This window comes from Condylostylus longicornis, unplaced genomic scaffold (genome assembly GCF_029603195.1).
Source record: "Condylostylus longicornis isolate FDR11 unplaced genomic scaffold, ASM2960319v2 ptg000077l, whole genome shotgun sequence".
NCBI lineage: Eukaryota > Metazoa > Arthropoda > Insecta > Diptera > Dolichopodidae > Condylostylus > Condylostylus longicornis.
This window is the reverse complement of record NW_026578045.1, coordinates 6,863,003-7,007,181: the sequence shown is the minus strand read 5'-3', so window position 1 is coordinate 7,007,181 and position 144,179 is coordinate 6,863,003.

The window sequence follows — 144,179 nt, the reverse complement described above, 5'->3', positions numbered from 1 at the left end:
GGAATGCACAGATTCTGCTGATATATGATAATAGGTTGTAGCAAAAATATTTTTGGAGATATTTGAAAAAATCTTTTCCAAAACTTTAAACGCGTTTTCTGGCTAAACTAGAAGAGATAGAGCGATTCTACGTGTTTTTTGTGATCACTGGGAATGCACAGATTCTGCCGATATATGATAATAGGTCGTAGCAAAAATATTTTTGGAGATATTTGAAAAAATCTTTTCCAAAACTTTAAACGCGTTTTCTGGCTAAACTAGAAGAGATAGAGCGATTCTACGTGTTTTTTGTGATCACTGGGAATGCACAGATTCTGCCGATTTATGATAACAGGTTGTAGCAAAAATATTTTTGGAGATATTTGAAAAAATCTTTTGCAAAACTTTAAACGCGTTTTCTGGCTAAACTAGAAGAGATAGAGCGATTCTACGTGTTTTTTGTGATCACTGGGAATGCACAGATTCTGCCGATATATGATAATAGGTTGTAGCAAAAATATTTTTGGAGATATTTGAAAAAATCTTTTGCAAAACTTTAAACGCGTTTTCTGGCTAAACTAGAAGAGATAGAGCGATTCTACGTGTTTTTTGTGATCACTGGGAATGCACAGATTCTGCCGATATATGATAATAGGTTGTAGCAAAAATATTTTTGGAGATATTTGAAAAAATCTTTTGCAAAACTTTAAACGCGTTTTCTGGCTAAACTAGAAGAGATAGAGCGATTCTACGTGTTTTTTGTGATCACTGGGAATGCACAGATTCTGCTGATATATGATAATAGGTTGTAGCAAAAATATTTTTGGAGATATTTGAAAAAATCTTTTCCAAAACTTTAAACGCGTTTTCTGGCTAAACTAGAAGAGATAGAGCGATTCTACGTGTTTTTTGTGATCACTGGGAATGCACAGATTCTGCCGATATATGATAATAGGTTGTAGCAAAAATATTTTTGGAGATATTTGAAAAAATCTTTTGCAAAACTTTAAACGCGTTTTCTGGCTAAACTAGAAGAGATAGAGCGATTCTACGTGTTTTTTGTGATCACTGGGAATGCACAGATTCTGCCGATATATGATAATAGGTTGTAGCAAAAATATTTTTGGAGATATTTGAAAAAATCTTTTGCAAAACTTTAAACGCGTTTTCTGGCTAAACTAGAAGAGATAGAGCGATTCTACGTGTTTTTTGTGATCACTGGGAATGCACAGATTCTGCCGATATATGATAATAGGTTGTAGCAAAAATATTTTTGGAGATATTTGAAAAAATCTTTTGCAAAACTTTAAACGCGTTTTCTGGCTAAACTAGAAGAGATAGAGCGATTCTACGTGTATTTTGTGATCACTGGGAATGCACAGATTCTGCCGATATATGATAATAGGTTGTAGCAAAAATATTTTTGGAGATATTTGAAAAAATCTTTTGCAAAACTTTAAACGCGTTTTCTGGCTAAACTAGAAGAGATAGAGCGATTCTACGTGTTTTTTGTGATCACTGGGAATGCACAGATTCTGCTGATATATGATAATAGGTTGTAGCAAAAATATTTTTGGAGATATTTGAAAAAATCTTTTCCAAAACTTTAAACGCGTTTTCTGGCTAAACTAGAAGAGATAGAGCGATTCTACGTGTTTTTTGTGATCACTGGGAATGCACAGATTCTGCCGATATATGATAATAGGTCGTAGCAAAAATATTTTTGGAGATATTTGAAAAAATCTTTTCCAAAACTTTAAACGCGTTTTCTGGCTAAACTAGAAGAGATAGAGCGATTCTACGTGTTTTTTGTGATCACTGGGAATGCACAGATTCTGCCGATTTATGATAACAGGTTGTAGCAAAAATATTTTTGGAGATATTTGAAAAAATCTTTTGCAAAACTTTAAACGCGTTTTCTGGCTAAACTAGAAGAGATAGAGCGATTCTACGTGTTTTTTGTGATCACTGGGAATGCACAGATTCTGCCGATATATGATAATAGGTTGTAGCAAAAATATTTTTGGAGATATTTGAAAAAATCTTTTGCAAAACTTTAAACGCGTTTTCTGGCTAAACTAGAAGAGATAGAGCGATTCTACGTGTTTTTTGTGATCACTGGGAATGCACAGATTCTGCCGATATATGATAATAGGTTGTAGCAAAAATATTTTTGGAGATATTTGAAAAAATCTTTTGCAAAACTTTAAACGCGTTTTCTGGCTAAACTAGAAGAGATAGAGCGATTCTACGTGTTTTTTGTGATCACTGGGAATGCACAGATTCTGCTGATATATGATAATAGGTTGTAGCAAAAATATTTTTGGAGATATTTGAAAAAATCTTTTCCAAAACTTTAAACGCGTTTTCTGGCTAAACTAGAAGAGATAGAGCGATTCTACGTGTTTTTTGTGATCACTGGGAATGCACAGATTCTGCCGATATATGATAATAGGTTGTAGCAAAAATATTTTTGGAGATATTTGAAAAAATCTTTTGCAAAACTTTAAACGCGTTTTCTGGCTAAACTAGAAGAGATAGAGCGATTCTACGTGTTTTTTGTGATCACTGGGAATGCACAGATTCTGCCGATATATGATAATAGGTTGTAGCAAAAATATTTTTGGAGATATTTGAAAAAATCTTTTGCAAAACTTTAAACGCGTTTTCTGGCTAAACTAGAAGAGATAGAGCGATTCTACGTGTTTTTTGTGATCACTGGGAATGCACAGATTCTGCCGATATATGATAATAGGTTGTAGCAAAAATATTTTTGGAGATATTTGAAAAAATCTTTTCCAAAACTTTAAACGCGTTTTCTGGCTAAACTAGAAGAGATAGAGCGATTCTACGTATTTTTTGTGATCACTGGGAATGCACAGATTCTGCTGATATATGATAATAAGTTGTAGCAAAAATATTTTTGGAGATATTTGAACAAATCTTTTGCAAAACTTTAAACGCGTTTTCTGGCTAAACTAGAAGAGATAGAGCGATTCTACGTGTTTTTTGTGATCACTGGGAATGCACAGATTCTGCCGATATATGATAATAGGTTGTAGCAAAAATATTTTTGGAGATATTTAAAAAAATCTTTTGCAAAACTTTAAACGCGTTTTCTGGCTAAACTAGAAGAGATAGAGCGATTCTACGTGTTTTTTGTGATCACTGGGAATGCACAGATTCTGCCGATTTATGATAACAGGTTGTAGCAAAAATATTTTTGGAGATATTTGAAAAAATCTTTTGCAAAACTTTAAACGCGTTTTCTGGCTAAACTAGAAGAGATAGAGCGATTCTACGTGTTTTTTGTGATCACTGGGAATGCACAGATTCTGCCGATATATGATAATAGGTTGTAGCAAAAATATTTTTGGAGATATTTGAAAAAATCTTTTGCAAAACTTTAAACGCGTTTTCTGGCTAAACTAGAAGAGATAGAGCGATTCTACGTGTTTTTTGTGATCACTGGGAACGCACAGATTCTGCCGATATATGATAATAGGTTGTAGCAAAAATATTTTTGGAGATATTTGAAAAAATCTTTTGCAAAACTTTAAACGCGTTTTCTGGCTAAACTAGAAGAGATAGAGTGTTTTTTGTGATCACTGGGAATGCACAGATTCTGCCGATTTATGATAACAGGTTGTAGCAAAAATATTTTTGGAGATATTTGAAAAAATCTTTTGCAAAACTTTAAACGCGTTTTCTGGCTAAACTAGAAGAGATAGAGCGATTCTACGTGTTTTTTGTGATCACTGGGAATGCACAGATTCTGCCGATATATGATAATAGGTTGTAGCAAAAATATTTTTGGAGATATTTGAAAAAATCTTTTGCAAAACTTTAAACGCGTTTTCTGGCTAAACTAGAAGAGATAGAGCGATTCTACGTGTTTTTTGTGATCACTGGGAATGCACAGATTCTGCCGATATATGATAATAGGTTGTAGCAAAAATATTTTTGGAGATATTTGAAAAAATCTTTTGCAAAACTTTAAACGCGTTTTCTGGCTAAACTAGAAGAGATAGAGCGATTCTACGTGTTTTTTGTGATCACTGGGAATGCACAGATTCTGCTGATATATGATAATAGGTTGTAGCAAAAATATTTTTGGAGATATTTGAAAAAATCTTTTCCAAAACTTTAAACGCGTTTTCTGGCTAAACTAGAAGAGATAGAGCGATTCTACGTGTTTTTTGTGATCACTGGGAATGCACAGATTCTGCCGATATATGATAATAGGTTGTAGCAAAAATATTTTTGGAGATATTTGAAAAAATCTTTTGCAAAACTTTAAACGCGTTTTCTGGCTAAACTAGAAGAGATAGAGCGATTCTACGTGTTTTTTGTGATCACTGGGAATGCACAGATTCTGCCGATATATGATAATAGGTTGTAGCAAAAATATTTTTGGAGATATTTGAAAAAATCTTTTGCAAAACTTTAAACGCGTTTTCTGGCTAAACTAGAAGAGATAGAGCGATTCTACGTGTTTTTTGTGATCACTGGGAATGCACAGATTCTGCCGATATATGATAGTAGGTTGTAGCAAAAATATTTTTGGAGATATTTGAAAAAATCTTTTGCAAAACTTTAAACGCGTTTTCTGGCTAAACTAGAAGAGATAGAGCGATTCTACGTGTTTTTTGTGATCACTGGGAATGCACAGATTCTGCCGATATATGATAATAGGTTGTAGCAAAAATATTTTTGGAGATATTTGAAAAAATCTTTTCCAAAACTTTAAACGCGTTTTCTGGCTAAACTAGAAGAGATAGAGCGATTCTACGTATTTTTTGTGATCACTGGGAATGCACAGATTCTGCTGATATATGATAATAAGTTGTAGCAAAAATATTTTTGGAGATATTTGAAAAAATCTTTTGCAAAACTTTAAACGCGTTTTCTGGCTAAACTAGAAGAGATAGAGCGATTCTACGTGTTTTTTGTGATCACTGGGAATGCACAGATTCTGCCGATATATGATAATAGGTTGTAGCAAAAATATTTTTGGAGATATTTGAAAAAATCTTTTCCAAAACTTTAAACGCGTTTTCTGGCTAAACTAGAAGAGATAGAGCGATTCTACGTATTTTTTGTGATCACTGGGAATGCACAGATTCTGCTGATATATGATAATAAGTTGTAGCAAAAATATTTTTGGAGATATTTGAAAAAATCTTTTGCAAAACTTTAAACGCGTTTTCTGGCTAAACTAGAAGAGATAGAGCGATTCTACGTGTTTTTTGTGATCACTGGGAATGCACAGATTCTGCCGATATATGATAATAGGTTGTAGCAAAAATATTTTTGGAGATATTTGAAAAAATCTTTTCCAAAACTTTAAACGCGTTTTCTGGCTAAACTAAAAGAGATAGAGCGATTCTACGTGTTTTTTGTGATCACTGGGAATGCACAGATTCTGCCGATATATGATAGTAGGTTGTAGCAAAAATGTTTTTGGAGATATTTGAAAAAATCTTTTGCAAAACTTTAAACGCGTTTTCTGGCTAAACTAGAAGAGATAGAGCGATTCTACGTGTTTTTTGTGATCACTGGGAATGCACAGATTCTGCCGATATATGATAATAGGTTGTAGCAAAAATATTTTTGGAGATATTTGAAAAAATCTTTTCCAAAACTTTAAACGCGTTTTCTGGCTAAACTAGAAGAGATAGAGCGATTCTACGTATTTTTTGTGATCACTGGGAATGCACAGATTCTGCTGATATATGATAATAAGTTGTAGCAAAAATATTTTTGGAGATATTTGAAAAAATCTTTTGCAAAACTTTAAACGCGTTTTCTGGCTAAACTAGAAGAGATAGAGCGATTCTACGTGTTTTTTGTGATCACTGGGAATGCACAGATTCTGCCGATATATGATAATAGGTTGTAGCAAAAATATTTTTGGAGATATTTGAAAAAATCTTTTGCAAAACTTTAAACGCGTTTTCTGGCTAAACTAGAAGAGATAGAGCGATTCTACGTGTTTTTTGTGATCACTGGGAATGCACAGATTCTGCCGATTTATGATAACAGGTTGTAGCAAAAATATTTTTGGAGATATTTGAAAAAATCTTTTGCAAAACTTTAAACGCGTTTTCTGGCTAAACTAGAAGAGATAGAGCGATTCTACGTGTTTTTTGTGATCACTGGGAATGCACAGATTCTGCCGATATATGATAATAGGTTGTAGCAAAAATATTTTTGGAAATATTTGAAAAAATCTTTTGCAAAACTTTAAACGCGTTTTCTGGCTAAACTAGAAGAGATAGAGCGATTCTACGTGTTTTTTGTGATCACTGGGAATGCACAGATTCTGCCGATATATGATAATAGGTTGTAGCAAAAATATTTTTGGAGATATTTGAAAAAATCTTTTCCAAAACTTTAAACGCGTTTTCTGGCTAAACTAGAAGAGATAGAGCGATTCTACGTGTTTTTTGTGATCACTGGGAATGCACAGATTCTGCTGATATATGATAATAGGTTGTAGCAAAAATATTTTTGGAGATATTTGAAAAAATCTTTTCCAAAACTTTAAACGCGTTTTCTGGCTAAACTAGAAGAGATAGAGCGATTCTACGTGTTTTTTGTGATCACTGGGAATGCACAGATTCTGCCGATATATGATAATAGGTTGTAGCAAAAATATTTTTGGAGATATTTGAAAAAATCTTTTGCAAAACTTTAAACGCGTTTTCTGGCTAAACTAGAAGAGAAAGAGCGATTCTACGTGTTTTTTGTGATCACTGGGAATGCACAGATTCTGCCGATATATGATAATAGGTTGTAGCAAAAATATTTTTGGAGATATTTGAAAAAATCTTTTCCAAAACTTTAAACGCGTTTTCTGGCTAAACTAGAAGAGATAGAGCGATTCTACGTGTTTTTTGTGATCACTGGGAATGCACAGATTCTGCCGATATATGATAATAGGTTGTAGCAAAAATATTTTTGGAGATATTTGAAAAAATCTTTTCCAAAACTTTAAACGCGTTTTCTGGCTAAACTAGAAGAGATAGAGCGATTCTACGTGTTTTTTGTGATCACTGGGAATGCACAGATTCTGCCGATATATGATAATAGGTTGTAGCAAAAATATTTTTGGAGATATTTGAAAAAATCTTTTGCAAAACTTTAAACGCGTTTTCTGGCTAAACTAGAAGAGATAGAGCGATTCTACGTGTTTTTTGTGATCACTGGGAATGCACAGATTCTGCCGATTTATGATAACAGGTTGTAGCAAAAATATTTTTGGAGATATTTGAAAAAATCTTTTCCAAAACTTTAAACGCGTTTTCTGGCTAAACTAGAAGAGATAGAGCGATTCTACGTGTTTTTTGTGATCACTGGGAATGCACAGATTCTGCCGATATATGATAATAGGTTGTAGCAAAAATATTTTTGGAGATATTTGAAAAAATCTTTTCCAAAACTTTAAACGCGTTTTCTGGCTAAACTAGAAGAGATAGAGCGATTCTACGTGTTTTTTGTGATCACTGGGAATGCACAGATTCTGCCGATATATGATAATAGGTTGTAGCAAAAATATTTTTGGAGATATTTGAAAAAATCTTTTGCAAAACTTTAAACGCGTTTTCTGGCTAAACTAGAAGAGAAAGAGCGATTCTACGTGTTTTTTGTGATCACTGGGAATGCACAGATTCTGCCGATATATGATAATAGGTTGTAGCAAAAATATTTTTGGAGATATTTGAAAAAATCTTTTCCAAAACTTTAAACGCGTTTTCTGGCTAAACTAGAAGAGAAAGAGCGATTCTACGTGTTTTTTGTGATCACTGGGAATGCACAGATTCTGCCGATATATGATAATAGGTTGTAGCAAAAATATTTTTGGAGATATTTGAAAAAATCTTTTCCAAAACTTTAAACGCGTTTTCTGGCTAAACTAGAAGAGATAGAGCGATTCTACGTGTTTTTTGTGATCACTGGGAATGCACAGATTCTGCCGATATATGATAATAGGTTGTAGCAAAAATATTTTTGGAGATATTTGAAAAAATCTTTTGCAAAACTTTAAACGCGTTTTCTGGCTAAACTAGAAGAGATAGAGCGATTCTACGTGTTTTTGTGATCACTGGGAATGCACAGATTCTGCCGATATATGATAATAGGTTGTAGCGTTTAAACGCGTTTTCTGGCTAAACTAGAAGAGATAGAGCGATTCTACGTATTTTTTGTGATCACTGGGAATGCACAGATTCTGCTGATATATGATAATAAGTTGTAGCAAAAATATTTTTGGAGATATTTGAAAAAATCTTTTGCAAAACTTTAAACGCGTTTTCTGGCTAAACTAGAAGAGATAGAGCGATTCTACGTGTTTTTTGTGATCACTGGGAATGCACAGATTCTGCCGATATTATGATAATAGGTTGTAGCAAAAATATTTTTGGAGATATTTGAAAAAATCTTTTGCAAAACTTTAAACGCGTTTTCTGGCTAAACTAGAAGAGATAGAGCGATTCTACGTGTTTTTTGTGATCACTGGGAAAGGTTGTAGCAAAAATATTTTTGGAGATATTTGAAAAAATCTTTTCCGAAACTTTAAACGCGTTTTCTGGCTAAACTAGAAGAGATAGAGCGATTCTACGTGTTTTTTGTGATCACTGGGAATGCACAGATTCTGCCGATTTATGATAACAGGTTGTAGCAAAAATATTTTTGGAGATATTTGAAAAAATCTTTTGCAAAACTTTAAACGCGTTTTCTGGCTAAACTAGAAGAGATAGAGCGATTCTACGTGTATTTTGTGATCACTGGGAATGCACAGATTCTGCCGATATATGATAATAGGGTGTAGCAAAAATATTTTTGGAGATATTTGAAAAAATCTTTTGCAAAACTTTAAACGCGTTTTCTGGCTAAACTAGAAGAGATAGAGCGATTCTACGTGTTTTTTGTGATCACTGGGAATGCACAGATTCTGCTGATATATGATAATAGGTTGTAGCAAAAATATTTTTGGAGATATTTGAAAAAATCTTTTCCAAAACTTTAAACGCGTTTTCTGGCTAAACTAGAAGAGATAGAGCGATTCTACGTGTTTTTTGTGATCACTGGGAATGCACAGATTCTGCCGATATATGATAATAGGTTGTAGCAAAAATATTTTTGGAGATATTTGAAAAAATCTTTTCCAAAACTTTAAACGCGTTTTCTGGCTAAACTAGAAGAGATAGAGCGATTCTACGTGTTTTTTGTGATCACTGGGAATGCACAGATTCTGCCGATTTATGATAACAGGTTGTAGCAAAAATATTTTTGGAGATATTTGAAAAAATCTTTTGCAAAACTTTAAACGCGTTTTCTGGCTAAACTAGAAGAGATAGAGCGATTCTACGTGTTTTTGTGATCACTGGGAATGCACAGATTCTGCCGATATATGATAATAGGTTGTAGCAAAAATATTTTTGGAGATATTTGAAAAAATCTTTTCCAAAACTTTAAACGCGTTTTCTGGCTAAACTAGAAGAGATAGAGCGATTCTACGTGTTTTTTGTGATCACTGGGAATGCACAGATTCTGCCGATATATGATAATAGGTTGTAGCAAAAATATTTTTGGAGATATTTGAAAAAATCTTTTGCAAAACTTTAAACGCGTTTTCTGGCTAAACTAGAAGAGATAGAGCGATTCTACGTGTTTTTTGTGATCACTGGGAATGCACAGATTCTGCCGATATATGATAATAGGTTGTAGCAAAAATATTTTTGGAGATATTTGAAAAAATCTTTTGCAAAACTTTAAACGCGTTTTCTGGCTAAACTAGAAGAGATAGAGCGATTCTACGTGTTTTTTGTGATCACTGGGAATGCACAGATTCTGCTGATATATGATAATAGGTTGTAGCAAAAATATTTTTGGAGATATTTGAAAAAATCTTTTCCAAAACTTTAAACGCGTTTTCTTGCTAAACTAGAAGAGATAGAGCGATTCTACGTGTTTTTTGTGATCACTGGGAATGCACAGATTCTGCCGATATATGATAATAGGTTGTAGCAAAAATATTTTTGGAGATATTTGAAAAAATCTTTTGCAAAACTTTAAACGCGTTTTCTGGCTAAACTAGAAGAGATAGAGCGATTCTACGTGTTTTTTGTGATCACTGGGAATGCACAGATTCTGCCGATATATGATAATAGGTTGTAGCAAAAATATTTTTGGAGATATTTGAAAAAATTTTTTGCAAAACTTTAAACGCGTTTTCTGGCTAAACTAGAAGAGATAGAGCGATTCTACGTGTTTTTTGTGATCACTGGGAATGCACAGATTCTGCCGATATATGATAATAGGTTGTAGCAAAAATATTTTTGGAGATATTTGAAAAAATCTTTTCCAAAACTTTAAACGCGTTTTCTGGCTAAACTAGAAGAGATAGAGCGATTCTACGTATTTTTTGTGATCACTGGGAATGCACAGATTCTGCTGATATATGATAATAAGTTGTAGCAAAAATATTTTTGGAGATATTTGAAAAAATCTTTTGCAAAACTTTAAACGCGTTTTCTGGCTAAACTAGAAGAGATAGAGCGATTCTACGTGTTTTTTGTGATCACTGGGAATGCACAGATTCTGCCGATATATGATAATAGGTTGTAGCAAAAATATTTTTGGAGATATTTGAAAAAATCTTTTGCAAAACTTTAAACGCGTTTTCTGGCTAAACTAGAAGAGATAGAGCGATTCTACGTGTTTTTTGTGATCACTGGGAATGCACAGATTCTGCCGATTTATGATAACAGGTTGTAGCAAAAATATTTTTGGAGATATTTGAAAAAATCTTTTGCAAAACTTTAAACGCGTTTTCTGGCTAAACTAGAAGAGATAGAGCGATTCTACGTGTTTTTAGTGATCACTGGGAATGCACAGATTCTGCCGATATATGATAATAGGTTGTAGCAAAAATATTTTTGGAGATATTTGAAAAAATCTTTTCCAAAACTTTAAACGCGTTTTCTGGCTAAACTAGAAGAGATAGAGCGATTCTACGTGTTTTTTGTGATCACTGGGAATGCACAGATTCTGCCGATATATGATAATAGGTTGTAGCAAAAATATTTTTGGAGATATTTGAAAAAATCTTTTCCAAAACTTTAAACGCGTTTTCTGGCTAAACTAGAAGAGATAGAGCGATTCTACGTGTTTTTTGTGATCACTGGGAATGCACAGATTCTGCTGATATATGATAATAGGTTGTAGCAAAAATATTTTTGGAGATATTTGAAAAAATCTTTTCCAAAACTTTAAACGCGTTTTCTGGCTAAACTAGAAGAGATAGAGCAATTCTACGTGTTTTTTGTGATCACTGGGAATGCACAGATTCTGCCGATATATGATAATAGGTTGTAGCAAAAATATTTTTGGAGATATTTGAAAAAATCTTTTCCAAAACTTTAAACGCGTTTTCTGGCTAAACTAGAAGAGATAGAGCGATTCTACGTGTTTTTTGTGATCACTGGGAATGCACAGATTCTGCCGATATATGATAATAGGTTGTAGCAAAAATATTTTTGGAGATATTTGAAAAAATCTTTTGCAAAACTTTAAACGCGTTTTCTGGCTAAACTAGAAAAGATAGAGCGATTCTACGTGTTTTTTGTGATCACTGGGAATGCACAGATTCTGCCGATATATGATAATAGGTTGTAGCAAAAATATTTTTGGAGATATTTGAAAAAATCTTTTGCAAAACTTTAAACGCGTTTTCTGGCTAAACTAGAAGAGATAGAGCGATTCTACGTGTTTTTTGTGATCACTGGGAATGCACAGATTCTGCCGATATATGATAATAGGTTGTAGCAAAAATATTTTTGGAGATATTTGAAAAAATCTTTTCCAAAACTTTAAACGCGTTTTCTGGCTAAACTAGAAGAGATAGAGCGATTCTACGTATTTTTTGTGATCACTGGGAATGCACAGATTCTGCTGATATATGATAATAAGTTGTAGCAAAAATATTTTTGGAGATATTTGAAAAAATCTTTTGCAAAACTTTAAACGTATTTTCTGGCTAAACTAGAAGAGATAGAGCGATTCTACGTGTTTTTTGTGATCACTGGGAATGCACAGATTCTGCCGATATATGATAACAGGTTGTAGCAAAAATATTTTTGGAGATATTTGAAAAAATCTTTTCCAAAACTTTAAACGCGTTTTCTGGCTAAACTAGAAGAGATAGAGCGATTCTACGTGTTTTTTGTGATCACTGGGAATGCACAGATTCTGCTGATATATGATAATAGGTTGTAGCAAAAATATTTTTGGAGATATTTGAAAAAATCTTTTGCAAAACTTTAAACGCGTTTTCTGGCTAAACTAGAAGAGATAGAGCGATTCTACGTGTTTTTTGTGATCACTGGGAATGCACAGATTCTGCCGATATATGATAATAGGTTGTAGCAAAAATATTTTTGGAGATATTTGAAAAAATCTTTTCCAAAACTTTAAACGCGTTTTCTGGCTAAACTAGAAGAGATAGAGCGATTCTACGTGTTTTTTGTGATCACTGGGAATGCACAGATTCTGCTGATATATGATAATAAGTTGTAGCAAAAATATTTTTGGAGATATTTGAAAAAATCTTTTGCAAAACTTTAAACGCGTTTTCTGGCTAAACTAGAAGAGATAGAGCGATTCTACGTGTTTTTTGTGATCACTGGGAATGCACAGATTCTGCCGATATATGATAATAGGTTGTAGCAAAAATATTTTTGGAGATATTTGAAAAAATCTTTCGCAAAACTTTAAACGCGTTTTCTGGCTAAACTAGAAGAGATAGAGCGATTCTACGTGTTTTTTGTGATCACTGGGAATGCACAGATTCTGCCGATTTATGATAACAGGTTGTAGCAAAAATATTTTTGGAGATATTTGAAAAAATCTTTTGCAAAACTTTAAACGCGTTTTCTGGCTAAACTAGAAGAGATAGAGCGATTCTACGTGTTTTTTGTGATCACTGGGAATGCACAGATTCTGCCGATTTATGATAACAGGTTGTAGCAAAAATATTTTTGGAGATATTTGAAAAAATCTTTTGCAAAACTTTAAACGCGTTTTCTGGCTAAACTAGAAGAGATAGAGCGATTCTACGTGTTTTTTGTGATCACTGGGAATGCACAGATTCTGCCGATATATGATAATAGGTTGTAGCAAAAATATTTTTGGAGATATTTGAAAAAATCTTTTCCAAAACTTTAAACGCGTTTTCTGGCTAAACTAGAAGAGATAGAGCGATTCTACGTATTTTTTGTGATCACTGGGAATGCACAGATTCTGCTGATATATGATAATAGGTTGTAGCAAAAATATTTTTGGAGATATTTGAAAAAATCTTTTCCAAAACTTTAAACGCGTTTTCTGGGTAAACTAGAAGAGATAGAGCGATTCTACGTGTTTTTTGTGATCACTGGGAATGCACAGATTCTGCCGATATATGATAATAGGTTGTAGCAAAAATATTTTTGGAGATATTTGAAAAAATCTTTTCCAAAACTTTAAACGCGTTTTCTGGCTAAACTAGAAGAGATAGAGCGATTCTACGTGTTTTTTGTGATCACTGGGAATGCACAGATTCTGCCGATATATGATAATAGGTTGTAGCAAAAATATTTTTGGAGATATTTGAAAAAATCTTTTCCAAAACTTTAAACGCGTTTTCTGGCTAAACTAGAAGAGATAGAGCGATTCTACGTGTTTTTTGTGATCACTGGGAATGCACAGATTCTGCCGATATATGATAATAGGTTGTAGCAAAAATATTTTTGGAGATATTTGAAAAAATCTTTTCCAAAACTTTAAACGCGTTTTCTGGCTAAACTAGAAGAGATAGAGCGATTCTACGTGTTTTTTGTGATCACTGGGAATGCACAGATTCTGCTGATATATGATAATAGGTTGTAGCAAAAATATTTTTGGAGATATTTGAAAAAATCTTTTCCAAAACTTTAAACGCGTTTTCTGGGTAAACTAGAAGAGATAGAGCGATTCTACGTGTTTTTTGTGATCACTGGGAATGCACAGATTCTGCCGATATATGATAATAGGTTGTAGCAAAAATATTTTTGGAGATATTTGAAAAAATCTTTTCCAAAACTTTAAACGCGTTTTCTGGCTAAACTAGAAGAGATAGAGCGATTCTACGTGTTTTTTGTGATCACTGGGAATGCACAGATTCTGCTGATATATGATAATAGGTTGTAGCAAAAATATTTTTGGAGATATTTGAAAAAATCTTTTCCAAAACTTTAAACGCGTTTTCTGGCTAAACTAGAAGAGATAGAGCGATTCTACGTGTTTTTTGTGATCACTGGGAATGCACAGATTCTGCCGATATATGATAATAGGTTGTAGCAAAAATATTTTTGGAGATATTTGAAAAAATCTTTTGCAAAACTTTAAACGCGTTTTCTGGCTAAACTAGAAGAGATAGAGCGATTCTACGTGTTTTTTGTGATCACTGGGAATGCACAGATTCTGCCGATATATGATAATAGGTTGTAGCAAAAATATTTTTGGAGATATTTGAAAAAATCTTTTCCAAAACTTTAAACGCGTTTTCTGGCTAAACTAGAAGAGATAGAGCGATTCTACGTGTTTTTTGTGATCACTGGGAATGCACAGATTCTGCCGATATATGATAATAGGTTGTAGCAAAAATATTTTTGGAGATATTTGAAAAAATCTTTTCCAAAACTTTAAACGCGTTTTCTGGCTAAACTAGAAGAGATAGAGCGATTCTACGTGTTTTTTGTGATCACTGGGAATGCACAGATTCTGCCGATATATGATAATAGGTTGTAGCAAAAATATTTTTGGAGATATTTGAAAAAATCTTTTGCAAAACTTTAAACGCGTTTTCTGGCTAAACTAGAAGAGATAGAGCGATTCTACGTGTTTTTTGTGATCACTGGGAATGCACAGATTCTGCTGATATATGATAATAGGTTGTAGCAAAAATATTTTTGGAGATATTTGAAAAAATCTTTTCCAAAACTTTAAACGCGTTTTCTGGGTAAACTAGAAGAGATAGAGCGATTCTACGTGTTTTTTGTGATCACTGGGAATGCACAGATTCTGCCGATATATGATAATAGGTTGTAGCAAAAATATTTTTGGAGATATTTGAAAAAATCTTTTCCAAAACTTTAAACGCGTTTTCTGGCTAAACTAGAAGAGATAGAGCGATTCTACGTGTTTTTTGTGATCACTGGGAATGCACAGATTCTGCCGATATATGATAATAGGTTGTAGCAAAAATATTTTTGGAGATATTTGAAAAAATCTTTTCCAAAACTTTAAACGCGTTTTCTGGCTAAACTAGAAGAGATAGAGCGATTCTACGTGTTTTTTGTGATCACTGGGAATGCACAGATTCTGCCGATATATGATAATAGGTTGTAGCAAAAATATTTTTGGAGATATTTGAAAAAATCTTTTCCAAAACTTTAAACGCGTTTTCTGGCTAAACTAGAAGAGATAGAGCGATTCTACGTGTTTTTTGTGATCACTGGGAATGCACAGATTCTGCTGATATATGATAATAGGTTGTAGCAAAAATATTTTTGGAGATATTTGAAAAAATCTTTTCCAAAACTTTAAACGCGTTTTCTGGGTAAACTAGAAGAGATAGAGCGATTCTACGTGTTTTTTGTGATCACTGGGAATGCACAGATTCTGCCGATATATGATAATAGGTTGTAGCAAAAATATTTTTGGAGATATTTGAAAAAATCTTTTCCAAAACTTTAAACGCGTTTTCTGGCTAAACTAGAAGAGATAGAGCGATTCTACGTGTTTTTTGTGATCACTGGGAATGCACAGATTCTGCCGATATATGATAATAGGTTGTAGCAAAAATATTTTTGGAGATATTTGAAAAAATCTTTTCCAAAACTTTAAACGCGTTTTCTGGCTAAACTAGAAGAGATAGAGCGATTCTACGTGTTTTTTTGTGATCACTGGGAATGCACAGATTCTGCCGATATATGATAATAGGTTGTAGCAAAAATATTTTTGGAGATATTTGAAAAAATCTTTTCCAAAACTTTAAACGCGTTTTCTGGCTAAACTAGAAGAGATAGAGCGATTCTACGTGTTTTTTGTGATCACTGGGAATGCACAGATTCTGCCGATATATGATAATAGGTTGTAGCAAAAATATTTTTGGAGATATTTGAAAAAATCTTTTCCAAAACTTTAAACGCGTTTTCTGGCTAAACTAGAAGAGATAGAGCGATTCTACGTATTTTTTGTGATCACTGGGAATGCACAGATTCTGCCGATATATGATAATAGGTTGTAGCAAAAATATTTTTGGAGATATTTGAAAAAATCTTTTCCAAAACTTTAAACGCGTTTTCTGGCTAAACTAGAAGAGATAGAGCGATTCTACGTGTTTTTTGTGATCACTGGGAATGCACAGATTCTGCCGATTTATGATAACAGGTTGTAGCAAAAATATTTTTGGAGATATTTGAAAAAATCTTTTGCAAAACTTTAAACGCGTTTTCTGGCTAAACTAGAAGAGATAGAGCGATTCTACGTGTTTTTTGTGATCACTGGGAATGCACAGATTCTGCCGATTTATGATAACAGGTTGTAGCAAAAATATTTTTGGAGATATTTGAAAAAATTTTTTTTCAAAACTTTAAACGCGTTTTCTGGCTAAACTAGAAGAGATAGAGCGATTCTACGTGTTTTTTGTGATCACTGGGAATGCACAGATTCTGCCGATATATGATAATAGGTTGTAGCAAAAATATTTTTGGAGATATTTGAAAAAATCTTTTCCAAAACTTTAAACGCGTTTTCTGGCTAAACTAGAAGAGATAGAGCGATTCTACGTGTTTTTTGTGATCACTGGGAATGCACAGATTCTGCTGATATATGATAATAGGTTGTAGCAAAAATATTTTTGGAGATATTTGAAAAAATCTTTTCCAAAACTTTAAACGCGTTTTCTGGGTAAACTAGAAGAGATAGAGCGATTCTACGTGTTTTTTGTGATCACTGGGAATGCACAGATTCTGCCGATATATGATAATAGGTTGTAGCAAAAATATTTTTGGAGATATTTGAAAAAATCTTTTCCAAAACTTTAAACGCGTTTTCTGGCTAAACTAGAAGAGATAGAGCGATTCTACGTGTTTTTTGTGATCACTGGGAATGCACAGATTCTGCCGATATATGATAATAGGTTGTAGCAAAAATATTTTTGGAGATATTTGAAAAAATCTTTTCCAAAACTTTAAACGCGTTTTCTGGCTAAACTAGAAGAGATAGAGCGATTCTACGTGTTTTTTGTGATCACTGGGAATGCACAGATTCTGCCGATATATGATAATAGGTTGTAGCAAAAATATTTTTGGAGATATTTGAAAAAATCTTTTGCAAAACTTTAAACGCGTTTTCTGGCTAAACTAGAAGAGATAGAGCGATTCTACGTGTTTTTTGTGATCACTGGGAATGCACAGATTCTGCCGATATATGATAATAGGTTGTAGCAAAAATATTTTTGGAGATATTTGAAAAAATCTTTTCCAAAACTTTAAACGCGTTTTCTGGCTAAACTAGAAGAGATAGAGCGATTCTACGTATTTTTTGTGATCACTGGGAATGCACAGATTCTGCTGATATATGATAATAAGTTGTAGCAAAAATATTTTTGGAGATATTTGAAAAAATCTTTTGCAAAACTTTAAACGCGTTTTCTGGCTAAACTAGAAGAGATAGAGCGATTCTACGTGTTTTTTGTGATCACTGGGAATGCACAGATTCTGCCGATATATGATAATAGGTTGTAGCAAAAATATTTTTGGAGATATTTGAAAAAATCTTTTGCAAAACTTTAAACGCGTTTTCTGGCTAAACTAGAAGAGATAGAGCGATTCTACGTGTTTTTTGTGATCACTGGGAATGCACAGATTCTGCCGATTTATGATAACAGGTTGTAGCAAAAATATTTTTGGAGATATTTGAAAAAATCTTTTGCAAAACTTTAAACGCGTTTTGTGGCTAAACTAGAAGAGATAGAGCGATTCTACGTGTTTTTTGTGATCACTGGGAATGCACAGATTCTGCCGATATATGATAATAGGTTGTAGCAAAAATATTTTTGGAGATATTTGAAAAAATCTTTTGCAAAACTTTAAACGCGTTTTCTGGCTAAACTAGAAGAGATAGAGCGATTCTACGTGTTTTCTGTGATCACTGGGAATGCACAGATTCTGCCGATATATGATAATAGGTTGTAGCTAAAATATTTTTGGAGATATTTGAAAAAATCTTTTGCAAAACTTTAAACGCGTTTTCTGGCTAAACTAGAAAAGATAGAGCGATTCTACGTGTTTTTTGTGATCACTGGGAATGCACAGATTCTGCCGATATATGATAATAGGTTGTAGCAAAAATATTTTTGGAGATATTTGAAAAAATCTTTTGCAAAACTTTAAACGCGTTTTCTGGCTAAACTAGAAGAGATAGAGCGATTCTACGTGTTTTTTGTGATCACTGGGAATGCACAGATTCTGCCGATATATGATAATAGGTTGTAGCAAAAATATTTTTGGAGATATTTGAAAAAATCTTTTCCAAAACTTTAAACGCGTTTTCTGGCTAAACTAGAAGAGATAGAGCGATTCTACGTATTTTTTGTGATCACTGGGAATGCACAGATTCTGCTGATATATGATAATAAGTTGTAGCAAAAATATTTTTGGAGATATTTGAAAAAATCTTTTGCAAAACTTTAAACGCGTTTTCTGGCTAAACTAGAAGAGGTAGAGCGATTCTACGTGTTTTTTGTGATCACTGGGAATGCACAGATTCTGCCGATATATGATAATAGGTTGTAGCAAAAATATTTTTGGAGATATTTGAAAAAATCTTTTGCAAAACTTTAAACGCGTTTTCTGGCTAAACTAGAAGAGAGCGATTCTACGTGTTTTTTGTGATCACTGGGAATGCACAGATTCTGCCGATTTATGATAACAGGTTGTAGCAAAAATATTTTTGGAGATATTTGAAAAAATCTTTTGCAAAACTTTAAACGCGTTTTCTGGCTAAACTAGAAGAGATAGAGCGATTCTACGTGTTTTTTGTGATCACTGGGAATGCACAGATTCTGCCGATATATGATAATAGGTTGTAGCAAAAATATTTTTGGAGATATTTGAAAAAATCTTTTCCAAAACTTTAAACGCGTTTTCTGGCTAAACTAGAAGAGATAGAGCGATTCTACGTATTTTTTTGTGATCACTGGGAATGCACAGATTCTGCCGATATATGATAATAGGTTGTAGCAAAAATATTTTTGGAGATATTTGAAAAAATCTTTTGCAAAACTTTAAACGCGTTTTCTGGCTAAACTAGAAGAGATAGAGCGATTCTACGTGTTTTTTGTGATCACTGGGAATGCACAGATTCTGCCGATTTATGATAACAGGTTGTAGCAAAAATATTTTTGGAGATATTTGAAAAAATCTTTTGCAAAACTTTAAACGCGTTTTCTGGCTAAACTAGAAGAGATAGAGCGATTCTACGTGTTTTTTGTGATCACTGGGAATGCACAGATTCTGCCGATTTATGATAACAGGTTGTAGCAAAAATATTTTTGGAGATATTTGAAAAAATCTTTTGCAAAACTTTAAACGCGTTTTCTGGCTAAACTAGAAGAGATAGAGCGATTCTACGTGTTTTTTGTGATCACTGGGAATGCACAGATTCTGCCGATATATGATAATAGGTTGTAGCAAAAATATTTTTGGAGATATTTGAAAAAATCTTTTCCAAAACTTTAAACGCGTTTTCTGGCTAAACTAGAAGAGATAGAGCGATTCTACGTGTTTTTTGTGATCACTGGGAATGCACAGATTCTGCTGATATATGATAATAGGTTGTAGCAAAAATATTTTTGGAGATATTTGAAAAAATCTTTTCCAAAACTTTAAACGCGTTTTCTGGGTAAACTAGAAGAGATAGAGCGATTCTACGTGTTTTTTGTGATCACTGGGAATGCACAGATTCTGCCGATATATGATAATAGGTTGTAGCAAAAATATTTTTGGAGATATTTGAAAAAATCTTTTCCAAAACTTTAAACGCGTTTTCTGGCTAAACTAGAAGAGATAGAGCGATTCTACGTGTTTTTTGTGATCACTGGGAATGCACAGATTCTGCCGATATATGATAATAGGTTGTAGCAAAAATATTTTTGGAGATATTTGAAAAAATCTTTTCCAAAACTTTAAACGCGTTTTCTGGCTAAACTAGAAGAGATAGAGCGATTCTACGTGTTTTTTGTGATCACTGGGAATGCACAGATTCTGCCGATATATGATAATAGGTTGTAGCAAAAATATTTTTGGAGATATTTGAAAAAATCTTTTGCAAAACTTTAAACGCGTTTTCTGGCTAAACTAGAAGAGATAGAGCGATTCTACGTGTTTTTTGTGATCACTGGGAATGCACAGATTCTGCCGATATATGATAATAGGTTGTAGCAAAAATATTTTTGGAGATATTTGAAAAAATCTTTTCCAAAACTTTAAACGCGTTTTCTGGCTAAACTAGAAGAGATAGAGCGATTCTACGTAGTTTTTTGTGATCACTGGGAATGCACAGATTCTGCTGATATATGATAATAAGGTTGTAGCAAAAATATTTTTGGAGATATTTGAAAAAATCTTTTGCAAAACTTTAAACGCGTTTTCTGGCTAAACTAGAAGAGATAGAGCGATTCTACGTGTTTTTTGTGATCACTGGGAATGCACAGATTCTGCCGATATATGATAATAGGTTGTAGCAAAAATATTTTTGGAGATATTTGAAAAAATCTTTTGCAAAACTTTAAACGCGTTTTCTGGCTAAACTAGAAGAGATAGAGCGATTCTACGTGTTTTTTGTGATCACTGGGAATGCACAGATTCTGCCGATATATGATAATAGGTTGTAGCAAAAATATTTTTGGAGATATTTGAAAAAATCTTTTGCAAAACTTTAAACGCGTTTTCTGGCTAAACTAGAAGAGATAGAGCGATTCTACGTGTTTTTTGTGATCACTGGGAATGCACAGATTCTGCCGATATATGATAATAGGTTGTAGCAAAAATATTTTTGGAGATATTTGAAAAAAATCTTTTGCAAAACTTTAAACGCGTTTTCTGGCTAAACTAGAAGAGATAGAGCGATTCTACGTGTTTTTCTGTGATCACTGGGAATGCACAGATTCTGCCGATATATGATAATAGGTTGTAGCTAAAATATTTTTGGAGATATTTGAAAAAATCTTTTGCAAAACTTTAAACGCGTTTTCTGGCTAAACTAGAAAAGATAGAGCGATTCTACGTGTTTTTTGTGATCACTGGGAATGCACAGATTCTGCCGATATATGATAATAGGTTGTAGCAAAAATATTTTTGGAGATATTTGAAAAAATCTTTTGCAAAACTTTAAACGCGTTTTCTGGCTAAACTAGAAGAGATAGAGCGATTCTACGTGTTTTTTGGAATGCACAGATTCTGCCGATATATGATAATAGGTTGTAGCAAAAATATTTTTGGAGATATTTGAAAAAATCTTTTGCAAAACTTTAAACGCGTTTTCTGGGTAAACTAGAAGAGATAGAGCGATTCTACGTGTTTTTTGTGATCACTGGGAATGCACAGATTCTGCTGATATATGATAATAGGTTGTAGCAAAAATATTTTTGGAGATATTTGAAAAAATCTTTTCCAAAACTTTAAACGCGTTTTCTGGCTAAACTAGAAGAGATAGAGCGATTCTACGTGTTTTTTGTGATCACTGGGAATGCACAGATTCTGCCGATATATGATAATAGGTTGTAGCAAAAATATTCTTGGAGATATTTGAAAAAATCTTTTGCAAAACTTTAAACGCGTTTTCTGGCTAAACTAGAAGAGATAGAGCGATTCTACGTGTTTTTTGTGATCACTGGGAATGCACAGATTCTGCCGATATATGATAATAGGTTGTAGCAAAAATATTTTTGGAGATATTTGAAAAAATCTTTTGCAAAACTTTAAACGCGTTTTCTGGCTAAACTAGAAGAGATAGAGCGATTCTACGTGTTTTTTGTGATCACTGGGAATGCACAGATTCTGCTGATATATGATAATAGGTTGTAGCAAAAATATTTTTGGAGATATTTGAAAAAATCTTTTCCAAAACTTTAAACGCGTTTTCTGGCTAAACTAGAAGAGATAGAGCGATTCTACGTGTTTTTTGTGATCACTGGGAATGCACAGATTCTGCCGATATATGATAATAGGTTGTAGCAAAAATATTTTTGGAGATATTTGAAAAAATCTTTTGCAAAATTTAAACGCGTTTTCTGGCTAAACTAGAAGAGATAGAGCGATTCTACGTGTTTTTTGTGATCACTGGGAATGCACAGATTCTGCCGATATATGATAATAGGTTGTAGCAAAAATATTTTTGGAGATATTTGAAAAAATCTTTTGCAAAACTTTAAACGCGTTTTCTGGCTAAACTAGAAGAGATAGAGCGATTCTACGTGTTTTTTGTGATCACTGGGAATGCACAGATTCTGCCGATATATGATAATAGGTTGTAGCAAAAATATTTTTGGAGATATTTGAAAAAATCTTTTCCAAAACTTTAAACGCGTTTTCTGGCTAAACTAGAAGAGATAGAGCGATTCTACGTATTTTTTGTGATCACTGGGAATGCACAGATTCTGCTGATATATGATAATAAGTTGTAGCAAAAATATTTTTGGAGATATTTGAAAAAATCTTTTGCAAAACTTTAAACGCGTTTTCTGGCTAAACTAGAAGAGATAGAGCGATTCTACGTGTTTTTTGTGATCACTGGGAATGCACAGATTCTGCCGATATATGATAATAGGTTGTAGCAAAAATATTTTTGGAGATATTTGAAAAAATCTTTTCCAAAACTTTAAACGCGTTTTCTGGCTAAACTAGAAGAGATAGAGCGATTCTACGTGTTTTTTGTGATCACTGGGAATGCACAGATTCTGCCGATATATGACAATAGGTTGTAGCAAAAATATTTTTGGAGATATTTGAAAAAATCTTTTGCAAAACTTTAAACGCGTTTTCTGGCTAAACTAGAAGAGATAGAGCGATTCTACGTGTTTTTTGTGATCACTGGGAATGCACAGATTCTGCCGATATATGATAATAGGTTGTAGCAAAAATATTTTTGGAGATATTTGAAAAAATCTTTTGCAAAACTTTAAACGCGTTTTCTGGCTAAACTAGAAGAGATAGAGCGATTCTACGTGTTTTTTGTGATCACTGGGAATGCACAGATTCTGCTGATATATGATAATAGGTTGTAGCAAAAATATTTTTGGAGATATTTGAAAAAATCTTTTCCAAAACTTTAAACGCGTTTTCTGGCTAAACTAGAAGAGATAGAGCGATTCTACGTGTTTTTTGTGATCACTGGGAATGCACAGATTCTGCCGATATATGATAATAGGTTGTAGCAAAAATATTTTTGGAGATATTTGAAAAAATCTTTTGCAAAACTTTAAACGCGTTTTCTGGCTAAACTAGAAGAGATAGAGCGATTCTACGTGTTTTTTGTGATCACTGGGAATGCACAGATTCTGCCGATATATGATAATAGGTTGTAGCAAAAATATTTTTGGAGATATTTGAAAAAATCTTTTGCAAAATTTTAAACGCGTTTTCTGGCTAAACTAGAAGAGATAGAGCGATTCTACGTGTTTTTTGTGATCACTGGGAATGCACAGATTCTGCCGATATATGATAATAGGTTGTAGCAAAAATATTTTTGGAGATATTTGAAAAAATCTTTTCCAAAACTTTAAACGCGTTTTCTGGCTAAACTAGAAGAGATAGAGCGATTCTACGTGTTTTTTTGTGATCACTGGGAATGCACAGATTCTGCCGATATATGATAATAGGTTGTAGCAAAAATATTTTTGGAGATATTTGAAAAAATCTTTTGCAAAACTTTAAACGCGTTTTCTGGCTAAACTAGAAGAGATAGAGCGATTCTGCGTGTTTTTTGTGATCACTGGGAATGCACAGATTCTGCCGATATATGATAATAGGTTGTAGCAAAAATATTTTTGGAGATATTTGAAAAAATCTTTTGCAAAACTTTAAACGCGTTTTCTGGCTAAACTAGAAGAGATAGAGCGATTCTACGTGTTTTTTGTGATCACTGGGAATGCACAGATTCTGCCGATATATGATAATAGGTTGTAGCAAAAATATTTTTGGAGATATTTGAAAAAATCTTTTCCAAAACTTTAAACGCGTTTTCTGGCTAAACTAGAAGAGATAGAGCGATTCTACGTGTTTTTTGTGATCACTGGGAATGCACAGACTCTGCCGATATATGATAATAGGTTGTAGCAAAAATATTTTTGGAGATATTTGAAAAAATCTTTTGCAAAACTTTAAACGCGTTTTCTGGCTAAACTAGAAGAGATAGAGCGATTCTACGTGTTTTTTGTGATCACTGGGAATGCACAGATTCTGCTGATATATGATAATGGGTTGTAGCAAAAATATTTTTGGAGATATTTGAAAAAATCTTTTCCAAAACTTTAAACGCGTTTTCTGGCTAAACTAGAAGAGATAGAGCGATTCTACGTGTTTTTTGTGATCACTGGGAATGCACAGATTCTGCCGATATATGATAATAGGTTGTAGCAAAAATATTTTTGGAGATATTTGAAAAAATCTTTTGCAAAACTTTAAACGCGTTTTCTGGCTAAACTAGAAGAGATAGAGCGATTCTACGTGTTTTTTGTGATCACTGGGAATGCACAGATTCTGCCGATATATGATAATAGGTTGTAGCAAAAATATTTTTGGAGATATTTGAAAAAATCTTTTGCAAAACTTTAAACGCGTTTTCTGGCTAAACTAGAAGAGATAGAGCGATTCTACGTGTTTTTTGTGATCACTGGGAATGCACAGATTCTGCCGATATATGATAATAGGTTGTAGCAAAAATATTTTTGGAGATATTTGAAAAAATCTTTTGCAAAACTTTAAACGCGTTTTCTGGCTAAACTAGAAGAGATAGAGCGATTCTACGTGTTTTTTGTGATCACTGGGAAAGGTTGTAGCAAAAATATTTTTGGAGATATTTGAAAAAATTTTTTCCAAAACTTTAAACGCGTTTTCTGGCTAAACTAGAAGAGATAGAGCGATTCTACGTGTTTTTTGTGATCACTGGGAATGCACAGATTCTGCCGATTTATGATAACAGGTTGTAGCAAAAATATTTTTGGAGATATTTGAAAAAATCTTTTGCAAAACTTTAAACGCGTTTTCTGGCTAAACTAGAAGAGATAGAGCGATTCTACGTGTTTTTTGTGATCACTGGGAATGCACAGATTCTGCCGATATATGATAATAGGTTGTAGCAAAAATATTTTTGGAGATATTTGAAAAAATCTTTTGCAAAACTTTAAACGCGTTTTCTGGCTAAACTAGAAGAGATAGAGCGATTCTACGTGTTTTTTGTGATCACTGGGAATGCACAGATTCTGCCGATATATGATAATAGGTTGTAGCAAAAATATTTTTGGAGATATTTGAAAAAATCTTTTGCAAAACTTTAAACGCGTTTTCTGGCTAAACTAGAAGAGATAGAGCGATTCTACGTGTTTTTTTTGATCACTGGGAATGCACAGATTCTGCCGATATATGATAATAGGTTGTAGCAAAAATATTTTTGGAGATATTTGAAAAAATCTTTTGCAAAACTTTAAACGCGTTTTCTGGCTAAACTAGAAGAGATAGAGCGATTCTACGTGTTTTTTGTGATCACTGGGAATGCACAGATTCTGCTGATATATGATAATAAGTTGTAGCAAAAATATTTTTGGAGATATTTGAAAAAATCTTTTGCAAAACTTTAAACGCGTTTTCTGGCTAAACTAGAAGAGATAGAGCGATTCTACGTGTTTTTTGTGATCACTGGGAATGCACAGATTCTGCCGATATATGATAATAGGTTGTAGCAAAAATATTTTTGGAGATATTTGAAAAAATTTTTTGCAAAACTTTAAACGCGTTTTCTGGCTAAACTAGAAGAGATAGAGCGATTCTACGTGTTTTTTGTGATCACTGGGAAAGGTTGTAGCAAAAATATTTTTGGAGATATTTGAAAAAATTTTTTCCAAAACTTTAAACGCGTTTTCTGGCTAAACTAGAAGAGATAGAGCGATTCTACGTGTTTTTTGTGATCACTGGGAATGCACAGATTCTGCCGATTTATGATAACAGGTTGTAGCAAAAATATTTTTGGAGATATTTGAAAAAATCTTTTGCAAAACTTTAAACGCGTTTTCTGGCTAAACTAGAAGAGATAGAGCGATTCTACGTGTTTTTTGTGATCACTGGGAATGCACAGATTCTGCCGATATATGATAATAGGTTGTAGCAAAAATATTTTTGGAGATATTTGAAAAAATCTTTTGCAAAACTTTAAACGCGTTTTCTGGCTAAACTAGAAGAGATAGAGCGATTCTACGTGTTTTTTGTGATCACTGGGAATGCACAGATTCTGCCGATATATGATAATAGGTTGTAGCAAAAATATTTTTGGAGATATTTGAAAAAATCTTTTCCAAAACTTTAAACGCGTTTTCTGGCTAAACTAGAAGAGATAAAGCGATTCTACGTGTTTTTTGTGATCACTGGGAATGCACAGATTCTGCCGATATATGATAATAGGTTGTAGCAAAAATATTTTTGGAGATATTTGAAAAAATCTTTTCCAAAACTTTAAACGCGTTTTCTGGCTAAACTAGAAGAGATAGAGCGATTCTACGTATTTTTTGTGATCACTGGGAATGCACAGATTCTGCCCATATATGATAATAGGTTGTAGCAAAAATATTTTTGGAGATATTTGAAAAAATCTTTTGCAAAACTTTAAACGCGTTTTCTGGCTACACTAGAAGAGATAGAGCGATTCTACGTGTTTTTTGTGATCACTGGGAATGCACAGATTCTGCTGATATATGATAATAGGTTGTAGCAAAAATATTTTTGGAGATATTTGAAAAAATCTTTTCCAAAACTTTAAACGCGTTTTCTGGCTAAACTAGAAGAGATAGAGCGATTCTACGTGTTTTTTGTGATCACTGGGAATGCACAGATTCTGCCGATATATGATAATAGGTTGTAGCAAAAATATTTTTGGAGATATTTGAAAAAATCTTTTCCAAAACTTTAAACGCGTTTTCTGGCTAAACTAGAAGAGATAGAGCGATTCTACGTGTTTTTTGTGATCACTGGGAATGCACAGATTCTGCCGATATATGATAATAGGTTGTAGCAAAAATATTTTTGGAGATATTTGAAAAAATCTTTTGCAAAACTTTAAACGCGTTTTCTGGCTAAACTAGAAGAGATAGAGCGATTCTACGTGTTTTTTGTGATCACTGGGAATGCACAGATTCTGCCGATATATGATAATAGGTTGTAGCAAAAATATTTTTGGAGATATTTGAAAAAATCTTTTCCAAAACTTTAAACGCGTTTTCTGGCTAAACTAGAAGAGATAGAGCGATTCTACGTATTTTTTGTGATCACTGGGAATGCACAGATTCTGCTGATATATGATAATAAGTTGTAGCAAAAATATTTTTGGAGATATTTGAAAAAATCTTTTCCAAAACTTTAAACGCGTTTTCTGGCTAAACTAGAAGAGATAGAGCGATTCTACGTGTTTTTTGTGATCACTGGGAATGCACAGATTCTGCCGATATATGATAATAGGTTGTAGCAAAAATATTTTTGGAGATATTTGAAAAAATCTTTTGCAAAACTTTAAACGCGTTTTCTGGCTACACTAGAAGAGATAGAGCGATTCTACGTGTTTTTTGTGATCACTGGGAATGCACAGACTCTGCTGATATATGATAATAGGTTGTAGCAAAAATATTTTTGGAGATATTTGAAAAAATCTTTTCCAAAACTTTAAACGTGTTTTCTGGCTAAACTAGAAGAGATAGAGCGATTCTACGTGTTTTTTGTGATCACTGGGAATGCACAGATTCTGCCGATATATGATAATAGGTTGTAGCAAAAATATTTTTGGAGATATTTGAAAAAATCTTTTCCAAAACTTTAAACGCGTTTTCTGGCTAAACTAGAAGAGATAGAGCGATTCTACGTATTTTTTGTGATCACTGGGAATGCACAGATTCTGCCCATATATGATAATAGGTTGTAGCAAAAATATTTTTGGAGATATTTGAAAAAATCTTTTGCAAAACTTTAAACGCGTTTTCTGGCTACACTAGAAGAGATAGAGCGATTCCACGTGTTTTTTGTGATCACTGGGAATGCACAGATTCTGCTGATATATGATAATAGGTTGTAGCAAAAATATTTTTGGAGATATTTGAAAAAATCTTTTCCAAAACTTTAAACGCGTTTTCTGGCTAAACTAGAAGAGATAGAGCGATTCTACGTGTTTTTTGTGATCACTGGGAATGCACAGATTCTGCCGATATATGATAATAGGTTGTAGCAAAAATATTTTTGGAGATATTTGAAAAAATCTTTTGCAAAACTTTAATCGCGTTTTCTGGCTAAACTAGAAGAGATAGAGCGATTCTACGTGTTTTTTGTGATCACTGGGAATGCACAGATTCTGCCGATATATGATAATAGGTTGTAGCAAAAATATTTTTGGAGATATTTGAAAAAATCTTTTGCAAAACTTTAAACGCGTTTTCTGGCTAAACTAGAAGAGATAGAGCGATTCTACGTGTTTTTGTGATCACTGGGAATGCACAGATTCTGCCGATATATGATAATAGGTTGTAGCAAAAATATTTTTGGAGATATTTGAAAAAATCTTTTCCAAAACTTTAAACGCGTTTTCTGGCTAAACTAGAAGAGATAGAGCGATTCTACGTATTTTTTGTGATCACTGGGAATGCACAGATTCTGCTGATATATGATAATAAGTTGTAGCAAAAATATTTTTGGAGATATTTGAAAAAATCTTTTGCAAAACTTTAAACGCGTTTTCTGGCTAAACTAGAAGAGATAGAGCGATTCTACGTGTTTTTTGTGATCACTGGGAATGCACAGATTCTGCCGATATATGATAATAGGTTGTAGCAAAAATATTTTTGGAGATATTTGAAAAAATCTTTTGCAAAACTTTAAACGCGTTTTCTGGCTAAACTAGAAGAGATAGAGCGATTCTACGTGTTTTTTGTGATCACTGGGAATGCACAGATTCTGCCGATTTATGATAACAGGTTGTAGCAAAAATATTTTTGGAGATATTTGAAAAAATCTTTTGCAAAACTTTAAAAAACTTTAACGCGTTTTCTGGCTAAACTAGAAGAGATAGAGCGATTCTACGTGTTTTTTGTGATCACTGGGAATGCACAGATTCTGCCGATATATGATAATAGGTTGTAGCAAAAATATTTTTGGAGATATTTGAAAAAATCTTTTGCAAAACTTTAAACGCGTTTTCTGGCTAAACTAGAAGAGATAGAGCGATTCTACGTGTTTTTTGTGATCACTGGGAATGCACAGATTCTGCTGATATATGATAATGGGTTGTAGCAAAAATATTTTTGGAGATATTTGAAAAAATCTTTTCCAAAACTTTAAACGCGTTTTCTGGCTAAACTAGAAGAGATAGAGCGATTCTACGTGTTTTTTGTGATCACTGGGAATGCACAGATTCTTCCGATATATGATAATAGGTTGTAGCAAAAATATTTTTGGAGATATTTGAAAAAATCTTTTGCAAAACTTTAAACGCGTTTTCTGGCTAAACTAGAAGAGATAGAGCGATTCTACGTGTTTTTTGTGATCACTGGGAATGCACAGATTCTGCCGATATATGATAATAGGTTGTAGCAAAAATATTTTTGGAGATATTTGAAAAAATCTTTTGCAAAACTTTAAACGCGTTTTCTGGCTAAACTAGAAGAGATAGAGCGATTCTACGTGTTTTTTGTGATCACTGGGAATGCACAGATTCTGCCGATATATGATAATAGGTTGTAGCAAAAATATTTTTGGAGATATTTGAAAAAATCTTTTCCAAAACTTTAAACGCGTTTTCTGGCTAAACTAGAAGAGATAGAGCGATTCTACGTATTTTTTGTGATCACTGGGAATGCACAGATTCTGCTGATATATGATAATAAGTTGTAGCAAAAATATTTTTGGAGATATTTGAAAAAATCTTTTGCAAAACTTTAAACGCGTTTTCTGGCTAAACTAGAAGAGATAGAGCGATTCTACGTGTTTTTTGTGATCACTGGGAATGCACAGATTCTGCCGATATATGATAATAGGTTGTAGCAAAAATATTTTTGGAGATATTTGAAAAAATCTTTTGCAAAACTTTAAACGCGTTTTCTGGCTAAACTAGAAGAGATAGAGCGATTCTACGTGTTTTTTGTGATCACTGGGAATGCACAGATTCTGCCGATTTATGATAACAGGTTGTAGCAAAAATATTTTTGGAGATATTTGAAAAAATCTTTTGCAAAACTTTAAACGCGTTTTCTGGCTAAACTAGAAGAGATAGAGCGATTCTACGTGTTTTTTGTGATCACTGGGAATGCACAGATTCTGCCGATATATGATAATAGGTTGTAGCAAAAATATTTTTGGAGATATTTGAAAAAATCTTTTGCAAAACTTTAAACGCGTTTTCTGGCTAAACTAGAAGAGATAGAGCGATTCTACGTGTTTTTTGTGATCACTGGGAATGCACAGATTCTGCTGATATATGATAATAGGTTGTAGCAAAAATATTTTTGGAGATATTTGAAAAAATCTTTTCCAAAACTTTAAACGCGTTTTCTGGCTAAACTAGAAGAGATAGAGCGATTCTACGTGTTTTTTGTGATCACTGGGAATGCACAGATTCTGCCGATATATGATAATAGGTTGTAGCAAAAATATTTTTGGAGATATTTGAAAAAATCTTTTGCAAAACTTTAAACGCGTTTTCTGGCTAAACTAGAAGAGATAGGGCGATTCTACGTGTGTTTTGTGATCACTGGGAATGCACAGATTCTGCCGATATATGATAATAGGTTGTAGCAAAAATATTTTTGGAGATATTTGAAAAAATCTTTTGCAAAACTTTAAACGCGTTTTCTGGCTAAACTAGAAGAGATAGAGCGATTCTACGTGTTTTTTGTGATCACTGGGAATGCACAGATTCTGCCGATATATGATAATAGGTTGTAGCAAAAATATTTTTGGAGATATTTGAAAAAATCTTTTGCAAAACTTTAAACGCGTTTTCTGGCTAAACTAGAAGAGATAGAGCGATTCTACGTGTTTTTTGTGATCACTGGGAATGCACAGATTCTGCCGATATATGATAATAGGTTGTAGCAAAAATATTTTTGGAGATATTTGAAAAAATCTTTTGCAAAACTTTAAACGCGTTTTCTGGCTAAACTAGAAGAGATAGAGCGATTCTACGTGTTTTTTGTGATCACTGGGAATGCACAGATTCTGCCGATATATGATAATAGGTTGTAGCAAAAATATTTTTGGAGATTTTTGAAAAAATCTTTTGCAAAACTTTAAACGCGTTTTCTGGCTAAACTAGAAGAGATAGAGCGATTCTACGTGTTTTTTGTGATCACTGGGAATGCACAGATTCTGCCGATATATGATAATAGGTTGTAGCAAAAGTATTTTTGGAGATATTTGAAAAAATCTTTTGCAAAACTTTAAACGCGTTTTCTGGCTAAACTAGAAGAGATAGAGCGATTCTACGTGTTTTTTGTGATCACTGGGAATGCACAGATTCTGCCGATATATGATAATAGGTTGTAGCAAAAATATTTTTAGAGATATTTGAAAAAATCTTTTCCAAAACTTTAAACGCGTTTTCTGGCTAAACTAGAAGAGATAGAGCGATTCTACGTATTTTTTGTGATCACTGGGAATGCACAGATTCTGCCGATATATGATAATAGGTTGTAGCAAAAATATTTTTGGAGATATTTGAAAAAATCTTTTGCAAAACTTTAAACGCGTTTTCTGGCTAAACTAGAAGAGATAGAGCGATTCTACGTGTTTTTTGTGATCACTGGGAATGCACAGATTCTGCCGATTTATGATAACAGGTTGTAGCAAAAATATTTTTGGAGATATTTGAAAAAATCTTTTCCAAAACTTTAAACGCGTTTTCTGGCTAAACTAGAAGAGATAGAGCGATTCTACGTGTTTTTTGTGATCACTGGGAATGCACAGATTCTGCCGATATATGATAATAGGTTGTAGCAAAAATATTTTTGGAGATATTTGAAAAAATCTTTTGCAACACTTTAAACGCGTTTTCTGGCTAAGCTAGAAGAGATAGAGCGATTCTACGTGTTTTTTGTGATCACTGGGAAAGGTTGTAGCAAAAATATTTTTGGAGATATTTGAAAAAATCTTTTGCAAAACTTTAAACGCGTTTTCTGGTTAAACTAGAAGAGATAGAGCGATTCTACGTGTTTTTTGTGATCACTGGGAATGCACAGATTCTGCCGATTTATGATAACAGGTTGTAGCAAAAATATTTTTGGAGATATTTGAAAAAATCTTTTGCAAAACTTTAAACGCGTTTTCTGGCTAAACTAGAAGAGATAGAGCGATTCTACATGTTTTTTGTGATCACTGGGAATGCACAGATTCTGCTGATATATGATAATAGGTTGTAGCAAAAATATTTTTGGAGATATTTGAAAAAATCTTTTCCAAAACTTTAAACGCGTTTTCTGGCTAAACTAGAAGAGATAGAGCGATTCTACGTGTTTTTTGTGATCACTGGGAATGCACAGATTCTGCCGATATATGATAATAGGTTGTAGCAAAAATATTTTTGGAGATATTTGAAAAAATCTTTTGCAAAACTTTAAACGCGTTTTCTGGCTAAACTAGAAGAGATAGAGCGATTCTACGTGTTTTTAGTGATCACTGGGAATGCACAGATTCTGCCGATATATGATAATAGGTTGTAGGAAAAATATTTTTGGAGATATTTGAAAAAATCTTTTGCAAAACTTTAAACGCGTTTTCTGGCTAAACTAGAAGAGATAGAGCGATTCTACGTGTTTTTTGTGATCACTTGGAATGCACAGATTCTGCCGATATAGGATAATAGGTTGTAGCAAAAATATTTTTGGAGATATTTGAAAAAATCTTTTGCAAAACTTTAAACGCGTTTTCTGGCTAAACTAGAAGAGATAGAGCGATTCTACGTGTTTTTTGTGATCACTGGGAATGCACAGATTCTGCTGATATATGATAATAAGTTGTAGCAAAAATATTTTTGGAGATATTTGAAAAAATCTTTTGCAAAACTTTAAACGCGTTTTCTGGCTAAACTAGAAGAGATAGAGCGATTCTACGTGTTTTTTGTGATCACTGGGAATGCACAGATTCTGCCGATATATGATAATAGGTTGTAGCAACAATATTTTTGGAGATATTTGAAAAAATCTTTTGCAAAACTTTAAACGCGTTTTCTGGCTAAACTAGAAGAGATAGAGCGATTCTACGTGTTTTTTGTGATCACTGGGAATGCACAGATTCTGCCGATATATGATAATAGGTTGTAGCAAAAATATTTTTGGAGATATTTGAAAAAATCTTTTGCAAAACTTTAAACGCGTTTTCTGGCTAAACTAGAAGAGATAGAGCGATTCTACGTGTTTTTTGTGATCACTGGGAATGCACAGATTCTGCTGATATATGATAATAGGTTGTAGCAAAAATATTTTTGGAGATATTTGAAAAAATCTTTTCCAAAACTTTAAACGCGTTTTCTGGCTAAACTAGAAGAGATAGAGCGATTCTACGTGTTTTTTGTGATCACTGGGAATGCACAGATTCTGCCGATATATGATAATAGGTTGTAGCAAAAATATTTTTGGAGATATTTGAAAAAATCTTTTGCAAAACTTTAAACGCGTTTTCTGGCTAAACTAGAAGAGATAGGGCGATTCTACGTGTGTTTTGTGATCACTGGGAATGCACAGATTCTGCCGATATATGATAATAGGTTGTAGCAAAAATATTTTTGGAGATATTTGAAAAAATCTTTTGCAAAACTTTAAACGCGTTTTCTGGCTAAACTAGAAGAGATAGAGCGATTCTACGTGTTTTTTGTGATCACTGGGAATGCACAGATTCTGCCGATATATGATAATAGGTTGTAGCAAAAATATTTTTGGAGATATTTGAAAAAATCTTTTGCAAAACTTTAAACGCGTTTTCTGGCTAAACTAGAAGAGATAGAGCGATTCTACGTGTTTTTTGTTATCACTGGGAATGCACAGATTCTGCCGATATATGATAATAGGTTGTAGCAAAAATATTTTTGGAGATATTTGAAAAAATCTTTTGCAAAACTTTAAACGCGTTTTCTGGCTAAACTAGAAGAGATAGAGCGATTCTACGTGTTTTTTGTGATCACTGGGAATGCACAGATTCTGCCGATATATGATAATAGGTTGTAGCAAAAATATTTTTGGAGATTTTTGAAAAAATCTTTTGCAAAACTTTAAACGCGTTTTCTGGCTAAACTAGAAGAGATAGAGCGATTCTACGTGTTTTTTGTGATCACTGGGAATGCACAGATTCTGCCGATATATGATAATAGGTTGTAGCAAAAGTATTTTTGGAGATATTTGAAAAAATCTTTTGCAAAACTTTAAACGCGTTTTCTGGCTAAACTAGAAGAGATAGAGCGATTCTACGTGTTTTTTGTGATCACTGGGAATGCACAGATTCTGCCGATATATGATAATAGGTTGTAGCAAAAATATTTTTAGAGATATTTGAAAAAATCTTTTCCAAAACTTTAAACGCGTTTTCTGGCTAAACTAGAAGAGATAGAGCGATTCTACGTATTTTTTGTGATCACTGGGAATGCACAGATTCTGCTGATATATGATAATAGGTTGTAGCAAAAATATTTTTGGAGATATTTGAAAAAATCTTTTCCAAAACTTTAAACGCGTTTTCTGGCTAAACTAGAAGAGATAGAGCGATTCTACGTGTTTTTTGTGATCACTGGGAATGCACAGATTCTGCCGATTTATGATAACAGGTTGTAGCAAAAATATTTTTGGAGATATTTGAAAAAATCTTTTCCAAAACTTTAAACGCGTTTTCTGGCTAAACTAGAAGAGATAGAGCGATTCTACGTGTTTTTTGTGATCACTGGGAATGCACAGATTCTGCCGATATATGATAATAGGTTGTAGCAAAAATATTTTTGGAGATATTTGAAAAAATCTTTTGCAACACTTTAAACGCGTTTTCTGGCTAAGCTAGAAGAGATAGAGCGATTCTACGTGTTTTTTGTGATCACTGGGAAAGGTTGTAGCAAAAATATTTTTGGAGATATTTGAAAAAATCTTTTGCAAAACTTTAAAACGCGTTTTCTGGTTAAACTAGAAGAGATAGAGCGATTCTACGTGTTTTTTGTGATCACTGGGAATGCACAGATTCTGCCGATTTATGATAACAGGTTGTAGCAAAAATATTTTTGGAGATATTTGAAAAAATCTTTTGCAAAACTTTAAACGCGTTTTCTGGCTAAACTAGAAGAGATAGAGCGATTCTACGTGTTTTTTGTGATCACTGGGAATGCACAGATTCTGCTGATATATGATAATAGGTTGTAGCAAAAATATTTTTGGAGATATTTGAAAAAATCTTTTCCAAAACTTTAAACGCGTTTTCTGGCTAAACTAGAAGAGATAGAGCGATTCTACGTGTTTTTTGTGATCACTGGGAATGCACAGATTCTGCCGATATATGATAATAGGTTGTAGCAAAAATATTTTTGGAGATATTTGAAAAAATCTTTTGCAAAACTTTAAACGCGTTTTCTGGCTAAACTAGAAGAGATAGAGCGATTCTACGTGTTTTTAGTGATCACTGGGAATGCACAGATTCTGCCGATATATGATAATAGGTTGTAGGAAAAATATTTTTGGAGATATTTGAAAAAATCTTTTGCAAAACTTTAAACGCGTTTTCTGGCTAAACTAGAAGAGATAGAGCGATTCTACGTGTTTTTTGTGATCACTTGGAATGCACAGATTCTGCCGATATAGGATAATAGGTTGTAGCAAAAATATTTTTGGAGATATTTGAAAAAATCTTTTGCAAAACTTTAAACGCGTTTTCTGGCTAAACTAGAAGAGATAGAGCGATTCTACGTGTTTTTTGTGATCACTGGGAATGCACAGATTCTGCTGATATATGATAATAAGTTGTAGCAAAAATATTTTTGGAGATATTTGAAAAAATCTTTTGCAAAACTTTAAACGCGTTTTCTGGCTAAACTAGAAGAGATAGAGCGATTCTACGTGTTTTTTGTGATCACTGGGAATGCACAGATTCTGCCGATATATGATAATAGGTTGTAGCAAAAATATTTTTGGAGATATTTGAAAAAATCTTTTGCAAAACTTTAAACGCGTTTTCTGGCTAAACTAGAAGAGATAGAGCGATTCTACGTGTTTTTTGTGATCACTGGGAATGCACAGATTCTGCCGATATATGATAATAGGTTGTAGCAAAAATATTTTTGGAGATATTTGAAAAAATCTTTTGCAAAACTTTAAACGCGTTTTCTGGCTAAACTAGAAGAGATAGAGCGATTCTACGTGTTTTTTGTGATCACTGGGAATGCACAGATTCTGCCGATATATGATAATAGGTTGTAGCAAAAATATTTTTGGAGATATTTGAAAAAATCTTTTGCAAAACTTTAAACGCGTTTTCTGGCTAAACTAGAAGAGATAGAGCGATTCTACGTGTTTTTTGTGATCACTGGGAATGCACAGATTCTGCCGATATATGATAATAGGTTGTAGCAAAAATATTTTTGGAGATATTTGAAAAAATCTTTTGCAAAACTTTAAACGCGTTTTCTGGCTAAACTAGAAGAGATAGAGCGATTCTACGTGTTTTTTGTGATCACTGGGAATGCACAGATTCTGCTGATATATGATAATAGGTTGTAGCAAAAATATTTTTGGAGATATTTGAAAAAATCTTTTGCAAAACTTTAAACGCGTTTTCTGCCTAAACTAGAAGAGATAGAGCGATTCTACGTGTTTTTTGTGATCACTGGGAATGCACAGATTCTGCCGATATATGATAATAGGTTGTAGCAAAAATATTTTTGGAGATATTTGAAAAAATCTTTTGCAAAACTTTAAACGCGTTTTCTGGCTAAACTAGAAGAGATAGAGCGATTCTACGTGTTTTTTGTGATCACTGGGAATGCACAGATTCTGCTGATATATGATAATAGGTTGTAGCAAAAATATTTTTGGAGATATTTGAAAAAATCTTTTGCAAAACTTTAAACGCGTTTTCTGCCTAAACTAGAAGAGATAGAGCGATTCTACGTGTTTTTTGTGATCACTGGGAATGCACAGATTCTGCCGATATATGATAATAGGTTGTAGCAAAAATATTTTTGGAGATTTTTGAAAAAATCTTTTGCAAAACTTTAAACGCGTTTTCTGGCTAAACTAGAAGAGATAGAGCGATTCTACGTGTTTTTTGTGATCACTGGGAATGCACAGATTCTGCCGATATATGATAATAGGTTGTAGCAAAAATATTTTTGGAGATATTTGAAAAAATCTTTTGCAAAACTTTAAACGCGTTTTCTGGCTAAACTAGAAGAGATAGAGCGATTCTACGTGTTTTTTGTGATCACTGGGAATGCACAGATTCTGCCGATATATGATAATAGGTTGTAGCAAAAATATTTTTGGAGATATTTGAAAAAATCTTTTCCAAAACTTTAAACGCGTTTTCTGGCTAAACTAGAAGAGATAGAGCGATTCTACGTGTTTTTTGTGATCACTGGGAAAGGTTGTAGCAAAAATATTTTTGGAGATATTTGAAAAAATCTTTTCCAAAACTTTAAACGCGTTTTCTGGCTAAACTAGAAGAGATAGAGCGATTCTACGTGTTTTTTGTGATCACTGGGAATGCACAGATTCTGCCGATATATGATAATAGGTTGTAGCAAAAATATTTTTGGAGATATTTGAAAAAATCTTTTGCAAAACTTTAAACGCGTTTTCTGGCTAAACTAGAAGAGATAGAGCGATTCTACGTGTTTTTTGTGATCACTGGGAATGCACAGATTCTGCTGATATATGATAATAGGTTGTAGCAAAAATATTTTTGGAGATATTTGAAAAAATCTTTTGCAAAACTTTAAACGCGTTTTCTGGCTAAACTAGAAGAGATAGAGCGATTCTACGTGTTTTTTGTGATCACTGGGAATGCACAGATTCTACTGATATATGATAATAGGTTGTAGCAAAAATATTTTTGGAGATATTTGAAAAAATCTTTTGCAAAACTTTAAACGCGTTTTCTGGCTAAACTAGAAGAGATAGAGCGATTCTACGTGTTTTTTGTGATCACTGGGAATGCACAGATTCTGCCGATATATGATAATAGGTTGTAGCAAAAATATTTTTGGAGATATTTGAAAAAATCTTTTGCAAAACTTTAAACGCGTTTTCTGGCTAAACTAGAAGAGATAGAGCGATTCTACGTGTTTTTTGTGATCACTGGGAATGCACAGATTCTGCCGATATATGATAATAGGTTGTAGCAAAAATATTTTTGGAGATATTTGAAAAAATCTTTTGCAAAACTTTAAACGCGTTTTCTGGCTAAACTAGAAGAGATAGAGCGATTCTACGTGTTTTTTGTGATCACTGGGAATGCACAGATTCTGCTGATATATGATAATAGGTTGTAGCAAAAATATTTTTGGAGATATTTGAAAAAATCTTTTGCAAAACTTTAAACGCGTTTTCTGCCTAAACTAGAAGAGATAGAGCGATTCTACGTGTTTTTTGTGATCACTGGGAATGCACAGATTCTGCCGATATATGATAATAGGTTGTAGCAAAAATATTTTTGGAGATATTTGAAAAAATCTTTTGCAAAACTTTAAACGCGTTTTCTGGCTAAACTAGAAGAGATAGAGCGATTCTACGTGTTTTTTGTGATCACTGGGAATGCACAGATTCTGCTGATATATGATAATAGGTTGTAGCAAAAATATTTTTGGAGATATTTGAAAAAATCTTTTGCAAAACTTTAAACGCGTTTTCTGCCTAAACTAGAAGAGATAGAGCGATTCTACGTGTTTTTTGTGATCACTGGGAATGCACAGATTCTGCCGATATATGATAATAGGTTGTAGCAAAAATATTTTTGGAGATTTTTGAAAAAATCTTTAGCAAAACTTTAAACGCGTTTTCTGGCTAAACTAGAAGAGATAGAGCGATTCTACGTGTTTTTTGTGATCACTGGGAATGCACAGATTCTGCCGATATATGATAATAGGTTGTAACAAAAATATTTTTGGAGATATTTGAAAAAATCTTTTGCAAAACTTTAAACGCGTTTTCTGGCTAAACTAGAAGAGATAGAGCGATTCTACGTGTTTTTTGTGATCACTGGGAATGCACAGATTCTGCCGATATATGATAATAGGTTGTAGCAAAAATATTTTTGGAGATATTTGAAAAAATCTTTTCCAAAACTTTAAACGCGTTTTCTGGCTAAACTAGAAGAGATAGAGCGATTCTACGTGTTTTTTGTGATCACTGGGAAAGGTTGTAGCAAAAATATTTTTGGAGATATTTGAAAAAATCTTTTCCAAAACTTTAAACGCGTTTTCTGGCTAAACTAGAAGAGATAGAGCGATTCTACGTGTTTTTTGTGATCACTGGGAATGCACAGATTCTGCCGATATATGATAATAGGTTGTAGCAAAAATATTTTTGGAGATATTTGAAAAAATCTTTTGCAAAACTTTAAACGCGTTTTCTGGCTAAACTAGAAGAGATAGAGCGATTCTACGTGTTTTTTGTGATCACTGGGAATGCACAGATTCTGCTGATATATGATAATAGGTTTGTAGCAAAAATATTTTTGGAGATATTTGAAAAAATCTTTTGCAAAACTTTAAACGCGTTTTCTGGCTAAACTAGAAGAGATAGAGCGATTCTACGTGTTTTTTGTGATCACTGGGAATGCACAGATTCTGCTGATATATGATAATAGGTTGTAGCAAAAATATTTTTGGAGATATTTGAAAAAATCTTTTGCAAAACTTTAAACGCGTTTTCTGGCTAAACTAGAAGAGATAGAGCGATTCTACGTGTTTTTTGTGATCACTGGGAATGCACAGATTCTGCCGATATATGATAATAGGTTGTAGCAAAAATATTTTTGGAGATATTTGAAAAAATCTTTTGCAAAACTTTAAACGCGTTTTCTGGCTAAACTAGAAGAGATAGAGCGATTCTACGTGTTTTTTGTGATCACTGGGAATGCACAGATTCTGCCGATATATGATAATAGGTTGTAGCAAAAAATATTTTTGGAGATATTTGAAAAAATCTTTTGCAAAACTTTAAACGCGTTTTCTGGCTAAACTAGAAGAGATAGAGCGATTCTACGTGTTTTTTGTGATCACTGAGAATGCACAGATTCTGCCGATATATGATAATAGGTTGTAGCAAAAATATTTTTGGAGATATTTGAAAAAATCTTTTGCAAAACTTTAAACGCGTTTTCTGGCTAAACTAGAAGAGATAGAGCGATTCTACGTGTTTTTTGTGATCACTGGGAATGCACAGATTCTGCCGATATACGATAATAGGTTGTAGCAAAAATATTTTTGGAGATATTTGAAAAAATCTTTTGCAAAACTTTAAACGCGTTTTCTGGCTAAACTAGAAGAGATAGAGCGATTCTACGTGTTTTTTGTGATCACTGGGAATGCACAGATTCTGCCGATATATGATAATAGGTTGTAGCAAAAATATTTTTGGAGATATTTGAAAAAATCTTTTGCAAAACTTTAAACGCGTTTTCTGGCTAAACTAGAAGAGATAGAGCGATTCTACGTGTTTTTTGTGATCACTGGGAATGCACAGATTCTGCTGATATATGATAATAGGTTGTAGCAAAAATATTTTTGGAGATATTTGAAAAAATCTTTTGCAAAACTTTAAACGCGTTTTCTGCCTAAACTAGAAGAGATAGAGCGATTCTACGTGTTTTTTGTGATCACTGGGAATGCACAGATTCTGCCGATATATGATAATAGGTTGTAGCAAAAATATTTTTGGAGATTTTTGAAAAAATCTTTTGCAAAACTTTAAACGCGTTTTCTGGCTAAACTAGAAGAGATAGAGCGATTCTACGTGTTTTTTGTGATCACTGGGAATGCACAGATTCTGCCGATATATGATAATAGGTTGTAGCAAAAATATTTTTGGAGATATTTGAAAAAATCTTTTGCAAAACTTTAAACGCGTTTTCTGGCTAAACTAGAAGAGATAGAGCGATTCTACGTGTTTTTTGTGATCACTGGGAATGCACAGATTCTGCCGATATATGATAATAGGTTGTAGCAAAAATATTTTTGGAGATATTTGAAAAAATCTTTTCCAAAACTTTAAACGCGTTTTCTGGCTAAACTAGAAGAGATAGAGCGATTCTACGTGTTTTTTGTGATCACTGGGAAAGGTTGTAGCAAAAATATTTTTGGAGATATTTGAAAAAATCTTTTCCAAAACTTTAAACGCGTTTTCTGGCTAAACTAGAAGAGATAGAGCGATTCTACGTGTTTTTTGTGATCACTGGGAATGCACAGATTCTGCCGATATATGATAATAGGTTGTAGCAAAAATATTTTTGGAGATATTTGAAAAAATCTTTTGCAAAACTTTAAACGCGTTTTCTGGCTAAACTAGAAGAGATAGAGCGATTCTACGTGTTTTTTGTGATCACTGGGAATGCACAGATTCTGCTGATATATGATAATAGGTTGTAGCAAAAATATTTTTGGAGATATTTGAAAAAATCTTTTGCAAAACTTTAAACGCGTTTTCTGGCTAAACTAGAAGAGATAGAGCGATTCTACGTGTTTTTTGTGATCACTGGGAATGCACAGATTCTGCTGATATATGATAATAGGTTGTAGCAAAAATATTTTTGGAGATATTTGAAAAAATCTTTTGCAAAACTTTAAACGCGTTTTCTGGCTAAACTAGAAGAGATAGAGCGATTCTACGTGTTTTTTGTGATCACTGGGAATGCACAGATTCTGCCGATATATGATAATAGGTTGTAGCAAAAATATTTTTGGAGATATTTGAAAAAATCTTTTGCAAAACTTTAAACGCGTTTTCTGGCTAAACTAGAAGAGATAGAGCGATTCTACGTGTTTTTTGTGATCACTGGGAATGCACAGATTCTGCCGATATATGATAATAGGTTGTAGCAAAAAATATTTTTGGAGATATTTGAAAAAATCTTTTGCAAAACTTTAAACGCGTTTTCTGGCTAAACTAGAAGAGATAGAGCGATTCTACGTGTTTTTTGTGATCACTGAGAATGCACAGATTCTGCCGATATATGATAATAGGTTGTAGCAAAAATATTTTTGGAGATATTTGAAAAAATCTTTTGCAAAACTTTAAACGCGTTTTCTGGCTAAACTAGAAGAGATAGAGCGATTCTACGTGTTTTTTGTGATCACTGGGAATGCACAGATTCTGCCGATATACGATAATAGGTTGTAGCAAAAATATTTTTGGAGATATTTGAAAAAATCTTTTGCAAAACTTTAAACGCGTTTTCTGGCTAAACTAGAAGAGATAGAGCGATTCTACGTGTTTTTTGTGATCACTGGGAATGCACAGATTCTGCCGATATATGATAATAGGTTGTAGCAAAAATATTTTTGGAGATATTTGAAAAAATCTTTTGCAAAACTTTAAACGCGTTTTCTGGCTAAACTAGAAGAGATAGAGCGATTCTACGTGTTTTTTGTGATCACTGGGAATGCACAGATTCTGCTGATATATGATAATAGGTTGTAGCAAAAATATTTTTGGAGATATTTGAAAAAATCTTTTGCAAAACTTTAAACGCGTTTTCTGCCTAAACTAGAAGAGATAGAGCGATTCTACGTGTTTTTTGTGATCACTGGGAATGCACAGATTCTGCCGATATATGATAATAGGTTGTAGCAAAAATATTTTTGGAGATTTTTGAAAAAATCTTTTGCAAAACTTTAAACGCGTTTTCTGGCTAAACTAGAAGAGATAGAGCGATTCTACGTGTTTTTTGTGATCACTGGGAATGCACAGATTCTGCCGATATATGATAATAGGTTGTAGCAAAAATATTTTTGGAGATATTTGAAAAAATCTTTTGCAAAACTTTAAACGCGTTTTCTGGCTAAACTAGAAGAGATAGAGCGATTCTACGTGTTTTTTGTGATCACTGGGAAAGGTTGTAGCAAAAATATTTTTGGAGATATTTGAAAAAATCTTTTCCAAAACTTTAAACGCGTTTTCTGGCTAAACTAGAAGAGATAGAGCGATTCTACGTGTTTTTTGTGATCACTGGGAATGCACAGATTCTGCCGATATATGATAATAGGTTGTAGCAAAAATATTTTTGGAGATATTTGAAAAAATCTTTTGCAAAACTTTAAACGCGTTTTCTGGCTAAACTAGAAGAGATAGAGCGATTCTACGTGTTTTTTGTGATCACTGGGAATGCACAGATTCTGCTGATATATGATAATAGGTTGTAGCAAAAATATTTTTGGAGATATTTGAAAAAATCTTTTGCAAAACTTTAAACGCGTTTTCTGGCTAAACTAGAAGAGATAGAGCGATTCTACGTGTTTTTTGTGATCACTGGGAATGCACAGATTCTGCTGATATATGATAATAGGTTGTAGCAAAAATATTTTTGGAGATATTTGAAAAAATCTTTTGCAAAACTTTAAACGCGTTTTCTGGCTAAACTAGAAGAGATAGAGCGATTCTACGTGTTTTTTGTGATCACTGGGAATGCACAGATTCTGCCGATATATGATAATAGGTTGTAGCAAAAATATTTTTGGAGATATTTGAAAAAATCTTTTGCAAAACTTTAAACGCGTTTTCTGGCTAAACTAGAAGAGATAGAGCGATTCTACGTGTTTTTTGTGATCACTGGGAATGCACAGATTCTGCCGATATATGATAATAGGTTGTAGCAAAAAATATTTTTGGAGATATTTGAAAAAATCTTTTGCAAAACTTTAAACGCGTTTTCTGGCTAAACTAGAAGAGATAGAGCGATTCTACGTGTTTTTTGTGATCACTGAGAATGCACAGATTCTGCCGATATATGATAATAGGTTGTAGCAAAAATATTTTTGGAGATATTTGAAAAAATCTTTTGCAAAACTTTAAACGCGTTTTCTGGCTAAACTAGAAGAGATAGAGCGATTCTACGTGTTTTTTGTGATCACTGGGAATGCACAGATTCTGCCGATATACGATAATAGGTTGTAGCAAAAATATTTTTGGAGATATTTGAAAAAATCTTTTGCAAAACTTTAAACGCGTTTTCTGGCTAAACTAGAAGAGATAGAGCGATTCTACGTGTTTTTTGTGATCACTGGGAATGCACAGATTCTGCCGATATATGATAATAGGTTGTAGCAAAAATATTTTTGGAGATATTTGAAAAAATCTTTTGCAAAACTTTAAACGCGTTTTCTGGCTAAACTAGAAGAGATAGAGCGATTCTACGTGTTTTTTGTGATCACTGGGAATGCACAGATTCTGCTGATATATGATAATAGGTTGTAGCAAAAATATTTTTGGAGATATTTGAAAAAATCTTTTGCAAAACTTTAAACGCGTTTTCTGCCTAAACTAGAAGAGATAGAGCGATTCTACGTGTTTTTTGTGATCACTGGGAATGCACAGATTCTGCCGATATATGATAATAGGTTGTAGCAAAAATATTTTTGGAGATTTTTGAAAAAATCTTTTGCAAAACTTTAAACGCGTTTTCTGGCTAAACTAGAAGAGATAGAGCGATTCTACGTGTTTTTTGTGATCACTGGGAATGCACAGATTCTGCCGATATATGATAATAGGTTGTAGCAAAAATATTTTTGGAGATATTTGAAAAAATCTTTTGCAAAACTTTAAACGCGTTTTCTGGCTAAACTAGAAGAGATAGAGCGATTCTACGTGTTTTTTGTGATCACTGGGAAAGGTTGTAGCAAAAATATTTTTGGAGATATTTGAAAAAATCTTTTCCAAAACTTTAAACGCGTTTTCTGGCTAAACTAGAAGAGATAGAGCGATTCTACGTGTTTTTTGTGATCACTGGGAATGCACAGATTCTGCCGATATATGATAATAGGTTGTAGCAAAAATATTTTTGGAGATATTTGAAAAAATCTTTTGCAAAACTTTAAACGCGTTTTCTGGCTAAACTAGAAGAGATAGAGCGATTCTACGTGTTTTTTGTGATCACTCGGAATGCACAGATTCTGCCGATATATGATAATAGGTTGTAGCAAAAATATTTTTGGAGATATTTGAAAAAATCTTTTGCAAAACTTTAAACGCGTTTTCTGGCTAAACTAGAAGAGATAGAGCGATTCTACGTGTTTTTTGTGATCACTGGGAATGCACAGATTCTGCCGATATATGATAATAGGTTGTAGCAAAAATATTTTTGGAGATATTTGAAAAAATCTTTTGCAAAACTTTAAACGCGTTTTCTGGCTAAACTAGAAGAGATAGAGCGATTCTACGTGTTTTTTGTGATCACTGGGAATGCACAGATTCTGCTGATATATGATAATAGGTTGTAGCAAAAATATTTTTGGAGATATTTGAAAAAATCTTTTGCAAAACTTTAAACGCGTTTTCTGGCTAAACTAGAAGAGATAGAGCGATTCTACGTGTTTTTTGTGATCACTGGGAATGCACAGATTCTGCCGATATATGATAATAGGTTGTAGCAAAAATATTTTTGGAGATATTTGAAAAAATCTTTTGCAAAACTTTAAACGCGTTTTCTGGCTAAACTAGAAGAGATAGAGCGATTCTACGTGTTTTTTGTGATCACTGGGAATGCACAGATTCTGCCGATATATGATAATAGGTTGTAGCAAAAATATTTTTGGAGATATTTGAAAAAATCTTTTGCAAAACTTTAAACGCGTTTTCTGGCTAAACTAGAAGAGATAGAGCGATTCTACGTGTTTTTTGTGATCACTGGGAATGCACAGATTCTGCCGATATATGATAATAGGTTGTAGCAAAAATATTTTTGGAGATATTTCAAAAAATCTTTTCCAAAACTTTAAACGCGTTTTCTGGCTAAACTAGAAGAGATAGAGCGATTCTACGTATTTTTTGGGACCACTGAGAATGCACAGATTCTGCTGATATATGATAATAGGTTGTAGCAAAAATATTTTTGGAGATATTCGAAAAAATCTTTTGCAAAACTTTAAACGCGTTTTCTGGCTAAACTAGAAGAGATAGAGCGATTCTACGTGTTTTTTGTGATCACTGGGAATGCACAGATTCTGCCGATATATGATAATAGGTTGTAGCAAAAATATTTTTGGAGATATTTGAAAAAATCTTTTCCAAAACTTTAAACGCGTTTTCTGGCTAAACTAGAAGAGATAGAGCGATTCTACGTGTTTTTTGTGATCACTGGGAATGCACAGATTCTGCCGATATATGATAATAAGTTGTAGCAAAAATATTTTTGGAGATATTTGAAAAAATCTTTTGCAAAACTTTAAACGCGTTTTCTGGCTAAACTAGAAGAGATAGAGCGATTCTACGTGTTTTTTGTGATCACTGGGAATGCACAGATTCTGCTGATATATGATAATAGGTTGTAGCAAAAATATTTTTGGAGATATTTGAAAAAATCTTTTCCAAAACTTTAAACGCGTTTTCTGGCTAAACTAGAAGAGATAGAGCGATTCTACGTACTTTTTGTGATCACTGGGAATGCACAGATTCTGCTGATATATGATAATAAGTTGTAGCAAAAATATTTTTGGAGATATTTGAAAAAATCTTTTGCAAAACTTTAAACGCGTTTTCTGGCTAAACTAGAAGAGATAGAGCGATTCTACGTGTTTTTTGTGATCACTGGGAATGCACAGATTCTGCCGATATATGATAATAGGTTGTAGCAAAAATATTTTTGGAGATATTTGAAAAAATCTTTTGCAAAACTTTAAACGCGTTTTCTGGCTAAACTAGAAGAGATAGAGCGATTCTACGTGTTTTTTGTGATCACTGGGAATGCACAGATTCTGCCGATATATGATAATAGGTTGTTGCAAAAATATTTTTGGAGATATTTGAAAAAATCTTTTCCAAAACTTTAAACGCGTTTTCTGGCTAAACTAGAAGAGATAGAGCGATTTTACGTATTTTTTGTGATCACTGGGAATGCACAGATTCTGCTGATATATGATAATAGGTTGTAGCAAAAATATTTTCGGAGATATTTGAAAAAATCTTTTGCAAAACTTTAAACGCGTTTTCTGGCTAAAATAGAAGAGATAGAGCGATTCTACGTGTTTTTTGTGATCACTGGGAATGCACAGATTCTGGCGATATATGATAATAGGTTGTAGCAAAAATATTTTTGGAGATATTTGAAAATATCTTTTCCAAAACTTTAAACGCGTTTTCTGGCTAAACTAGAAGAGATAGAGCGATTCTACGTGTTTTTTGTGATCACTTGGAAAGGTAGTAGCAAAAATATTTTTGGAGATATTTGAAAAAATCTTTTGCAAAACTTTAAACGCGTTTTCTGGCTAAACTAGAAGAGATAGAGCGATTCTACGTGTTTTTTGTGATCACTGGGAATGCACAGATTCTGCCGATTTATGATAATAGGTTGTAGCAAAAATATTTTTGGAGATATTCGAAAAAGTCTTTTGCAAAACTTTAAACGCGTTTTCTGGCTAAACTAGAAGAGATAGAGCGATTCTACGTGTTTTTTGTGATCACTGGGAATGCACAGATTCTGCCGATATATGATAATAGGTTGTAGCAAAAATATTTTTGGAGATATTTGAAAAAATCTTTTCCAAAACTTTAAACGCGTTTTCTGGCTAAACTAGAAGAGATAGAGCGATTCTACGTATTTTTTGTGATCACTGGGAATGCACAGATTCTGCCGATATATGATAATAGGTTGTAGCAAAAATATTTTTGGAGATATTTGAAAAAATCTTTTGCAAAACTTTAAACGCGTTTTCTGGCTAAACTAGAAGAGATAGAGCGATTCTACGTGTTTTTTGTGATCACTGGGAATGCACAGATTCTGCTGATATATGATAATAGGTTGTAGCAAAAATATTTTTGGAGATATTTGAAAAAATCTTTTCCAAAACTTTAAACGCGTTTTCTGGCTAAACTAGAAGAGATAGAGCGATTCTACGTACTTTTTGTGATCACTGGGAATGCACAGATTCTGCTGATATATGATAATAAGTTGTAGCAAAAATATTTTTGGAGATATTTGAAAAAATCTTTTGCAAAACTTTAAACGCGTTTTCTGGCTAAACTAGAAGAGATAGAGCGATTCTACGTGTTTTTTGTGATCACTGGGAATGCACAGATTCTGCCGATATATGATAATAGGTTGTAGCAAAAATATTTTTGGAGATATTTGAAAAAATCTTTTGCAAAACTTTAAACGCGTTTTCTGGCTAAACTAGAAGAGATAGAGCGATTCTACGTGTTTTTTGTGATCACTGGGAATGCACAGATTCTGCCGATATATGATAATAGGTTGTTGCAAAAATATTTTTGGAGATATTTGAAAAAATCTTTTCCAAAACTTTAAACGCGTTTTCTGGCTAAACTAGAAGAGATAGAGCGATTTTACGTATTTTTTGTGATCACTGGGAATGCACAGATTCTGCTGATATATGATAATAGGTTGTAGCAAAAATATTTTCGGAGATATTTGAAAAAATCTTTTGCAAAACTTTAAACGCGTTTTCTGGCTAAAATAGAAGAGATAGAGCGATTCTACGTGTTTTTTGTGATCACTGGGAATGCACAGATTCTGCCGATATATGATAATAGGTTGTAGCAAAAATATTTTTGGAGATATTTGAAAAAATCTTTTGCAAAACTTTAAACGCGTTTTCTGGCTAAACTAGAAGAGATAGAGCGATTCTACGTGTTTTTTGTGATCACTGGGAATGCACAGATTCTGGCGATATATGATAATAGGTTGTAGCAAAAATATTTTTGGAGATATTTGAAAATATCTTTTCCAAAACTTTAAACGCGTTTTCTGGCTAAACTAGAAGAGATAGAGCGATTCTACGTGTTTTTTGTGATCACTTGGAAAGGTAGTAGCAAAAATATTTTTGGAGATATTTGAAAAAATCTTTTGCAAAACTTTAAACGCGTTTTCTGGCTAAACTAGAAGAGATAGAGCGATTCTACGTGTTTTTTGTGATCACTGGGAATGCACAGATTCTGCCGATTTATGATAATAGGTTGTAGCAAAAATATTTTTGGAGATATTTAAAAAAATCTTTTGCAAAACTTTAAACGCGTTTTCTGGCTAAACTAGAAGAGATAGAACGATTCTACGTGTTTTTTGTGATCACTGGGAATGCACAGATTCTGCTGATATATGATAATAGGTTGTAGCAAAAATATTTTTGGAGATATTTGAAAAAATCTTTTGCAAAACTTTAAACGCGTTTTCTGGCTAAACTAGAAGAGATAGAGCGATTCTACGTGTTTTTTGTGATCACTGGGAATGCACAGATTCTGCCGATATATGATAATAGGTTGTAGCAAAAATATTTTTGGAGATATTTGAAAAAATCTTTTGCAAAACTTTAAACGCGTTTTCTGGCTAAACTAGAAGAGATAGAGCGATTCTACGTGTTTTTTGTGATCACTGGGAATGCACAGATTCTGCTGATATATGATAATAAGTTGTAGCAAAAATATTTTTGGAGATATTTGAAAAAATCTTTTGCAAAACTTTAAACGCGTTTTCTGGCTAAACTAGAAGAGATAGAGCGATTCTACGTGTTTTTTGTGATCACTGGGAATGCACAGATTCTGCCGATATATGATAATAGGTTGTAGAAAAAATATTTTTGGAGATATTTGAAAAAATCTTTTGCAAAACTTTAAACGCGTTTTCTGGCTAAACTAGAAGAGATAGAGCGATTCTACGTGTTTTTTTTTATTACTGGGAATGCACAGATTCTGCCGATATATGATAATAGGTTGCAGCAAAAATATTTTTGGAGATATTTGAAAAAGTCTTTTGCAAAATTTTAAACGCGTTTTCTGGCTAAACTAGAAGAGATAGAGCGATTCTATGTGTTTTTTGTGATCACTGGGAATGCACAGATTCTGCCGATATATGATAATAGGTTGTAGCAAAAATATTTTTGGAGATATTTGAAAAAATCTTTTGCAAAACTTTAAACGCGTTTTCTGGCTAAACTAGAAGAGATAGAGCGATTCTACGTGTTTTTTGTGATCACTGGGAATGCACAGATTCTGCCGATATATGATAATAGGTTGTAGAAAAAATATTTTTGGAGATATTTGAAAAAATCTTTTGCAAAACTTTAAACGGGTTTTCTGGCTAAACTAGAAGAGATAGAGCGATTCTACGTGTTTTTTGTGATCACTGGGAATGCACAGATTCTGCTGATATATGATAATAAGTTGTAGCAAAAATATTTTTGGAGATATTTGAAAAAATCTTTTGCAAAACTTTAAACGCGTTTTCTGGCTAAACTAGAAGAGATAGAGCGATTCTACGTGTTTTTTGTGATCACTGGGAATGCACAGATTCTGCCGATATATGATAATAGGTTGTAGCAAAAATATTTTTGGAGATATTTCAAAAAATCTTTTCCAAAACTTTAAACGCGTTTTCTGGCTAAACTAGAAGAGATAGAGCGATTCTACGTATTTTTTGGGACCACTGAGAATGCACAGATTCTGCTGATATATGATAATAGGTTGTAGCAAAAATATTTTTGGAGATATTCGAAAAAATCTTTTGCAAAACTTTAAACGCGTTTTCTGGCTAAACTAGAAGAGATAGAGCGATTCTACGTGTTTTTTGTGATCACTGGGAATGCACAGATTCTGCCGATATATGATAATAGGTTGTAGCAAAAATATTTTTGGAGATATTTGAAAAAATCTTTTGCAAAACTTTAAACGCGTTTTCTGGCTAAAATAGAAGAGATAGAGCGATTCTACGTATTTTTTGTGATCACTGGGAATGCACAGATTCTGCCGATATATGATAATAAGTTGTAGCAAAAATATTTTTGGAGATATTTGAAAAAATCTTTTGCAAAACTTTAAACGCGTTTTCTGGCTAAACTAGAAGAGATAGAGCGATTCTACGTGTTTTTTGTGATCACTGGGAATGCACAGATTCTGCTGATATATGATAATAGGTTGTAGCAAAAATATTTTTGGAGATATTTGAAAAAATCTTTTCCAAAACTTTAAACGCGTTTTCTGGCTAAACTAGAAGAGATAGAGCGATTCTACGTACTTTTTGTGATCACTGGGAATGCACAGATTCTGCTGATATATGATAATAAGTTGTAGCAAAAATATTTTTGGAGATATTTGAAAAAATCTTTTGCAAAACTTTAAACGCGTTTTCTGGCTAAACTAGAAGAGATAGAGCGATTCTACGTGTTTTTTGTGATCACTGGGAATGCACAGATTCTGCCGATATATGATAATAGGTTGTAGCAAAAATATTTTTGGAGATATTTGAAAAAATCTTTTGCAAAACTTTAAACGCGTTTTCTGGCTAAACTAGAAGAGATAGAGCGATTCTACGTATTTTTTGGGACCACTGAGAATGCACAGATTCTGCTGATATATGATAATAGGTTGTAGCAAAAATATTTTTGGAGATATTCGAAAAAATCTTTTGCAAAACTTTAAACGCGTTTTCTGGCTAAACTAGAAGAGATAGAGCGATTCTACGTGTTTTTTGTGATCACTGGGAATGCACAGATTCTGCCGATATATGATAATAGGTTGTAGCAAAAATATTTTTGGAGATATTTGAAAAAATCTTTTGCAAAACTTTAAACGCGTTTTCTGGCTAAAATAGAAGAGATAGAGCGATTCTACGTATTTTTTGTGATCACTGGGAATGCACAGATTCTGCCGATATATGATAATAAGTTGTAGCAAAAATATTTTTGGAGATATTTGAAAAAATCTTTTGCAAAACTTTAAACGCGTTTTCTGGCTAAACTAGAAGAGATAGAGCGATTCTACGTGTTTTTTGTGATCACTGGGAATGCACAGATTCTGCTGATATATGATAATAGGTTGTAGCAAAAATATTTTTGGAGATATTTGAAAAAATCTTTTCCAAAACTTTAAACGCGTTTTCTGGCTAAACTAGAAGAGATAGAGCGATTCTACGTACTTTTTGTGATCACTGGGAATGCACAGATTCTGCTGATATATGATAATAAGTTGTAGCAAAAATATTTTTGGAGATATTTGAAAAAATCTTTTGCAAAACTTTAAACGCGTTTTCTGGCTAAACTAGAAGAGATAGAGCGATTCTACGTGTTTTTTGTGATCACTGGGAATGCACAGATTCTGCCGATATATGATAATAGGTTGTAGCAAAAATATTTTTGGAGATATTTGAAAAAATCTTTTGCAAAACTTTAAACGCGTTTTCTGGCTAAACTAGAAGAGATAGAGCGATTCTACGTGTTTTTTGTGATCACTGGGAATGCACAGATTCTGCCGATATATGATAATAGGTTGTTGCAAAAATATTTTTGGAGATATTTGAAAAAATCTTTTGCAAAACTTTAAACGCGTTTTCTGGCTAAACTAGAAGTAATAGAGCAATTTTACGTATTTTTTGTGATCACTGGGAATGCACAGATTCTGCTGATATATGATAATAGGTTGTAGCAAAAATATTTTCGGAGATATTTGAAAAAATCTTTTGCAAAACTTTAAACGCGTTTTCTGGCTAAAATAGAAGAGATAGAGCGATTCTACGTGTTTTTTGTGATCACTGGGAATGCACAGATTCTGCCGATATATGATAATAGGTTGTAGCAAAAATATTTTTGGAGATATTTGAAAAAATCTTTTGCAAAACTTTAAACGCGTTTTCTGGCTAAACTAGAAGAGATAGAGCGATTCTACGTGTTTTTTGTGATCACTGGGAATGCACAGATTCTGGCGATATATGATAATAGGTTGTAGCAAAAATATTTTTGGAGATATTTGAAAATATCTTTTCCAAAACTTTAAACGCGTTTTCTGGCTAAACTAGAAGAGATAGAGCGATTCTACGTGTTTTTTGTGATCACTTGGAAAGGTAGTAGCAAAAATATTTTTGGAGATATTTGAAAAAATCTTTTGCAAAACTTTAAACGCGTTTTCTGGCTAAACTAGAAGAGATAGAGCGATTCTACGTGTTTTTTGTGATCACTGGGAATGCACAGATTCTGCCGATTTATGATAATAGGTTGTAGCAAAAATATTTTTGGAGATATTTAAAAAAATCTTTTGCAAAACTTTAAACGCGTTTTCTGGCTAAACTAGAAGAGATAGAACGATTCTACGTGTTTTTTGTGATCACTGGGAATGCACAGATTCTGCTGATATATGATAATAGGTTGTAGCAAAAATATTTTTGGAGATATTTGAAAAAATCTTTTGCAAAACTTTAAACGCGTTTTCTGGCTAAACTAGAAGAGATAGAGCGATTCTACGTGTTTTTTGTGATCACTGGGAATGCACAGATTCTGCCGATATATGATAATAGGTTGTAGCAAAAATATTTTTGGAGATATTTGAAAAAATCTTTTGCAAAATTTTAAACGCGTTTTCTGGCTAAACTAGAAGAGATAGAGCGATTCTACGTGTTTTTTGTGATCACTGGGAATGCACAGATTCTGCTGATATATGATAATAAGTTGTAGCAAAAATATTTTTGGAGATATTTGAAAAAATCTTTTGCAAAACTTTAAACGCGTTTTCTGGCTAAACTAGAAGAGATAGAGCGATTCTACGTGTTTTTTGTGATCACTGGGAATGCACAGATTCTGCCGATATATGATAATAGGTTGTAGAAAAAATATTTTTGGAGATATTTGAAAAAATCTTTTGCAAAACTTTAAACGCGTTTTCTGGCTAAACTAGAAGAGATAGAGCGATTCTACGTGTTTTTTTTGATTACTGGGAATGCACAGATTCTGCCGATATATGATAATAGGTTGCAGCAAAAATATTTTTGGAGATATTTGAAAAAGTCTTTTGCAAAATTTTAAACGCGTTTTCTGGCTAAACTAGAAGAGATAGAGCGATTCTATGTGTTTTTTGTGATCACTGGGAATGCACAGATTCTGCCGATATATGATAATAGGTTGTAGCAAAAATATTTTTGGAGATATTTGAAAAAATCTTTTGCAAAACTTTAAACGCGTTTTCTGGCTAAACTAGAAGAGATAGAGCGATTCTACGTGTTTTTTGTGATCACTGGGAATGCACAGATTCTGCCGATATATGATAATAGGTTGTAGAAAAAATATTTTTGGAGATATTTGAAAAAATCTTTTGCAAAACTTTAAACGGGTTTTCTGGCTAAACTAGAAGAGATAGAGCGATTCTACGTGTTTTTTTTGATTACTGGGAATGCACAGATTCTGTCGATATATGATAATAGGTTGTAGCAAAAATATTTTTGGAGATATTTGAAAAAATCTTTTGCAAAACTTTAAACGCGTTTTCTGGCTAAACTAGAAGAGATAGAGCGATTCTACGTGTTTTTAGTGATCACTGGGAATGCACAGATTCTGCCGATATATGATAATAGGTTGTAGAAAAAATATTTTTGGAGATATTTGAAAAAATCTTTTGCAAAACTTTAAACGGGTTTTCTGGCTAAACTAGAAGAGATAGAGCGATTCTACGTGTTTTTTTTGATTACTGGGAATGCACAGATTCTGCCGATATATGATAATAGGTTGTAGCAAAAATATTTTTGGAGATATTTGAAAAAATCTTTTGCAAAACTTTAAACGCGTTTTCTGGCTAAACTAGAAGAGATAGAGCGATTCTACGTGTTTTTTGTGATCACTGGGAATGCACAGATTCTGCCGATATATGATAATAGGTTGTAGAAAAAATATTTTTGGAGATATTTGAAAAAATCTTTTGCAAAACTTTAAACGGGTTTTCTGGCTAAACTAGAAGAGATAGAGCGATTCTACGTGTTTTTTTTGATTACTGGGAATGCACAGATTCTGCCGATATATGATAATAGGTTGTAGCAAAAATATTTTTGGAGATATTTGAAAAAATCTTTTGCAAAACTTTAAACGGGTTTTCTGGCTAAACTAGAAGAGATAGAGCGATTCTACGTGTTTTTTTTGATTACTGGGAATGCACAGATTCTGCCGATATATGGTAATAGGTTGTAGCAAAAATATTTTTGGAGATATTTGAAAAAATCTTTTGCAAAACTTTAAACGCGTTTTCTGGCTAAACTAGAAGAGATAGAGCGATTCTACGTGTTTTTTTGTGATCACTGGGAATGCACAGATTCTGCCGATATATGATAATAGGTTGTAGAAAAAATATTTTTGGAGATATTTGAAAAAATCTTTTGCAAAACTTTAAACGCGTTTTCTGGCTAAACTAGAAGAGATAGAGCGATTCTATGTGTTTTTTGTGATCACTGGGAATGCACAGATTCTGCCGATATATGATAATAGGTTGTAGCAAAAATATTTTTGGAGATATTTGAAAAAATCTTTTGCAAAACTTTAAACGCGTTTTCTGGCTAAACTAGAAGAGATAGAGCGATTCTACGTGTTTTTTGTGATCACTGGGAATGCACAGATTCTGCCGATATATGATAATAGGTTGTAGAAAAAATATTTTTGGAGATATTTGAAAAAATCTTTTGCAAAACTTTAAACGGGTTTTCTGGCTAAACTAGAAGAGATAGAGCGATTCTACGTGTTTTTTTTGATTACTGGGAATGCACAGATTCTGCCGATATATGATAATAGGTTGTAGCAAAAATATTTTTGGAGATATTTGAAAAAATCTTTTGCAAAACTTTAAACGCGTTTTCTGGCTAAACTAGAAGAGATAGAGCGATTTTCGTGTTTTTTGTGATCACTGGGAATGCACAGATTCTGCCGATTTATGATAATAGGTTGTAGCAAAAATATTTTTGGAGATATTTAAAAAAATCTTTTGCAAAACTTTAAACGCGTTTTCTGGCTAAACTAGAAGAGATAGAGCGATTCTACGTGTTTTTTGTGATCACTGGGAATGCACAGATTCTGCCGATATATGATAATAGGTTGTAGCAAAAATATTTTTGGAGATATTTGAAAAAATCTTTTGCAAAACTTTAAACGCGTTTTCTGGCTAAACTAGAAGAGATAGAGCGATTCTACGTGTTTTTTGTGATCACTGGGAATGCACAGATTCTGCCGATATATGATAATAGGTTGTAGCAAAAATATTTTTGGAGATATTTGAAAATATCTTTTCCAAAACTTTAAACGCGTTTTCTGGCTAAACTAGAAGAGATAGAGCGATTCTACGTGTTTTTTGTGATCACTTGGAAAGGTAGTAGCAAAAATATTTTTGGAGATATTTGAAAAAATCTTTTGCAAAACTTTAAACGCGTTTTCTGGCTAAACTAGAAGAGATAGAGCGATTCTACGTGTTTTTTGTGATCACTGGGAATGCACAGATTCTGCCGATTTATGATAATAGGTTGTAGCAAAAATATTTTTGGAGATATTTAAAAAAATCTTTTGCAAAATTTTAAACGCGTTTTCTGGCTAAACTAGAAGAGATAGAGCGATTCTACGTGTTTTTTGTGATAACTGGGAATGCACAGATTCTGCTGATATATGATAATAGGTTGTAGCAAAAATATTTTTGGAGATATTTGAAAAAATCTTTTCCAAAACTTTAAACGCGTTTTCTGGCTAAACTAGAAGAGATAGAGCGATTCTACGTGTTTTTTGTGATTACTGGGAATGCACAGATTCTGCCGATATATGATAATAGGTTGTAGCAAAAATATTTTTGGAGATATTTGAAAAAATCTTTTGCAAAACTTTAAACGCGTTTTCTGGCTAAACTAGAAGAGATAGAGCGTTTCTACGTGTTTTTTGTGATCACTGGGAATGCACAGATTCTGCTGATATATGATAATAAGTTGTAGCAAAAATATTTTTGGAGATATTTGAAAAAATCTTTTGCAAAACTTTAAACGCGTTTTCTGGCTAAACTAGAAGAGATAGAGCGATTCTACGTGTTTTTTGTGATCACTGGGAATGCACAGATTCTGCCGATATATGATAATAGGTTGTAGAAAAAATATTTTTGGAGATATTTGATCTCTGGGAATGCTGGATCACTGGGAATGCACAGATTCTGCCGATATATGATAATAGGTTGTAGAAAAAATATTTTTGGAGATATTTGAAAAAATCTTTTGCAAAACTTTAAACGCGTTTTCTGGCTAAACTAGAAGAGATAGAGCGATTCTACGTGTTTTTTTTTATTACTGGGAATGCACAGATTCTGCCGATATATGATAATAGGTTGTAGCAAAAATATTTTTGGAGATATTTGAAAAAATCTTTTGCAAAACTTTAAACGCGTTTTCTGGCTAAACTAGAAGAGATAGAGCGATTTTACGTGTTTTTTGTGATCACTGGGAATGCACAGATTCTGCCGATTTATGATAATAGGTTGTAGCAAAAATATTTTTGGAGATATTTAAAAAAATCTTTTGCAAAACTTTAAACGCGTTTTCTGGCTAAACTAGAAGAGATAGAGCGATTCTACGTGTTTTTTGTGATCACTGGGAATGCACAGATTCTGCTGATATATGATAATAGGTTGTAGCAAAAATATTTTCGGAGATATTTGAAAAAATCTTTTGCAAAACTTTAAACGCGTTTTCTGGCTAAACTAGAAGAGATAGAGCGATTCTACGTGTTTTTTGTGATCACTGGGAATGCACAGATTCTGCCGATATATGATAATAGGTTGTAGCAAAAATATTTTTGGAGATATTTGAAAAAATCTTTTGCAAAACTTTAAACGCGTTTTCTGGCTAAACTAGAAGAGATAGAGCGATTCTACGTGTTTTTTGTGATCACTGGGAATGCACAGATTCTGCCGATATATGATAATAGGTTGTAGCAAAAATATTTTTGGAGATATTTGAAAAAATCTTTTGCAAAACTTTAAACGCGTTTTCTGGCTAAACTAGAAGAGATAGAGCGATTCTACGTGTTTTTTGTGATCACTGGGAATGCACAGATTCTGCCGATATATGATAATAGGTTGTAGAAAACATATTTTTGGAGATATTTGAAAAAATCTTTTGCAAAACTTTAAACGCGTTTTCTGGCTAAACTAGAAGAGATAGAGCGATTCTACGTGTTTTTTGTGATCACTGGGAATGCACAGATTCTGCTGATATATGATAATAGGTTGTAGCAAAAATATTTTTGGAGATATTTGAAAAAATCTTTTGCAAAACTTTAAACGCGTTTTCTGGCTAAACTAGAAGAGATAGAGCGATTCTACGTGTTTTTTGTGATTACTGGGAATGCACAGATTCTGCCGATATATGATAATAGGTTGTAGCAAAAATATTTTTGGAGATATTTGAAAAAATCTTTTGCAAAACTTTAAACGCGTTTTCTGGCTAAACTAGAAGAGATAGAGCGATTCTACGTGTTTTTGTGATCACTGGGAATGCACAGATTCTGCTGATATATGATAATAGGTTGTAGCAAAAATATTTTTGGAGATATTTGAAAAAATCTTTTGCAAAACTTTAAACGCGTTTTCTGGCTAAACTAGAAGAGATAGAGCGATTCTACGTGTTTTTTGTGATCACTGGGAATGCACAGATTCTGCCGATATATGATAATAAGTTGTAGCAAAAATATTTTTGGAGATATTTGAAAAAATCTTTTGCAAAACTTTAAACGTGTTTTCTGGCTAAACTAGAAGAGATAGAGCGATTCTACGTGTTTTTTGTGATCACTGGGAATGCACAGATTCTGCCGATATATGATAATAGGTTGTAGCAAAAATATTTTTGGAGATATTTGAAAAAATCTTTTGCAAAACTTTAAACGCGTTTTCTTGCTAAACTAGAAGAGATAGAGCGATTCTACGTGTTTTTTGTGATCACTGGGAATGCACAGATTCTGCCGATATATGATAATAGGTTGTAGCAAAAATATTTTTGGAGATATTTGAAAAAATCTTTTGCAAAACTTTAAACGCGTTTTCTGGCTAAACTAGAAGAGATAGAGCGATTCTACGTGTTTTTTGTGATCACTGGGAATGCACAGATTCTGCTGATATATGATAATAGGTTGTAGCAAAAATATTTTTGGAGATATTTGAAAAAATCTTTTGCAAAACTTTAAACGCGTTTTCTGGCTAAACTAGAAGAGATAGAGCGATTCTACGTGTTTTTTGTGATCACTGGGAATGCACAGATTCTGCCGATATATGATAATAGGTTGTAGCAAAAATATTTTTGGAGATATTTGAAAAAATCTTTTCCAAAACTTTAAACGCGTTTTCTGGCTAAACTAGAAGAGATAGAGCGATTCTACGTGTTTTTTGTGATCACTGGGAATGCACAGATTCTGCCGATATATGATAATAGGTTGTAGCAAAAATATTTTTGGAGATATTTGAAAAAATCTTTTGCAAAACTTTAAACGCGTTTTCTGGCTAAACTAGAAGAGATAGAGCGATTCTACGTGTTTTTTGTGATCACTGGGAATGCACAGATTCTGCCGATATATGATAATAGGTTGTAGCAAAAATATTTTTGGAGATATTTGAAAAAATCTTTTGCAAAACTTTAAACGCGTTTTCTTGCTAAACTAGAAGAGATAGAGCGATTCTACGTGTTTTTTGTGATCACTGGGAATGCACAGATTCTGCCGATATATGATAATAAGTTGTAGCAAAAATATTTTTGGAGATATTTGAAAAAATCTTTTGCAAAACTTTAAACGCGTTTTCTGGCTAAACTAGAAGAGATAGAGCGATTCTACGTGTTTTTTGTGATCACTGGGAATGCACAGATTCTGCTGATATATGATAATAGGTTGTAGCAAAAATATTTTTGGAGATATTTGAAAAAATCTTTTGCAAAACTTTAAACGCGTTTTCTGGCTAAACTAGAAGAGATAGAGCGATTCTACGTGTTTTTTGTGATCACTGGGAATGCACAGATTCTGCCGATATATGATAATAGGTTGTAGCAAAAATATTTTTGGAGATATTTGAAAAAATCTTTTCCAAAACTTTAAACGCGTTTTCTGGCTAAACTAGAAGAGATAGAGCGATTCTACGTGTTTTTTGTGATCACTGGGAATGCACAGATTCTGCCGATATATGATAATAGGTTGTAGCAAAAATATTTTTGGAGATATTTGAAAAAATCTTTTCCAAAACTTTAAACGCGTTTTCTGGCTAAACTAGAAGAGATAGAGCGATTCTACGTATTTTTTGTGATCACTGGGAATGCACAGATTCTGCTGATATATGATAATAGGTTGTAGCAAAAATATTTTTGGAGATATTTGAAAAAATCTTTTGCAAAACTTTAAACGCGTTTTCTGGCTAAACTAGAAGAGATAGAGCGATTCTACGTGTTTTTTGTGATCACTGGGAAAGGTTGTAGCAAAAATATTTTTGGAGATATTTGAAAAAATCTTTTGCAAAACTTTAAACGCGTTTTCTGGCTAAACTAGAAGAGATAGAGCGATTCTACGTGTTTTTTGTGATCACTGGGAATGCACAGATTCTGCCGGTATATGATAATAGGGTGTAGAAAAAATATTTTTGGAGATATTTGAAAAAATCTTTTGCAAAACTTTAAACGCGTTTTCTGGCTAAACTAGAAGAGATAGAGTGATTCTACGTGTTTTTTGTGATCACTGGGAATGCACAGATTCTGCTGATATATGATAATAAGTTGTAGCAAAAATATTTTTGGAGATATTTGAAAAAATCTTTTGCAAAACTTTAAACGCGTTTTCTGGCTAAACTAGAAGAGATAGAGCGATTCTACGTGTTTTTTGTGATCACTGGGAATGCACAGATTCTGCCGATATATGATAATAGGTTGTAGCAAAAATATTTTTGGAGATATTTGAAAAAATCTTTTGCAAAACTTTAAACGCGTTTTCTGGCTAAACTAGAAGAGATAGAGCGATTCTACGTGTTTTTAGTGATCACTGGGAATGCACAGATTCTGCCGATATATGATAATAGGTTGTAGCAAAAATATTTTTGGAGATATTTGAAAAAATCTTTTGCAAAACTTTAAACGCGTTTTCTGGCTAAACTAGAAGAGATAGAGCGATTCTACGTGTTTTTGTGATCACTGGGAATGCACAGATTCTGCTGATATATGATAATAGATTGTAGCAAAAATATTTTTGGAGATATTTGAAAAAATCTTTTGCAAAACTTTAAACGCGTTTTCTGGCTAAACTAGAAGAGATAGAGCGATTCTACGTGTTTTTTGTGATCACTGGGAATGCACAGATTCTGCCGATATATGATAGTAGGTTGTAGCAAAAATATTTTTGGAGATATTTGAAAAAATCTTTTGCAAAACTTTAAACGCGTTTTCTGGCTAAACTAGAAGAGATAGAGCGATTCTACGTGTTTTTTGTGATCACTGGGAATGCACAGATTCTGCTGATATATGATAATAGGTTGTAGCAAAAATATTTTTGGAGATATTTGAAAAAATCTTTTGCAAAACTTTAAACGCGTTTTCTGGCTAAACTAGAAGAGATAGAGCGATTCTACATGTTTTTTGTGATCACTGGGAATGCACAGATTCTGCTGATATATGATAATAGATTGTAGCAAAAATATTTTTGGAGATATTTGAAAAAATCTTTTGCAAAACTTTAAACGCGTTTTCTGGCTAAACTGTTTTTTGTGATCAGTGGGAATGCACAGATTCTGCCGATTTATGATAATAGGTTGTAGCAAAAATATTTTTGGAGATATTTGAAAAAATCTTTTGCAAAACTTTAAACGCGTTTTCTGGCTAAACTAGAAGAGATAGAGCGATTCTACGTGTTTTTAGTGATCACTGGGAATGCACAGATTCTGCCGATATATGATAATAGGTTGTAGCAAAAATATTTTTGGAGATATTTGAAAAAATCTTTTGCAAAACTTTAAACGCGTTTTCTGGCTAAACTAGAAGAGATAGAGCGATTCTACGTGTTTTTGTGATCACTGGGAATGCACAGATTCTGCTGATATATGATAATAGATTGTAGCAAAAATATTTTTGGAGATATTTGAAAAAATCTTTTGCAAAACTTTAAACGCGTTTTCTGGCTAAACTAGAAGAGATAGAGCGATTCTACGTGTTTTTTGTGATCACTGGGAATGCACAGATTCTGCCGATATATGATAGTAGGTTGTAGCAAAAATATTTTTGGAGATATTTGAAAAAATCTTTTGCAAAACTTTAAACGCGTTTTCTGGCTAAACTAGAAGAGATAGAGCGATTCTACGTGTTTTTTGTGATCACTGGGAATGCACAGATTCTGCTGATATATGATAATAGGTTGTAGCAAAAATATTTTTGGAGATATTTGAAAAAATCTTTTGCAAAACTTTAAACGCGTTTTCTGGCTAAACTAGAAGAGATAGAGCGATTCTACGTGTTTTTTGTGATCACTGGGAATGCACAGATTCTGCCGATATATGATAATAGGTTGTAGCAAAAATATTTTTGGAGATATTTGAAAAAATCTTTTGCAAAACTTTAAACGCGTTTTCTGGCTAAACTAGAAGAGATAGAGCGATTCTACGTGTTTTTTGTGATCACTGGGAATGCACAGATTCTGCCGATATATGATAATAGGTTGTAGCAAAAATATTTTTGGAGATATTTGAAAAAATCTTTTCCAAAACTTTAAACGCGTTTTCTGGCTAAACTAGAAGAGATAGAGCGATTCTACGTATTTTTTGTGATCACTGGGAATGCACAGATTCTGCTGATATATGATAATAGGTTGTAGCAAAAATATTTTTGGAGATATTTGAAAAAATCTTTTGCAAAACTTTAAACGCGTTTTCTGGCTAAACTAGAAGAGATAGAGCGATTCTACGTGTTTTTTGTGATCACTGGGAAAGGTTGTAGCAAAAATATTTTTGGAGATATTTGAAAAAATCTTTTGCAAAACTTTAAACGCGTTTTCTGGCTAAACTAGAAGAGATAGAGCGATTCTACGTGTTTTTTGTGATCACTGGGAATGCACAGATTCTGCCGGTATATGATAATAGGGTGTAGAAAAAATATTTTTGGAGATATTTGAAAAAATCTTTTGCAAAACTTTAAACGCGTTTTCTGGCTAAACTGTTTTTTGTGATCAGTGGGAATGCACAGATTCTGCCGATTTATGATAATAGGTTGTAGCAAAAATATTTTTGGAGATATTTGAAAAAATCTTTTGCAAAACTTTAAACGCGTTTTCTGGCTAAACTAGAAGAGATAGAGCGATTCTACGTGTTTTTAGTGATCACTGGGAATGCACAGATTCTGCCGATATATGATAATAGGTTGTAGCAAAAATATTTTTGGAGATATTTGAAAAAATCTTTTGCAAAACTTTAAACGCGTTTTCTGGCTAAACTAGAAGAGATAGAGCGATTCTATGTGTTTTTGTGATCACTGGGAATGCACAGATTCTGCTGATATATGATAATAGATTGTAGCAAAAATATTTTTGGAGATATTTGAAAAAATCTTTTGCAAAACTTTAAACGCGTTTTCTGGCTAAACTAGAAGAGATAGAGCGATTCTACGTGTTTTTTGTGATCACTGGGAATGCACAGATTCTGCCGATATATGATAATAGGTTGTAGCAAAAATATTTTTGGAGATATTTGAAAAAATCTTTTGCAAAACTTTAAACGCGTTTTTTGACTAAACTAGAAGAGATAGAGCGATTCTACGTGTTTTTTGTGATCACTGGGAATGCACAGATTCTGCCGATATATGATAATAGGTTGTAGCAAAAATATTTTTGGAGATATTTGAAAAAATCTTTTGCAAAACTTTAAACGCGTTTTCTGGCTAAACTAGAAGAGATGGAGCGATTCTACGTGTTTTTTGTGATCACTGGGAATGCACAGATTCTGCCGATATATGATAATAGGTTGTAGCAAAAATATTTTTGGAGATATTTGAAAAAATCTTTTGCAAAACTTTAAACGCGTTTTCTGGCTAAACTAGAAGAGATAGAGCGATTCTACGTATTTTTTGTGATCACTGGGAATGCACAGATTCTGCTGATATATGATAATAGGTTGTAGCAAAAATATTTTTGGAGATATTTGAAAAAATCTTTTGCAAAACTTTAAACGCGTTTTCTGGCTAAACTAGAAGAGATAGAGCGATTCTACGTGTTTTTTGTGATCACTGGGAATGCACAGATTCTGCTGATATATGATAATAGATTGTAGCAAAAATATTTTTGGAGATATTTGAAAAAATCTTTTGCAAAACTTTAAACGCGTTTTCTGGCTAAACTAGAAGAGATAGAGCGATTCTACGTGTTTTTTGTGATCACTGGGAATGCACAGATTCTGCCGATATATGATAATAGGTTGTAGCAAAAATATTTTTGGAGATATTTGAAAAAATCTTTTGCAAAACTTTAAACGCGTTTTCTGGCTAAACTAGAAGAGATAGAGCGATTCTACGTATTTTTTGTGATCACTGGGAATGCACAGATTCTGCTGATATATGATAATAGGTTGTAGCAAAAATATTTTTGGAGATATTTGAAAAAATCTTTTGCAAAACTTTAAACGCGTTTTCTGGCTAAACTAGAAGAGATAGAGCGATTCTACGTGTTTTTTGTGATCACTGGGAAAGGTTGTAGCAAAAATATTTTTGGAGATATTTGAAAAAATCTTTTGCAAAACTTTAAACGCGTTTTCTGGCTAAACTAGAAGAGATAGAGCGATTCTACGTGTTTTTTGTGATCACTGGGAATGCACAGATTCTGCCGGTATATGATAATAGGGTGTAGAAGAAATATTTTTGGAGATATTTGAAAAAATCTTTTGCAAAACTTTAAACGCGTTTTCTGGCTAAACTGTTTTTTGTGATCAGTGGGAATGCACAGATTCTGCCGATTTATGATAATAGGTTGTAGCAAAAATATTTTTGGAGATATTTGAAAAAATCTTTTGCAAAACTTTAAACGCGTTTTCTGGCTAAACTAGAAGAGATAGAGCGATTCTACGTGTTTTTAGTGATCACTGGGAATGCACAGATTCTGCCGATATATGATAATAGGTTGTAGCAAAAATATTTTTGGAGATATTTGAAAAAATCTTTTGCAAAACTTTAAACGCGTTTTCTGGCTAAACTAGAAGAGATAGAGCGATTCTACGTGTTTTTGTGATCACTGGGAATGCACAGATTCTGCTGATATATGATAATAGATTGTAGCAAAAATATTTTTGGAGATATTTGAAAAAATCTTTTGCAAAACTTTAAACGCGTTTTCTGGCTAAACTAGAAGAGATAGAGCGATTCTACGTGTTTTTTGTGATCACTGGGAATGCACAGATTCTGCCGATATATGATAATAGGTTGTAGCAAAAATATTTTTGGAGATATTTGAAAAAATCTTTTGCAAAACTTTAAACGCGTTTTCTGACTAAACTAGAAGAGATAGAGCGATTCTACGTGTTTTTTGTGATCACTGGGAATGCACAGATTCTGCCGATATATGATAATAGGTTGTAGCAAAAATATTTTTGGAGATATTTGAAAAAATCTTTTCCAAAATTTTAAATGCGTTTTCTGGCTAAACTAGAAGAGATAGAGCGATTCTACGTGTTTTTGTGATCACTGGGAATGCACAGATTCTGCTGATATATGATAATAGATTGTAGCAAAAATATTTTTGGAGATATTTGAAAAAATCTTTTGCAAAACTTTAAACGCGTTTTCTGGCTAAACTAGAAGAGATAGAGCGATTCTACGTGTTTTTTGTGATCACTGGGAATGCACAGATTCTGCCGATATATGATAATAGGTTGTAGCAAAAATATTTTTGGAGATATTTGAAAAAATCTTTTGCAAAACTTTAAACGCGTTTTCTGACTAAACTAGAAGAGATAGAGCGATTCTACGTGTTTTTTGTGATCACTGGGAATGCACAGATTCTGCCGATATATGATAATAGGTTGTAGCAAAAATATTTTTGGAGATATTTGAAAAAATCTTTTCCAAAATTTTAAATGCGTTTTCTGGCTAAACTAGAAGAGATAGAGCGATTCTACGTATTTTTTGTGATCACTGGGAATGCACAGATTCTGCTGATATATGATAATAGGTTGTAGCAAAAATATTTTTGGAGATATTTGAAAAAATCTTTTGCAAAACTTTAAACGCGTTTTCTGACTAAACTAGAAGAGATAGAGCGATTCTACGTGTTTTTTGTGATCACTGGGAATGCACAGATTCTGCCGATATATGATAATAGGTTGTAGCAAAAATATTTTTGGAGATATTTGAAAAAATCTTTTCCAAAATTTTAAATGCGTTTTCTGGCTAAACTAGAAGAGATAGAGCGATTCTACGTGTTTTTGTGATCACTGGGAATGCACAGATTCTGCTGATATATGATAATAGATTGTAGCAAAAATATTTTTGGAGATATTTGAAAAAATCTTTTGCAAAACTTTAAACGCGTTTTCTGGCTAAACTAGAAGAGATAGAGCGATTCTACGTGTTTTTTGTGATCACTGGGAATGCACAGATTCTGCCGATATATGATAATAGGTTGTAGCAAAAATATTTTTGGAGATATTTGAAAAAATCTTTTGCAAAACTTTAAACGCGTTTTCTGACTAAACTAGAAGAGATAGAGCGATTCTACGTGTTTTTTGTGATCACTGGGAATGCACAGATTCTGCCGATATATGATAATAGGTTGTAGCAAAAATATTTTTGGAGATATTTGAAAAAATCTTTTCCAAAATTTTAAATGCGTTTTCTGGCTAAACTAGAAGAGATAGAGCGATTCTACGTATTTTTTGTGATCACTGGGAATGCACAGATTCTGCCGATATATGATAATAGGTTGTAGCAAAAATATTTTTGGAGATATTTGAAAAAATCTTTTGCAAAACTTTAAACGCGTTTTCTGACTAAACTAGAAGAGATAGAGCGATTCTACGTGTTTTTTGTGATCACTGGGAATGCACAGATTCTGCCGATATATGATAATAGGTTGTAGCAAAAATATTTTTGGAGATATTTGAAAAAATCTTTTCCAAAATTTTAAATGCGTTTTCTGGCTAAACTAGAAGAGATAGAGCGATTCTACGTATTTTTTGTGATCACTGGGAATGCACAGATTCTGCTGATATATGATAATAGGTTGTAGCAAAAATATTTTTGAAGATATTTGAAAAAATCTTTTGCAAAACTTTAAACGCGTTTTCTGGCTAAACTAGAAGAGATAGAGCGATTCTACGTGTTTTTTGTGATCACTGGGAATGCACAGATTCTGCCGATATATGATAATAGGTTGTAGCAAAAATATTTTTGGAGATATTTGAAAAAATCTTTTGCAAAACTTTAAACGCGTTTTCTGGCTAAACTAGAAGAGATAGAGCGATTCTACGTGTTTTTTGTGATCACTGGGAATGCACAGATTCTGCCGATATATGATAATAGGTTGTAGCAAAAATATTTTTGGAGATATTTGAAAAAATCTTTTGCAAAACTTTAAACGCGTTTTCTGGCTAAACTAGAAGAAATAGAGCGATTCAACGTGTTTTTTGTGATCACTGGGAAAGGTTGTAGCAAAAATATTTTTGGAGATATTTGAAAAAATCTTTTGCAAAACTTTAAACGCGTTTTCTGGCTAAACTAGAAGAGATAGAGCGATTCTACGTGTTTTTTGTGATCACTGGGAATGCACAGATTCTGCCGATATATGATAGTAGGTTGTAGCAAAAATATTTTTAGAGATATTTGAAAAAATCTTTTGCAAAACTTTAAACGCGTTTTCTGGCTAAACTAGAAGAGATAGAGCGATTCTACGTGTTTTTTGTGATCACTGGGAATGCACAGATTCTGCCGATATATGATAATAGGTTGTAGCAAAAATATTTTTGGAGATATTTGAAAAAATCTTTTGCAAAACTTTAAACGCGTTTTCTGACTAAACTAGAAGAGATAGAGCGATTCTACGTGTTTTTTGTGATCACTGGGAATGCACAGATTCTGCCGATATATGATAATAGGTTGTAGCAAAAATATTTTTGGAGATATTTGAAAAAATCTTTTCCAAAATTTTAAATGCGTTTTCTGGCTAAACTAGAAGAGATAGAGCGATTCTACGTATTTTTTGTGATCACTGGGAATGCACAGATTCTGCTGATATATGATAATAGGTTGTAGCAAAAATATTTTTGAAGATATTTGAAAAAATCTATTGCAAAACTTTAAACGCGTTTTCTGGCTAAACTAGAAGAGATAGAGCGATTCTACGTGTTTTTTGTGATCACTGGGAATGCACAGATTCTGCCGATATTTGATAATAGGTTGTAGCAAAAATATTTTTGGAGATATTTGAAAAAATCTTTTGCAAAACTTTAAACGCGTTTTCTGGCTAAACTAGAAGAGATAGAGCGATTCTACGTGTTTTTTGTGATCACTGGGAATGCACAGATTCTGCCGATATATGATAATAGGTTGTAGCAAAAATATTTTTGGAGATATTTGAAAAAATCTTTTGCAAAACTTTAAACGCGTTTTCTGGCTAAACTAGAAGAGATAGAGCGATTCTACTTGTTTTTTGTGATCACTGGGAAAGGTTGTAGCAAAAATATTTTTGGAGATATTTGAAAAAATCTTTTGCAAAACTTTAAACGCGTTTTCTGGCTAAACTAGAAGAGATAGAGCGATTCTACGTGTTTTTTGTGATCACTGGGAATGCACAGATTCTGCCGATATATGATAATAGGTTGTAGCAAAAATATTTTTGGAGATATTTGAAAAAATCTTTTGCAAAACTTTAAACGCGTTTTCTGGCTAAACTAGAAGAGATAGAGCGATTCTACGTGTTTTTTGTGATCACTGGGAATGCACAGATTCTGCTGATATATGATAATAGGTTGTAGCAAAAATATTTTTGAAGATATTTGAAAAAATCTTTTGCAAAACTTTAAACGCGTTTTCTGGCTAAACTAGAAGAGATAGAGCGATTCTACGTGTTTTTTGTGATCACTGGGAATGCACAGATTCTGCTGATATATGATAATAGGTTGTAGCAAAAATATTTTTGGAGATATTTGAAAAAATCTTTTGCAAAACTTTAAACGCGTTTTCTGGCTAAACTAGAAGAGATAGAGCGATTCTACGTGTTTTTTGTGATCACTGGGAATGCACAGATTCTGCCGATATATGATAGTAGGTTGTAGCAAAAAAATTTTTAGAGATATTTGAAAAAATCTTTTGCAAAACTTTAAACGTGTTTTCTGGCTAAACTAGAAGAGATAGAGCGATTCTACGTGTTTTTTGTGATCACTGGGAATGCACAGATTCTGCTGATATATGATAATAGGTTGTAGCAAAAATATTTTTGGAGATATTTGAAAAAATCTTTTGCAAAACTTTAAACGCGTTTTCTGGCTAAACTAGAAGAGATAGAGCGATTCTACGTGTTTTTTGTGATCACTGGGAATGCACAGATTCTGCCGATATATGATAGTAGGTTGTAGCAAAAAAATTTTTAGAGATATTTGAAAAAATCTTTTGCAAAACTTTAAACGTGTTTTCTGGCTAAACTAGAAGAGATAGAGCGATTCTACGTGTTTTTTGTGATCACTGGGAATGCAAATTAAATTATAAGTTTTTACTTTACACAAAAAAAAATATTTTAAGATTTATAAAAGTTCTTTTTATTTCATTTATTAATTAATTACACTTTAATTTCCAATTCCAAACTTATTAAATTAAACTATAAGTTTTTACTTTACACAAAAAATATTTTAAGATTTATAAAAGTTCTTTTTATTTCATTTATTAATTAATTACACTTTAATTTCTAATTAACTTTATTTTTAAATCTTTATTTTCTAAACGGCAAAACGATTTAATAACTAACGAGCTACTGAATTACCAACCAAGCCAAGTTGCTATTGAATTTACTCTATTTATAAGAAATAACTGTTTAGTAAGCAAAAAATTGTTTAGAATAATTCTCATGGGAAAGTTTTAATATTGTAATTTGAATATTTGGAACTTTGCTTTAGTTTTGTCTGTAAAAGTTCAATCACGTTGCAATTAAATGATTTCATATAGGAGTTTAATCGCAACGTTGAATTTTAATTTTAATTTAAAATAAATATTTTGTTTTTGTCAAATCACGTTGCGACCAAATGATTTAGAATAGGTTTAAGTAATAAAGTATGGAAATTTGATCGCAACGTTCGATTTAATTTTAGTTATAGTTAAATTTTATTTTTTGGTGTTCCGGGCGTAAGCGAATATATAACTCCCCCCTCGTTAAGCTGGAAGCTCTCCTGAGCTCCAGAGATTATATTTCCTTTACTATTATTTTCATTTGTATCGTTTGGCCGTTTTTTACATTTATAAAATTTTTTCATATAGTATTTTGTAATAAAAATTATTAAAAGCAATATAATAGAGATATTTGACAGTATTAAAATATAATGGTTTTTAATTTCAAATTTTACAAATTCTATTTCATTGTAATTTTCAATTTGCTTCAAATTAATATTTTCTAAATTTGGTATATAACTAACATTATAAGGTTCTAAATAGTTTGGTATTATTATGTGGTTGTTAATTTTTCTCTCTATGTTTTTGAATATTACGTCATCTATTTTTATAGTGCAATTATAATATGTAATTAAGTTAGTTTTAATTAGTTTGTATTGTATGTTATTACAAGTATTTTCTAACATTACATTATTTGCATTTTTTACTAAGATAATATTAGATGAAACTTCCACAATCTCAAAATTAATATTTTTTCTTTTTGTACAATTCTTAAAATTATTATTCATTAAATTTTTTATACAACCATTTATTACTTTTAGTTTATTTTCACAATTCTGTTTATTATTAAAGTAAATTTCATTTTTAAATTTCAATATATTAGTAGATTCAATGTTTATTTCCTCGAAATTTTTGTTAGGTACTGGAATAATTTTATATCCAACTGCAAGTTCCCTTGCAACGTTAGGAATCAAAATGGCAAAAATAATATTATTATCTAGACTAATAAGTGAACTTTTTATTTCTTTATATTTAAAAACATCGATTTCAAATTCATCAATTTCTTCATTGGATAAAATGGAGTGAGTCATGATACCATGTTTAGCGAAAAGAATGTTTTGTTGGACTTTGTCTATTTCTGAATTTAGTAAGTTAATATTTGTGTAACTAGAAAGAAACTGTAAACTTTTTATGCTTTTGCTAAAGGTGTTGTTTTGTTCTCTCAGTGTAATATTTAAAATTTCTTGGTTTTCGTTAATTCGTTTCTGTAGAATATTTAGGTTTTTCTGAAATTGGTCGTTTATTTTAATCTGTTTATTTATGGTCTGAATGGAGTTGTAATTTCCCTGTTCAATAAGTTTTATGTTTTCTACAATTTCAGTTTTGTCATCATCGTCTAAGTTTCCAAATAACCATTTTAAAATTTTGCCACCTAAATTAATGAGTCCTCGTTTTTGTCTGTGTGGTAGTAATGTTTTAATGTTATGTCGAGTTTTTTCGATTTGAATTTGTAATTGTTTTAATGTGGTATTGTCTTGGTTAAAAGTGTTGTAAATATTATTTTCAATTTGTGCTAAAGTATTTTCTAGTTCGCTAATATTTATAAAGTGAAGAATTTTAGAATAGTTTTGAATTATAGGAATTTCTTCCCGTTTGATTAGTTGGAATCCACCTTGATTTTCCAATACCCGAACGTCAATATTTGCAGAACAAGTATTTGAAGTGAGGAGTAAAATTAGTAGTGCTAATTTAAGTTTGTTGTGGTAGTGGTTGAGTGGAGTTTGTTTCTGGGTTACCTGAGGAAAATTTAAAATTTCTTTTTAATCTACTTGGGTGAATATTTCTATTCTGGTTATCTTTTAATTTACCGTTAATTAATTTAGATTTAATATACGTATATTTCTTTTTATGTTTATATCTTAGAGCTTCGGGATTTTTTACAAGAACTTTGTCTCCTTCTTTATAGTCAGGGTCTATCCTATCTTTGTTTAGTTTTTCAATCGTTTTAAGTTTATTTTCATCAATTAATTTTCTAATTTTTTCAATATCGGTTATTTCGTTATTTACAAAGTTTATAGGCTTAACTTTAGTTACAGAGTGAATGGAATTATTATATTTTTCGACTGCGAATAATATTTTTTCATACGGTGTTAAATGTGATTTTTGTGTATCTAAGATACGAAGGTGTTCGCTTAAAGTTCCGTGAGCTCGTTCGATTGTAGAATTTCCGGTATGGCTTCTGGGTGACGTAAAGTGAGCGTTTATATTTTCTGTTCTAAAGAAGTTTTTGATATTAAGACTATCGAACTCATTGTCGACAACGATTTTATCTGGCCTACCGAATAGTGCAAACCTGTTGCGAAGTGCTTGTATAATAGTAGTTGCATTTCGGTCATTAAGACGTTGGACCATTAAATGCCTTGAGAATTTGTCAATTATTGTAAGAAATATTTCCTTATAACAGAAAAATAAATCGACGTGTATTATTTTATTAGGAGAGCTCGGGGTTTCGGAAATTTCGAATCTATATTTATTTGGTTTGCGATCATATTTTGATTGATTACATATGTCGCAATTGTTTATATACTTATGAAATAGTTCCTTAAGTTTAGGGAAGAAAAACTCATCTTTCACTTCTGTATAATTTTCAACGATACCTCGATGGTTTGATTCTTTATGAATTTTTTCTATTAATTTTAAGGCCTCTTCTTCATTTTCTATGTCTATTGCTTTTTTAGTACATTTTATGAATTTCATTTTATTATTATTAGAAAAGAGTTCCGTGAGTTTCTGTTTTACTATATCAAATTTTTCATCATTTAATTCGGAATAGATAGCAGTTATTCCATTTCTAATGAATCGTCTAAGTATGTCATTTAAATAATGGCTATTATTGATTTCATTTTCACTAATAAAGATTTGTCTAAATTTTTTATATTTTATAATTATTTCCCTTTCTTTTTCTTTTGTCAAATAAAGCTGCGTCAAATATTTATTAATTATTATATCGGATGTTGGGAATTGATTTTCATGGCGACTATGGTTTGTTGTTATAACTGAATTATTAGAAGGTGTTTCGTTAGGGTCATCTATATGATTAATTTCATTATTTGTAGAATCCATTCTACTTAAAAAATCAGCAACACGATTTTCTTTTCCTTTTACATAGTCTATTTCGAAGTCGTATTCGTTTAATCTGATTCGCCATCTTTGTAGTTTGGCGTCTGGTTCTTTTAGTGAATGCAACCATTTTAAGGGTTGGTGGTCTGTTCTTATTAAAAATTTTGTACCATATAAGTATGGCCGAAAATATTTAGTGGCCCATACTATGGCAAGAAGTTCCTTCTCTATAGTAGAGTAATTGCATTCATGATCATTAAGGGTTCTGCTAGCGAAGCAGACCGGGTGGTTTTCTTGTGATAGGACTGCTCCAACCGCAAAGTTGGACGCGTCCGTCGTTAATACAAATTTCTTTTTAAAATCAGGGTAACGAAGTATAGGATAAGTTGTAATCAATTCTTTTAATTTTTGAAAGGAGTCTTTATATTGTATATCATTTTCATTGATTTTATTTCCCTTTTTCAAATATTTAGTCATAGGCCGAGCTACTTTCGCATAGTCCTTGATGAACTTGCGATAGTACCCCGTAATGCCTAGGAAACTTTTTATCTGCTTGGGAGTCTTAGGCAGTTTGATTTGTTTAATTACATTAATTTTATCTTCGTTTGGCTTTATTCCCTCTGGTGTTAATATGTGTCCTAAATACTCTGTCTCTTTAGAGAAAAATTTGCACTTATCCACTTGGATTTTTAGATTGAACTCTCTTAATTTTGAAAATATTTTATTAATAGCTGAGAGGTGTTCTTGTAGTGATGTAGAGAAAATAAGGATGTCATCTAGATAGACAACGCAAATTCGCCCGATAAAGTCCTTTAAAACGTAATTGATCATCCTTTGAAAAGTTGCCGGAGCATTCTTTAGTCCGAATGGCATCCGTACAAACTCAAAGTGACCTTGCGGTGTAGAAAACGCGGTCTTTAGACGATCTTTTTCATCCACCAATATCTGGTGAAACCCCTTTGCGAGGTCCAGAGTGGTGAAATATTGAGCGCGACCCAATTTATCAAATATAGAATCTATATTCGGTATCGGGAATTTGTCATCAACCGTAATTTCATTTAATTTACGGTAGTCGATGACAATGCGCCATTTTTGTTTCCCTGAGTAGTCCAATTTTTTGGGTACTACCCATATAGGGCTATTATAAGGGCTACTGGATGGTTGAATAATATTTTGCTCTAACATTTCCTGAACTTGCTTATTTACTTCCTCTTCATGTATTTTTGGAAACCGATATATTTTACTATAAATCGGTTGGGAAGCAGTTGTAATTATTTGATGTTTTACACTTTTGACACATGTTAATCGATCTCCTTCTTTATAGAAAAGATCCTTATTAGAGTTTAAAATATATTTTAATGATTTAGTTTCTTCTCTATTCATATTTTTATTTAATAATTTTTCAAATAATTCGTTATGGTTGATTTGTAAAGGTTCTATTTGACAAGTGTTTTCAAAAGGACAAGCTGAATTAAATTTAATATTACGGTTGTTAATTTCTAACCGCCCCTTTGAAAGATTAATATTTGCTCCTATTGGTTTTAAAATATTTTGGCCTAAGAGAGCGTCAAAGTTTTTATTGCTAAGATCCATTACTTTCCAGGACATAGTTGAATTTTCATTGAACTCGTCAGGTACTTTTGTAGTTATTTCGTATTTAATGGCTTGGTTTCCTGCGAGTGTTTTTAATTGAATTGGATTTTCTAATTTGTTTTGTTTAGATCGATCAAAAATATTGCCGTTTATAATTGAAGTAACTGATCCTGTGTCGATCAGACAGGTCAGCTTTTTGCCTTCCATTGTTAAGTCTACTAAGGGTAATGTCGGATAGGGGGACCACAGTGAAAATTTTCTGTGGAACCTGAATCTACATCCATTGGAACTGGACTTGACCGACTTTCGTTATAAGATGGTCCTGGTAGATTATTACCTGTACCACCAAATTGTTGGTTGGGCCTAAAATTCCTAAACTTTTCGTTAGTAGTGTAGTTTCTGTCCATTGGTCTATTTGTGTAAGTGTTTCTTATGTTGTTATTGTAATTGTTATTGTTGAAAGTTCTATTTGCGTTTCTATAGTTATTTCTGGAATTTGTATTATTACTACTATGTCTAGAATTTATGTTATGGTTATTTCTGTAATTTGTATGATTATTGTTCCTATACTGAGAGTTGGTGTTTGGAACCTTGCTGTCGGATATATTGGTTTCTAATAAGCTTCTATAAGCGTCTTCTAATGTTGTTACATTTTTAGTTCTAAGGTACATTGAGTCTACTCTATTTAATTTATTCAAAAATTTTTCTAATATTGAATTTTCATTATTAATTGGATTAAATTCTGAAGATTTATTGTCATCCAAATCATATTTTAAATTTAACAAATTTAATATGGAATTTAATTTAACATAAAGATCACTTACATTTCTAAAAATTATACAGTCTGCTTCTTCTTTTAATTTCAAATAAGATTTCTGTACTCCGAAGGTAGCTTTCAGTTGTTGTTTTACTTCGTCCCAAGTTTTTTCCTGAATTCTCCGGATTGCTGCCGCTGCAGGACCCTGGATCTTGCTGTACAAAATTCTGTATAGATAGTTTTTTGCATCGGCATCCGCTGCTAAGGCAATTAAACTTTCGACTTCTTCGATGAAGGATTTTAGACTGTAGGCGTCTTGTCCAGTAAAAATTGGTACTGAACGAGCTTCGCCTATCAAGTCTTTTAATGTAATTGCAGCAAGTGACATGTTAAAATTTTTTTGTATATTTTTTAGATTATCAAAGTATTTTTCTTTTTCACTTTTCTTCATAAATGTTAAAAAAAAAAAAAAAAAAAAAAAAATATTTTGGTTTTTTTTTCTTTTTCTCTTTTTATAATTTTTGTTTTATCAATTTAATTAGTTGTAAAATTTGATTTGATTAAAGATCTTTTAATAGATATTTTATTTGTGTTTTACTTATAATTTTTGTTCGTTTATTTACCGAATTAACTTTTTGAAAAAAGTTCTCCGCCTTTACACAACTAAACTTTTATCACTCAGTTCACCACAAAATTTTTTTTTTATTATTATTATTTAATTTTGCTTAATGGTTTGAGCATTACACTATTTTATTTTCTAGTTTTTTGTTCATTTAAATTGACTTAAGAAAAATATTAGTGTTTTCTTTTTTTTTTGTTTAGATTTTTTTTTTGTTTTTATAGACGGAGTCGGTATCCTACCGACTGCGCCAATTAAATTATAAGTTTTTACTTTACACAAAAAAAAATATTTTAAGATTTATAAAAGTTCTTTTTATTTCATTTATTAATTAATTACACTTTAATTTCCAATTCCAAACTTATTAAATTAAACTATAAGTTTTTACTTTACACAAAAAATATTTTAAGATTTATAAAAGTTCTTTTTATTTCATTTATTAATTAATTACACTTTAATTTCTAATTAACTTTATTTTTAAATCTTTATTTTCTAAACGGCAAAACGATTTAATAACTAACGAGCTACTGAATTACCAACCAAGCCAAGTTGCTATTGAATTTACTCTATTTATAAGAAATAACTGTTTAGTAAGCAAAAAATTGTTTAGAATAATTCTCATGGGAAAGTTTTAATATTGTAATTTGAATATTTGGAACTTTGCTTTAGTTTTGTCTGTAAAAGTTCAATCACGTTGCAATTAAATGATTTCATATAGGAGTTTAATCGCAACGTTGAATTTTAATTTTAATTTAAAATAAATATTTTGTTTTTGTCAAATCACGTTGCGACCAAATGATTTAGAATAGGTTTAAGTAATAAAGTATGGAAATTTGATCGCAACGTTCGATTTAATTTTAGTTATAGTTAAATTTTATTTTTTGGTGTTCCGGGCGTAAGCGAATATATAACTCCCCCCTCGTTAAGCTGGAAGCTCTCCTGAGCTCCAGAGATTATATTTCCTTTACTATTATTTTCATTTGTATCGTTTGGCCGTTTTTTACATTTATAAAATTTTTTCATATAGTATTTTGTAATAAAAATTATTAAAAGCAATATAATAGAGATATTTGACAGTATTAAAATATAATGGTTTTTAATTTCAAATTTTACAAATTCTATTTCATTGTAATTTTCAATTTGCTTCAAATTAATATTTTCTAAATTTGGTATATAACTAACATTATAAGGTTCTAAATAGTTTGGTATTATTATGTGGTTGTTAATTTTTCTCTCTATGTTTTTGAATATTACGTCATCTATTTTTATAGTGCAATTATAATATGTAATTAAGTTAGTTTTAATTAGTTTGTATTGTATGTTATTACAAGTATTTTCTAACATTACATTATTTGCATTTTTTACTAAGATAATATTAGATGAAACTTCCACAATCTCAAAATTAATATTTTTTCTTTTTGTACAATTCTTAAAATTATTATTCATTAAATTTTTTATACAACCATTTATTACTTTTAGTTTATTTTCACAATTCTGTTTATTATTAAAGTAAATTTCATTTTTAAATTTCAATATATTAGTAGATTCAATGTTTATTTCCTCGAAATTTTTGTTAGGTACTGGAATAATTTTATATCCAACTGCAAGTTCCCTTGCAACGTTAGGAATCAAAATGGCAAAAATAATATTATTATCTAGACTAATAAGTGAACTTTTTATTTCTTTATATTTAAAAACATCGATTTCAAATTCATCAATTTCTTCATTGGATAAAATGGAGTGAGTCATGATACCATGTTTAGCGAAAAGAATGTTTTGTTGGACTTTGTCTATTTCTGAATTTAGTAAGTTAATATTTGTGTAACTAGAAAGAAACTGTAAACTTTTTATGCTTTTGCTAAAGGTGTTGTTTTGTTCTCTCAGTGTAATATTTAAAATTTCTTGGTTTTCGTTAATTCGTTTCTGTAGAATATTTAGGTTTTTCTGAAATTGGTCGTTTATTTTAATCTGTTTATTTATGGTCTGAATGGAGTTGTAATTTCCCTGTTCAATAAGTTTTATGTTTTCTACAATTTCAGTTTTGTCATCATCGTCTAAGTTTCCAAATAACCATTTTAAAATTTTGCCACCTAAATTAATGAGTCCTCGTTTTTGTCTGTGTGGTAGTAATGTTTTAATGTTATGTCGAGTTTTTTCGATTTGAATTTGTAATTGTTTTAATGTGGTATTGTCTTGGTTAAAAGTGTTGTAAATATTATTTTCAATTTGTGCTAAAGTATTTTCTAGTTCGCTAATATTTATAAAGTGAAGAATTTTAGAATAGTTTTGAATTATAGGAATTTCTTCCCGTTTGATTAGTTGGAATCCACCTTGATTTTCCAATACCCGAACGTCAATATTTGCAGAACAAGTATTTGAAGTGAGGAGTAAAATTAGTAGTGCTAATTTAAGTTTGTTGTGGTAGTGGTTGAGTGGAGTTTGTTTCTGGGTTACCTGAGGAAAATTTAAAATTTCTTTTTAATCTACTTGGGTGAATATTTCTATTCTGGTTATCTTTTAATTTACCGTTAATTAATTTAGATTTAATATACGTATATTTCTTTTTATGTTTATATCTTAGAGCTTCGGGATTTTTTACAAGAACTTTGTCTCCTTCTTTATAGTCAGGGTCTATCCTATCTTTGTTTAGTTTTTCAATCGTTTTAAGTTTATTTTCATCAATTAATTTTCTAATTTTTTCAATATCGGTTATTTCGTTATTTACAAAGTTTATAGGCTTAACTTTAGTTACAGAGTGAATGGAATTATTATATTTTTCGACTGCGAATAATATTTTTTCATACGGTGTTAAATGTGATTTTTGTGTATCTAAGATACGAAGGTGTTCGCTTAAAGTTCCGTGAGCTCGTTCGATTGTAGAATTTCCGGTATGGCTTCTGGGTGACGTAAAGTGAGCGTTTATATTTTCTGTTCTAAAGAAGTTTTTGATATTAAGACTATCGAACTCATTGTCGACAACGATTTTATCTGGCCTACCGAATAGTGCAAACCTGTTGCGAAGTGCTTGTATAATAGTAGTTGCATTTCGGTCATTAAGACGTTGGACCATTAAATGCCTTGAGAATTTGTCAATTATTGTAAGAAATATTTCCTTATAACAGAAAAATAAATCGACGTGTATTATTTTATTAGGAGAGCTCGGGGTTTCGGAAATTTCGAATCTATATTTATTTGGTTTGCGATCATATTTTGATTGATTACATATGTCGCAATTGTTTATATACTTATGAAATAGTTCCTTAAGTTTAGGGAAGAAAAACTCATCTTTCACTTCTGTATAATTTTCAACGATACCTCGATGGTTTGATTCTTTATGAATTTTTTCTATTAATTTTAAGGCCTCTTCTTCATTTTCTATGTCTATTGCTTTTTTAGTACATTTTATGAATTTCATTTTATTATTATTAGAAAAGAGTTCCGTGAGTTTCTGTTTTACTATATCAAATTTTTCATCATTTAATTCGGAATAGATAGCAGTTATTCCATTTCTAATGAATCGTCTAAGTATGTCATTTAAATAATGGCTATTATTGATTTCATTTTCACTAATAAAGATTTGTCTAAATTTTTTATATTTTATAATTATTTCCCTTTCTTTTTCTTTTGTCAAATAAAGCTGCGTCAAATATTTATTAATTATTATATCGGATGTTGGGAATTGATTTTCATGGCGACTATGGTTTGTTGTTATAACTGAATTATTAGAAGGTGTTTCGTTAGGGTCATCTATATGATTAATTTCATTATTTGTAGAATCCATTCTACTTAAAAAATCAGCAACACGATTTTCTTTTCCTTTTACATAGTCTATTTCGAAGTCGTATTCGTTTAATCTGATTCGCCATCTTTGTAGTTTGGCGTCTGGTTCTTTTAGTGAATGCAACCATTTTAAGGGTTGGTGGTCTGTTCTTATTAAAAATTTTGTACCATATAAGTATGGCCGAAAATATTTAGTGGCCCATACTATGGCAAGAAGTTCCTTCTCTATAGTAGAGTAATTGCATTCATGATCATTAAGGGTTCTGCTAGCGAAGCAGACCGGGTGGTTTTCTTGTGATAGGACTGCTCCAACCGCAAAGTTGGACGCGTCCGTCGTTAATACAAATTTCTTTTTAAAATCAGGGTAACGAAGTATAGGATAAGTTGTAATCAATTCTTTTAATTTTTGAAAGGAGTCTTTATATTGTATATCATTTTCATTGATTTTATTTCCCTTTTTCAAATATTTAGTCATAGGCCGAGCTACTTTCGCATAGTCCTTGATGAACTTGCGATAGTACCCCGTAATGCCTAGGAAACTTTTTATCTGCTTGGGAGTCTTAGGCAGTTTGATTTGTTTAATTACATTAATTTTATCTTCGTTTGGCTTTATTCCCTCTGGTGTTAATATGTGTCCTAAATACTCTGTCTCTTTAGAGAAAAATTTGCACTTATCCACTTGGATTTTTAGATTGAACTCTCTTAATTTTGAAAATATTTTATTAATAGCTGAGAGGTGTTCTTGTAGTGATGTAGAGAAAATAAGGATGTCATCTAGATAGACAACGCAAATTCGCCCGATAAAGTCCTTTAAAACGTAATTGATCATCCTTTGAAAAGTTGCCGGAGCATTCTTTAGTCCGAATGGCATCCGTACAAACTCAAAGTGACCTTGCGGTGTAGAAAACGCGGTCTTTAGACGATCTTTTTCATCCACCAATATCTGGTGAAACCCCTTTGCGAGGTCCAGAGTGGTGAAATATTGAGCGCGACCCAATTTATCAAATATAGAATCTATATTCGGTATCGGGAATTTGTCATCAACCGTAATTTCATTTAATTTACGGTAGTCGATGACAATGCGCCATTTTTGTTTCCCTGAGTAGTCCAATTTTTTGGGTACTACCCATATAGGGCTATTATAAGGGCTACTGGATGGTTGAATAATATTTTGCTCTAACATTTCCTGAACTTGCTTATTTACTTCCTCTTCATGTATTTTTGGAAACCGATATATTTTACTATAAATCGGTTGGGAAGCAGTTGTAATTATTTGATGTTTTACACTTTTGACACATGTTAATCGATCTCCTTCTTTATAGAAAAGATCCTTATTAGAGTTTAAAATATATTTTAATGATTTAGTTTCTTCTCTATTCATATTTTTATTTAATAATTTTTCAAATAATTCGTTATGGTTGATTTGTAAAGGTTCTATTTGACAAGTGTTTTCAAAAGGACAAGCTGAATTAAATTTAATATTACGGTTGTTAATTTCTAACCGCCCCTTTGAAAGATTAATATTTGCTCCTATTGGTTTTAAAATATTTTGGCCTAAGAGAGCGTCAAAGTTTTTATTGCTAAGATCCATTACTTTCCAGGACATAGTTGAATTTTCATTGAACTCGTCAGGTACTTTTGTAGTTATTTCGTATTTAATGGCTTGGTTTCCTGCGAGTGTTTTTAATTGAATTGGATTTTCTAATTTGTTTTGTTTAGATCGATCAAAAATATTGCCGTTTATAATTGAAGTAACTGATCCTGTGTCGATCAGACAGGTCAGCTTTTTGCCTTCCATTGTTAAGTCTACTAAGGGTAATGTCGGATAGGGGGACCACAGTGAAAATTTTCTGTGGAACCTGAATCTACATCCATTGGAACTGGACTTGACCGACTTTCGTTATAAGATGGTCCTGGTAGATTATTACCTGTACCACCAAATTGTTGGTTGGGCCTAAAATTCCTAAACTTTTCGTTAGTAGTGTAGTTTCTGTCCATTGGTCTATTTGTGTAAGTGTTTCTTATGTTGTTATTGTAATTGTTATTGTTGAAAGTTCTATTTGCGTTTCTATAGTTATTTCTGGAATTTGTATTATTACTACTATGTCTAGAATTTATGTTATGGTTATTTCTGTAATTTGTATGATTATTGTTCCTATACTGAGAGTTGGTGTTTGGAACCTTGCTGTCGGATATATTGGTTTCTAATAAGCTTCTATAAGCGTCTTCTAATGTTGTTACATTTTTAGTTCTAAGGTACATTGAGTCTACTCTATTTAATTTATTCAAAAATTTTTCTAATATTGAATTTTCATTATTAATTGGATTAAATTCTGAAGATTTATTGTCATCCAAATCATATTTTAAATTTAACAAATTTAATATGGAATTTAATTTAACATAAAGATCACTTACATTTCTAAAAATTATACAGTCTGCTTCTTCTTTTAATTTCAAATAAGATTTCTGTACTCCGAAGGTAGCTTTCAGTTGTTGTTTTACTTCGTCCCAAGTTTTTTCCTGAATTCTCCGGATTGCTGCCGCTGCAGGACCCTGGATCTTGCTGTACAAAATTCTGTATAGATAGTTTTTTGCATCGGCATCCGCTGCTAAGGCAATTAAACTTTCGACTTCTTCGATGAAGGATTTTAGACTGTAGGCGTCTTGTCCAGTAAAAATTGGTACTGAACGAGCTTCGCCTATCAAGTCTTTTAATGTAATTGCAGCAAGTGACATGTTAAAATTTTTTTGTATATTTTTTAGATTATCAAAGTATTTTTCTTTTTCACTTTTCTTCATAAATGTTAAAAAAAAAAAAAAAAAAAAAAAAATATTTTGGTTTTTTTTTCTTTTTCTCTTTTTATAATTTTTGTTTTATCAATTTAATTAGTTGTAAAATTTGATTTGATTAAAGATCTTTTAATAGATATTTTATTTGTGTTTTACTTATAATTTTTGTTCGTTTATTTACCGAATTAACTTTTTGAAAAAAGTTCTCCGCCTTTACACAACTAAACTTTTATCACTCAGTTCACCACAAAATTTTTTTTTTATTATTATTATTTAATTTTGCTTAATGGTTTGAGCATTACACTATTTTATTTTCTAGTTTTTTGTTCATTTAAATTGACTTAAGAAAAATATTAGTGTTTTCTTTTTTTTTTGTTTAGATTTTTTTTTTGTTTTTATAGACGGAGTCGGTATCCTACCGACTGCGCCAATTAAATTATAAGTTTTTACTTTACACAAAAAAAAATATTTTAAGATTTATAAAAGTTCTTTTTATTTCATTTATTAATTAATTACACTTTAATTTCCAATTCCAAACTTATTAAATTAAACTATAAGTTTTTACTTTACACAAAAAATATTTTAAGATTTATAAAAGTTCTTTTTATTTCATTTATTAATTAATTACACTTTAATTTCTAATTAACTTTATTTTTAAATCTTTATTTTCTAAACGGCAAAACGATTTAATAACTAACGAGCTACTGAATTACCAACCAAGCCAAGTTGCTATTGAATTTACTCTATTTATAAGAAATAACTGTTTAGTAAGCAAAAAATTGTTTAGAATAATTCTCATGGCTAAGTTTTAATATTGTAATTTGAATATTTGGAACTTTGCTTTAGTTTTGTCTGTAAAAGTTCAATCACGTTGCAATTAAATGATTTCATATAGGAGTTTAATCGCAACGTTGAATTTTAATTTTAATTTAAAATAAATATTTTGTTTTTGTCAAATCACGTTGCGACCAAATGATTTAGAATAGGTTTAAGTAATAAAGTATGGAAATTTGATCGCAACGTTCGATTTAATTTTAGTTATAGTTAAATTTTATTTTTTGGTGTTCCGGGCGTAAGCGAATATATAACTTGCACAGATTCTGCCGATATATGATAATAGGTTGTAGCAAAAATATTTTTGGAGATATTTGAAAAAATCTTTTGCAAAACTTTAAACGCGTTTTCTGACTAAACTAGAAGAGATAGAGCGATTCTACGTGTTTTTTGTGATCACTGGGAATGCACAGATTCTGCCGATATATGATAATAGGTTGTAGCAAAAATATTTTTGGAGATATTTGAAAAAATCTTTTCCAAAATTTTAAATGCGTTTTCTGTCTAAACTAGAAGAGATAGAGCGATTCTACGTATTTTTTGTGATCACTGGGAATGCACAGATTCTGCTGATATATGATAATAGGTTGTAGCAAAAATATTTTTGAAGATATTTGAAAAAATCTTTTGCAAAACTTTAAACGCGTTTTCTGGCTAAACTAGAAGAGATAGAGCGATTCTACGTGTTTTTTGTGATCACTGGGAATGCACAGATTCTGCCGATATTTGATAATAGGTTGTAGCAAAAATATTTTTGGAGATATTTGAAAAAATCTTTTGCAAAACTTTAAACGCGTTTTCTGGCTAAACTAGAAGAGATAGAGCGATTCTACGTGTTTTTTGTGATCACTGGGAATGCACAGATTCTGCCGATATATGATAATAGGTTGTAGCAAAAATATTTTTGGAGATATTTGAAAAAATCTTTTGCAAAACTTTAAACGCGTTTTCTGGCTAAACTAGAAGAGATAGAGCGATTCTACGTGTTTTTTGTGATCACTGGGAATGCACAGATTCTGCCGATATATGATAATAGGTTGTAGAAAAAATATTTTTGGAGATATTTGCAAAAATCTTTTTCAAAACTTTAAACGCGTTTTCTGGCTAAACTAGAAGAGATAGAGCGATTCTACGTGTTTTTTGTGATCACTGGGAATGCACAGATTCTGCTAATATATGATAATAGGTTGTAGCAAAACTATTTTTGAAGATATTTGAAAAAATCTTTTGCAAAACTTTAAACGCGTTTTCTGGCTAAACTAGAAGAGATAGAGCGATTCTACGTGTTTTTTGTGATCACTGGGAATGCACAGATTCTGCTGATATATGATAATAGGTTGTAGCAAAAATATTTTTGGAGATATTTGAAAAAATCTTTTGCAAAACTTTAAACGCGTTTTCTGGCTAAACTAGAAGAGATAGAGCGATTCTACGTGTTTTTTGTGATCACTGGGAATGCACAGATTCTGCCGATATATGATAATAGGTTGTAGCAAAAATATTTTTGGAGATATTTGAAAAAATCTTTTGCAAAACTTTAAACGCGTTTTCTGGCTAAACTAGAAGAGATAGAGCGATTCTACGTGTTTTTTGTGATCACTGGGAAAGGTTGTAGCAAAAATATTTTTGGAGATATTTGAAAAAATCTTTTGCAAAACTTTAAACGCGTTTTCTGGCTAAACTAGAAGAGATAGAGCGATTCTACGTGTTTTTTGTGATCACTGGGAATGCACAGATTCTGCCGATATATGATAATAGGTTGTAGAAAAAATATTTTTGGAGATATTTGCAAAAATCTTTTGCAAAACTTTAAACGCGTTTTCTGGCTAAACTAAAAGAGATAGAGCGATTCTACGTGTTTTTTGTGATCACTGGGAATGCACAGATTCTGCCGATATATGATAATAGGTTGTAGCAAAAATATTTTTGGAGATATTTGAAAAAATCTTTTGCAAAACTTTAAACGCGTTTTCTGGCTAAACTAGAAGAGATAGAGCGATTCTACGTGTTTTTTGTGATCACTGGGAATGCACAGATTCTGCCGATATATGATAATAGGTTGTAGCAAAAATATTTTTGGAGATATTTGAAAAAATCTTTTGCAAAACTTTAAACGCGTTTTCTGGCTAAACTAGAAGAGATAGAGCGATTCTACGTGTTTTTTGTGATCACTGGGAAAGGTTGTAGCAAAAATATTTTTGGAGATATTTGAAAAAATCTTTTGCAAAACTTTAAACGCGTTTTCTGGCTAAACTAGAAGAGATAGAGCGATTCTACGTGTTTTTTGTGATCACTGGGAATGCACAGATTCTGCCGATATATGATAATAGGTTGTAGCAAAAATATTTTTGGAGATATTTGAAAAAATCTTTTGCAAAACTTTAAACGCGTTTTCTGGCTAAACTAGAAGAGATAGAGCGATTCTACTTGTTTTTTGTGATCACTGGGAAAGGTTGTAGCAAAAATATTTTTGGAGATATTTGAAAAAATCTTTTGCAAAACTTTAAACGCGTTTTCTGGCTAAACTAGAAGAGATAGAGCGATTCTACGTGTTTTTTGTGATCACTGGGAATGCACAGATTCTGCCGATATATGATAATAGGTTGTAGCAAAAATATTTTTGGAGATATTTGAAAAAATCTTTTGCAAAACTTTAAACGCGTTTTCTGGCTAAACTAGAAGAGATAGAGCGATTCTACGTGTTTTTTGTGATCACTGGGAATGCACAGATTCTGCTGATATATGATAATAGGTTGTAGCAAAAATATTTTTGAAGATATTTGAAAAAATCTTTTGCAAAACTTTAAACGCGTTTTCTGGCTAAACTAGAAGAGATAGAGCGATTCTACGTGTTTTTTGTGATCACTGGGAATGCACAGATTCTGCTGATATATGATAATAGGTTGTAGCAAAAATATTTTTGGAGATATTTGAAAAAATCTTTTGCAAAACTTTAAACGCGTTTTCTGGCTAAACTAGAAGAGATAGAGCGATTCTACGTGTTTTTTGTGATCACTGGGAATGCACAGATTCTGCCGATATATGATAGTAGGTTGTAGCAAAAAAATTTTTAGAGATATTTGAAAAAATCTTTTGCAAAACTTTAAACGTGTTTTCTGGCTAAACTAGAAGAGATAGAGCGATTCTACGTGTTTTTTGTGATCACTGGGAATGCACAGATTCTGCCGATATATGATAATAGGTTGTAGCAAAAATATTTTTGGAGATATTTGAAAAAATCTTTTGCAAAACTTTAAACGCGTTTTCTGACTAAACTAGAAGAGATAGAGCGATTCTATGTGTTTTTTGTGATCACTGGGAATGCACAGATTCTGCCGATATATGATAATAGGTTGTAGCAAAAATATTTTTGGAGATATTTGAAAAAATCTTTTCCAAAATTTTAAATGCGTTTTCTGTCTAAACTAGAAGAGATAGAGCGATTCTACGTATTTTTTGTGATCACTGGGAATGCACAGATTCTGCTGATATATGATAATAGGTTGTAGCAAAAATATTTTTGAAGATATTTGAAAAAATCTTTTGCAAAACTTTAAACGCGTTTTCTGGCTAAACTAGAAGAGATAGAGCGATTCTACGTGTTTTTTGTGATCACTGGGAATGCACAGATTCTGCCGATATTTGATAATAGGTTGTAGCAAAAATATTTTTGGAGATATTTGAAAAAATCTTTTGCAAAACTTTAAACGCGTTTTCTGGCTAAACTAGAAGAGATAGAGCGATTCTACGTGTTTTTTGTGATCACTGGGAATGCACAGATTCTGCCGATATATGATAATAGGTTGTAGCAAAAATATTTTTGGAGATATTTGAAAAAATCTTTTGCAAAACTTTAAACGCGTTTTCTGGCTAAACTAGAAGAGATAGAGCGATTCTACTTGTTTTTTGTGATCACTGGGAAAGGTTGTAGCAAAAATATTTTTGGAGATATTTGAAAAAATCTTTTGCAAAACTTTAAACGCGTTTTCTGGCTAAACTAGAAGAGATAGAGCGATTCTACGTGTTTTTTGTGATCACTGGGAATGCACAGATTCTGCCGATATATGATAATAGGTTGTAGAAAAAATATTTTTGGAGATATTTGCAAAAATCTTTTTCAAAACTTTAAACGCGTTTTCTGGCTAAACTAGAAGAGATAGAGCGATTCTACGTGTTTTTTGTGATCACTGGGAATGCACAGATTCTGCTGATATATGATAATAGGTTGTAGCAAAACTATTTTTGAAGATATTTGAAAAAATCTTTTGCAAAACTTTAAACGCGTTTTCTGGCTAAACTAGAAGAGATAGAGCGATTCTACGTGTTTTTTGTGATCACTGGGAATGCACAGATTCTGCTGATATATGATAATAGGTTGTAGCAAAAATATTTTTGGAGATATTTGAAAAAATCTTTTGCAAAACTTTAAACGCGTTTTCTGGCTAAACTAGAAGAGATAGAGCGATTCTACGTGTTTTTTGTGATCACTGGGAATGCACAGATTCTGCCGATATATGATAATAGGTTGTAGCAAAAATATTTTTGGAGATATTTGAAAAAATCTTTTGCAAAACTTTAAATGCGTTTTCTGGCTAAACTAGAAGAGATAGAGCGATTCTACGTGTTTTTTGTGATCACTGGGAAAGGTTGTAGCAAAAATATTTTTGGAGATATTTGAAAAAATCTTTTGCAAAACTTTAAACGCGTTTTCTGGCTAAACTAGAAGAGATAGAGCGATTCTACGTGTTTTTTGTGATCACTGGGAATGCACAGATTCTGCCGATATATGATAATAGGTTGTAGAAAAAATATTTTTGGAGATATTTGCAAAAATCTTTTGCAAAACTTTAAACGCGTTTTCTGGCTAAACTAAAAGAGATAGAGCGATTCTACGTGTTTTTTGTGATCACTGGGAATGCACAGATTCTGCCGATATATGATAATAGGTTGTAGCAAAAATATTTTTGGAGATATTTGAAAAAATCTTTTGCAAAACTTTAAACGCGTTTTCTGGCTAAACTAGAAGAGATAGAGCGATTCTACGTGTTTTTTGTGATCACTGGGAATGCACAGATTCTGCCGATATATGATAATAGGTTGTAGCAAAAATATTTTTGGAGATATTTGAAAAAATCTTTTGCAAAAGAAGAGATAGAGCGATTCTACGTGTTTTTTGTGATCACTGGGAAAGGTTGTAGCAAAAATATTTTTGGAGATATTTGAAAAAATCTTTTGCAAAACTTTAAACGCGTTTTCTGGCTAAACTAGAAGAGATAGAGCGATTCTACGTGTTTTTTGTGATCACTGGGAATGCACAGATTCTGCCGATATATGATAATAGGTTGTAGAAAAAATATTTTTGGAGATATTTGCAAAAATCTTTTGCAAAACTTTAAACGCGTTTTCTGGCTAAACTAGAAGAGATAGAGCGATTCTACGTGTTTTTTGTGATCACTGGGAATGCACAGATTCTGCTGATATATGATAATAGGTTGTAGCAAAAATATTTTTGGAGATATTTGAAAAAATCTTTTGCAAAACTTTAAACGCGTTTTCTGGCTAAACTAGAAGAGATAGAGCGATTCTACGTGTTTTTTGTGATCACTGGGAATGCACAGATTCTGCTGATATATGATAATAGGTTGTAGCAAAAATATTTTTGGAGATATTTGAAAAAATCTTTTGCAAAACTTTAAACGCGTTTAAACTAGAAGAGATAGAGCGATTCCACGTGTTTTTTGTGATCACTGGGAATGCACAGATTCTGCCGATATATGATAATAGGTTGTAGCAAAAATATTTTTGGAGATATTTGAAAAAATCTTTTGCAAAACTTTAAACGCGTTTTCTGGCTAAACTAGAAGAGATAGAGCGATTCTACGTGTTTTTTCTGATCACTGGGAAAGGTTGTAGCAAAAATATTTTTGGAGATATTTGAAAAAATCTTTTGCAAAACTTTAAACGCGTTTTCTGGCTAAACTAGAAGAGATAGAGCGATTCTACGTGTTTTTTGTGATCACTGGGAATGCACAGATTCTGCCGATATATGATAATAGGTTGTAGAAAAAATATTTTTGGAGATATTTGCAAAAATCTTTTGCAAAACTTTAAACGCCTTTTCTGGCTAAACTAAAAGAGATAGAGCGATTCTACGTGTTTTTTGTGATCACTGGGAATGCACAGATTCTGCCGATATATGATAATAGGTTGTAGCAAAAATATTTTTGGAGATATTTGAAAAAATCTTTTGCAAAACTTTAAACGCGTTTTCTGGCTAAACTAGAAGAGATAGAGCGATTCTACGTGTTTTTTGTGATCACTGGGAATGCACAGATTCTGCCGATATATGATAATAGGTTGTAGCAAAAATATTTTTGGAGATATTTGAAAAAATCTTTTGCAAAACTTTAAACGCGTTTTCTGGCTAAACTAGAAGAGATAGAGCGATTCTACGTGTTTTTTGTGATCACTGGGAAAGGTTGTAGCAAAAATATTTTTGGAGATATTTGAAAAAATCTTTTGCAAAACTTTAAACGCGTTTTCTGGCTAAACTAGAAGAGATAGAGCGATTCTACGTGTTTTTTGTGATCACTGGGAATGCACAGATTCTGCCGATATATGATAATAGGTTGTAGAAAAAATATTTTTGGAGATATTTGCAAAAATCTTTTGCAAAACTTTAAACGCGTTTTCTGGCTAAACTAGAAGAGATAGAGCGATTCTACGTGTTTTTTGTGATCACTGGGAATGCACAGATTCTGCCGATATATGATAATAGGTTGTAGAAAAAATATTTTTGGAGATATTTGCAAAAATCTTTTGCAAAACTTTAAACGCGTTTTCTGGCTAAACTAGAAGAGATAGAGCGATTGTACGTGTTTTTTGTGATCACTGGGAATGCACAGATTCTGCTGATATATGATAATAGGTTGTAGCAAAAATATTTTTGGAGATATTTGAAAAAATCTTTTGCAAAACTTTAAACGCGTTTAAACTAGAAGAGATAGAGCGATTCCACGTGTTTTTTGTGATCACTGGGAATGCACAGATTCTGCCGATATGTGAAAATAAGTTGTAGCAAAAATATTTTTGGAGATATTTGAAAAAATCTTTTGCAAAACTTTAAACGCGTTTTCTGTCTAAACTAGAAGAGATAGAGCGATTCTACGTGTTTTTTGTGATCACTGGGAATGCACAGATTCTGCCGATATATGATAATAGGTTTTAGCAAAAATATTTTTGGAGATATTTGAAAAAATCTTTTCCAAAACTTTAAACGCGTTTTCTGGCTAAACTAGAAGAGATAGAGCGATTCTACGTGTTTTTTGTGATCACTGGGAATGCACAGATTCTGCTGATATATGATAATAGGTTGTAGCAAAAATATTTTTGGAGATATTTGAAAAAATCTTTTGCAAAACTTTAAACGCGTTTTCTGGCTAAACTAGAAGAGATAGAGCGATTCTACGTGTTTTTTGTGATCACTGGGAATGCACAGATTCTGCCGATATATGATAATAGGTTGTAGCAAAAATATTTTTGGAGATATTTGAAAAAATCTTTTCCAAAACTTTAAACGCGTTTTCTGGCTAAACTAGAAGAGATAGAGCGATTCTACGTGTTTTTTGTGATCACTGGGAATGCACAGATTCTGCCGATATATGATAATAGGTTGTAGCAAAAATATTTTTGGAGATATTTGAAAAAATCTTTTGCAAAACTTTAAACGCGTTTTCTGGCTAAACTAGAAGAGATAGAGCGATTCTACGTGTTTTTTGTGATCACTGGGAATGCACAGATTCTGCTGATATATGATAATAGGTTGTAGCAAAAATATTTTTGGAGATATTTGAAAAAATCTTTTTCAAAACTTTAAACGCGTTTTCTGGCTATACTAGAAGAGATAGAGCGATTCTACGTGTTTTTTGTGATCACTGGGAATGCACAGGTTCTGCCGATATATGATAATACGTTGTAGCAAAAATATTTTTGGAGATATTTGAAAAAATCTTTTTCAAAACTTTAAACGCGTTTTCTGGCTAAACTAGAAGAGATAGAGCGATTCTACGTGTTTTTTGTGATCACTGGGAATGCACAGATTCTGCTGATATATGATAATAGGTTGTAGCAAAAATATTTTTGGAGATATTTGAAAAAATCTTTTCCAAAACTTTAAACGCGTTTTCTGGCTAAACTAGAAGAGATAGAGCGATTCTACGTGTTTTTTTGTGATCACTGGGAATGCACAGATTCTGCTGATATATGATAATAGGTTGTAGCAAAAATATTTTTGGAGATATTTGAAAAAATCTTTTGCAAAACTTTAAACGCGTTTTCTGGCTAAACTAGAAGAGATAGAGCGATTCTACGTGTTTTTTATGATCACTGGGAATGCACAGATTCTGCTGATATATGATAATAGGTTGTAGCAAAAATATTTTTGGAGATATTTGAAAAAATCTTTTGCAAAACTTTAAACGCGTTTTCTGGCTAAACTAGAAGAGATAGAGCGATTTTACGTGTTTTTTGTGATCACTGGGAATGCACAGATTCTGCCGATATATGATAATAGGTTGTAGCAAAAATATTTTTGGAGATATTTGCAAAAATCTTTTGCAAAACTTTAAACGCGTTTTCTGGCTAAACTAGAAGAGATAGAGCGATTCTACGTGTTTTTTGTGATCACTAGGAATGCACAGATTCTGCTGATATATAGTAATAGGTTGTAGCAAAAATATTTTTGGAGATATTTGAAAAAAACTTTTGCAAAACTTTAAACGCGTTTTCTGGCTAAACTAGAAGAGATAGAGCGATTCTACGTGATTTTTGTGATCACTGGGAATGCACAGATTCTGCCGATATATGATAATAAGTTGTAGCAAAAATATTTTTGGAGATATTGGAAAAAACTTTAATCGCGTTTTCTGGCTAAACTAGAAGAGATAGAGCGATTCTACGTATTTTTTGTGATCACTGGGAATGCACAGATTCTGCTGATATATGATAATAGGTTGTAGCAAAAATATTTTTGGAGATATTTGAAAAAATCTTTTGCAAAACTTTAAACGCGTTTCAACTAGAAGAGATAGAGCGATTCCACGTGTTTTTTGTGATCACTGGGAATGCACAGATTCTGCCGATATATGAAAATAAGTTGTAGCAAAAATATTTTTGGAGATATTTGAAAAAATCTTTTGCAAAACTTTAAACGCGTTTTCTGGCTAAACTAGAAGAGATAGAGCGATTCTACGTGTTTTTTGTGATCACTGGGAATGCACAGATTCTACCGATATATGATAATAGGTTGTAGCAAAAATATTTTTGGAGATATTTGAAAAAATCTTTTCCAAAACTTTAAACGCGTTTTCTGGCTAAACTAGAAGAGATAGAGCGATTCTACGTGTTTTTTGTGATCACTGGGAATGCACAGATTCTGCCGATATATGATAATAGGTTGTAGCAAAAATATTTTTGGAGATATTTGAAAAAATCTTTTGCAAAACTTTAAACGCGTTTTCTGGCTAAACTAGAAGAGATAGAGCGATTCTACGTGTTTTTTGTGATCACTGGGAATGCACAGATTCTGCTGATATATGATAATAGGTTGTAGCAAAAATATTTTTGGAGATATTTGAAAAAATCTTTTTCAAAACTTTAAACGCGTTTTCTGGCTATACTAGAAGAGATAGAGCGATTCTACGTGTTTTTTGTGATCACTGGGAATGCACAGATTCTGCCGATATATGATAATACGTTGTAGCAAAAATATTTTTGGAGATATTTGAAAAAATCTTTTGCAAAACTTTAAACGCGTTTTCTGGCTAAACTAGAAGAGATAGAGCGATTCTACGTGTTTTTTGTGATCACTGGGAATGCACAGATTCTGCTGATATATGATAATAGGTTGTAGCAAAAATATTTTTGGAGATATTTGAAAAAATCTTTTGCAAAACTTTAAACGCGTTTTCTGGCTAAACTAGAAGAGATAGAGCGATTCTACGTGTTTTTTGTGATCACTGGGAATGCACAGATTCTGCTGATATATGATAATAGGTTGTAGCAAAAATATTTTTGGAGATATTTGAAAAAATCTTTTGCAAAACTTTAAACGCGTTTTCTGGCTAAACTAGAAGAGATAGAGCGATTTTACGTGTTTTTTGTGATCACTGGGAATGCACAGATTCTGCCGATATATGATAATAGGTTGTAGCAAAAATATTTTTGGAGATATTTGAAAAAATCTTTTGCAAAACTTTAAACGCGTTTTCTGGCTAAACTAGAAGAGATAGAGCGATTCTACGTGTTTTTTGTAATCACTGGGAATGCACAGATTCTGCCGATATATGATAATAGGTTGTAGCAAAAATATTTTTGGAGATATTTGAAAAAATCTTTTGCAAAACTTTAAACGCGTTTTCTGGCTAAACTAGAAGAGATAGAGCGATTCTACGTGTTTTTTTGTGATCACTGAGAATGCACAGATTCTGCCGATATATGATAATAGGTTGTAGCAAAAATATTTTTGGAGATATTTGAAAAAATCTTTTGCAAAACTTTAAACGCGTTTTCTGGCTAAACTAGAAGAGATAGAGCGATTCTACGTGTTTTTTGTGATCGCTGGGAATACACAGATTCTGCCGATATATGATAATAGGTTGTAGCAAAAATATTTTTGGAGATATTTGAAAAAATCTTTTGCAAAACTTTAAACGCGTTTTCTGGCTAAACTAGAAGAGATAGAGCGATTCTACGTGTTTTTTGTGATCACTGGGAATGCACAGATTCTGCTGATATATGATAATAGGTTGTAGCAAAAATATTTTTGGAGATATTGGAAAAAACTTTAATCGCGTTTTCTGGCTAAACTAGAAGAGATAGAGCGATTCTACGTATTTTTTGTGATCACTGGGAATGCACAGATTCTGCTGATATATGATAATAGGTTGTAGCAAAAATATTTTTGGAGATATTTGAAAAAATCTTTTGCAAAACTTTAAACGCGTTTCAACTAGAAGAGATAGAGCGATTCCACGTGTTTTTTGTGATCACTGGGAATGCACAGATTCTGCCGATATATGAAAATAAGTTGTAGCAAAAATATTTTTGGAGATATTTGAAAAAATCTTTTGCAAAACTTTAAACGCGTTTTCTGGCTAAACTAGAAGAGATAGAGCGATTCTACGTGTTTTTTGTGATCGCTGGGAATACACAGATTCTGCCGATATATGATAATAGGTTGTAGCAAAAATATTTTTGGAGATATTTGAAAAAATCTTTTGCAAAACTTTAAACGCGTTTTCTGGCTAAACTAGAAGAGATAGAGCGATTCTACGTGATTTTTGTGATCACTGGGAATGCACAGATTCTGCCGATATATGATAATAAGTTGTAGCAAAAATATTTTTGGAGATATTGGAAAAAACTTTAATCGCGTTTTCTGGCTAAACTAGAAGAGATAGAGCGATTCTACGTATTTTTTGTGATCACTGGGAATGCACAGATTCTGCTGATATATGATAATAGGTTGTAGCAAAAATATTTTTGGAGATATTTGAAAAAATCTTTTGCAAAACTTTAAACGCGTTTCAACTAGAAGAGATAGAGCGATTCCACGTGTTTTTTGTGATCACTGAGAATGCACAGATTCTGCCGATATATGATAATAGGTTGTAGCAAAAATATTTTTGGAGATATTTGAAAAAATCTTTTGCAAAACTTTAAACGCGTTTTCTGGCTAAACTAGAAGAGATAGAGCGATTCTACGTGTTTTTTGTGATCGCTGGGAATACACAGATTCTGCCGATATATGATAATAGGTTGTAGCAAAAATATTTTTGGAGATATTTGAAAAAATCTTTTGCAAAACTTTAAACGCGTTTTCTGGCTAAACTAGAAGAGATAGAGCGATTCTGCGTGATTTTTGTGATCACTGGGAATGCACAGATTCTGCCGATATATGATAATAAGTTGTAGCAAAAATATTTTTGGAGATATTGGAAAAAACTTTAATCGCGTTTTCTGGCTAAACTAGAAGAGATAGAGCGATTCTACGTATTTTTTGTGATCACTGGGAATGCACAGATTCTGCTGATATATGATAATAGGTTGTAGCAAAAATATTTTTGGAGATATTTGAAAAAATCTTTTGCAAAACTTTAAACGCGTTTCAACTAGAAGAGATAGAGCGATTCCACGTGTTTTTTGTGATCACTGGGAATGCACAGATTCTGCCGATATATGAAAATAAGTTGTAGCAAAAATATTTTTGGAGATATTTGAAAAAATCTTTTGCAAAACTTTAAACGCGTTTTCTGGCTAAACTAGAAGAGATAGAGCGATTCTACGTGTTTTTTGTGATCACTGGGAATGCACAGATTCTGCCGATATATGATAATAGGTTGTAGCAAAAATATTTTTGGAGATATTTGAAAAAATCTTTTCCAAAACTTTAAACGCGTTTTCTGGCTAAACTAAAAGAGATAGAGCGATTCTACGTGTTTTTTGTGATCACTGGGAATGCACAGATTCTGCCGATATATGATAATAGGTTGTAGCAAAAATATTTTTGGAGATATTTGAAAAAATCTTTTGCAAAACTTTAAACGCGTTTTCTGGCTAAACTAGAAGAGATAGAGCGATTCTACGTGTTTTTTGTGATCACTGGGAATGCACAGATTCTGCTGATATATGATAATAGGTTGTAGCAAAAATATTTTTGGAGATATTTGAAAAAATCTTTTTCAAAACTTTAAACGCGTTTTCTGGCTATACTAGAAGAGATAGAGCGATTCTACGTGTTTTTTGTGATCACTGTGAATGCACAGATTCTGCCGATATATGATAATACGTTGTAGCAAAAATATTTTTGGAGATATTTGAAAAAATCTTTTGCAAAACTTTAAACGCGTTTTCTGGCTAAACTAGAAGAGATAGAGCGATTCTACGTGTTTTTTGTGATCACTGGGAATGCACAGATTCTGCCGATATATGATAATAGGTTGTAGCAAAAATATTTTTGGAGATATTTGAAAAAATCTTTTGCAAAACTTTAAACGCGTTTTCTGGCTAAACTAGAAGAGATAGAGCGATTCTACGTGTTTTTTGTGATCACTGGGAATGCACAGATTCTGCTGATATATGATAATAGGTTGTAGCAAAAATATTTTTGGAGATATTTGAAAAAATCTTTTTGCAAAACTTTAAACGCGTTTTCTGGCTAAACTAGAAGAGATAGAGCGATTTTACGTGTTTTTTGTGATCACTGGGAATGCACAGATTCTGCCGATATATGATAATAGGTTGTAGCAAAAATATTTTTGGAGATATTTGAAAAAATCTTTTGCAAAACTTTAAACGCGTTTTCTGGCTAAACTAGAAGAGATAGAGCGATTCTACGTGTTTTTTGTAATCACTGGGAATGCACAGATTCTGCCGATATATGATAATAGGTTGTAGCAAAAATATTTTTGGAGATATTTGAAAAAATCTTTTCCAAAACTTTAAACGCGTTTTCTGGCTAAACTAGAAGAGATAGAGCGATTCTACGTGTTTTTTTGTGATCACTGAGAATGCACAGATTCTGCCGATATATGATAATAGGTTGTAGCAAAAATATTTTTGGAGATATTTGAAAAAATCTTTTGCAAAACTTTAAACGCGTTTTCTGGCTAAACTAGAAGAGATAGAGCGATTCTACGTGTTTTTTGTGATCGCTGGGAATACACAGATTCTGCCGATATATGATAATAGGTTGTAGCAAAAATATTTTTGGAGATATTTGAAAAAATCTTTTGCAAAACTTTAAACGCGTTTTCTGGCTAAACTAGAAGAGATAGAGCGATTCTACGTGTTTTTTGTGATCACTGGGAATGCACAGATTCTGCTGATATATGATAATAGGTTGTAGCAAAAATATTTTTGGAGATATTTGAAAAAATCTTTTGCAAAACTTTAAACGCGTTTTCTGGCTAAACTAGAAGAGATAGAGCGATTCTACGTGTTTTTTGTGATCACTGGGAATGCACAGATTCTGCCGATATATGATAATAGGTTGTAGCAAAAATATTTTTGGAGATATTTGAAAAAATCTTTTGCAAAACTTTAAACGCGTTTTCTGGCTAAACTAGAAGAGATAGAGCGATTCTACGTGTTTTTTATGATCACTGGGAATGCACAGATTCTGCTGATATATGATAATAGGTTGTAGCAAAAATATTTTTGGAGATATTTGAAAAAATCTTTTGCAAAACTTTAAACGCGTTTTCTGGCTAAACTAGAAGAGATAGAGCGATTTTACGTGTTTTTTGTGATCACTGGGAATGCACAGATTCTGCCGATATATGATAATAGGTTGTAGCAAAAATATTTTTGGAGATATTTGAAAAAATCTTTTGCAAAACTTTAAACGCGTTTTCTGGCTAAACTAGAAGAGATAGAGCGATTCTACGTGTTTTTTGTGATCACTGGGAATGCACAGATTCTGCTGATATATAGTAATAGGTTGTAGCAAAAATATTTTTGGAGATATTTGAAAAAATCTTTTGCAAAACTTTAAACGCGTTTTCTGGCTAAACTAGAAGAGATAGAGCGATTCTACGTGTTTTTTGTGATCACTGGGAATGCACAGATTCTGCCGATATATGATAATAGGTTGTAGCAAAAATATTTTTGGAGATATTTGAAAAAATCTTTTGCAAAACTTTAAACGCGTTTTCTGGCTAAACTAGAAGAGATAGAGCGATTCTACGTGTTTTTTGTGATCACTGGGAATGCACAGATTCTGCCGATATATGATAATAGGTTGTAGCAAAAATATTTTTGGAGATATTTGAAAAAATCTTTTGCAAAACTTTAAACACGTTTTCTGGCTAAACTAGAAGAGATAGAGCGATTCTACGTGTTTTTTATGATCACTGGGAATGCACAGATTCTGCTGATATATGATAATAGGTTGTAGCAAAAATATTTTTGGAGATATTTGAAAAAATCTTTTGCAAAACTTTAAACGCGTTTTCTGGCTAAACTAGAAGAGATAGAGCGATTTTACGTGTTTTTTGTGATCACTGGGAATGCACAGATTCTGCCGATATATGATAATAGGTTGTAGCAAAAATATTTTTGGAGATATTTGAAAAAATCTTTTCCAAAACTTTAAACGCGTTTTCTGGCTAAACTAGAAGAGATAGAGCGATTCTACGAGTTTTTTGTGATCACTGGGAATGCACAGATTCTGCCGATATATGATAATAGGTTGTAGAAAAAATATTTTTGGAGATATTTGCAAAAATCTTTTGCAAAACTTTAAACGCGTTTTCTGGCTAAACTAGAAGAGATAGAGCGATTCTACGTGTTTTTTGTGATCACTGGGAATGCACAGATTCTGCTGATATATAGTAATAGGTTGTAGCAAAAATATTTTTGGAGATATTTGAAAAAATCTTTTGCAAAACTTTAAACGCGTTTTCTGGCTAAACTAGAAGAGATAGAGCGATTCTACGTGTTTTTTGTGATCACTGGGAATGCACAGATTCTGCCGATATATGATAATAGGTTGTAGCAAAAATATTTTCGGAGATATTTGAAAAAATCTTTTTCAAAACTTTAAACGCGTTTTCTGGCTATACTAGAAGAGATAGAGCGATTCTATGTGTTTTTAGCACTTTTCCAAAAAAATTTTGAAAAAAAGTGCTTATTAGTTTCACTCTGTCCGTCCGTCCGTCCGTCCGTCCGTCCGTCCGTCCGTCCGTCCGTCCGTCCGTCTGTCCGTGTGTCTGTTTACAAAACTTCTACATTCTTAAAGATAGAAAGCTGAAATTTAATATGTACATAGATCTTTACTAGAAACATATTTCCGTAGAAAAAAATTTTTACCTATCTCCCCCCCTTTAGAAGTTACACCCCCCCAAACCACTAAAAATAGCCTATTTTAACTATTTGTTGCAATGAAACCATAAGCATTTTTGAAATTTTGCAAACGCACAAAGGCAGCGGCTTGCTTCCCCTATCGCGGTATACTATAGTTAAACTTTAGAAAAACAAAATGGCCGTTCAAATTTGCCGTTATCTAAAGTCCTTTTTTTCCAAATTTTTGATGTCGTTTTTCTTCTAGACCCCAGCCTGTAGAAGCTTGAAATTTTAGGGACTTTTAGACACTAATAAATTCTTCATTTCGTTAGAAGAAAATTTTTTTCCATCTCCACCCCCTTTCAAGTTATTGCCTCTTGAAATTTGTAAAATTTGAATTTTTGGCGCCTTATATTTCCGAAACCGCAAACGTTTTTAAATTTCTATAAACATAAAAAGCTAGCGGTAAATTCCATGACATTAAAAAATATAATTATTTTTCTTAACTCACACAATTAACCCTTAAAATCGAGCATTATGTTAACCCCTCTTTATATTAATTTTTGCTTTATTTCAAAGACTGCATGTATGGATCATCCTAAATATATGCAATCCTAGAAATAGCATTATATATGAATGAAAATAATTTTAATAGTGTGATAGGTATACATAGTGTACTTAAAAGCAGAATTTTCACTTGTTGAAGGGAAAAGTGCTACAATACAAACCATTGGTTTGACCCAACTTTATTTGTGATCACTGGGAATGCACAGATTCTGCCGATATATGATAATACGTTGTAGCAAAAATATTTTTGGAGATATTTGAAAAAATCTTTTTCAAAACTTTAAACGCGTTTTCTGGCTAAACTAGAAGAGATAGAGCGATTCTACGTGTTTTTTGTGATCACTGGGAATGCACAGATTCTGCTGATATATGATAATAGGTTGTAGCAAAAATATTTTTGGAGATATTTGAAAAAATCTTTTGCAAAACTTTAAACGCGTTTTCTAGCTAAACTAGAAGAGATAGAGCGATTCTACGTGTTTTTTGTGATCACTGGGAATGCACAGATTCTGCCGATATATGATAATAGGTTGTAGAAAAAATATTTTTGGAGATATTTGCAAAAATCTTTTGCAAAACTTTAAACGCGTTTTCTAGCTAAACTAGAAGAGATAGAGCGATTCTACGTGTTTTTTGTGATCACTGGGAATGCACAGATTCTGCTGATATATGATAATAGGTTGTAGCAAAAATATTTTTGGAGATATTTGAAAAAATCTTTTGCAAAACTTTAAACGCGTTTTCTGGCTAAACTAGAAGAGATAGAGCGATTCTACGTGTTTTTTGTGATCACTGGGAATGCACAGATTCTGCCGATATATGATAATAGGTTGTAGCAAAAATATTTTTGGAGATATTTGAAAAAATCTTTTGCAAAACTTTAAACGCGTTTTCTGGCTAAACTAGAAGAGATAGAGCGATTCTATGTGTTTTTTGTAATCACTGGGAATGCACAGATTCTGCCGATATATGATAATAGGTTGTAGCAAAAATATTTTTGGAGATATTTGAAAAAATCTTTTGCAAAACTTTAAACGCGTTTTCTGGCTAAACTAGAAGAGATAGAGCGATTCTACGTGTTTTTTGTGATCACTGAGAATGCACAGATTCTACCGATATATGATAATAGGTTGTAGCAAAAATATTTTTGGAGATATTTGAAAAAATCTTTTGCAAAATTTTAAACGCGCTTTCTGGCTAAACTAGAAGAGATAGAGCGATTCTACGTGTTTTTTGTGATCGCTGGGAATACACAGATTCTGCCGATATATGATAATAGGTTGTAGCAAAAATATTTTTGGAGATATTTGAAAAAATCTTTTGCAAAACTTTAAACGCGTTTTCTGGCTAAACTAGAAGAGATAGAGCGATTCTAGTTGTGTTTTTTGTGATCACTGGGAATGCACAGATTCTGCTGATATATGATAATAGGTTGTAGCAAAAATATTTTTGGAGATATTTGAAAAAATCTTTTGCAAAACTTTAAACGCGTTTTCTGGCTAAACTAGAAGAGATAGAGCGATTCTACGTGTTTTTTATGATCACTGGGAATGCACAGATTCTGCTGATATATGATAATAGGTTGTAGCAAAAATATTTTTGGAGATATTTGAAAAAATCTTTTGCAAAACTTTAAACGCGTTTTCTGGCTAAACTAGAAGAGATAGAGCGATTTTACGTGTTTTTTGTGATCACTGGGAATGCACAGATTCTGCTGATATATGATAATAGGTTGTAGCAAAAATATTTTTGGAGATATTTGAAAAAATCTTTTGCAAAACTTTAAACGCGTTTTCTGGCTAAACTAGAAGAGATAGAGCGATTCTACGTGTTTTTTGTGATCACTGGGAATGCACAGATTCTGCTGATATATGATAATAGGTTGTAGCAAAAATATTTTTGGAGATATTTGAAAAAATCTTTTCCAAAACTTTAAACGCGTTTTCTGGCTAAACTAGAAGAGATAGAGCGATTTTACGTGTTTTTTGTGATCACTGGGAATGCACAGATTCTGCTGATATATGATAATAGGTTGTAGCAAAAATATTTTTGGAGATATTTGAAAAAATCTTTTCCAAAACTTTAAACGCGTTTTCTGGCTAAACTAGAAGAGATAGAGCGATTTTACGTGTTTTTTGTGATCACTGGGAATGCACAGATTCTGCCGATATATGATAATAGGTTGTAGCAAAAATATTTTTGGAGATATTTGAAAAAATCTTTTGCAAAATTTTAAACGCGTTTTCTGGCTAAACTAGAAGAGATAGAGCGATTCTACGTGTTTTTTGTGATCGCTGGGAATACACAGATTCTGCCGATATATGATAATAGGTTGTAGCAAAAATATTTTTGGAGATATTTGAAAAAATCTTTTCCAAAACTTTAAACGCGTTTTCTGGCTAAACTAGAAGAGATAGAGCGATTTTACGTGTTTTTTGTGATCACTGGGAATGCACAGATTCTGCTGATATATGATAATAGGTTGTAGCAAAAATATTTTTGGAGATATTTGAAAAAATCTTTTGCAAAACTTTAAACGCGTTTTCTGGCTAAACTAGAAGAGATAGAGCGATTCTACGTGTTTTTTGTGATCACTGGGAATGCACAGATTCTGCTGATATATGATAATAGGTTGTAGCAAAAATATTTTTGGAGATATTTGAAAAAATCTTTTGCAAAACTTTAAACGCGTTTTCTGGCTAAACTAGAAGAGATAGAGCGATTCTACGTGTTTTTTATGATCACTGGGAATGCACAGATTCTGCTGATATATGATAATAGGTTGTAGCAAAAATATTTTTGGAGATATTTGAAAAAATCTTTTCCAAAACTTTAAACGCGTTTTCTGGCTAAACTAGAAGAGATAGAGCGATTTTACGTGTTTTTTGTGATCACTGGGAATGCACAGATTCTGCTGATATATGATAATAGGTTGTAGCAAAAATATTTTTGGAGATATTTGAAAAAATCTTTTCCAAAACTTTAAACGCGTTTTCTGGCTAAACTAGAAGAGATAGAGCGATTTTACGTGTTTTTTGTGATCACTGGGAATGCACAGATTCTGCTGATATATGATAATAGGTTGTAGCAAAAATATTTTTGGAGATATTTGAAAAAATCTTTTCCAAAACTTTAAACGCGTTTTCTGGCTAAACTAGAAGAGATAGAGCGATTTTACGTGTTTTTTGTGATCACTGGGAATGCACAGATTCTGCCGATATATGATAATAGGTTGTAGCAAAAATATTTTTGGAGATATTTGAAAAAATCTTTTGCAAAATTTTAAACGCGTTTTCTGGCTAAACTAGAAGAGATAGAGCGATTCTACGTGTTTTTTGTGATCGCTGGGAATACACAGATTCTGCCGATATATGATAATAAGTTGTAGCAAAAATATTTTTGGAGATATTTGAAAAAATCTTTTGCAAAACTTTAAACGCGTTTTCTGGCTAAACTAGAAGAGATAGAGCGATTCTACGTGTTTTTTGTGATCACTGGGAATGCACAGATTCTGCTGATATATGATAATAGGTTGTAGCAAAAATATTTTTGGAGATATTTGAAAAAATCTTTTGCAAAACTTTAAACGCGTTTTCTGGCTAAACTAGAAGAGATAGAGCGATTTTACGTGTTTTTTGTGATCACTGGGAATGCACAGATTCTGCCGATATATGATAATATGTTGTAGCAAAAATATTTTTGGAGATATTTGAAAAAATCTTTTCCAAAACTTTAAACGCGTTTTCTGGCTAAACTAGAAGAGATAGAGCGATTTTACGTGTTTTTTGTGATCACTGGGAATGCACAGATTCTGCTGATATATGATAATAGGTTGTAGCAAAAATATTTTTGGAGATATTTGAAAAAATCTTTTCCAAAACTTTAAACGCGTTTTCTGGCTAAACTAGAAGAGATAGAGCGATTCTACGTGTTTTTTGTGATCACTGGGAATGAACAGATTCTGCCGATATATGATAATAGGTTGTAGCAAAAATATTTTTGGAGATATTTGAAAAAATCTTTTCCAAAACTTTAAACGCGTTTTCTGGCTAAACTAGAAGAGATAGAGCGATTCTACGTGTTTTTTGTGATCACTGGGAATGCACAGATTCTGCTGATATATGATAATAGGTTGTAGCAAAAATATTTTTGGAGATATTTGAAAAAATCTTTTCCAAAACTTTAAACGCGTTTTCTGGCTAAACTAGAAGAGATAGAGCGATTTTACGTGTTTTTTGTGATCACTGGGAATGCACAGATTCTGCCGATATATGATAATAGGTTGTAGCAAAAATATTTTTGGAGATATTTGAAAAAATCTTTTGCAAAACTTTAAACGCGTTTTCTGGCTAAACTAGAAGAGATAGAGCGATTCTATGTGTTTTTTGTGATCACTGGGAATGCACAGATTCTGCCGATATATGATAATAGGTTGTAGCAAAAATATTTTTGGAGATATTTGAAAAAATCTTTTGCAAAACTTTAAACGCGTTTTCTGGCTAAACTAGAAGAGATAGAGCGATTCTATGTGTTTTTTGTGATCACTGGGAATGCACAGATTCTGCCGATATATGATAATAGGTTGTAGCAAAAATATTTTTGGAGATATTTGAAAAAATCTTTTCCAAAACTTTAAACGCGTTTTCTGGCTAAACTAGAAGAGATAGAGCGATTTTACGTGTTTTTTGTGATCACTGGGAATGCACAGATTCTGCTGATATATGATAATAGGTTGTAGCAAAAATATTTTTGGAGATATTTGAAAAAATCTTTTGCAAAACTTTAAACGCGTTTTCTGGCTAAACTAGAAGAGATAGAGCGATTCTACGTGTTTTTTGTGATCACTGGGAATGCACAGATTCTGCTGATATATGATAATAGGTTGTAGCAAAAATATTTTTGGAGATATTTGAAAAAATCTTTTGCAAAACTTTAAACGCGTTTTCTGGCTAAACTAGAAGAGATAGAGCGATTCTACGTGTTTTTTATGATCACTGGGAATGCACAGATTCTGCTGATATATGATAATAGGTTGTAGCAAAAATATTTTTGGAGATATTTGAAAAAATCTTTTCCAAAACTTTAAACGCGTTTTCTGGCTAAACTAGAAGAGATAGAGCGATTTTACGTGTTTTTTGTGATCACTGGGAATGCACAGATTCTGCTGATATATGATAATAGGTTGTAGCAAAAATATTTTTGGAGATATTTGAAAAAATCTTTTGCAAAACTTTAAACGCGTTTTCTGGCTAAACTAGAAGAGATAGAGCGATTTTACGTGTTTTTTGTGATCACTGGGAATGCACAGATTCTGCTGATATATGATAATAGGTTGTAGCAAAAATATTTTTGGAGATATTTGAAAAAATCTTTTCCAAAACTTTAAACGCGTTTTCTGGCTAAACTAGAAGAGATAGAGCGATTTTACGTGTTTTTTGTGATCACTGGGAATGCACAGATTCTGCCGATATATGATAATAGGTTGTAGCAAAAATATTTTTGGAGATATTTGAAAAAATCTTTTGCAAAATTTTAAACGCGTTTTCTGGCTAAACTAGAAGAGATAGAGCGATTCTACGTGTTTTTTGTGATCGCTGGGAATACACAGATTCTGCCGATATATGATAATAGGTTGTAGCAAAAATATTTTTGGAGATATTTGAAAAAATCTTTTCCAAAACTTTAAACGCGTTTTCTGGCTAAACTAGAAGAGATAGAGCGATTTTACGTGTTTTTTGTGATCACTGGGAATGCACAGATTCTGCTGATATATGATAATAGGTTGTAGCAAAAATATTTTTGGAGATATTTGAAAAAATCTTTTGCAAAACTTTAAACGCGTTTTCTGGCTAAACTAGAAGAGATAGAGCGATTCTACGTGTTTTTTGTGATCACTGGGAATGCACAGATTCTGCTGATATATGATAATAGGTTGTAGCAAAAATATTTTTGGAGATATTTGAAAAAATCTTTTGCAAAACTTTAAACGCGTTTTCTGGCTAAACTAGAAGAGATAGAGCGATTCTACGTGTTTTTTATGATCACTGGGAATGCACAGATTCTGCTGATATATGATAATAGGTTGTAGCAAAAATATTTTTGGAGATATTTGAAAAAATCTTTTCCAAAACTTTAAACGCGTTTTCTGGCTAAACTAGAAGAGATAGAGCGATTTTACGTGTTTTTTGTGATCACTGGGAATGCACAGATTCTGCTGATATATGATAATAGGTTGTAGCAAAAATATTTTTGGAGATATTTGAAAAAATCTTTTCCAAAACTTTAAACGCGTTTTCTGGCTAAACTAGAAGAGATAGAGCGATTTTACGTGTTTTTTGTGATCACTGGGAATGCACAGATTCTGCTGATATATGATAATAGGTTGTAGCAAAAATATTTTTGGAGATATTTGAAAAAATCTTTTCCAAAACTTTAAACGCGTTTTCTGGCTAAACTAGAAGAGATAGAGCGATTTTACGTGTTTTTTGTGATCACTGGGAATGCACAGATTCTGCTGATATATGATAATAGGTTGTAGCAAAAATATTTTTGGAGATATTTGAAAAAATCTTTTCCAAAACTTTAAACGCGTTTTCTGGCTAAACTAGAAGAGATAGAGCGATTTTACGTGTTTTTTGTGATCACTGGGAATGCACAGATTCTGCTGATATATGATAATAGGTTGTAGCAAAAATATTTTTGGAGATATTTGAAAAAATCTTTTCCAAAACTTTAAACGCGTTTTCTGGCTAAACTAGAAGAGATAGAGCGATTTTACGTGTTTTTTGTGATCACTGGGAATGCACAGATTCTGCTGATATATGATAATAGGTTGTAGCAAAAATATTTTTGGAGATATTTGAAAAAATCTTTTCCAAAACTTTAAACGCGTTTTCTGGCTAAACTAGAAGAGATAGAGCGATTTTACGTGTTTTTTGTGATCACTGGGAATGCACAGATTCTGCTGATATATGATAATAGGTTGTAGCAAAAATATTTTTGGAGATATTTGAAAAAATCTTTTCCAAAACTTTAAACGCGTTTTCTGGCTAAACTAGAAGAGATAGAGCGATTTTACGTGTTTTTTGTGATCACTGGGAATGCACAGATTCTGCCGATATATGATAATAGGTTGTAGCAAAAATATTTTTGGAGATATTTGAAAAAATCTTTTGCAAAATTTTAAACGCGTTTTCTGGCTAAACTAGAAGAGATAGAGCGATTCTACGTGTTTTTTGTGATCGCTGGGAATACACAGATTCTGCCGATATATGATAATAGGTTGTAGCAAAAATATTTTTGGAGATATTTGAAAAAATCTTTTCCAAAACTTTAAACGCGTTTTCTGGCTAAACTAGAAGAGATAGAGCGATTTTACGTGTTTTTTGTGATCACTGGGAATGCACAGATTCTGCTGATATATGATAATAGGTTGTAGCAAAAATATTTTTGGAGATATTTGAAAAAATCTTTTGCAAAACTTTAAACGCGTTTTCTGGCTAAACTAGAAGAGATAGAGCGATTCTACGTGTTTTTTGTGATCACTGGGAATGCACAGATTCTGCTGATATATGATAATAGGTTGTAGCAAAAATATTTTTGGAGATATTTGAAAAAATCTTTTGCAAAACTTTAAACGCGTTTTCTGGCTAAACTAGAAGAGATAGAGCGATTCTACGTGTTTTTTATGATCACTGGGAATGCACAGATTCTGCTGATATATGATAATAGGTTGTAGCAAAAATATTTTTGGAGATATTTGAAAAAATCTTTTCCAAAACTTTAAACGCGTTTTCTGGCTAAACTAGAAGAGATAGAGCGATTTTACGTGTTTTTTGTGATCACTGGGAATGCACAGATTCTGCTGATATATGATAATAGGTTGTAGCAAAAATATTTTTGGAGATATTTGAAAAAATCTTTTCCAAAACTTTAAACGCGTTTTCTGGCTAAACTAGAAGAGATAGAGCGATTTTACGTGTTTTTTGTGATCACTGGGAATGCACAGATTCTGCTGATATATGATAATAGGTTGTAGCAAAAATATTTTTGGAGATATTTGAAAAAATCTTTTCCAAAACTTTAAACGCGTTTTCTGGCTAAACTAGAAGAGATAGAGCGATTTTACGTGTTTTTTGTGATCACTGGGAATGCACAGATTCTGCTGATATATGATAATAGGTTGTAGCAAAAATATTTTTGGAGATATTTGAAAAAATCTTTTCCAAAACTTTAAACGCGTTTTCTGGCTAAACTAGAAGAGATAGAGCGATTTTACGTGTTTTTTGTGATCACTGGGAATGCACAGATTCTGCCGATATATGATAATAGGTTGTAGCAAAAATATTTTTGGAGATATTTGAAAAAATCTTTTGCAAAATTTTAAACGCGTTTTCTGGCTAAACTAGAAGAGATAGAGCGATTCTACGTGTTTTTTGTGATCGCTGGGAATACACAGATTCTGCCGATATATGATAATAAGTTGTAGCAAAAATATTTTTGGAGATATTTGAAAAAATCTTTTGCAAAACTTTAAACGCGTTTTCTGGCTAAACTAGAAGAGATAGAGCGATTCTACGTGTTTTTTGTGATCACTGGGAATGCACAGATTCTGCTGATATATGATAATAGGTTGTAGCAAAAATATTTTTGGAGATATTTGAAAAAATCTTTTGCAAAACTTTAAACGCGTTTTCTGGCTAAACTAGAAGAGATAGAGCGATTTTACGTGTTTTTTGTGATCACTGGGAATGCACAGATTCTGCCGATATATGATAATATGTTGTAGCAAAAATATTTTTGGAGATATTTGAAAAAATCTTTTCCAAAACTTTAAACGCGTTTTCTGGCTAAACTAGAAGAGATAGAGCGATTTTACGTGTTTTTTGTGATCACTGGGAATGCACAGATTCTGCTGATATATGATAATAGGTTGTAGCAAAAATATTTTTGGAGATATTTGAAAAAATCTTTTCCAAAACTTTAAACGCGTTTTCTGGCTAAACTAGAAGAGATAGAGCAATTCTACGTGTTTTTTGTGATCACTGGGAATGAACAGATTCTGCCGATATATGATAATAGGTTGTAGCAAAAATATTTTTGGAGATATTTGAAAAAATCTTTTCCAAAACTTTAAACGCGTTTTCTGGCTAAACTAGAAGAGATAGAGCGATTCTACGTGTTTTTTGTGATCACTGGGAATGCACAGATTCTGCTGATATATGATAATAGGTTGTAGCAAAAATATTTTTGGAGATATTTGAAAAAATCTTTTCCAAAACTTTAAACGCGTTTTCTGGCTAAACTAGAAGAGATAGAGCGATTTTACGTGTTTTTTGTGATCACTGGGAATGCACAGATTCTGCCGATATATGATAATAGGTTGTAGCAAAAATATTTTTGGAGATATTTGAAAAAATCTTTTGCAAAACTTTAAACGCGTTTTCTGGCTAAACTAGAAGAGATAGAGCGATTCTATGTGTTTTTTGTGATCACTGGGAATGCACAGATTCTGCCGATATATGATAATAGGTTGTAGCAAAAATATTTTTGGAGATATTTGAAAAAATCTTTTGCAAAACTTTAAACGCGTTTTCTGGCTAAACTAGAAGAGATAGAGCGATTCTATGTGTTTTTTGTGATCACTGGGAATGCACAGATTCTGCCGATATATGATAATAGGTTGTAGCAAAAATATTTTTGGAGATATTTGAAAAAATCTTTTCCAAAACTTTAAACGCGTTTTCTGGCTAAACTAGAAGAGATAGAGCGATTTTACGTGTTTTTTGTGATCACTGGGAATGCACAGATTCTGCTGATATATGATAATAGGTTGTAGCAAAAATATTTTTGGAGATATTTGAAAAAATCTTTTGCAAAACTTTAAACGCGTTTTCTGGCTAAACTAGAAGAGATAGAGCGATTCTACGTGTTTTTTGTGATCACTGGGAATGCACAGATTCTGCTGATATATGATAATAGGTTGTAGCAAAAATATTTTTGGAGATATTTGAAAAAATCTTTTGCAAAACTTTAAACGCGTTTTCTGGCTAAACTAGAAGAGATAGAGCGATTCTACGTGTTTTTTATGATCACTGGGAATGCACAGATTCTGCTGATATATGATAATAGGTTGTAGCAAAAATATTTTTGGAGATATTTGAAAAAATCTTTTCCAAAACTTTAAACGCGTTTTCTGGCTAAACTAGAAGAGATAGAGCGATTTTACGTGTTTTTTGTGATCACTGGGAATGCACAGATTCTGCTGATATATGATAATAGGTTGTAGCAAAAATATTTTTGGAGATATTTGAAAAAATCTTTTGCAAAACTTTAAACGCGTTTTCTGGCTAAACTAGAAGAGATAGAGCGATTTTACGTGTTTTTTGTGATCACTGGGAATGCACAGATTCTGCTGATATATGATAATAGGTTGTAGCAAAAATATTTTTGGAGATATTTGAAAAAATCTTTTCCAAAACTTTAAACGCGTTTTCTGGCTAAACTAGAAGAGATAGAGCGATTTTACGTGTTTTTTGTGATCACTGGGAATGCACAGATTCTGCTGATATATGATAATAGGTTGTAGCAAAAATATTTTTGGAGATATTTGAAAAAATCTTTTCCAAAACTTTAAACGCGTTTTCTGGCTAAACTAGAAGAGATAGAGCAATTCTACGTGTTTTTTGTGATCACTGGGAATGAACAGATTCTGCCGATATATGATAATAGGTTGTAGCAAAAATATTTTTGGAGATATTTGAAAAAATCTTTTCCAAAACTTTAAACGCGTTTTCTGGCTAAACTAGAAGAGATAGAGCGATTCTACGTGTTTTTTGTGATCACTGGGAATGCACAGATTCTGCTGATATATGATAATAGGTTGTAGCAAAAATATTTTTGGAGATATTTGAAAAAATCTTTTCCAAAACTTTAAACGCGTTTTCTGGCTAAACTAGAAGAGATAGAGCGATTTTACGTGTTTTTTGTGATCACTGGGAATGCACAGATTCTGCCGATATATGATAATAGGTTGTAGCAAAAATATTTTTGGAGATATTTGAAAAAATCTTTTGCAAAACTTTAAACGCGTTTTCTGGCTAAACTAGAAGAGATAGAGCGATTCTATGTGTTTTTTGTGATCACTGGGAATGCACAGATTCTGCCGATATATGATAATAGGTTGTAGCAAAAATATTTTTGGAGATATTTGAAAAAATCTTTTGCAAAACTTTAAACGCGTTTTCTGGCTAAACTAGAAGAGATAGAGCGATTCTATGTGTTTTTTGTGATCACTGGGAATGCACAGATTCTGCCGATATATGATAATAGGTTGTAGCAAAAATATTTTTGGAGATATTTGAAAAAATCTTTTCCAAAACTTTAAACGCGTTTTCTGGCTAAACTAGAAGAGATAGAGCGATTTTACGTGTTTTTTGTGATCACTGGGAATGCACAGATTCTGCTGATATATGATAATAGGTTGTAGCAAAAATATTTTTGGAGATATTTGAAAAAATCTTTTGCAAAACTTTAAACGCGTTTTCTGGCTAAACTAGAAGAGATAGAGCGATTCTACGTGTTTTTTGTGATCACTGGGAATGCACAGATTCTGCTGATATATGATAATAGGTTGTAGCAAAAATATTTTTGGAGATATTTGAAAAAATCTTTTGCAAAACTTTAAACGCGTTTTCTGGCTAAACTAGAAGAGATAGAGCGATTCTACGTGTTTTTTATGATCACTGGGAATGCACAGATTCTGCTGATATATGATAATAGGTTGTAGCAAAAATATTTTTGGAGATATTTGAAAAAATCTTTTCCAAAACTTTAAACGCGTTTTCTGGCTAAACTAGAAGAGATAGAGCGATTTTACGTGTTTTTTGTGATCACTGGGAATGCACAGATTCTGCTGATATATGATAATAGGTTGTAGCAAAAATATTTTTGGAGATATTTGAAAAAATCTTTTGCAAAACTTTAAACGCGTTTTCTGGCTAAACTAGAAGAGATAGAGCGATTTTACGTGTTTTTTGTGATCACTGGGAATGCACAGATTCTGCTGATATATGATAATAGGTTGTAGCAAAAATATTTTTGGAGATATTTGAAAAAATCTTTTCCAAAACTTTAAACGCGTTTTCTGGCTAAACTAGAAGAGATAGAGCGATTTTACGTGTTTTTTGTGATCACTGGGAATGCACAGATTCTGCCGATATATGATAATAGGTTGTAGCAAAAATATTTTTGGAGATATTTGAAAAAATCTTTTGCAAAATTTTAAACGCGTTTTCTGGCTAAACTAGAAGAGATAGAGCGATTCTACGTGTTTTTTGTGATCGCTGGGAATACACAGATTCTGCCGATATATGATAATAGGTTGTAGCAAAAATATTTTTGGAGATATTTGAAAAAATCTTTTCCAAAACTTTAAACGCGTTTTCTGGCTAAACTAGAAGAGATAGAGCGATTTTACGTGTTTTTTGTGATCACTGGGAATGCACAGATTCTGCTGATATATGATAATAGGTTGTAGCAAAAATATTTTTGGAGATATTTGAAAAAATCTTTTGCAAAACTTTAAACGCGTTTTCTGGCTAAACTAGAAGAGATAGAGCGATTCTACGTGTTTTTTGTGATCACTGGGAATGCACAGATTCTGCTGATATATGATAATAGGTTGTAGCAAAAATATTTTTGGAGATATTTGAAAAAATCTTTTGCAAAACTTTAAACGCGTTTTCTGGCTAAACTAGAAGAGATAGAGCGATTCTACGTGTTTTTTATGATCACTGGGAATGCACAGATTCTGCTGATATATGATAATAGGTTGTAGCAAAAATATTTTTGGAGATATTTGAAAAAATCTTTTCCAAAACTTTAAACGCGTTTTCTGGCTAAACTAGAAGAGATAGAGCGATTTTACGTGTTTTTTGTGATCACTGGGAATGCACAGATTCTGCTGATATATGATAATAGGTTGTAGCAAAAATATTTTTGGAGATATTTGAAAAAATCTTTTCCAAAACTTTAAACGCGTTTTCTGGCTAAACTAGAAGAGATAGAGCGATTTTACGTGTTTTTTGTGATCACTGGGAATGCACAGATTCTGCTGATATATGATAATAGGTTGTAGCAAAAATATTTTTGGAGATATTTGAAAAAATCTTTTCCAAAACTTTAAACGCGTTTTCTGGCTAAACTAGAAGAGATAGAGCGATTTTACGTGTTTTTTGTGATCACTGGGAATGCACAGATTCTGCCGATATATGATAATAGGTTGTAGCAAAAATATTTTTGGAGATATTTGAAAAAATCTTTTCCAAAACTTTAAACGCGTTTTCTGGCTAAACTAGAAGAGATAGAGCGATTCTACGTGTTTTTTGTGATCACTGGGAATGCACAGATTCTGCTGATATATGATAATAGGTTGTAGCAAAAATATTTTTGGAGATATTTGAAAAAATCTTTTCCAAAACTTTAAACGCGTTTTCTGGCTAAACTAGAAGAGATAGAGCGATTTTACGTGTTTTTTGTGATCACTGGGAATGCACAGATTCTGCCGATGTATGATAATAGGTTGTAGCAAAAATATTTTTGGAGATATTTGAAAAAATCTTTTGCAAAACTTTAAACGCGTTTTCTGGCTAAACTAGAAGAGATAGAGCGATTCTATGTGTTTTTTGTGATCACTGGGAATGCACAGATTCTGCCGATATATGATAATAGGTTGTAGCAAAAATATTTTTGGAGATATTTGAAAAAATCTTTTGCAAAACTTTAAACGCGTTTTCTGGCTAAACTAGAAGAGATAGATTTATTCTATGTGTTTTTTGTGATCACTGGGAATGCACAGATTCTGCCGATATATGATAATAGGTTGTAGCAAAAATATTTTTGGAGATATTTGAAAAAATCTTTTCCAAAACTTTAAACGCGTTTTCTGGCTAAACTAGAAGAGATAGAGCGATTCTACGTGTTTTTTGTGATCACTGAGAATGCACAGATTCTGCCGATATATGATAATAGGTTGTAGCAAAAATATCTTTGGAGATATTTGAAAAAATCTTTTGCAAAACTTTAAACGCGTTTTCTGGCTAAACTAGAAGAGCGATTCTACGTGTTTTTTGTGATCACTGGGAATGCACAGATTCTGCCGATATATGATAATAGGTTGTAGCAAAAATATTTTTGGAGATATTTGAAAAAATCTTTTGCAAAACTTTAAACGCGTTTTCTGGCTAAATTAGAAGAGATAGAGCGATTCTACGTGTTTTTTGTGATCACTGAGAATGCACAGATTCTGCCGATATATGATAATAGGTTGTAGCAAAAATATCTTTGGAGATATTTGAAAAAATCTTTTGCAAAACTTTAAACGCGTTTTCTGGCTAAACTAGAAGAGATAGAGCGATTCTATGTGTTTTTTGTGATCACTGGGAATGCACAGATTCTGCCGATATATGATAATAGGTTGTAGCAAAAATATTTTTGGAGATATTTGAAAAAATCTTTTGCAAAACTTTAAACGCGTTTTCTGGCTAAACTAGAAGAGATAGAGCGATTTTACGTGTTTTTTGTGATCACTGAGAATGCACAGATTCTGCCGATATATGATAATAGGTTGTAGCAAAAATATTTTTGGAGATATTTGAAAAAATCTTTTGCAAAACTTTAAACGCGTTTTCTGGCTAAACTAGAAGAGATAGAGCGATTCTACGTGTTTTTTGTGATCACTGGGAATGCACAGATTCTGCCGATATATGATAATAGGTTGTAGCAAAAATATTTTTGGAGATATTTGAAAAAATCTTTTGCAAAACTTTAAACGCGTTTTTTGAAGAGATAGAGCGATTTTACGTGTTTTTTGTGATCACTGGGAATGCACAGATTCTGCCGATATATGATAATAGGTTGTAGCAAAAATATCTTTGGAGATATTTGAAAAAATCTTTTGCAAAACTTTAAACGCGTTTTCTGGCTAAACTAGAAGAGATAGAGCGATTCTACGTGTTTTTTGTGATCACTGGGAATGCACAGATTCTGCCGATATATGATAATAGGTTGTAGCAAAAATATTTTTGGAGATATTTGAAAAAATCTTTTGCAAAACTTTAAACGCGTTTTCTGGCTAAACTAGAAGAGATAGAGCGATTCTACGTGTTTTTTGTGATCACTGGGAATGAACAGATTCTGCCGATATATGATAATAGGTTGTAGCAAAAATATTTTTGGAGATATTTGAAAAAATCTTTTGCAAAATTTTAAACGCGTTTTCTGGCTAAACTAGAAGAGATAGAGCGATTCTACGTGTTTTTTGTGATCACTGGGAATGCACAGATTCTGCTGATATATGATAATAGGTTGTAGCAAAAATATTTTTGGAGATATTTGAAAAAATCTTTTGCAAAACTTTAAACGGGTTTTCTGGCTAAACTAGAAGAGATAGAGCGATTCTACGTGTTTTTTGTGATCGCTGGGAATACACAGATTCTGCCGATATATGATAATAGGTTGTAGCAAAAATATTTTTGGAGATATTTGAAAAAATCTTTTGCAAAACTTTAAACGCGTTTTCTGGCTAAACTAGAAGAGATAGAGCGATTCTACGTGTTTTTTGTGATCAGTGGTAATGCACAGATTCTGCCGATATATGATAATAGGTTGTAGCAAAAATATTTTTGGAGATATTTGAAAAAATCTTTTGCAAAACTTTAAACGCGTTTTCTGGCTAAACTAGAAGAGATAGAGCGATACTACGTGTTTTTTATGATCACTGGGAATGCCCAGATTCTGCTGATATATGATAATAGGTTGTAGCAAAAATATTTTTGGAGATATTTGAAAAAATCTTTTGCAAAACTTTAAACGCGTTTTATGGCTAAACTAGAAGAGATAGAGCGATTCTACGCGTTTTTTGTGATCGCTGGGAATACACAGATTCTGCTGATATATGATAATAGGTTGTAGCAAAAATGTTTTTGGAGATATTTGAAAAAATCTTTTGCAAAACTTTAAACGCGTTTTCTGGCTAAACTAGAAGAGATAGAGCGATTCTACGTGTTTTTTGTGATCACTGGGAATGCACAGATTCTGCTGATATATGATAATAGGTTGTAGCAAAAATGTTTTTGGAGATATTTGAAAAAATCTTTTGCAAAACTTTAAACGCGTTTTCTGGCTAAACTAGAAGAGATAGAGCGATTCTACGTGTTTTTTGTGATCACTGGGAATGCACAGATTCTGCTGATATATGATAATAGGTTGTAGCAAAAATATTTTTGGAAATATTTGAAAAAATCTTTTCCAAAACTTTAAACGCGTTTTCTGGCTAAACTAGAAGAGATAGAGCGATTCTACGTGTTTTTTGTGATCACTGGGAATGCACAGATTCTGCCGATATATGATAATAGGTTGTAGCAAAAATATTTTTGGAGATATTTGAAAAAATCTTTTACAAAACTTTAAACGCGTTTTCTGGCTAAACTAGAAGAGATAGAGCGATTCTATGTGTTTTTTGTGATCACTGGGAATGCACAGATTCTGCCGATATATGATAATAGGTGGTAGCAAAAATGTTTTTGGAGATATTTGAAAAAATCTTTTGCAAAACTTTAAACGCGTTTTCTGGCTAAACTAGAAGAGATAGAGCGATTCTACGTGTTTTTTGTGATCACTGGGAAAGGTTGTAGCAAAAATATTTTTGGAGATATTTGAAAAAATCTTTTGCAAAACTTTAAACGCGTTTTCTGGCTAAACTAGAAGAGATAGAGCGATTCTACGTGTTTTTTGTGATCACTGGGAATGCACAGATTCTGCCGATATATGATAATAGGTTGTAGCAAAAATATTTTTGGAGATATTTGAAAAAATCTTTTGCAAAACTTTAAACGCGTTTTCTGGCTAAACTAGAAGAGATAGAGCGATTCTACGTGTTTTTTGTGATCACTGGGAATGCACAGATTCTGCTGATATATGATAATAGGTTGTAGCAAAAATATTTTTGGAGATATTTGAAAAAATCTTTTCCAAAACTTTAAACGCGTTTTCTGGCTAAACTAGAAGAGATAGAGCGATTTTACGTGTTTTTTGTGATCATTGGGAATGCACAGATTCTGCCGATATGATAATAGGTTGTAGCAAAAATATTTTTGGAGATATTTGAAAAAATCTTTTTAAAACTTTAAACGCGTTTTCTGGCTAAACTAGAAGAGATAGAGCGATTCTATGTGTTTTTTGTGATCACTGGGAATGCACAGATTCTGCAGATATATGATAATAGGTTGTAGCAAAAATATTTTTGGAGATATTTGAAAAAATCTTTTTCAAAACTTTAAACGCGTTTTCTGGCTAAACTAGAAGAGATAGAGCGATTCTACGTGTTTTTTGTGATCACTGGGAATGCACAGATTCTGCCGATATATGATAATAGGTTGTAGCAAAAATATTTTTGGAGATATTTGAAAAAATCTTTTGCAAAACTTTAAACGCGTTTTCTGGCTAAACTAGAAGAGATAGAGCGATTCTACGTGTTTTTTGTGATCACTGGGAATGCACAGATTCTGCCGATATATGATAATAGGTTGTAGCAAAAATATTTTTGGAGATAATTGAAAAAATCTTTTCCAAAACTTTAAACGCGTTTTCTGGCTAAACTAGAAGAGATAGAGCGATTCTACGTGTTTTTTGTGATCACTGGGAATGCACAGATTCTGCTGATATATGATAATAGGTTGTAGCAAAAATATTTTTGGAGATATTTGAAAAAATCTTTTGCAAAACTTTAAACGCGTTTTCTGGCTAAACTAGAAGAGATAGAGCGATTCTACGTGTTTTTTGTGATCACTGGGAATGCACAGATTCTGCTGATATATGATAATAGGTTGTAGCAAAAATATTTTTGGAGATATTTGAAAAAATCTTTTGCAAAACTTTAAACGCGTTTTCTGGCTAAACTAGAAGAGATAGAGCGATTCTACGTGTTTTTTGTGATCGCTGGGAATACACAGATTCTGCCGATATATGATAATAAGTTGTAGCAAAAATATTTTTGGAGATATTTGAAAAAATCTTTTGCAAAACTTTAAACGCGTTTTCTGGCTAAACTAGAAGAGATAGAGCGATTCTACGTGTTTTTTGTGATCAGTGGTAATGCACAGATTCTGCCGATATATGATAATAGGTTGTAGCAAAAATATTTTTGGAGATATTTGAAAAAATCTTTTGCAAAACTTTAAACGCGTTTTCTGGCTAAACTAGAAGAGATGGAGCGATTCTACGTGTTTTTTATGATCACTGGGAATGCACAGATTCTGCTGATATATGATAATAGTTTGTAGCAAAAATGTTTTTGGAGATATTTGAAAAAATCTTTTGCAAAACTTTAAACGCGTTTTCTGGCTAAACTAGAAGAGATAGAGCGATTCTACGTGTTTTTTGTGATCACTGGGAATGCACAGATTCTGCTGATATATGATAATAGGTTGTAGCAAAAATATTTTTGGAGATATTTGAAAAAATCTTTTCCAAAACTTTAAACGCGTTTTCTGGCTAAACTAGAAGAGATAGAGCGATTTTACGTGTTTTTTGTGATCATTGGGAATGCACAGATTCTGCCGATATATGATAATAGGTTGTAGCAAAAATATTTTTGGAGATATTTGAAAAAATCTTTTGCAAAACTTTAAACGGGTTTTCTGGCTAAACTAGAAGAGATAGAGCGATTTTACGTGTTTTTTGTGATCACTGGGAATGCACAGATTCTGCCGATATATGATAATAGGTTGTAGCAAAAATATTTTTGGAGATATTTGAAAAAATCTTTTCCAAAACTTTAAACGCGTTTTCTGGCTAAACTAGAAGAGATAGAGCGATTCTACGTGTTTTTTGTGATCACTGGGAATGCACAGATTCTGCCGATATATGATAATAGGTTGTAGCAAAAATATTTTTGGAGATATTTGAAAAAATCTTTTGCAAAACTTTAAACGCGTTTTCTGGCTAAACTAGAAGAGATAGAGCGATTCTACGTGTTTTTTGTGATCACTGGGAATGCACAGATTCTGCCGATATATGATAATAGGTTGTAGCAAAAATATTTTTGGAGATATTTGAAAAAATCTTTTGCAAAACTTTAAACGCGTTTTCTGGCTAAACTAGAAGAGATAGAGCGATTCTACGTGTTTTTTGTGATCACTGGGAATGCACAGATTCTGCCGATATATGATAATAGGTTGTAGCAAAAATATTTTTGGAGATATTTGAAAAAATCTTTTCCAAAACTTTAAACGCATTTTCTGGCTAAACTAGAAGAGATAGAGCGATTCTACGTGTTTTTTGTGATCACTGGGAATGCACAGATTCTGCTGATATATGATAATAGGTTGTAGCAAAAATATTTTTGGAGATATTTGAAAAAATCTTTTGCAAAACTTTAAACGCGTTTTCTGGCTAAACTAGAAGAGATAGAGCGATTCTACGTGTTTTTTGTGATCACTGGGAATGCACAGATTCTGCTGATATATGATAATAGGTTGTAGCAAAAATATTTTTGGAGATATTTGAAAAAATCTTTTGCAAAACTTTAAACGCGTTTTCTGGCTAAACTAGAAGAGATAGAGCGATTTTACGTGTTTTTTGTGATCACTGGGAATGCACAGATTCTGCCGATATATGATAATAGGTTGTAGCAAAAATATTTTTGGAGATATTTGAAAAAATCTTTTGCAAAACTTTAAACGCGTTTTCTGGCTAAACTAGAAGAGATAGAGCGATTCTACGTGTTTTTTGTGATCACTGGGAATGCACAGATTCTGCCGATATATGATAATAGGTTGTAGCAAAAATATTTTTGGAGATATTTGAAAAAATCTTTTGCAAAACTTTAAACGCGTTTTCTGGCTAAACTAGAAGAGATAGAGCGATTCTACGTGTTTTTTGTGATCACTGGGAATGCACAGATTCTGCCGATATATGATAATAGGTTGTAGCAAAAATATTTTTGGAGATATTTGAAAAAATCTTTTGCAAAACTTTAAACGCGTTTTCTGGCTAAACTAGAAGAGATAGAGCGATTCTACGTGTTTTTTGTGATCACTGGGAATGCACAGATTCTGCCGATATATGATAATAGGTTGTAGCAAAAATATTTTTGGAGATATTTGAAAAAATCTTTTCCAAAACTTTAAACGCATTTTCTGGCTAAACTAAAAGAGATAGAGCGATTCTACGTGTTTTTTGTGATCACTGGGAATGCACAGATTCTGCTGATATATGATAATAGGTTGTAGCAAAAATATTTTTGGAGATATTTGAAAAAATCTTTTCCAAAACTTTAAACGCGTTTTCTGGCTAAACTAGAAGAGATATAATAGGTTGTAGCAAAAATATTTTTGGAGATATTTGAAAAAATCTTTTGCAAAACTTTAAACGCGTTTTCTGGCTAAACTAGAAGAGATAGAGCGATTCTACGTGTTTTTTGTGATCACTGGGAATGCACAGATTCTGCCGATATATGATAATAGGTTGTAGCAAAAATATTTTTGGAGATATTTGAAAAAATCTTTTGCAAAACTTTAAACGCGTTTTCTGGCTAAACTAGAAGAGATAGAGCGATTCTACGTGTTTTTTGTGATCACTGGGAATGCACAGATTCTGCCGATATATGATAATAGGTTGTAGCAAAAATATTTTTGGAGATATTTGAAAAAATCTTTTGCAAAACTTTAAACGCGTTTTCTGGCTAAACTAGAAGAGATAGAGCGATTCTACGTGTTTTTTGTGATCACTGGGAATGCACAGATTCTGCCGATATATGATAATAGGTTGTAGCAAAAATATTTTTGGAGATATTTGAAAAAATCTTTTCCAAAACTTTAAACGCATTTTCTGGCTAAACTAGAAGAGATAGAGCGATTCTACGTGTTTTTTGTGATCACTGGGAATGCACAGATTCTGCTGATATATGATAATAGGTTGTAGCAAAAATATTTTTGGAGATATTTGAAAAAATCTTTTGCAAAACTTTAAACGCGTTTTCTGGCTAAACTAGAAGAGATAGAGCGATTCTACGTGTTTTTTGTGATCACTGGGAATGCACAGATTCTGCCGATATATGATAATAGGTTGTAGCAAAAATATTTTTGGAGATATTTGAAAAAATCTTTTGCAAAACTTTAAACGCGTTTTCTGGCTAAACTAAAAGAGATAGAGCGATTCTACGTGTTTTTTGTGATCACTGGGAATGCACAGATTCTGCCGATATATGATAATAGGTTGTAGCAAAAATATTTTTGGAGATATTTGAAAAAATCTTTTCCAAAACTTTAAACGCATTTTCTGGCTAAACTAGAAGAGATAGAGCGATTCTACGTGTTTTTTGTGATCACTGGGAATGCACAGATTCTGCTGATATATGATAATAGGTTGTAGCAAAAATATTTTTGGAGATATTTGAAAAAATCTTTTGCAAAACTTTAAACGCGTTTTCTGGCTAAACTAGAAGAGATAGAGCGATTCTACGTGTTTTTTGTGATCACTGGGAATGCACAGATTCTGCTGATATATGATAATAGGTTGTAGCAAAAATATTTTTGGAGATATTTGAAAAAATCTTTTGCAAAACTTTAAACGGGTTTTCTGGCTAAACTAGAAGAGATAGAGCGATTTTACGTGTTTTTTGTGATCACTGGGAATGCACAGATTCTGCCGATATATGATAATAGGTTGTAGCAAAAATATTTTTGGAGATATTTGAAAAAATCTTTTGCAAAACTTTAAACGCGTTTTCTGGCTAAACTAGAAGAGATAGAGCGATTCTACGTGTTTTTTGTGATCACTGGGAATGCACAGATTCTGCCGATATATGATAATAGGTTGTAGCAAAAATATTTTTGGAGATATTTGAAAAAATCTTTTGCAAAACTTTAAACGCGTTTTCTGGCTAAACTAGAAGAGATAGAGCGATTTTACGTGTTTTTTGTGATCACTGGGAATGCACAGATTCTGCCGATATATGATAATAGGTTGTAGCAAAAATATTTTTGGAGATATTTGAAAAAATCTTTTGCAAAACTTTAAACGCGTTTTCTGGCTAAACTAGAAGAGATAGAGCGATTCTACGTGTTTTTTGTGATCACTGGGAATGCACAGATTCTGCCGATATATGATAATAGGTTGTAGCAAAAATATTTTTGGAGATATTTGAAAAAATCTTTTGCAAAACTTTAAACGCGTTTTCTGGCTAAACTAGAAGAGATAGAGCGATTCTACGTGTTTTTTGTGATCACTGGGAATGCACAGATTCTGCCGATATATGATAATAGGTTGTAGCAAAAATATTTTTGGAGATATTTGAAAAAATCTTTTGCAAAACTTTAAACGCGTTTTCTGGCTAAACTAGAAGAGATAGAGCGATTCTACGTGTTTTTTGTGATCACTGGGAATGCACAGATTCTGCCGATATATGATAATAGGTTGTAGCAAAAATATTTTTGGAGATATTTGAAAAAATCTTTTCCAAAACTTTAAACGCATTTTCTGGCTAAACTAGAAGAGATAGAGCGATTCTACGTGTTTTTTGTGATCACTGGGAATGCACAGATTCTGCTGATATATGATAATAGGTTGTAGCAAAAATATTTTTGGAGATATTTGAAAAAATCTTTTGCAAAACTTTAAACGCGTTTTCTGGCTAAACTAGAAGAGATAGAGCGATTCTACGTGTTTTTTGTGATCACTGGGAATGCACAGATTCTGCCGATATATGATAATAGGTTGTAGCAAAAATATTTTTGGAGATATTTGAAAAAATCTTTTGCAAAACTTTAAACGCGTTTTCTGGCTAAACTAAAAGAGATAGAGCGATTCTACGTGTTTTTTGTGATCACTGGGAATGCACAGATTCTGCCGATATATGATAATAGGTTGTAGCAAAAATATTTTTGGAGATATTTGAAAAAATCTTTTCCAAAACTTTAAACGCATTTTCTGGCTAAACTAGAAGAGATAGAGCGATTCTACGTGTTTTTTGTGATCACTGGGAATGCACAGATTCTGCTGATATATGATAATAGGTTGTAGCAAAAATATTTTTGGAGATATTTGAAAAAATCTTTTGCAAAACTTTAAACGCGTTTTCTGGCTAAACTAGAAGAGATAGAGCGATTCTACGTGTTTTTTGTGATCACTGGGAATGCACAGATTCTGCTGATATATGATAATAGGTTGTAGCAAAAATATTTTTGGAGATATTTGAAAAAATCTTTTGCAAAACTTTAAACGGGTTTTCTGGCTAAACTAGAAGAGATAGAGCGATTTTACGTGTTTTTTGTGATCACTGGGAATGCACAGATTCTGCCGATATATGATAATAGGTTGTAGCAAAAATATTTTTGGAGATATTTGAAAAAATCTTTTGCAAAACTTTAAACGCGTTTTCTGGCTAAACTAGAAGAGATAGAGCGATTCTACGTGTTTTTTGTGATCACTGGGAATGCACAGATTCTGCCGATATATGATAATAGGTTGTAGCAAAAATATTTTTGGAGATATTTGAAAAAATCTTTTGCAAAACTTTAAACGCGTTTTCTGGCTAAACTAGAAGAGATAGAGCGATTTTACGTGTTTTTTGTGATCACTGGGAATGCACAGATTCTGCCGATATATGATAATAGGTTGTAGCAAAAATATTTTTGGAGATATTTGAAAAAATCTTTTGCAAAACTTTAAACGCGTTTTCTGGCTAAACTAGAAGAGATAGAGCGATTCTACGTGTTTTTTGTGATCACTGGGAATGCACAGATTCTGCCGATATATGATAATAGGTTGTAGCAAAAATATTTTTGGAGATATTTGAAAAAATCTTTTGCAAAACTTTAAACGTGTTTTCTGGCTAAACTAGAAGAGATAGAGCGATTCTACGTGTTTTTTGTGATCACTGGGAATGCACAGATTCTGCCGATATATGATAATAGGTTGTAGCAAAAATATTTTTGGAGATATTTGAAAAAATCTTTTGCAAAACTTTAAACGCGTTTTCTGGCTAAACTAGAAGAGATAGAGCGATTCTACGTGTTTTTTGTGATCACTGGGAATGCACAGATTCTGCCGATATATGATAATAGGTTGTAGCAAAAATATTTTTGGAGATATTTGAAAAAATCTTTTCCAAAACTTTAAACGCATTTTCTGGCTAAACTAAAAGAGATAGAGCGATTCTACGTGTTTTTTGTGATCACTGGGAATGCACAGATTCTGCTGATATATGATAATAGGTTGTAGCAAAAATATTTTTGGAGATATTTGAAAAAATCTTTTCCAAAACTTTAAACGCGTTTTCTGGCTAAACTAGAAGAGATATAATAGGTTGTAGCAAAAATATTTTTGGAGATATTTGAAAAAATCTTTTGCAAAACTTTAAACGCGTTTTCTGGCTAAACTAGAAGAGATAGAGCGATTCTACGTGTTTTTTGTGATCACTGGGAATGCACAGATTCTGCCGATATATGATAATAGGTTGTAGCAAAAATATTTTTGGAGATATTTGAAAAAATCTTTTGCAAAACTTTAAACGCGTTTTCTGGCTAAACTAGAAGAGATAGAGCGATTCTACGTGTTTTTTGTGATCACTGGGAATGCACAGATTCTGCCGATATATGATAATAGGTTGTAGCAAAAATATTTTTGGAGATATTTGAAAAAATCTTTTGCAAAACTTTAAACGCGTTTTCTGGCTAAACTAGAAGAGATAGAGCGATTCTACGTGTTTTTTGTGATCACTGGGAATGCACAGATTCTGCCGATATATGATAATAGGTTGTAGCAAAAATATTTTTGGAGATATTTGAAAAAATCTTTTCCAAAACTTTAAACGCATTTTCTGGCTAAACTAGAAGAGATAGAGCGATTCTACGTGTTTTTTGTGATCACTGGGAATGCACAGATTCTGCTGATATATGATAATAGGTTGTAGCAAAAATATTTTTGGAGATATTTGAAAAAATCTTTTGCAAAACTTTAAACGCGTTTTCTGGCTAAACTAGAAGAGATAGAGCGATTCTACGTGTTTTTTGTGATCACTGGGAATGCACAGATTCTGCCGATATATGATAATAGGTTGTAGCAAAAATATTTTTGGAGATATTTGAAAAAATCTTTTGCAAAACTTTAAACGCGTTTTCTGGCTAAACTAAAAGAGATAGAGCGATTCTACGTGTTTTTTGTGATCACTGGGAATGCACAGATTCTGCCGATATATGATAATAGGTTGTAGCAAAAATATTTTTGGAGATATTTGAAAAAATCTTTTCCAAAACTTTAAACGCATTTTCTGGCTAAACTAGAAGAGATAGAGCGATTCTACGTGTTTTTTGTGATCACTGGGAATGCACAGATTCTGCTGATATATGATAATAGGTTGTAGCAAAAATATTTTTGGAGATATTTGAAAAAATCTTTTGCAAAACTTTAAACGCGTTTTCTGGCTAAACTAGAAGAGATAGAGCGATTCTACGTGTTTTTTGTGATCACTGGGAATGCACAGATTCTGCTGATATATGATAATAGGTTGTAGCAAAAATATTTTTGGAGATATTTGAAAAAATCTTTTGCAAAACTTTAAACGCGTTTTCTGGCTAAACTAGAAGAGATAGAGCGATTTTACGTGTTTTTTGTGATCACTGGGAATGCACAGATTCTGCCGATATATGATAATAGGTTGTAGCAAAAATATTTTTGGAGATATTTGAAAAAATCTTTTGCAAAACTTTAAACGCGTTTTCTGGCTAAACTAGAAGAGATAGAGCGATTCTACGTGTTTTTTGTGATCACTGGGAATGCACAGATTCTGCCGATATATGATAATAGGTTGTAGCAAAAATATTTTTGGAGATATTTGAAAAAATCTTTTGCAAAACTTTAAACGCGTTTTCTGGCTAAACTAGAAGAGATAGAGCGATTCTACGTGTTTTTTGTGATCACTGGGAATGCACAGATTCTGCCGATATATGATAATAGATTGTAGCAAAAATATTTTTGGAGATATTTGAAAAAATCTTTTGCAAAACTTTAAACGCGTTTTCTGGCTAAACTAGAAGAGATAGAGCGATTCTACGTGTTTTTTGTGATCACTGGGAATGCACAGATTCTGCCGATATATGATAATAGGTTGTAGCAAAAATATTTTTGGAGATATTTGAAAAAATCTTTTCCAAAACTTTAAACGCATTTTCTGGCTAAACTAGAAGAGATAGAGCGATTCTACGTGTTTTTTGTGATCACTGGGAATGCACAGATTCTGCTGATATATGATAATAGGTTGTAGCAAAAATATTTTTGGAGATATTTGAAAAAATCTTTTGCAAAACTTTAAACGCGTTTTCTGGCTAAACTAGAAGAGATAGAGCGATTCTACGTGTTTTTTGTGATCACTGGGAATGCACAGATTCTGCCGATATATGATAATAGGTTGTAGCAAAAATATTTTTGGAGATATTTGAAAAAATCTTTTGCAAAACTTTAAACGCGTTTTCTGGCTAAACTAAAAGAGATAGAGCGATTCTACGTGTTTTTTGTGATCACTGGGAATGCACAGATTCTGCCGATATATGATAATAGGTTGTAGCAAAAATATTTTTGGAGATATTTGAAAAAATCTTTTCCAAAACTTTAAACGCATTTTCTGGCTAAACTAGAAGAGATAGAGCGATTCTACGTGTTTTTTGTGATCACTGGGAATGCACAGATTCTGCTGATATATGATAATAGGTTGTAGCAAAAATATTTTTGGAGATATTTGAAAAAATCTTTTGCAAAACTTTAAACGCGTTTTCTGGCTAAACTAGAAGAGATAGAGCGATTCTACGTGTTTTTTGTGATCACTGGGAATGCACAGATTCTGCCGATATATGATAATAGGTTGTAGCAAAAATATTTTTGGAGATATTTGAAAAAATCTTTTGCAAAACTTTAAACGCGTTTTCTGGCTAAACTAAAAGAGATAGAGCGATTCTACGTGTTTTTTGTGATCACTGGGAATGCACAGATTCTGCCGATATATGATAATAGGTTGTAGCAAAAATATTTTTGGAGATATTTGAAAAAATCTTTTGCAAAACTTTAAACGCGTTTTCTGGCTAAACTAGAAGAGATAGAGCGATTCTACGTGTTTTTTGTGATCACTGGGAATGCACAGATTCTGCCGATATATGATAATAGGTTGTAGCAAAAATATTTTTGGAGATATTTGAAAAAATCTTTTGCAAAACTTTAAACGCGTTTTCTGGCTAAACTAGAAGAGATAGATCGATTTTACGTGTTTTTTGTGATCACTGGGAATGCACAGATTCTGCCGATATATGGTTGTAGCAAAAATATTTTTGGAGATATTTGAAAAAATCTTTTGCAAAACTTTAAACGCGTTTTCTGGCTAAACTAGAAGAGATAGAGCGATTTTACGTGTTTTTTGTGATCACTGGGAATGCACAGATTCTGCCGATATATGATAATAGGTTGTAGCAAAAATATTTTTGGAGATATTTGAAAAAATCTTTTGCAAAACTTTAAACGCGTTTTCTGGCTAAACTAGAAGAGATAGAGCGATTCTACGTGTTTTTTGTGATCACTGGGAATGCACAGATTCTGCCGATATATGATAATAGGTTGTAGTAAAAATATTTTTGGAGATATTTGAAAAAATCTTTTCCAAAACTTTAAACGCGTTTTCTGGCTAAACTAGAAGAGATAGAGCGATTCTACGTGTTTTTTGTGATCACTGGGAATGCACAGATTCTGCTGATATATGATAATAGGTTGTAGCAAAAATATTTTTGGAGATATTTGAAAAAATCTTTTGCAAAACTTTAAACGCGTTTTCTGGCTAAACTAGAAGAGATAGAGCGATTCTACGTGTTTTTTGTGATCACTGGGAATGCACAGATTCTGCCGATATATGATAATAGGTTGTAGCAAAAATATTTTTGGAGATATTTGAAAAAATCTTTTCCAAAACTTTAAACGCGTTTTCTGGCTAAACTAGAAGAGATAGAGCGATTCTACGTGTTTTTTGTGATCACTGGGAATGCACAGATTCTGCTGATATATGATAATAGGTTGTAGCAAAAATATTTTTGGAGATATTTGAAAAAATCTTTTGCAAAACTTTAAACGCGTTTTCTGGCTAAACTAGAAGAGATAGAGCGATTCTACGTGTTTTTTGTGATCACTGGGAATGCACAGACTCTGCTGATATATGATAATAGGTTGTAGCAAAAATATTTTTGGAGATATTTGAAAAAATCTTTTGCAAAACTTTAAACGCGTTTTCTGGCTAAACTAGAAGAGATAGAGCGATTCTACGTGTTTTTTGTGATCACTGGGAATGCACAGATTCTGCCGATATATGATAATAGGTTGTAGCAAAAATATTTTTGGAGATATTTGAAAAAATCTTTTGCAAAATTTTAAACGCGTTGTCTGGCTAAACTAGAAGAGATAAAGCGATTGTAAGTGTTTTTTGTGATCACTGGGAATGCACAGATTCTGCCGATATATGATAATAGGTTGTAGCAAAAATATTTTTGGAGATATTTGAAAAAATCTTTTGCAAAACTTTAAACGCGTTTTCTGGCTAAACTAGAAGAGATAGAGCGATTTTACGTGTTTTTTGTGATCACTGGGAATGCACAGATTCTGCCGATATATGATAATAGGTTGTAGCAAAAATATTTTTGGAGATATTTGAAAAAATCTTTTGCAAAACTTTAAACGCGTTTTCTGGCTAAACTAGAAGAGATAGAGCGATTCTACGTGTTTTTTGTGATCACTGGGAATGCACAGATTCTGCTGATATATGATAATAGGTTGTAGCAAAAATATTTTTGGAGATATTTGAAAAAATCTTTTGCAAAACTTTAAACGCGTTTTCTGGCTAAACTAGAAGAGATAGAGCGATTCTACGTGTTTTTTGTGATCACTGGGAATGCACAGACTCTGCTGATATATGATAATAGGTTGTAGCAAAAATATTTTTGGAGATATTTGAAAAAATCTTTTGCAAAACTTTAAACGCGTTTTCTGGCTAAACTAGAAGAGATAGAGCGATTTTACGTGTTTTTTGTGATCACTGGGAATGCACAGATTCTGCCGATATGTGATAATAGGTTGTAGCAAAAATATTTTTGGAGATATTTGACAAAATCTTTTGCGAAACTTTAAACGCGTTTTCTGGCTAAAATAGAAGAGATAAAGCGATTCTACGTGTTTTTTGTGATCACTGGGAATGCACAGATTCTGCCGATATATGATAATAGGTTGTAGCAAAAATATTTTTGGAGATATTTGAAAAAATCTTTTGCAAAATTTTAAACGCGTTGTCTGGCTAAACTAGAAGAGATAAAGCGATTGTAAGTGTTTTTTGTGATCACTGGGAATGCACAGATTCTGCCGATATATGATAATAGGTTGTAGCAAAAATATTTTTGGAGATATTTAAAAAAATCTTTTGCAAAACTTCATCAAATATTCCTGAATTAAAGGAGATTTTTCTACGAGTTCCTGTGAGGCGGAGAATCTTAGATTTTTTCTATCTTATAAATATTAGAGATTATACTTAATTTGACCAGAGATAAGTGGAGGAATTCACTGTCACCTTCGTAATTTATATATCTATAACAGTCAAATATCTCAACCGGAGATTACGGGAACGTTCACATAAACATTCAAAATTTCACAAAAAATACCCGTAAACTTTCATCTTGGTTCTTGGAACAAAAGTTCCTAAAATGAAACAAATTTTTTTTCAATTTTAATCAATAAAATATTTTCTAATTAAATTCTTGTTGCACCAAACTATTTCTTTCGGAACACTCTTATGAGAACCTACACCTTCCGCGAGTTCTTTTCAAAAAACCATAATAACTTCTCTGCACGTGCATTAAAACTTCTCTCTTAAACGAGAGAAGTTTTAATGCACATACGTCAATAAAGACGTCATTCAATGATATTAAAGATTTTAGAAAAATTCATTAAAATTCTTAAATTCTTGAATTACTTCATATTTTCTTTGAAATTTTTCATATGTACAATATAAAAGCAATAATCAAAGAATAATAAAAGTTATTTGAATAAATTTTCTTAAAATTGTTTCGATAGTGTTACGGAATATATAAACTGACACATTATTATTGTTATGTTATTCATATTGCATAATAGTAGCAATAATAAAACCATTTCATTGAATTTATCTGATGCATATAAAAATCTTCATCATCGAAAAAATATTATTGGTATGCGATAAAACTTTTCTCCTTTTAACGTCATTTCAAATTTATTCTACATTGATAAATTTTGATATTTTCTTTCCAATTTTCTTTGTATTTGGAAACTTAGTAAAATAAACACTGACGGAAATTTAACTTTGATTCCTGTCTTTAAAAAGTTTTTAAAAATATTTCGTTAAAATATTGATTTTAAGAATGAAACAAAATTTAGAACCGGAATTTGCAAAGCACGAAATTCAAATAAGTAAAATGAAGAGAAAATTTGAGACGGTAAATTTGATCAACTTTTCGGCAGTAATTATTTATTAACTGTTGTAGATTGCAGATTTGTACAACCGGAATGCACCGCAAGTGTTTATGAGGATCTATTAAGTTCTTCTTCTGAGTGCGTGGCATGCTTTTATAGCACCCGATATCCACTCTTTTAACGAATTCGAACATCTTGTTTGGCTTAGTAGTCCACAACTCTGCAGCCGTGATAAGAAAATTTCCCAACACCTCCCTCCTACCACAAGTGAGAATGTCATATTGTCTCTCAGAAGGTGTATTAAGGTTTGCTTATCTTCCCCGCAGAATCTTTAATTTATTTTTATAATTATTAAAAAAATAATTTATTTACTCTAACACTAATATGTCTTCCGCTTTTAACTGCAGTCACGTATTCTTCTCTATTATTTTTTATATCTGTTACTTTATTTTATTCTTTCCGATTTTTTTTTAAATTTAAAAAAAATTTTTTTTTTTAGTCCGGAACGAAATTTTTAAACGTAAACATTAGAGATCTAAATCGAAGAATTGAATCTAAACTTGGATTAAAAAAAATTGAATCAATTCATTCGGTAGGAAACTTTATGATTCAAACAAAGCTGCTTCTAAATTAAAAATTTTTAGTCACTCATGTTAATGTTTCCCGAAAATTGCGTCATTATGTATAAATTACAAACAAATTTCGTGGGACTCTGAGCGGTCATTATATACAAAAATTTAACCCCCTTATTTTCTTCAAATATATTTAGAGTCACAAATCTACATAAAAGTATGTTTTAGGTAGAAACAGTGGCAATCGTAATAATTAATAAATTTCCACATAGTCATCACCCTGTTCGTTCATAATTATTTAACACATAATATCAATGATTTTATTTATAACTATGTGATGATGGAGGAGTTTCCTCACTACAAAGGAAAACATAAAAATTCTAATTTAAATTCTTCTATATACACATATAGAAGAATATGTAAATCGTATAAAGCAACTATGAAAATAAACACAAAAATTTCTTTATCATTTAGAATATTTTGAATAAGTATGTGCTGACAAAAACTACAAATATACAAAGAAATATTTTCTTATCTATTCATCTATGAATATCACAGAACATATAGTATTGTTTATGATGAAGTAATATTAAAGAAATAACAATTTAATAAAATTCTAGAATATTTTACTAATACAAAATTTTTCTGATTAATGATAATTAAGAATTCGCAATCAAACAATCAATCAAAATTAATCAAAAGTTATTGTTACATCTTTTCAAATGTATAAAAAGGCTCGTGTAAACTTCGAAAATAAAAAATAATTATAACTGTATACGAAAATAATTATATGTATGTAAAAATTTCATTTAATGTTCTGAACTAACGTGTACGTGTCTATAACAAGTTCAGCATAATATTTTTAATCTACACTTTAATATTATTATTGCCGGTTGTTTACAGTTTTTCATTAAAAATATTTCCACAAAAATTTCGCATCCTCCGTTCTGTCCGTTGTTTACCTACTCAACATCAAATAATTTTACAAGAATGGTTAATTTACAAAATTTTGAAAACTTTACAGGAGAGAATTATTTTTCAAGTTTTAATTTTATTTTAAAACAAAAATCTTATAATAATTTATTGAACGGCTGCTATAAGACTTGAAATGGTACGTATATATGATTTAAACGCATTCTAGGATGGTATACAGATGTATTTTTTTATTACATAACAATAAAATATTATAATATCAGTAAAATAAATACAAAATTTGAGAGTCAAAGTAAGAAAAATTTGCATAATTCAAAAATTCAATAAAAATTCAAACCCTATGTATCGTTGTACAATAGAAATGAAGCAGAAACTTCTGACAAAATATTTGATATAATTTGGGTGATAATTAAATTGAAACTGATTTTCTAAACATTGAATAGGCTATATTGTAGAATACAATATCTCGGAAACTGACCAATTCTGTTTACACCAATTAAAAGATCACATATGCGAAAACCTACAAATCACTCAAAATATAATACAAAGGTATTACATGTTGAACACACACGAAATCATTTTCTAATATAAATATAGTAAGAAATATATATATACATCATAGGTATATATACATAATAGTACGAATATTATATAAAAAGATTTAAGGCGAAAAAAATTTTTGTCTTCATTTTGATTTTTACGAGTAATATGGCATGTGAATCACGTAAAAATATTTTCAATTTAAGAGTTCTCATACTAATAATCTGCCTTATTATTTTATTGTTTTAACTGAAAGAGGTCCTCATTAATGTACTAGTATTCTCATGTTAATGTACTACATATACTTATATAGGAGTTTCTTATGGTTTAAATTGTTGCTTATTTCTTTAAATTAGAGAAAAGTGTCGGTTTGTTGCATGCTTAATAAATATTGCAATTTTTTTAGTTTCGGCAAATTTTTTTGTATTCTAGTGTCCTGCTATACAAATCATCTTTTACTCTCTTTGAATCATAATAAAAATAAAGCACACTGTTTTAAAAAGTTGAAAAAGAAAAGTTAAAAGTAACTGGTGCAATAGGACCTATAATATTGTGTAATTTGTTTAATAGGCTGCAATAGGCTGATATGTTTATCTAGGTTATTGCTATATTGTTCTAACTAATGAGGAAAATATTTTAAAATATAAGAATTTCAACTAATTCAATAATTTTAAATTTTTCAAGTCTTGTATATATGAAAATCATTCACTGGTATAAATGTGAACACAAACTGCTCTCAACCGTATTATTTCTAAATTCAGTTTAGTGAAAAATTCAAAATGTATTTAGTGTCATTACGCAATATTCCAAGGAACATTATTAAAATTAATTCAAATTTCACTTATTAAATTTTTAATAAAAACTGCAGTACTTATAAATGTTGCTGCACCCAACCCAAGATTTATATAAATGGATAGCAAATGGTTGCAAAAAAATAATTCCCAAGCAAATTTCTATAACTTGTTTTTAATTATCATTTAATTTTTGTTTTTTTAATATTATACGGTATAACTTTTTCAATGCAAAATATACGCGAAATCAATAATGCAATTTTTCTCCTTGAAACTTTTCAATTGACTCCTTGAAATTAAGAAAAACTAAAGAGGTTTAAAAGTGACAATTAATGAGTTTATTCTTTTGATCTGGATCAACATTATTCCTGTTTTCAATTGAAATATACACATAAACTATAGTGTAATTTTTCTTATTTTTTTTTTTGCAATTTATTCTTCTTTTGCAATAATTTATTCAAGTAATTAGAAAGAAAAATGATTTTAAAAGAAAATTTTGTAAAGAAATGTTGCGAAAAGAGAAAAAATATTAATGAATTATTTTATAAGAAAAAAAAAATCTTAACAATTTTGTTAAAAATTTTATTCAATCAAGGATGTCATTGAAAATTCTAATGTCCCTCTTTTATTTTGCAAATTTTAATATTTGTCTTGAAATTCTTAATAAAAATGAAGGAAAAGGGTTATGAAAATGAAAATTTAACAATTTACAATTATCAAAAAAAAAAATGATCCTTTGCTCTTAATTAATTTTAAACGATAATAATTCAAAAGTTTCCAAAATATAAAAAAGATATTTTCCTAAAAATGAGTTTTCTTTGATAATTTGTTAAAAAATTAAGAAAAATTTTAAAAGACCTTGTACAAAGAGAAAAAGTTTCGATAAATTGAAATCGAAAATTATTTGAAATTTTCGCTTTAATTTTAAAATTCAAAGAAAAGATGTTAAAAAATTGAAAATAATAGAAAATAGTACTATTATAGTAAATTAGAAATAGTAGTACTTTTATTGTAAATACAAGGAAGTACACTACAGCTGTTCTTATTTTTAATTGAAAATCTAAAAATATTTACTGGGAAAGGAAAGGATATTTGAATTATTTCAATAATTTTGGTAGAGAATTTAATTACCTTTTGAATTACAGGAGTAAATTCAAGTTCCAGCTTAAGATGGAATACAATTTCAAAATTTTCTAAAATATTTAGCTTAATTGTCCAACAATGTTATTGAATATTTTTCAAGTTTCAAGTTTCTATTGATATATACAGGTGGTATGAAAGTCATGATCTCGATATATGAATTAAGGATCATTATTGAAAATAAATATATAAATCTCCAAAATTAATCTAATCACTTTTTAAAATAATGTTGACTTACCTAAGTAAAGAAGGTTGAGATCAAATTCAATTTTATTTAGAACTACAAAACAAAATTTACAATGTAAAACAATTTCAAATATAAAATTTAAAAATTAGGCAGGAAATTAAAATTTATTGGAAACATTATAGAAAAAATTTAATATTAAAATATGAGCACCATTAAAATATTTTGCAAGGATATTGTAAAATTACAAGGTTAATTTGATATTACCCAAAGAGAAAGAATGAAAAAATAAAATTATTTTTAATATAAAAACAATTGTTGCTCTTACATAATTATTTAATTTATCGGAGCATTGCATTTGTTCCAAAAAAAAAAAAATACTCCCATAATAATACGAGTAAGGATTCTTTGTGATTATTTTCTCTTCAAGATGAATTTAGAAATAAAAGGAAAGAAAATAGAGTTGGGTCAAACCAATGGTTTATATTGTAGCACTTTTCCCTTCAACAAGTGAAAACTATGTTTTTAAATACAATCTATGCGTACCTACCTCAATATTAAAATTATTTTCATTCATATACGAAACTATTTCTAAGATTGCATATATTTGGGATGAACGTGGGGGGTTTAACTGCTAGAGGGGGGGAGATAGGTAAAAATTGTGCTCTTCCGTAGAGCTAGTAAGTTTCTATTAAAGATCTATGTACGTATAAAATTTTAGCTATCTATCTTCAAGGGTGTAGAAGTTTTGTAAACACGACACACGGACAGACGGGACGGACAGAGTGAAACTAATAAGCACTTTTTTCAAAAACTTTTTGGAAAAGCGCTAATTAAAGGCAAAAAAGGAAATTTTCTAATTTTTTTTATATTCTTATTGTTTTTGGTACTCATTATTTTGATATTCTCATTTCTCTGTATAGTAGCATGGCATTCACTTTTACACATCTGAGAGAAAATAATAATGAAAAATTGTTGTTGGAAATTTGTAAAGTTTTCTCTGCATAAATTAATTAATTTTTATGTAATTTTAATGTTACGGGAAAATAAAAATGAAATAAGAAGACCGTTAAGAAGATTATTTAGAAAAAATTTTAAGGATTTGTTAGGTGAGTTCGATTTGCTTGTATTTGTTAATACTTTTTGCTCAAAACTATACAAATGGATTTATAAAGACTTATGAAAATTTTTAATTATAAGAAAAAGGTAATCAATTGTACCATGACGTATTTTATCAAAAAAACACGTTCGAATTATTTTAGTAAATTTCGTATACTCTCGGTATACTGTTTAATATTGAAAGTATTGTCGAAGCTTTAATGAAATTTTGGAAAATTTAAAAAATCAAACAACAACTTGTGATTTAAAGATTCAGCATATTTAATATATACCCGTATATCCCAAGTGTTTTATTCAAACTTTCAAAAAATTTTTAGTTTCAATATCCTTTTTCGAAAATCATATGCTGTATCTGATATAAGAAGTATGTTTGGAGTACTGTTTAAAAGAAAATTTCACATTTTAAGTACACTAGCCTGTTTGAGGGTAAAATACTTAAGCAAATTTGAATTTCAGAATCAAGATGGTCCAAAAGGGGAAAATCTGACATGCTGTTTTTTAACAATTAAATATTCCATAACTAGATTGTATATTTGTAAAACTGGGGTAACATTGCACCACGACCACGTACCACGTATTATCTCACCTTCCCCGAGTGCGGGACACGGCTCTACAACACCGGCTCGAGATCCACGTTTCCATAAATTCACATACAAAATAATGTGTTGATAAATCACAACATTTTTTCAGACTATTTGCATCAAAATTAAAGAAAATTTATTACATATATTTTATAATATTTTACAAAAATATAGTTAATTTTTATTGTCAACACGTATTCTATGTTAATTCGAATCCATAAAGAACCAACAAACAAAAAAAAAAATAACAAAATTCACAATAAAAACAATCTTTTTCGCTTAGATGTTAAAATCCATTAAAAGAAAACAATAACACCAAAGAGGATTGAATAAATAAAAATTTCTATTGTAAAAAATTCTTTAGTATTCGCCCCCAAAATGCATTAATATAAAAAATATGGTACAAATAAATATAGAAATATTCAAGCAAGGTCAGCTAGAATTTACAATGTGATTACGAATGTGTTTAAAAATTTTTACCGACCGCGCACTGCACACATACAATAACGAGGGTTATGTGATGACACAAAATTTTAGATGTCGAGTTTTCCGTTGGAATGACTTCTTCATCTCTCATATAAAGAAAATTATCAACCAATTTAATTTAACAGTTTAAATTTGGAGTATTAAAGCAACGAACCTGAAAAATTTTTTAGAAAGATCACGGTACGAAAACCGAAATAATGGCAAATTTTACATTTTTTACCATATGTATGGAACTAATTGACGGAATTTGTTAAGATTTAATATTTGAGATTGAAATTGTAAATATTCTGGTTGTTACCGAAATTAATTGGCGTATACTCTTTAGGGAATTCAGTTAGCAAAGCGAAACCGTACTGAGAGCCAAATTTACATTTTTCTGGGTTTGTTACCTTGTTACTACCTTGAAATTGGAAAGAAGTCTTCAAAAGATATTCATAATTTTCTATAATACTTTCACAAATCTAGAAAATACACATTGGAGTCGGTTATGTGCTGACCACATCAAATTTTTTAGAACATATTTATATACATTTAATATTTTTTTAAGCAACAAACTTTCTATAAAGTTAAAAGTTGTAGACATTTGAAACGTAAAGATTTTTATGAAAAGTTTTTCTTTTAAAATACTTAATTTATTACTTTAATAAACACTTGTTAAATTTATAGAACTTATTATGATAGTATGGCAAAATTTAAAACTTTTTAAATTTTAAAAATATTTATAACAAAAAAAGAAATTTTTAACTAAAAGTTAGATAATGGTAAAGGTCAATAAATTGTGGAATATTTAACAAGTCATAGTGGTAAAATATTTGAATAAAATGTTAAAACTGAATACTTGCTTGAATACTTGTTGAATTCGACTAAACTATTAAAGTTTTAATATTATAGCGCCACGTTTCCTACATTAACATCTTCTTAAATCATTAGTGTATGTTGATATTCATTAACTAAGAACATGTGCAGCTATTTGATGTGCATCTTTTCGTTTTTTAATCAAAAATTATAAGAAACTTTTTGAAAATTCATTTAAAAGTAAGAAAAGTTTAGGAAGATATTGCTGCAAATTATTAGTAGTTTTATACACGAATTAAATGTAGAAACTTTTTGTGAACAAATCCTAGAGGTATGAAATTAAAACACATAGATGTACCCATAATATTACTAATGTTCAAGTTTTTAATACAAAAATTGGGTGAGTTGAACAAAAAACTTAAGTTGAACTAAAATTTGTGATTAACTGCTTCTAATTACCATCGTAAAGTAAATTTACTTAATACTTTTCTTGCCTTAATAAATATTAAGGCTGCAACAAGATTGTAGAGAGCAAAGATGGTTTTTTTTTTGTTATTTGTTAATGCATTCAGTGGTCTTTTATCTAAATGCAAACTAGACAGCAACACAAGTATTTTGTTCAGTAATAAAACTAATATTACCGAATAAATCAAGTTACCGTTATATTTGCATTTAAGAAAACGTTCTATTCCTATTTTCTTCGTTTCATGAATTTTTCTACTGAATTTAAATTTTCTTCAAACAAATTGAGAAATTTTTCACCATACCTCACATTTTTATATATATTTTTTTTTTATCTTAGAGTTAGAGCAAAATTGAAATGTCTATAAGTTAGATTCAATTCTTTCATTAGCAGATGACGGTATGTAGACTTGAATATGTTGCGCGTACAATAAGAGGATTGTTAATCTTAAACTTTTAAATTTTTAAAAAATTAAAGAGTAGTTTATCAATATCGAAAAGGATACCAGAAGATCAGTTGCCTAATATATGCTGATTCTAAACTGGTGTTGAGGCACTCATTGGCCGATTACGTTCAATGTTTTATGGGAAATTGTTCGTGTAGTTTTTGAGAGTTAAAGAACATTAATCTGAAAACATTCTTTCTAAGATAACTCCATAACAGTTCCAAAGCCGTTGAGGCCAGAGCATTGTGTTATTTAGAATTTTTTTCACAATGATAACAGAACAATACACAACGGTATATATGGTAGATACCACGCTTACATCATTATCAATGTCAGGTAGATGCCAGGCTTACATCATTATCAAAACTTGTACACACATAATTTTCATAAATGAGCCCTCCGATTGATTTAACATCAGTTCCAGATCACATGGTACAGTTAAACATAATAATTTCATATAGAATCATAATAGTCTTTTGAACCTTTCATTGATCTTGTTTTCTTCGTGAATCATCTTTAAGGAAGTTGTTCAATATTTGTCTTATATAAGCAAAATATTTATTAAATCAAAACCAAATAATGAAAATCACCTCCAACCATACTGTAGAATTAAATTTCTTTAAAACATAATTATTATATCATAATTTACTCAGCTCATCCTCAATTTATTGCTAAAGATAATAAATAAATAAGAATATCCTTATAATATCCTTAAACAAAAATATATTATTTTCTTAAAAATTAAGGTTTTAAAATATTATTAAAAATTATTTGTTTTTCTAAGAAAAGTAATTTAAATCTTTAATACTTATACCATTTTATTATATTTACTCTATATAACAATAAAACAGGCGTAGGCATAAAATTATTAAAGCATGTATGAATGTATGTATGTATATGATTTATAATAGTTAAAAATGCGAGTATATCTTGAACTTTATATTGAATAATTCAGAAATCAGAATATTATGCTACAGGAGTTCAATGTCTCTAAAAATATACGGCTATTTTTGATTAAAATTATAATGAAACTATATGAGATTAAAATAAATTCAAACAACCTACGAATTTTACTAAAATTCTATTAATAAATAATTAGACAACAAAAATTAAAAGTCTATAATTTAAATATTTGTAGGGGCTGAATAGATATTTTGATAATGAACTCCGATCCGAAAGAGTGTGGGTAACTATTTATGGTACACACTTTTGGGTTATTATGCTTTGTAAACTGAGAGATGCAACTAGAGAAAAAAAATAAATTACTATAGGTAAACATTATATAATTTATTAAAAGATTATTTCTGAAAATTAATGAGAACTCAACAAACGTAAATTAAAAAATAAAAATGGAATAAGTATTTATAAATTTTCATTCATTCAATATATGCCTACTATATTGGATTTTTACAAAAATAAATGTGTTTTTCTATAAATAAGCAATATAAAAAAAAAATTACTATAAAAATAATTTTAATTTCCGGTATATCTCTGCTAATTCAACTTAATTTCCGTTAAGGACACTTATACAATTAAAATCGTTAAATTATAAATGAAATATAGTAATTTTAATTAAATTCATATTTTATAATAATATTTCCAGAAATACTAATCGCATCAGGTATCCCTAAAATAATAAATTTATAAGAATTCTAATAAAATTTATTCCAATTTGTGAAGTTTTGAATATTTATGTGAACGTTTCACTCATCTGCGGTCGAATAGAGATATTTAAATATTAAAAATATCTAAATATTGGAGTGGACAGTGTATTCGACCACTCATCTCTGGTCGAATTAACTGTAATCTCTAATATTTATAAAATAGAAAAAATATAGAATTTTCCGACTGAAAACGAATATTTGAAGACATTTTGTTTCTCTGACTTACCATATCAATTTGTCAAACGTTTTTTTTGCTCCTTGGTCTTATAGAATAGCCTTCACGCTCCTTGATTTTGTTCAATTTTGGAAAAAGTTTTAAAATTCATTTGGTGTTGATAATTTGTACAGATGTTCATTGAATTAATTCAATTATGTACTGATATGTTTGCTCTAATATTCCACTCTATACTTCCAATTGTTTTCATTATTAATTTCCACATATAGGATCAAAAATGTGCCAACAACAATATAGTCTTTTGCCTAATGAGTATAACAACAGACATTTTCAAAATGAATGTGATCTTTTTAATACTTCGTGCCTTTAACTGAATTCAATTCATTACTCTCTTTCCATTCCACTCATATTATTTTATTAATAACATTTTGGTAGTAGATGACGATGTCTCTAAAAAATATTTTTCCATTTTTATTCCAAAGAAATGATTTTCATGTTTCACATTTTTTAAAATTATTTTCAAACCCCATAATGGCCTATGTGTACATATGTATGTATATATATTGTCTGCAATTCCATTAAAGCTATAATGAGTTGAAAAAGAATATAACAATACCATATTGCAAATAATAGTCCTATAAAAAGTATAAAGTAAGTACCTAATTACCAAAAATTAATTTTAATTAAATAAAGATTTTGAGTTCCAGCTTACATTACCAGTGATTTCTATTCTCATAAATTATTTAGTCTTCAAAATGTCGGCCAACAAAAATTGATACTTAAAATTATTTTATTTATTAATTTTGATATTTTAACACAACTGTTGCCTACTGTGTTTCTAAATTTTTAAACGTGAGGTTTTTAAATGTTTTATTTTCTTACTTTGGACAATTAAATTAATAAAATTTTGTATTTTCCTTTCAGCTTTAAAGAAATTTTTTCTTCTGTAATAATTTGAATGGATTTTTTAATTCTAATAATTGAAAATTTTTTTACTTATTTCTCGTTCCTTTGGTAATGGTACGTCTTTTGCTATAAAGTATACAAAGAAGAAGTAAAAGAAATTTTAAAGAAATGTGGGACAATCAACTTATGTTGCAAATTTATTGATTTTTCTTTTATTAAAGGTTTAAATTTCAAGAAAAAATCCTTGAAAAATTTTTCATGTTTTTATACTCTTTTTTTCTTAAATTTTGGAAAAACTAGTCAATTTTCAATATTAAAGCAATGTAAGAAAAGAAAAGAAATGAAAATTTTTTTAATAAAACTTTTGTAACATTATTTTTAGAATTTTTATAAGATTTAATAAAGTTTTATGTGTAGTACATTTTTTGTGGAAAAAAATAACACCATTAATTTTCAACACGTGAAACTTATTTCCAGACAACTTCTCATTTATCACAATGTATTCAATATTACTACATTCTACTTTGGGTTCGTGTTGCTATTCTGAATATTTTTAGATTTTGAACAAAAGCCTAACCTAACCCATACTAATTACTAACAATCTTATAAACATATTATGTAGCCTAATCGAACCCTACCCGATTCCAAATTCAATAAAACATTTGTGTATTTCAAAAATTCTCTATTTATACTAAAAAATTTAAAATTCAATACAAAAAAATTTTAATAAAAGAAAAGAAGTATTATTAATTTAGCTTTGTACTCGGGTTCCCAATCTTTATCTACGTTATGTATGTAATTTGTATTCTAAAATATTTAAAATTTTTTTTTTATAAAATGATGTCAACATAGATCAGTATAATAAGTCAGAAATCCTTTTTAAATCAAAATTATCCCATTAGAGAAAGGAAAATAATTAATAATATAATATTGAGGTATTCAGAATTGAAAGAAAATTATAAAAAGAATGTTATCAAATGGATGAAAATTTATTAATCTAGTCAATGGGATTTATAAACAATTTAACAAGGAAAAATCATTATTAAAAAGCTGGAGTCAATGAAACAAATTACATATTTTTAATTTCCAAAATGGACACAGGATAGCGGAATTTTTCCGGTAATTTTTAATTTTGAATTGAAACTCAATTTTTAAAAATTAATTTTATACAAAACTCAAAGCTGTTATTGTCCACTTGCTTAAATTATAGAGTTCTTGCAGGAAAAAATAATTTGCGAAACAAACCATTGGAAAGCCTAAAGCATATACATCCATCTATTACCGTAAATAAAGTATTTTTATAGAGATGCTTTAGACTGGCCCGCAAAATAATTTATATAACTATACTTTGTATAGTATAAAAGTAGTTGGGCCAAAATTATTACAAGCTAGAAAGTTTCATTAAACATTCTACACTATCCAGTTCACGTTCTTTAAATCAATGTATCCAATAAAGCTACAGAAGTTGAAAGACCTTTGAATTATTTACATTTTAAAATATTTAACCCTACCTCAGGCATTAACATTAACTTTATAATAATATTATTTATATAAATCTGTATAGTGTGAATCAGTACAAATCAGCTTCAAATTTAAGTATTCAATAAATTTTATGATTTTATTAAAATGAATTTTTTATTTAAATAAATTTCAACAAATATTTTAACATCATTATGTTGTAAAAATTTACAATAATTTTTGTTAGTAATAAATTTCAACTAAAATATCTTATGAAAGAAATCTTATAAAATTCTAATCACTTACATAAAAAAAGAATGTATAGAGAATATATAATATAGAAATTCAAATACATATTGTATAACAATTTTATTCAAAATCAGGATTCCTTTTTTATGAGTATTTGTTTTCATTTCTTCCAGCTATTTACTGTTATAAATTTTATTAAGTTCACATTATTTACATACAAAGGATGCCAAAACTACAGGAAAACGTTTATGTATAAATATATTAGGATGTTGGTATTGTGTATAACAGTTTACTATAGTAAGAATTTCAAAATACTTTCTGAAAATGTAGGAAAGATAAATATGTACTTATTTTCTCTTAAAAAATATGCTATCTATTAAAATCTTTATCTAAGAATTTTCTGCTGCGTGACAATATCAAAGATTTGGATAAATACGGAAATTAATTTACAATGCCCAATGCATGAATAATACTCTATTAAATATTCTGATTTCAAAACTGCTAGTGTTTCTTTTTAAAAAAATTTTATTACTCGCGTAAAACAGTTTGTAAATGGTGCCCTGCGTTGTACGAAAATATTGTTATAATATACATGATCTATTAATTATTTATACTCATAATTAGGAAAAAAAAATAATTGAATTCGATAATAGTTAAGACTCTAATCGGAGACTAAACACGAATCATATAAGCATTCACAAAATCTCTTTTAAGTAATCAAAGACATTATTCACTCCTAATAAAAATTTTACAAAAACTTAAACTTCTTATATAGGTAACTTCCATTCTACATACCTTCGCTTAACCTTACGTATAACAATAAAGAAATTACAAGTATTTCAATAAAACTTATAAAGCAATTTACTTAAATTGAATTTAAAATTGGAAAATTTATATTAAAAAA